At 44.3% G+C, this 144,179-nt stretch overlaps 1 long non-coding RNA gene across 3 annotated transcripts; it reads left to right on the top strand.

Moving 5' to 3' along the window:
* The first annotated feature begins 46,366 nt into the window (after positions 1-46,366).
* On the top strand, positions 46,367-120,123 carry LOC125458078 (uncharacterized). Of its 3 annotated transcripts, none has more exons than XR_007248750.2 (4): positions 46,367-46,476; positions 65,612-65,686; positions 66,827-66,939; positions 119,805-120,123. It is a non-coding gene; the product is annotated as an uncharacterized LOC125458078 (long non-coding RNA). The 3 variants fall into 3 exon arrangements; XR_009446584.1 differs by having other exon boundaries at positions 46,431-46,476; positions 65,619-65,686; XR_009446585.1 differs by lacking the exon at positions 65,612-65,686 and having other exon boundaries at positions 46,384-46,476.
* The last annotated feature ends 24,056 nt before the right edge of the window (positions 120,124-144,179 follow it).

Here is a 144,179-nt window from a genome sequence, read left to right as displayed (position 1 = left end):
CAGGACTCAGCCTGGTGAACCTTTCCTGGACTCCCTCAGTAGCAGGAATGTCCTTCCTAAGACTAGGAGACCATAACTACACACAATGTTCAAGGTGTGACTTCACCAAGGCCCTGTATAACCTCAGCAAGTCTTTCTGACTCCGCTACACAAATCCTCTCGCCATGAAGGCCAGCACGCCATTAGCTTTTCTCACTGCTTGCTGCGCCTACATGCCAATATTCAGCGACTGTTTCACTATGCCACCCAGTCTTGTTGCACCTCACCTCTTCCTAAACAGCAACCATTCAGATAATAATCTGCTTTCTTGTTTTTGCCTCTCTTCATTGCTGAAATGCTCCATTCTAGGCAATATTCTGGTGAATCTCCTCTGCACTCCTTCCAGTGCATTCACATTTTTCCTATAACACAGTGACCTGAATTGTGCACAAGAGTCTCACCAAAGCTCTGTACAGCTCCAGCATAACTGCTCTTGTAATCTGTACTGCTATGGACAAAAGGAAGTGTCCTGTATGCCTTCTTAACTCACTATTAACCTACCCTGATGCTTTCAAGGTTTTTTGGACAAATAGTCCAAGATGCCTCTGTTCCTCTGAGCTTCCTAATGTCCTATCAATCATTGAGAATAACACCACATGATGTAGCCATTCAGAGGAAATGCTCATGTTTTAAATTCACTCTTGAGTTGTGGGCATTGCTGGCTGGGCCCAGCATTTATTGCCTCTCCCGAGTTATTCTTGACACAGGGTAGGGAGCTAATGCCTTGGACTGCTGCAGTCCATGTGCTCTAGGTTGATCCACAATACTGTTAGGGAGGGAATTCTGAAGGAATTGGAACACTGAAGGAATGGCGATATATTTCCAAGTCAAGATGGTGAGCAGCTTGAAGGGAAACTCGCAGGTGGCGGGGTCTTCATATTTTTAATGCCCTTGTTCTTCTAGATATAAGTGGTCTTGGATTTGGAAGATACTGTTTAAAGATCTTTGACAAATGTACACAGTGTATCTTGTAGGTAGTACACACTGCTACCACTGAGTGTCAGAGGTGGGGGAAGTAAATACTTGTGGATGTAGAGCCAATCAAGCAGGCTGCTTTGTTGTGGATAGTGTCAAGTTTCTTGAGTGTTGTTGAAGCTGCAGCCATCCAGGGAAGTGGGGAGCATTCCATCACACTCCTGACTAGTGCCTTTTTCAATAGTGGACAGGTATTGGGGAGTCAGGAGGTGAGTTACCCACCACAGTTTTCCTAACCTCTGGTGTGCTCTTGCAGCCATAGTTTTCATTTGGCTCTTCAAACATTCAACATGATCGGGGCCGATCACTCAACTGAGTAACCTGCTCCCATTTCCTCCCTTTGAACGCATGAGCCCTCGGAACTTTGTCTGACTCCTTCTTGAAAACAAAGACAGAGAATCCCACAGGCTCACTACTCTCAGGCTGAAGATATTTCTCCTCATCTCAGGGCCAAATGGCACCGCCACCAGCCCCACCCCCCACCCACTCCAACATCTTTACACTGACTCCCAGCTCTGAACTCACTGGTTGTTGGAAACATCCTCTCTCTAGTCACCCTGTTTAGTCCTGTTAGAATTTTATTGGTTTCTATGAGATTCCCAAATCCTCCTCATTCTTTTAAACTCCAATGAATATGGTCCTAACTGATCCAATCTATCTTAAAATATCAGCCTTCCATCCCAGGAATCAGTGTGGGAAGCTTTCATTGCACTCCTTTCACAGCTAGAACATCCTTCACACAATACTCCAGGTTCGGCCTCACCAAGGCCCTGTGTGGTTCCTGGGGAAACAGGTAGGGAAGAAAGCTGTAAGCAAAAATGCTGGAGAGCACAGTGGGTCAGTCACCATCCATGAAGAGAGTTCAAGCTAACGTTTTGAGTCTAGTCGATTCTTCACCAGAGTTGCCATGGAGAGTGGAGGGGGCAGCGTTTATGTACAAATAGGGAAGGGGAGGAGGGTGAAGTGCTGGAGGAGAAAGGATGTTGATAGGAAGATTAGGTGATCAGAATGTGAGAATGGCAGGGCAATGGTGTGGCTAACTGCCAGACTGGAAAACCAGACAGCCCCACTGGGGTGGGGAAGGAGGAGAAAGGACATGTTGACCGAGAATGTAACAAACAAAGCAAAAAAAAAGGGAAGGAATGAGAGTTGGTCCACAATCTGAAGGTGTTGAACTCAAAAATAAGTCCAGGATGCTGCAAAGTACCTAGTCTGAAGGTTTATACCCTTCCCAGCTGTTATGAGATTATCATAACAACACCGTCAACTCCTCGATCTTTGTTCTCTTACTTTCTGTTCAATTGAACAAACTCCATCTCTGCTGGAGCTGAAAGTACACTTTTTTTCTTAAAATTGTCTCCCTGTGCAATTAGATCGCGCATGCTGGAAATCCTGCCAGAACACATCCCAGCTCCGAACACTTGTCACTAATTAAAATCAGTAATTATACTGCAAGAACAGGAACTATCCAGAAATAAATTATTTGCATCAGGGGTCGCAAGCTGAATTGTGGTACAGCTGATAGTTCATTTACATCAAACTTTTGTCAGAATTAACCAAACTCTGCTTTCTTCAATGTGAGACAGCAATGTTGCTGGACACAGGCTGGCAAATGACGAATTAGCCAGTGTAATGGACTCCAGCTCTTGTTCTGCAGGGACAGTAGTTTGAAAGTAGGTTCAGGCTTTGCTGTGTTGCAGTGCTCTCAGGGATCTGTCTTTCACTGCAAAAATAACATGTTTTCTCAAAGCTGCCTTCATAGCCTGAACAATTAAAGTAGTGACCCCACCAGGGAGCCTGCCAATCTCTGTTTACAAAATGAGCTTCATTTTGCATGATATGACCTGACAGAAAAGCTTACATCTGAGTGCTGTTGAGTGATGGTTCTCCAATCAACACGAAATGTGTTCTGATTTGTAAATACACTAAAGCTAACAGCAGATTCAAGATGAGTGTGAATTATTCCTGGTCAATCATTAGAACATGATAATGCGAGGAACTCGATCAGGTCCTCCAGCCTGTTCAGCTCTATGATTTGTCAAAATATCTTTCATGGGATGTGGACATCGCTGGTAGGGCCAGCATTTATCATCCCTAACTGCCCCTTGAGAAGTTGGTGGTAAGCTGCCTACTTGGGGAGGCAATGAACTTGTTGTATTACCACTGGACTGATAATCCAGAGGCCCAGGTAACGTTGTGGGGCTTGGGTTGGAACTTCACCATGTCATATGGAGGAATTTGAATTCGATGAAAAGAGTATCTGGAATTAAGGGTTGAATGATGACCATAAATCCATCATTGATTGTTGGTTGTTAAGGGAAAGACCCACCTGGTTCACTAATGTCCTTTAGGGAAGGAAGCTGCCATCCTTACCTGGTCTGGCCTCCATGTGACTCCAGACCCACAACATTGTGGTTGATTCTTGACTGCCCTCTGAGGGGTGGCAATAAATGCTGGGCTAGCCAGCAATGCCCTCATCTTGTGAATGAAATGAACTAAAATCTTTGCAGTCTGCTTGATATCAGGACAATGTAAACTGACAATTCTGTAGGGAGGGAGCTCCAGGGCTTTGAGGCAGTGGAAGGACCAGTGCTTTATTTCCAAATCAGGATGGGGTATGGCTTGGACGGGAATTTGCAGGGTGGTGTTGATTGTTCTTCAAGATGTTAAGTGCTATCAAAGGAAACTTTTAAAAACTGAAAGAACTGTGGATGCTTTAAATCAGGAACAAAAACAAGAGTCGTTGGAAAATCTCAGCAGGCCTGACAGCATCTGTGAAGAAAAAAGAAAATCAAAGTTAACGTTTTGGGTCCAGTGACCCTTCCTCAGAAGGAAATGTACTCTGACTTTTTTTTCAACAGATGCTGCCAGGCCTGCTGAGCTTTTCCAGCAACTTCTGTTTTTGCACCAAAGGAACCTGGCAGAGTTACAACATTGCTGCTACTATGTGATGGAGATACTGACTGTTGAAGGCTGATATATGGCACCAAATTAAGCAGGGCTGCTTTGTCAGCATCGTCATAGAGCATCTTGGAGAGGGTTGCTACAATATAAACTCACCTGGTGTTGTGCCAGAGATCTACACACAGTGATAAATATCACAAAATCTGATGGTTTAGTTGAGAAGACAAAGAGTGATGTGCATATGTTTCCTGTTCTCAGTCTTGTGGATAAAAGCAATGTCATCACACCATCCAAAATATTTATTACAAAGATCAAGTTTTAGCTGGAAACTGGCAACTATTCCTTACTGGTCAAGATTGGATACTACAATCGGCCGTGTGCATTCTTCAAAGCTTGAACATATGTAGGAAGCCATGATGAAACCTACAAAATGCTTCCAGCTTCCATTCAGTTCATCAATTCCATTTGCAGGATCAATATTACTGGAGTGCAAGCAGCATCAATCTACTTTCACTTTGCAAATATTCTACATTTACAGACACCGCAGCACCAACATTGCAGCATCATCGGGATAAGGGGTCACCTAATTAAGGCAGAGATAAAGGAGGATCATTTTCTCTGAGAAAATCATGAAACTTTGGGAGTCTCACCCTCAAACCATATTTGAAGAAGAGGCTTTAAAATGTTTTTAAGAGTGAGGCAGAAAGATTTTTGATAAGATAGACAGTGGAAGAAAGCAGAGGTAAAGGAGAATATGGAGTAACCAGATCAGCCCGGTTCTTGTTGAATAGTGGTAGGGTCTTGAGGGGATGAAGACTTGCTTTTGCTCCTAGCTCATAGAAAATTTGAGAAGTACCTTTCAGAAGGAACAACTAGATATGCCCCCATCATATTTGCGGACAACCTCTATCTAGATAGATCAGGGGTTCATATTGTTACAGCCTTCTACTTTACACAGCTGCTCATTTTGAAAAGGAGACCAAAAGAACAGCCAATTATTTAAATGGAGAAAAACAGCAGAAAGCTACAACGCAAAGGGACCTGGGGTGTGTACAAATTACAGGAAGCTAGCACACCGGGGCAGTAGGGAATCAGGAAGACTCAGAATATTGACCCTTAATTCAAGGGGGTTGGGGTATAAGAGAAGAGAAATCGTACTGCAACTGTACAAGGTGCTGGTGAGATCATACCTGGAATTCCGTGAACAGTTTTGGTCCCCTTATTTAGGCAAAGATTTCAATACATTAGAGGCAGTTCAGAGAAGATTCACTGTGATGACCCCTGTAATGGAGGAACAATCTTAACAGCAAAGGCTCAACAGGTTGAGAGTTTATTCACTGGAGTTTTGAAAATTAAGAGGTGACGTCATTGAAACATTTGGATTCTGAAGGACCTTGACAAGGTTAATGCTGATAGGGTGCTTCCCCTCTTGGGAAAGTCCAGGACTCTGGAGCATAGTCTCAAAATAAAGAAGCACCAATTTAAGACTAAGATGAGGAGGGATTTCTGCTGGATTAACCATGTTCCTATTTAATGGGGAGCAGGTGTGAGGGGCTGAATGGTCTACTCCTGTTCCTTTCTCTTTTGGTCTTGCACTTAATCAAAGATGATCTAGTCCTGCATTGTACGGCCCCAATCCCTTTACAGTGTCTGATACCGCTCTGTCTCTAAACATCTTCTGCCTCCAAGATTTCTCTGGAAAGTTTGGATGACTTTGACAACAGTGATAGTCTCCTGCTGACACTACTTTATAAGATGCAAAAGGTTCATCTCACACAAGGTTCATTAATGAAGTCTGCTCTTAGATTTTTCTTGATTTAACCTTACTGCCTAATTCAATAACAAATCAGAAATGAGCAAGACCATAAGGTATAAGAGCAGACTTAGGCCATTCAGCGCATTAAGTACGGTCCAGGGAATTGTCTTGTGCAACCAAAACAAACTCTTCCTGCTGTAAGCCCCTTTAAATTGTTACTATCCCAGTCTATCTTAGGACAACTAAAGTCCATCATTATAAGTATGCTTCAGTTTTTGCACCCATTTCCAACTTATTTTGTCAAATTTGTCTCTTGGGAAGGCAAATCAGGACAGGACTTATACACTTAAAACATAGTAACATGGAAAATACTTGCAAAAGTAGGCCATTCCTCCCTTCGAGCACACTCATCCATTCAGCACGATCATGGCTGAGCATGCAATTCCAGTATCCAATTCCTACCCTTTCCCCATACGCTTCGATCCATTTAGCCACAGGGCCACATCCAGTTCCCTCTTGAATATATCTAATGAACCGGCCCCAGCAACTTCCTGTTGAGAGAATTCCACAGGTTCACAATTCTGAATGAAGAATTCTTCCACATCTCAGTTCTGAATGGTTTACCCATTATTCTAAGATGGTGGCCCTTTTGTACTGGACTTCCCCAACATCAGGAAGTTTTTTTCCCCAAATCCAGCCTGTCCAGTCCCATCAGGATTTTATATGTTTCAAAGAGAACCCCCTCAATCTTCTAAATTCCAGTGAACACAGCCCAGTTGATCCAATCTTTCCTCGGATGCCAGTCCTTCAATCCTGGGAATCAGTCTGGTGAAATTTCGCTTGACTCCCTCAACAGCAAGAATGTCCTTCCTCAGACTAGAAAACCAAAATTGCACACAATACTCAAAGATAGTAGGAACTGCCATGCTGGAGTCTGAGATAACAAGGTGTGGAGCTGGAGGAGTGCAGTATACCAGGCAGCAGCAGGGAGCAGGAAAGCTGACTTTTCAGGTCGGGACCCTTCTATAGAAATGGGGGGAGGGGAAGGGGGCTCAGGAATAAATAGAGAAGGGGGCAGCAGTTATAGCAGATAGGTAGTGGTGGGGATTGATCTGTAAGGTGGGAGAGGCGTATAGGTGGGAGAGAAGACAGACAGATCAAGGAGGTGGGATGAGAGGGGGGCTAGTAGTGGGATGAGGTTGGGGGTGGGGAAGCTAGTGAAGGTGAGTGTAGGTAGGTAGGTAGGTAGTGGTGGGGATTGGTCAGTGAGGTGGGAGGAGCAGATAGGTGGGAGAAAGATCAACAAGGAGGGGTAGAGAGGGGTTTTAGTCTTGGGATGAGGTTGGGGGTGGGGGTATTTCGAAGCTCGTAAAGTTCACATTGAGACAATCGGGTTGTAGGCTGGAACATTGGGTGCTGCTCCTACAGTTTTTGTTGTGGTCCTGGAGGAGGCCCAGAATAGGCATGTCGCCCAGGGACTGGGAGGGGGAGTTGAAGTGGATTGTGACTGGGAGGTGTTGTTGTTGTTTGTTGCAAACTGAGCGTAGGTGCTCCACAAAGCAATCTCTGAGCCTCCGCTTGGTCTCCCCCATATACAGGAGGCCACATCGGGCACAGCGGATACAATGTATTACATTAGTAGATGTGCAAGTGAACATCTGTTTGATGTGGAAGGTTTTTTGGGGCCTGGGCTGGAAGTGAGGGGGGAGGTATAGGCGCAGGTGCTTGCTGGGAGTAGTGCCAGGGGTGGTGGGCCGTTGGAGCAGACAAGGGAGTCATGGAGAGAGCGCGCGCGAGAGAGAGCGGACAAGGGAGTCATGGAGAGAGAGAGCGCGCGCGAGAGAGAGAGAGGCGCGCGCGCGCGAGAGAGCGCGCGAAAATGTCTTTGGTAGTGGGGATAGATTGCATGTGGTGGAAGTGGAGGGGAATGATGCGTTGAATCCAAAGGTTACGCGATGACAAGGGAGCTCCTGTCTTTGTTTTCATCGAGGGGAGGGGGCGTGAGGGTTGAGGCATGGGAAACGCAGGAGATGCGGTCAAGAGCATTTTCGACCACTGGTGGGGGGGGGGGGGCGCGAATTGCCCCCTTGAAATATGAGGACATCTGGGATGTTTGGAGTGGAATGCCTCATGTTGGGTACAGGTGCGACAGAAGTGGAGGAATTGAGAGTAGGGGATCGTACTTTGGCAGGAAGGTGGGTGAGGGGGGGTGCAGTCGAGGTAGATGTGGGAGTTGGTGGGCTTGAAATAGATACCAGCTTTGAGGTGGTCACCAGAGTAGGAGAAAGAAAGAGAGGTCGAGGAAGGAGAGAGAGGTATCAGAGATGGTCCAGGAGAACGTAATGTTGGGCTGGAAGGTGTTAGTGAAGTGGATAAACTGTTCGAGCTCCTTGTGGGAACACGAGGCGGCGCCGATACAGTTGTCGATGTAGTGGAGGAAGTGATGGGGGATAGTGTCAGTGTACCTAGACTACACCTTCGCTCACCCACCTTCCTGCAAGAATGCGATCTCCTACTCTGAATTCCTCTGCATCCACCACATCTACTCCTGGGATGAGGTGCTCCATTCCCGAACATCTCACATGCCCTTGTATTTCAAAGACCACAATTTCCCTCCCACAGTGGTCAAAAACGCCCTTAAGCGTTTCTCAACCCCCATTCCGCAGTAAAAACAAAGACAACATTAATCCTGTCCTTACATATCACCCCATTAACCTCCAGATTCAACACTCTGTGCTATCCGACCCATTACGAAGGATATATTTCCCTCCCCACTCTTATCTCCCTTCTGTGACTCTCCGTCCCCACTAGCCCCACCACACCCGGTACATTTCCCTGCAAACACCTGTCCCTACACCTCTCCCCTCAACTCCATCCCAGGCCCCAAAAAAGCCTGCCACATCGAACAGACCTTCACTTGTACATCTAAAATGTACTTTATTGTACCCACTGCTCCCGACGTGGCCTCTTCTGCATGGGGGAGACCAAGCGGAGGCTCGGAGATTGCTTTGTAGAGCACCTACGTTCGGATTTGCGACAAACAACACCACCACCCAGTCGCAAACTGCTTCAACTCCCCCTCCCAGACCCTGGGTGACATGTCCATCCTGGGCCTCCTACAGAGTCACAATGGAAACTGTAGGAGCGGCACCTAATGTTCCAGCCTACAACCCAGTGGTCTCAATGTGGACTTTATGAGCTTCGAAATCTCCCCACCGCTGACCTCATCCCAAGACTAAACCACACCCCCCCCCCACCATCCCCACCTCGTTGATCTTTCCATCTTGTCTCCCACCTATCCACCCCTCCCACCTCACTGACCTATCCCTACCACTTTTAACCTGCCATCACCACCTCCACCTCTCTGCTTCAGAGGTCCCTTCCCCACCCCCAGCTTTGAAGGGTCCTGACCCAAAACGTTAACTTTCCAGCTCCTCTGGTGCTGCCTGACCTGTTGTGTTCCTCCAGCTCCACACTGTTTACACAACACTCAATGTGTGGCCTTGCCAAGGCACTGTATAACTGCAGCAAGGTAGCTTCACCCCGATATCCAAATCCTCTGGCTATGCAGGTCAGAGAACCATTAGCTTTCCCCACTGCCTGCTGTATCTGCATACCAACTTTCAGCGACTGTTCCACTATAACACTCAGGTCTTGTTGTACTTCACCTTTTCATAAACTGCCATCACTCAGAAAATAACCTGTCTTCCTGCTTTGACCAAATTGGATAAGCTCACATTTATCTACATTATGTTGCATTTACTAAGATTTTTCCCGCTTAGCCAATCCGTTTAAATCACCCTGTAGCCTCTTAGCATCCTTTACACAGCATACGCTGTCACCCAGCTTAATGTCATCTGCAAATTTGGAGACATTGTATTCACTTCTTTCGTCCAAATCATGAACCCGGCAGCACCCCATGCATCACTGTCTGCTACTCCGAAAAGGACCCATTTATTCCAACTTTGTGCTTCCTGTCTGCCAACCAGTTCTCTATCCATGTCAATACATTACCTCCGATACCATGATCTTTAAATTTTCCTTCCTTGTCTCTCGTGTGAAACCTTGTCGACAACCTTCGAAAGCCTGTATGCACAACATCTACAGATTCAACATTGTCTACTCTACTGATCACATCCTCAAAAAATTCCAGAAGATTTGTCAGGCATGATTTCCCTTTTGTGAATCTATGCTGATGAGGACCGATTCTGTCACCAGTCTTCAAATGCTCAGTTACTACATCTTTAATGGCAAAGTCCTGGAGATTGTTGCTGAACAAAGACATCTTGGGGTGCATGCTCAGATTCTTGAAAGCAGGATCACAGGTAGATAGAGTGGTGAAAAAGGTGTTTGGTGTGTTTGCCTTTATTGGTCAGTGCCTTCAGTATAGGAGTTGGAATGCCTTGTTGCACCTGTGCAGATATTGTCTAGGCCACTTTTGGAATACTGCATTCTGTTCTGGTCTCCCAGCTATAGGAGATGTTGCTAAATTTGAAAGGGTGCAGGGAAGATTTACAAGGATGTTGCTGTTGTTGGATGGTTTGATCTACAGGGAGAGTCTGGACAGATTGGGGCTATTTCCCCTGTAGTGTTGGAGGCTAAAGGTTGACCTTATAAGGGTTTATAAAATCACGATGGGCATGGATAGGGTGAATAGCCAATGTCTTTGTCCCAGGTCAGGAGAGTCCAGAACCAGAGGGCATAGTTTTAAGTTGAGAGGGGAAAGATATAAAAGAGACCTAATGGCTGACTTTTTCCACACAGAGGGTGGCAAATGTATGGAATGAGCTGCCAGAGGAAGTGGTGGAGGCTGGTACAATTATAACATTTAAAAAGGCACCTGGATGAGTATACGAATAGGAAGGATCATGGTAGACACAGACACGTTAGTGTCTTTTAAGATATATTTGGACAGGTACATGGATGGGCAGGGAGCAAATGGACACAGACCGTTAGAAAATAGATGACAGGTTAGACAGAGGATTTTGATCGGCACAGGCTTGGAGGGCCAAAGGGCTTGTTCCTGTGCTGTAGGTTTCTTTGTTCTTTGATCTAGATTGATATGGGCCAAATACTGGCAAATGGGACAAGATTAATTTAGGGTATCTGGTCAGGATGGACAAGCTGGACTGAGGAGCCTGTTTCTGCGCTATATATCTCTCTAACTTTACGACTCTCTTGGGAGGTGATGTCCTAGTGGTGTTATTGCTAGACAATCAACCTGAAATCCCAGTTAAAACTTTGGGACCTGTGTTCAAATCCTCCTGCAGATAGTGGAATTTGAAATGTAAATAATCCGGGATTAGCTGTCAAAAGATAACTATGAAACCATTGCCCATTGTCATGAAAAACACCATCTCATTCATTAAAGTCCTTTAGGGAAGGATCCTTGCCAGGCCTGGCCTACATGTGACTCCGTACCCACAGCAATGTGGCTTACTCTTAACTGTATCCTGGATAATCAGGGATGGGCAATGAATGCTGGTTCATTCAGTGACATCCTCATCTGGTGAATGAATAAATGTTGCCATCCAATGGACTCATGTCATGATGATTCCTTTGTTGTTTGTTTGCTTGATCCAAATTAATCTTATCCTTGATTGTTCTGAAGGGCTCTGGAATTTTCTTCCCATAAAGTGGTGGAAGCAGGTTCTTTGAATTTTTTTTAAGGCAGAGGTGGATGGATACTTGGTAATCAACCATGATTTGGTTAAATAGTGGATCAGACTTCAGGGCTGAATGGTCTAGTGTCACAGGATCATATTGCCCTTCAGCCTGTTGAGTCAGTAACACCAAAAATCTACGCTAAACCTATACTAGTCCGTTCCTGCTGTAGGCACGCCAGTCTGAATGGTTTGATGATTCAAGTGTCCATCCAAATAATTTTTTTACTCTGTTATAAGCCACTTCTCACCTCAAATACCCTCCCAGCAAGTGTATTCCAGATCCATCCTCAAATTCCCAAACATCCTGCTTTTCACCTAAAAATTATGCTCTTTGCTCTTGACCCTTTAACTAAGGGGAACAGCTGCTTTCTTCTATCTACCATGTCCATGCACCTCAATCTTATATGCCTCTATTAATTCCCCCTCCACTCCAAAGAAAACAACCTGAGCTTATCCAGCCTCTTTTCATTGCTAAAATACTCCAGCCCAGGCAACATCCTGGTGAATCTTCTCTGTACCCGCTCCAGTGCGATCACATCCTTCCTATGGTGCAGAGATCAGAACTGCACAGAGCACTCCAGCTGTGACCTGACCCAACTTCTGTACAACTCCACCCAACCGAAATTCCTTGGGATGATAATCCGTGCCATAACTATTGAAAGCAAGTACTCTGCATGCTTTGGTGATTACCTTCTTCAGCTGCATTTTACATATTCCTATGTGACACCCTCCAACTCCAACACTAAATTTGCTTCTAGTCCTCCTTTCTTCCATTGGTAGTAGGAACTGCAGATGCTGGAGAATCTGAGATGACAAGGTGTAGAGCTGGATGAACACAACAGGCCAAGTAGCATCAGAGGAGCAGGGAAACTGACTTTTCAGGCCTCTGAAACATCAGCCTTCCTTCTCCCCTGATGCTGCTTGGCCTGCTGTGTTCGTCCAGCTCTACACCTGGTTATCTCCTTTCTTCCCTTGTCCATTCTTCCCGAACACCTTGAATCCAGGACATCCCAAATCCATAGGGCTGTCTTTTTTTTTTTGAGAGGCCAATCTCCATTTTTGCCACTTTGCCATCATATTCCCAGGAAGGTATCATTACCAGTAACATGTTTCCCCTCAGCGCCTCCACAACTGTTTGTATGGTGTGACTGCAGATTGTGTAATTTGCAGTAACTGACTAATGCAACTTCAATATAACCTCCCAGCCTTAGGGTCCTGACCAGGTTGCAGTTAAACCTCAGCAAGGCTATTTTCATGAACGCTCTCCTCCAGGCGTGGCGTCATCATGATTTGGAGAGAGAATTTACTTTTGCCTCTGGTCAAAAATTACAGAATTCATAACTTCACAGCGTAGGCATCATCAAGGCCAGAGTGCAGAAGCTAAGTTAGAAGTTAAGCCATTGATTCAGTGCAATGTTTCAGAACGAGTTATTCAGGACAAATTTTAACCCAAATAAGTCGATCAATATTTGTCCTCTGTCACTATCATGAAAGAAGTGGGCAGATGGAGTTAATTCTGAAAAAGCAATGAGAGAAAATAATTGATTAAAATCTGGTATCTGGGGCTATAAGAGAATCTCTTCAGATGTGGTTCTGTGCTCAAGTTCTGCAGTTATTTGAGTTTTATAGAGAAAGAGGAATTGTTGTTACAGAGAATTGTGGATCTAATATAACTTCGAAGCAGGAGGGAATACATTTTCTAATGCTCTTTAACAATCATAAAGTCATCCTCCAGCTCTGATTTGAACCACACGAATAACAAAATTAATAACCTTGTGCAAGCCAGCATTCCCAGTAGGCTCAATTGTTTGGCTTCATTCTATGAATTAGAAATTAAGACAGCTTTCCTATTATTTCCCTCAAGTATTTTTTTTATTACAAGTGCTGTTGCATTGTGGTAAAATTACATGAAAATGAACCAATTTGCCTGACAATCTCTGTGCTTGATTATCTTTCTGTTTTTCCACCTAACACTTGACAGAAATCCTTGCCCCATTCAGCAGTGGACTGACATCCAATTTCAATTCTTGCACCATAGAGAGATTTGCAACCTTGAAAATTTCTTGGGGGAAGTTTGTTTTCGTAACAATCCAGTCCCAGTGTGAGTTTTGTTTTAATCTGTATCTGATTGTGCCCTGCTTTACAGTTCTGCATAAAACATGCAGTCTGACTGGATTCAATTAAAGTCAGCACTTTGTTTTATTTGGGAATGAGAAGGAAATCTGTGGACAGAATTATATCTCCCTTTGTTTGAAAATCAATATTCCCCCCATGTCTTAACACTTTATGGCAGCTACATGCTACCATACAAGGCTGAATTACCAATCCTGTACAACACTTTCAAATGCTTTAGTTTGACAGGAATGCCAAATATAATTGTGAACACAATGTAAAGATAAAACTTCACCCATCCTCCAATTCTTGATTTCAAGCTCTCTTCTTTCAATATAATCTCATTTTGTCCCTTGATAAAAGGGAGAGAGAAAGTTCAACAATTTCCAAAGCAACCAGTTCAGAGATAATAAAATGTGAGGCTGGATGAACACAGCAGGCCAAGCAGCATCTCAGGAGCACAAAAGCTGACGTTTCGGGCCTAGACCCTTCATCAGAGAGCATCTGATGAAGGGTCTAGGCCCGAAACGTCAGCTTTTGTGCTCCTGAGATGCTGCTTGGCCTGCTGTGTTCATCCAGCCTCACATTTTATTATCTTGGAATTCTCCAGCATCTGCAGTTCCCATTATCTCTGATACAGTTCAGAGATATATTGTGTTCAGTTCTGGTTGCCTCATTACAGCAAAGGTGTGAAAGTTTTAGGGAGGGTGAGAGGCAATTTACCAGGATGCTGCCTGGACTGGAGGGCAGATCTAATGAGGAAAGGTTGGGGAGCTAGGGCTTTTGAAATTGGAGTGAAGAGGGATGAGAGGTGACTTGATAGGAGGTGTACAAGATGATGAGACAGAGATTGAATGGATAGGCAAAGACATTTTTCCCAGGGTGGAAACGACCATTACAAGGGAGCATAATTTTAAGGTGATTCAAGGAAGGTGTAAGGGAGATGCCAGAGGTAGGTGCTGCACACAGAGAGTGGTGGGTATGTGGAATGCACTGCCAGCGGTGGTAGTGAAGTCAGATACTTTACAGGCCATTAAGCAACTCCTGGATAGGCACATGGATGATAGTAAAATGCAGGGTATTTTGATCTTAGTAAGATAATAGGTCGACACAGCATTGTGGGCTGAAGGATCTGTATTGTGCTATGTTCTGTGTTCATAGAACAGTACAGCACAGAACAGGCCCTTCAGCCCACAATGTTGTGCCGACCATTGATCCTCATGTATGCACCCTCAAATTTCTGTGACCACATGCATGTCCAGCAGTCTCTTAAATGACCCCAACGACCTTGCTTCCACAACTGCTGCTGGCAACGCATTCCATGCTCTCAACTCTGAGAAGAGCCCGTCTCTGGCATCCCCTCTATACTTTCCACCAACCAGCTTAAAACTATGACCCCTCATGCTAGCCATTTCTGCCCTGGGAAATAGTCTCTGGCTATCAACTCCATCTATGCCTCTCATTATCTTGTATACCTCAATTAGGTCCCTTCTCCTCCTCCTTTTCTCCAATGAAAGGCAACCAAGCTCAGTCAACCTCTCTTCATAAGATAAGCCCTCCAGTCCAGGCAGCATCCTGGTAAACCTCCTCTGAACCCTCTCCAAAGCATCCACAATCTTTCCTATAATACGGCGACCAGAACTGGACGCAGTATTCCAAGTGCGGTCTAACCAAAGCTTTATAGAGCTGCAACAAGATCTCACGACTCTTAAACTCAATCCCCCTGTTAATGAAAGCCAAAACACCATATGCTTTCTTAACAACCCTGTCCACTTGGGTGGCCATTTTAAGGGATTTATGTATCTGCACACCAAGATCCCTCTGCTCCTCCACACTGCCAAGAATCCTATCCTTAATCCTGTACTCAAATGATACATTGCTGGGGCAGTTGGGACTTTAACCCAGGTCTCCTGGCTCAGATGTAAGGAAACATTCACTGTACCACAAGAACCCTCAAAGAGCAATTAATAAATACTACCCAACAGCAGAAGCTATTTTCTAACCAAGTTATTCAAAGACTTACCTCTTGAGTAGGCGGGATATGAACCTACACCTCCTAGTTCAGGAGATAAAGACAATATCATCATAACAAAGTGCACTAGCTTCTCAGAATAGATACTCTCTGGTCAACCCAGTTTAGAGACCTTATCACGTACCTCTAGAGTTGGTAGGATTTGAATTTGGGCCTTCTGCCTCAGAGGCAACACAAGATTCCTCCAGGTTGGTGTTCTACCTCAAGATAACAAAGAAGAATGAATCAAGGAATTTAAGATAAAGATTATTCTCAGGTAAATACGAGGTCACTATAGGTCTATCAGATGCTGGGCTACTCTCTCAAACAGAGATAGCTGGTGTTGGTTCAACATGAGGGTGAGGCAAGGGAGAGGTTGAGGAGGAGAGTCATTCATGGTAACATCAGCCAGTGCAGGAATCAAGCCCATGCTGTTGGTGTCACTCTGTATGTGAGCCTGCCATCCAGCTAACTGATTTAGCCTGCCCCTCTCATAAAATTGACAGTGTGGAAAATGGCTATGATAATAAGACATGAGCATGATGTGACATGAGCAGTTATACATTGGACATGAAGCAAATAAAAAATGGGATAGAGATATGTGTTGCATAGACCATGAGGCATACAAGACTAAGTACCATTCCATGAGACTCCAGAAAGCGATCAGCGTTGGAACAATCAAACAAAACAGATGGTAAGAGCCAAGGAGCAGTCTCCTTGAAGAACAGGACAGAAATCCTGAGCCATTAACCTCAGAACAACTCAAAGGGTGTGACCACACACAGAGACGTGAGTGAGTGAGTGTGCAAGCGGGAGCGGAGCGGGTTCCTTCCAAGGTAACAATGTGTGGGGCTGGGTGAACACAGCAGGCCAAGCAGCATCTGAGGAGCACAAAAGCTGACGTTTTGGGGCTGGGCCCTTCATCAGAAAAGGGGAGAGAGGGGGTGTGGAAAGTGGGTTCTGAAATAGATAGGGAGAGGGGGCGCAGCAGATCAAAGATTGCTAGAAGAGAAGATAGATAGAGAGGAGACAGGCAAGTTAAAGAGGCAGGAGTGGAGCCAGTAGAGGTGAGTGTAGGTGGGAAGGTAGGGAGGGGATAAGCCAGTCCGAGGAGGACGGACAGGCCAAGGGGGTGGGATGGGGTTAATAGGTAGGAAATGGAGGTGCGGCTTGGAGGTGGGAGGAGGGGATAGGAGAGAGGAAGAACAGGTTAGGCAGGCAGGGATGAGCTGGGCTGGTTTTGGGATGCAGTGGGGGAGAAGGGGAGATTTTGAAGCTTGTGAAGTCCACATTGATACCATTGGGCTGCAGGGTTCCCAAGTCGAATATAAGTTGCTGTTCCTGCAACCTACGGGTGGCATCATTATGGTAGTGCAGGAGGCCCAGGATGGACATGTTGCCTAAGGAATGGCAGGGGGGGGGGGGGTGGGGGGTGGGTAGGAGGAGTTGAAATGGTTCGTGACTGGGAGGTGCAGTTGTTTGTTGCGAACCATGTGGAGGTATTCTGCAAAGCGGTCCCCAAGCCTCCGCTTGGTTTCCCCAATATAGAGGAAGCCACACAGGGTACAGTTGATGCAGTATACCACATTGGCAGAAGTGCAGGTGAACGTCTGCTTGATGTGGAAAGTCTTCTTGGGGCCTGGGATGGGGGTGAGAGGAGGTGTGGGGCAGGTGTAGCACTTCCTGCGGTTGCAGGGAAAAGTGTTGGGTGAGGTGGGGTTGGAGGGGAGTGCGGGGTGGACAAGGGAGTCACAGAGAGGGTGGTCCCTCTGGAAAGCAGACAAGCTTGGGGGGGGGGGGGGGGGAGGAAAAAAAGTCTTTGGTGGTGGGGTCGGATTGTAGATGGCAGAAGTGTCGGAGGATGATGCATTGGGTCTGGAGGCTGGTGGGGTAGTAGTTGAGGATGAGGGAATTCTGTTTTTGGTTATTATTGTGGGGACGGGATGTGAGGGATGAGTTGCAGGAAACGCAGGAGACATGGTCGAGGGCGTTCTCGACAACTGATGGGGTGGATGTTGCGTCCTTGAGAAACGAGGCCATCCGAGATGTATGGGAGAGGAATGCTTCATCCTGGCAGCAGATGCTGCAGAGGTGAAGGAATTGGGAATAGGGATGGCATTTTTGCAGAAAGGTGGGTGGGAGGAGGTGTATTCTAGGTAGCTCTGGGAGTCGGTGGGCTTGAAGTGGATATCGGTTTCTAGGTGGTTGCCTGAGATGGAGACAAAGGTCCAGGAAGTTAAGAGAGCTGTTAGAGATGGTCCAGGTGAACTTAAGGTTGGTGTGGAAGGTGTTGGTGAAGTGGATGAACTGTTTGAGCTCCTCTTGGGAGTATGAGGCGGCGCCAATACAGTCATCAATATAACAGAGGAAGGGGTGGGGTTTAGAACCAGTGTAGGTGCGGAAGAGGGGCTGTTCCACAGAGCCTACAAAGGCGCAGGCATAGCTTGGGCTCGTGTGGGAACCCATGACCACCCCCTTGTCTGTAGGAAGTGGGAGGAATTGAAAGAAGTTGAGGGTGAAGTTGAGTTCAGCTAGGCGGATGAGGGTGTCAGTGGAGGGGGACTGGTCGGGCCTGCGGGACATGAAGAAGTGGAGGGCCTTTAGGCCATCTGCGTGGGGAATGCAGGTATCTAGGGACTGGTAAAGAGGTGGTGTTGGGGACTGGGGAATTGAAAGTTCTGGGGGAAGGTGGAGGGAGTGGGTGGTGTCATGGACATAGAGGGGGAGTTCCTCGACCAAGGGGAAGAAAATGGAGTCGGGATAGGTGGAGATGTAGTAAAAATGTGGCATTGGGGACTGGTGGTCAGGGCTAATCTCCAAGGAGGGAGCTTACACTTTAAACATGGCCATTTCAAAGAGGAATTGTGAGAATGTTTCTCATACAAAAAAAAAAGAGGGAAATGTTAAAACCATACCTCAAAAGGCTTTGGGTCTGTGAATGGCAGTTGGCGATTTTATTACTGAAGTATATATTTATGTTGGACAATCTTGGGAGCTGAATCACACATGGGAAATGGAGGGGAGGTAGAACATCGAATTGAACAGCCAAATAGATCAGAGTGGATGAATGACCTCCCTTTGTTCAATGATTATATGAATGCCAGACCCTTCACATGTTGCCATAGGTAAAGTCAAGACATTCCCACTGTCTCATTACAATTAACTAAAGGTAACTACAAAGACATGATTGGAAGGGGCACCTGCTAATTAAGAGCCCATGGTGTTAGGGGCAAGGTACTGGCATGAATACAGAATTGGCTGACTGACGGAAGGCAGTGCATGGGGATAAAGGGGTATTTTTCAGGATGGCAGCCAGTGACCAATGGACTTCCACAGGGTGTAGTATTGGGACCACAACCAATCATGTCATACGTTAACAGGGACAAAGGAATTGAGGGCATTGTTGCTAAGTTTGCAGGTGACTGGGACAATTGCATGGTGGAAGTGGGGAGGTGGCAGAAGGAATTGGACAGGCTAGGATCATGAGCAAAAAAAGTGGCAGATAGAATATAATGTGCCAAAATGTGAGGTCATGCACTTTGGTAATAAGAATAGAGACAGATCATTTTCTGAATAGTGAAGGACTTTGGAAATGTGAAGCTCGAGAGACTTGGAAGTGAGCTCAGAGTCAGGAGCTCTTAAGGTTAACAGGCATGCTCAGGTGGCAATTGAGGAGGCAAAGGCAATGTTACTATTTATTTCAAGATGGTGAGAATACAAGAGTAGAAATGAACTGCTGAGGCTGTATAAGGCTCTGGGCAGCCTGCATTTGTAATAACGTGAGTAGTTTTGAGCCCTGTCTCTAAGGAAGGCTGTACTGACTTTGTCAGGAGTGCTTCCAGCAGAGGTTTACAAACATGGACATGGGAAGTGAAGGGCTTGTTGTATGAGGAGCAGTTAAGAATTTTGTGCCCGTACTCAAGTTTAGAGGGATGAGGGGCTGTGGAATCTGACTGAAACTTACAGAATACTGAGGGGTCTGGATACAGTGGACATGGAAAGGATGTTTTCACTAATTGGAGAGGCTTGGGCTTGAGGGTACAGCTCAGAGTGAAGGGCCAACTCCTTAAGAACTCGGAGGATGAATTTCTTCAGCCAGAGGGTGGTGAATCTGCAGAACTCATTGTCACAGAGAGCCATGGGGGCCAAGTCATTGACTGTATTTAAGACAGAGATAGATAGGTTCTTGATTAGTAAAGTGGTCATTTTTCATGCAAACATGGCGGTGGAATGGGGGTCGAGAAACATAACAGCTGTGATAGAATAGCAGAGTAGAGTCAATAGGCCAAGGAGCCTAACTCTGCTCTTATACCTTATCTCATGGCCTTAAATAGGCAACTCCTTACTCAGGTCTTATGCCCTCTGGTCCTAGACTTTCCCACAAGGGGAAACAACCTTTCTACATCCACCCTGTCAAGTATCCTAAGAATCTTGTATTTTACAAGAAGGTCATCTCTCATTGTTCCAAAATCCATGAGTTGAAGCTCAGTCTCCTCAAAAAAATCCTTCCATGCCTGGTATCAGCCAAATGAAACCTCTCCGGACTGCCTGAAGTGACAGTACATCCTTTTGTAGATTAGGGGACCAAAACTATTTGCACTATTCAGGATGAGGTCTGACTAGTGCCGTGTTTAGCTTGGCAGGACCTCCCTATATGTGTACTTCATTGCCATTGCAATGAAGGCCAATGACCCATCTATCTTCCCAGTAACTGACTCAACTTGGATGCAGGCTGTTTGTAATTCATAGCAACTGGGGGAATTAAATTCAGTGAAATAAAATCTAGGATTAAAAACATGGTATTGGTGATTATAAAAGCACTAGATTCCTGTTAAAAATCCACCTCGTTTTATTGGCTTCTAGGAATTTAATCCACCATCATTACTTGGTCTGGCCTACACGTGACTCCAGACCCACAGCAATGCAGGTGATTCTAAACATGGCTGAACAAGTCAGTCATCAGTGTAGAAGCAGGGAACTCAACATCATTTTCTCAAAGATTAAGGGATGGATATTAAAGCCACAGGTAGACAGGATAGTGAAGGCAGCATTTGGTATGCTCACCTTCATTGTTCAATGCATCGAGTATAGGAGTGGGGATGTCATGTTGCAGCTGTACAGGACATTGGTTAGGCCACTTTTAGAATATGTATTCAATTTTAGTCTCCCTGTTATAAGGACAATATTGTGAAACTTGAGAGGGTTCAGAAAATATTTACAAGGATGTTGCCATGGTTGGAGAATCTAAATAGGGAAAGGCCGACAGCAAACTAAAACTGGATTGGAGAGAGCAGGGAGGGGCTGGATCGGCTGGGGTTACTTTCCTTAGATCATCGAAGGCTGAGGGGAGTGATATTATCAAGGTTTATAAAATCATGAGGGGCATGGATATGGTGATTAGGCAAAGCCTTTTTCCCCAGGGCAAGAGTCCAAAACTAGAGGTCATTCATTTAGGGTGAGACGGAGTTAAAAGGGAACTAAGGGGCAACTTTTCCATGCAGAGGGTGATGCGTGTATGGAATGAGCTGTCAGAGGAAGTGGTCGAGGCTGGTACAATTACAACATTTAAAAGGCATCCACAAGGATGTGTGAATAGGAAGGATTTAGAGGGACATGGGTCAATTGCTGGCCAATGAGGCTAGATTAATTTAGGATACCTGGTCAATATTGTTAAGTTGGACCAATGGTTCTGTTTTCATGCTGTACCACACTATGATTCGATAACAGCTGTTACCAACAAACATCCACATTCACTAAATAGCAAAGAAGCAGAAATTGAGAAACTTTGCATGCCAAGTGGGTAGGGGCAATTGAAAAATTTAAAGAGATTGGGAAAGGGAGCAGTGATGATTGAACAATGGTCAATCACAGATACTGGAGAGACAGAGAACAATCCACAGATTATGGATTTCACTCATGACATACTACATACTTGATATAGTAAATATAAATTTTAATGGTCATGTATGTTTGCTCAGCATGTTGTAATTCTAACGATTATCAGTGCATTAATCAAATGGTTCACAGAAACTGTAATCACCTTTACTATATATAGAAATATTTATCTTTCAACCTTGCAACAATAATTGTCAACTTTTTCCACTTGAACAAAGTCCAAACAGCAATTTATAAATTAAATTCACCATTGACTTTAATTGGAAATATTTTACTAATCTCATGCTTCACTATGTGCACTTTAAATATTGATCAAGGTCACAAAGCAGAGTGACTAAACTATTCCAAATATTTATTGTCAGTAGCTTGTGGCTGCCTGAACATACTACCCTTTTTATTGGCAATTAGGTTACTCAGTCTCCAGATGAACATGTGAATGACAAAGTTGGTATTTAATTGCTCATCTCTCATTGCTGTAAGGATGTCACTTCATATCCTTAGTAGTCTGTGCTGTAAGGGAGAAGGAGATGGTGGCTCAGTGGTATTATCACTAAACTGTTAATCCACAGCAGGAACAATTTCACGGTCATCATTACACTTTTAGTTTTGAATTCCCAATTTTTAATGAATTCAAATTCCACGATCTACCAGAACAATACCTGGTTTTGTGGAATAATAAAAACAAAAAGAACTGTACATGCTCTAAAATCAGAAACAAAAACAGGTCTGGCAGCATCTGTGAAGTGCAATCAGAGCCAACATTCCTCAGGAAGGGTCACCGAACCCAGAGCATTAACTCTGATTTCAGCAGGCCTGGCAGCATCTGAAGTGCACTTTACCAGCAATAACAGTTTTTTTTCTTATTTACAGCATCCATTGAACTTTTGGTTTTTATTAATCCAAAAAAAAAACAGTTCTGGTAGATCATGGAATTTGAATTCATTAAAAATTAGGAATTCAAGTTTAAAAGTGTAATGATAACCATGAAATTGTTCTTAAGTGCCCAATAGGTTCACTGATGACATTTAGGGAAGGAAATCTGTCATTCTTACCCAGTCTGATCTACACGCAACTCCAGATCCGCAGCAATTTAGTTGACTCTCATTAATACTGATCTAGCTAGTGACATCCATATCCTCTGAAAGAATTAAAAATGTGCACTCATTCTATCAGTTTTGAAGCTATTTGATACAACTATGTGGTTTTGGAAGATCACTTCAAAGGATAGTTAAGTGTGAAGAATACTGTGGCTTTAAGAATTGTATTTTGTTCTGGTTTCTTTTAGAGAGAAAGTGGGTACAGGTGCTGAGCAGCCTCTGAGAAGACAAATGACCTAAGCAGCATTGGGGCTTGTTTTAAAGTCAGAACAATAGAAGCAGCCTGAATGGGTGTGGTCAAGCTCCCACAGATCCAGGAGTTCTTGTTCGCTTTCAGCAGTTGTTGCTGTGGTCTTAGCAGGATTGGAAAGCAATGATTTTCTCCCAGGTGCTACTCTTTCTCTTTCAGAATTGTCTTTTGATGTTCTTTCCTCATGGATTGGAGAACTACATACAAGACTGCATATAGGGGGAAAGTGATGGCCGAGTGGTATTATCGTTGGACTATTAATCCAAAGATCCAGGTAATGCTTTGAGGACACAGGTTTGAATCCCACCACCACAGATGGTGGAATTTGAATTCAATAAAATATCTGGGATTAAGAGTCTAAATATGACCATGAATCTATTGATGATTGTTGGGGGAAAAAACTCCATCTGGTTCACTAATGTCCTTTAGGGAAGGAAACTGTCATCCTTGCCTGGTCTGGCCTACATATGACTCCACATCCACAGCAATGTGGTTGACTCTGATCTGCCCTCTGGACAATTAGGGATGGGAAATAAGTACTGCCTGGTCAGTGACTCCCTCATCCGTGAATGTCTTTTTCTAAAAAAAGACAAAGACAATCTGCATTCTGAATTTGCCTTTTTGCCAAGAGTAGATGGGATGTAACTACATTGGAACAATTACTGATTGATAGATTATTTTACTATTATTCTGTTAGATTTCCAATAGAGTTATTATTCAGAGCTCCTCTTTCTTTTGTTGTGGTTTAGCCATAGTGTTTGAATAAATTGTGTTTTGCTTCATGCCGAGTAGTTTGGCAATTGAATTGAATTGACAACATTTAACAAAAAAGTTGACTGCATGATTATTTCCACCTGAAAATGATTTAAGATTATCAAACATGATCACAGTGCAAATTGTTTATGTTTTATAGAAGCAACATTTATGAACATAAAAGACTTCTTTTTCAACAAAAGGAGCGTGTGCGTATATATTGTAGTTTTTCAATTAAGAACTGGAGACACCAAAATCCTTTCCATATTCCCAATAGGAGCACTCTGACTAGAGCCAACTTAAACAGTTAACAGTTCCTGCTGTGTCCCCATGCCAACTACTGTTCAACTATTCCACAGCCTTTTCTCAGGCAGTACAAATTGTTATGGGTTTTCTTAAATCAAAAACACAAATTGCTGGAGAAGCTCAACAGGTCTAGTAGCATCTGGAGAGAGAAATTAGAGTTAGCATTTCAGATCCAGTGATCTTCCTCAGAACTGAGCTTTCCTGGCAATTTCTAAATTTGTCTGATTTACAGCATTCACTGTTCCTTTGTTTTTTTACTGTGGATCGTATAATTTTTTGTTTTGCTGTATTTCAATCGATCAATGGACGATGGAAAGTTTGATTTTTTAAAATCTCTTTTTAGCAATGATTACTTTCCAAGAAAAAAACATTTAGCTTGTGAACTCTTTGATAGGATGGAAATTGAGTCAATATTTCCCTGCCTGGAAAAAAGTCAAGTATTAGGAATCAAATATAAAATCACCACGGAAACACTCACAGGGAATTAGTTGGATAATTCTTTACCTAGCAACTAGTGAAAATATGGAGCTTGATAGTGGGAAATTTGAGACAATGCTTTTAATGTGATGTCAGGTAAATCCATGAAGGACAAAGGAATAGAAATGAATAGACTGTTACAGTATGTTACTGAGAAAAGAAGGTTAAATGAAAAAAATCACTGACATTCACTTTATAAGTAACAGGTAACAATTTATTTATTTAACCCTAACACATTAACAGAACTGCTACTAAACCAAACAATTCCCCCTTAGCTCCTAACTATTCCCTAACTGAACAAAATTCTACTAATATGCCATTCCAATAAATCCACATAACTAGACTAGTAAGAAAAAAATAAATACATCTTAGTCTTTCAAAGTCCACACAGACTGTCTTCTGGAACATTGTGCCTTCTCTAATGCCTGTCTAGAGATAGGTACCTTTCTCCAGCTGTTCAAGTCATAAAATGTCTTTTTTCCACTGATTCTAATGTCAGCAATGTTTTCTCTGAAGAGTCTTAGAAGTGCTGTGGCACTTTTTATGGATAAGATGGTGCTTGATGAGTGAGCTTGTGAATTTTGAGAGCTAGGTGTTTATTTCTCAATCTCTCGCTCTCACACTGCTTTTAAAAATCTCTCTCCTTATATACCTTGGAAGACACATCAACTTCTTTACAATAGCATTGGTCCAATGTTGTCAAAACCATCAGATTTAGATTCAAGATAACAAAGTGTGGAGCTGGATGAACACAGCAGGCCAAGCAGCATCTCAGGAGCACAAAAGCTGATGTTTCGGGCCTAGACCCTTCAGAGGAATGGCATATTAGTAGAATTTGTGTTCATCCAGCTCCACTCTGTTATCTCGGATTCTCCAGCATCTGCAGTTCCCATTACCATAATGAAAAGATGGCCTTTTCTTAGATCTAAATACCATTATTACAAGGTGCTTAGGTCAGTAATCTAAAGTTACACTCTTCATGCTAATATCACATACACATATTACATTGGACCATACTGCACCTGCAATAACATTTTTACAACCAGCAACATGAACAATGTATAAATTTAAATCCTGTAACATAAAAGACTCCAATGAAATAATGTCAGATTCTCATCCTCAAAATGTTTCCAAAAAGGGGAGAGGGTTATGATTGGTATACGCAATCATCTCCAAACCATTGTTTGTAACATTAACTCTAAAACATAAGGCCAGTACTAAAATCAATATCCGTTTTTCAATGGTGGTGTATTTTCTCTAGCAGATAGAGTTTCTTTGTAACATAACCAATGGGCCTTTCAATTCTGTCATTATTCTTCTGTATCAACAGCTCCAACCCATACATTACTGGTGTTGAAAGTGACTTTCAAGGGTTAAGAAATTTGGTTTGGCTAAAACAGGTGTGGTGGTTAACACAACTTGTAAATTCTCAGATGCCTCTTGGCATGGTTCTATCCACAGAAATTTCATGAGCTCCTTCAACAAATCCATCTGCGGTGTCATCACTCTACTCAAAGTTTGGTACAACTTGCTCCAAAAAAACACGCCTCTTTCTTCAACAATGGTCTTGGAAATTCCTCGATAGCCTTCATCTTCACATGCCTCAGGGACATCCTTTCATGTCTGGCATTGTGTCCAAAGATTGTCACTTGGCAAATTCAGTTTGTTAAATTTACTGTACTGTATGTACAAAACTGCAAGATAACTCCCACAGTCACCTAGACTACACCTCCTTCCGCCCTATATCCTGCAAAATCTCCATACCCTTTTTCCAATTCCTCCGTCTCCATTGCATCTGCTTTGATGAGGAGACATTCCTCCTGCAAATATCCCGGATACCTTTTTCCTCAAACCAATGCTCTTTTCCACCCCACCCCCGCCGTCTGTCATCCAGACAGTCGTCCACTGCCCTCCTCCATTCGCCACTCCACAACTCTTACACACTTCCCTCCTTCTAAACATAATAAACCTAGGGTCCCCCTTGTCCTCACTTCACACCCTGCCAGCCTATACATCCTACATATCAACTTCAAACAAACACTTTTAGCAACTGCAATTAGACCCTGCCATCTAGATCACCACTCCCCACCTGACTCAGCCTTCTGGAAGCACCATTCCCTTTGCCATTCCTTAATTTGCACCAAGCTCCCCACCAACCGGTCCAACCTCTCACCGGTACCTTCCCCTGTCACCATAAAAGATGACCTCCATCCAGGGCCCTAAACAGACCTTCCAGGTGAGACAGAGCTTCACCTGCATCTCCCCAAACCTAGTCTACTGCATCCAGTGCTCTTGATGAGGCCTTCTCTTTGTCAGTGAGACCAAACATAGACTAGGTGACCATTTCACTGACCTTCTTTGCCCAGCCCATAATGGCCAACCCAACCTCCCAATCATTGACCATTTCAATTGCATACCCCACTCCCGTTTCAACGGATCTGTTTTCAGCCTCCTCCAGTGTCGCAGTGACTAATGACACAAATTTGAAGAACAACACTATACTTTCCATGTGGTCACACTACAGCCCAGAGGACTCAATGCTGAGTTCTCCAATTTCAAATAACTTGCCCCACTCATTCCCGGCTCCCCTTCCAGCCCCACTTTCTCCCTTCCATTCCACATTCTGACCCTCCCTGCCATCCACCAAATGGATTCATCCGTCCCATTGATCCACCAGGTCATACCTACTACAAGTGTGGGCAAGATCGGGATTCCCGGAAGGTATGTTGCCTCCCTGGTGCCAGGGTCCGGGACGTCTCCGATCGGGTGTATAAAGTTCTGAAAGGGGAGGGTGAACAGCCAGAAATCGTGTTACATATTGGCACAAATGATATAGCCAGAAATAGGTTTGAGGATATAAAAAGTGATTTCAGGGAGTTAGGATGGAAGCTGCAGAGCAGGACGAACAGAGTAGTGTTCTCTGGTTTACTACCGGTGCCACGAGATAGCGAGGTGAGGAACAGGGAGCGGGCGCAGCTGAACACGTGGCTACGCAGCTGGTGTAGGAGGGAGGGTTTCAGATATGTTGATAATTGGGATGCCTTCTGGGGAAGGTGGGACCTGTACAAGAAGGATGGGTTGCATCTGAACTGGAAGGGGACCAATGTCCTGGGTGGAAGGTTTGCTCGAGTAGTTCGAGAGGGTTTAAACTAGTATGGCAGGGGGGTGGGAACCTGAGCTGTATACCAGAGGTGAGCGTTGATGCAGGTGAGGCAGTAGCAAGAGGTAGACCAGCTAGTGAGAAGGATTTTCCTGGGAAGGAACCAAGGGATCGGTTAAAGTGTGTTTGCTTTAATGCAAGGAGTATCAGGAATAAAAGTGATGAACTTAGAGCATGGATCAGTACCTGGTGCTATGATGTTGTGGCCATAACAGAGACATGGGTTTCTCATGGGCTGGAATGGTTGCTGGATATTCCAGGGTTTAGAACATTTAAAAAGAATAGGGAGGGGGGAAAAAGAGGAGGGGGTGTAGCACTACTAATCAGAGAGGGTATCACAGCTACAGAAGCTTCCATTGTCGAGGAAGATCTGCCTACTGAGTCAGTATGGGTGGAAATTAGGAACAGCAAGGGAGTAGTCACCTCGTTAGGGGTTTACTACAGGCCCCCCAATAGCAGCAGGGAGATTGTAGAAAGCATAGGTCGACAGATTTTGGAAAAGTGTGGACGCAGTAGGGTTGTTGTAATGGGTGACTTTAACTTTCCTAATATTGATTGGAACCTCCTTCGAGCAGAAGATTTGAATGGAGCTGTTTTTGTAAGGTGTGTTCAGGAGGGTTTCCTAACGCAGTACGTTGACAGGCCGACGAGGGGAGAGGCCATTCTAGACTTGGTGCTCGGAAACGAGCCGGGGCAGGTATCAGATCTTGTGGTGGGAGAGCATTTTGGTGATAGTGACCATAACACTCTCTCATTCTACATAGCTATGGAGAAGGAGAGGATTAGGCAGAATGGGAGGATATTTAATTGGGGAAGAGGAAACTATGATGCGATTAGACACGAGTTAGGAAGCATGGACTGGGAGCAGTTGTTCCATGGTAAGGGAACTATAGACATGTGGAGATGGTTTAAGGAACAGTTGTTGGGAGTGATGAGTAAATATGTCCCTCTGAGACAGGCAAGACGGGGTAAGATAAAGGAACCTTGGATGACGAGAGCGGTGGAGCTTCTAGTGAAAAGGAAGAAGGTAGCTTACATAAGGTGGAGGAAGCTAGGGTCAAGTTCAGCTAGAGAGGATTACATGCAGGCAAGGAAGGAGCTCAAAAATGGTCTGAGGAGAGCCAGGAGGGGGCACGAGAAAGGCTTGGCAGAAGGAATCCGGGAAAACACAAAGGCATTTTACACTTACGTGAGGAATAAGAGAATGGTCAAAGAAAGAGTAGGGCCGATCAGGGATAGCATAGGGAACTTGTGTGTGGAGCCTGAGGAGGTAGGGGAAGCCCTAAATGAGTTTTTTGCTTCTGTCTTTACGAAAGAAACGACCTGTGTAGTGAATGAAACCTTTGAAGAGCAGGTGTGCATGCTGGAATGGATAGAGATAGAGGAAGCTGATGTACTGAAAATTTTGTCAAACATTAAGATTGACAAGTCGCCAGGCCCGGATCAGATTTGTCCTCGGCTGCTTTGGGAAGCGAGAAATGCAATTGCTTCGCCACTTGCGAAGATCTTTGCATCCTCGCTCTCCACTGGAGTCGTACCTGAGGACTGGAGAGAGGCAAATGTAATTCCTCTCTTCAAGAAAGGAAATAGGGAAATCCCCGGCAATTATAGACCGGTAAGTCTCACGTCTGTCGTCTGCAAGGTGTTAGAAAGGATTCTGAGGGATAAGATTTATGACCATCTGGAAGAGCATGGCTTGATCAAATACAGTCAACACGGCTTTGTGAGGGGTAGGTCATGCCTTACAAACCTTATCGAGTTTTTTGAGGATGTGACGAGTAAGGTTGATGAGGGTCAAGCTGTGGATGTGGTGTATATGGACTTCAGTAAGGCATTTGATAAGGTTCCCCATGGAAGGCTCATTCAGAAGGTCAGGAGGAATGGGATACAGGGGAACTTAGCTGCTTGGATACAGAATTGGCTGGCCAACAGAAGACAGCGAGTGGTAGTAGAAGGAAAATATTCTGCCTGGAAGTCAGTGGTGAGTGGGGTTCCACAGGGCTCTGTCCTTGGGCCTCTACTGTTTGTAATTTTTATTAATGACTTGGACGAGGGAATTGAAGGATGGGTCAGCAAGTTTGCAGACGACACAAAGGTCGGAGGTGTCGTTGACAGTGTAGAGGGCTGTTGTAGGCTGCAGCGGGACATTGACAGGATGCAGAGATGGGCTGAGAGGTGGCAGATGGAGTTCAACCTGGATAAATGCGAGGTGATGCATTTTGGAAGGTCGAATTTGAAAGCTGAGTACAGGATTAAGGATAGGATTCTTGGCAGCGTGGAGGAACAGAGGGATCTTGGTGTGCAGATACATAGATCCCTTAAAATGGCCACCCAAGTGGACAGGGTTGTTAAGAAAGCATATGGTGTTTTGGCTTTCATTAACAGGGGGATTGAGTTTAAGAGTCGTGAGATCTTGTTGCAGCTCTATAAAACTTTGGTTAGACCGCACTTGGAATACTGCGTCCAGTTCTGGGCGCCCTATTATAGGAAAGATGTGGATGCTTTGGAGAGGGTTCAGAGGAGGTTTACCAGGATGCTGCCTGGACTGGAGGGCTTATCTTATGAAGAGAGGTTGACTGAGCTCGGTCTCTTTTCATTGGAGAAAAGGAGGAGGAGAGGGGACCTAATTGAGGTATACAAGATAATGAGAGGCATAGATAGAGTCGATAGCCAGAGACTATTTCCCAGGGCAGAAATGGCTAGCACGAGGGGTCATAGTTTTAAGCTGGTTGGTGGAAAGTATAGAGGGGATGTCAGAGGCAGGTTCTTTACGCAGAGAGTTGTGAGAACATGGAATGCGTTGCCAGCAGCAGTTGTGGAAGCAAGGTCATTGGGGTCATTTAAGAGACTGCTGGACATGCATATGGTCACAGAAATTTGAGGGTGCATCCATGAGGATCAATGGTCGGCACAACATTGTGGGCTGAAGGGCCTGTTCTGTGCTGTACTGTTCTATGTTCTATGTTCTATGTTCTAAGTGTCCACCTATCACCACTATTCCAATATACCCCTCCCTTCCCCATCTGTATTTGGAACTCGTTGTACCTCCACAGCCAGTCCCAAAGAAGGGTATTACCCAAGACATTGACTGCTCCTTTTTCCAGATGCTGCTGGCCTGTTGTGTTCTTTCAGCCTCCCGTTTGTCTGACTTAGTTAAATTTATGACCGGTTTTGCCTTTCAAAGAAATCTTCCAAATGCACCATGTGATTTTCCATCAATGACTGAAGATCACTCAGTCATCTATGCAGCTGGCACAACTGTTCATAAATATTTGAAATGGGGCTTGTGTGTTCTTCATTCCAAAGGCCATTACTGTAAATTCATTGAGCCCATCTAGGGGGGGAACAAATGCAGAAACTTCTTTCACTCTCTCTGACAAAGGCTCTTGCCAGTAACTGCAAAGTCAGTCCAACTTTGTGATGTAAGTGGTTGCCCAACTTTTTCCACACAGTCCTCCATGGAATTGGGTACAAATCTAATTTAGTTATTGTGTTGACCTTCTGGGAATCCACGCAGATTCATTGACTTTTGGGAACCGACACAGTCAGCAAACTCTACTTGCTCTGATCCAATTCTATGATGTCTTCTTGGAGCATCACTTACTTCCTTCTGAACCTGTGCTGCTTTGAGAGAATTAGTCCTATAGGGGTACTGTTTTATTGGAACAGCATTCCCTACGTCTACCTCATGTCCGATAGTATTAAGACTTCCCACTTTTCCTACATATATCCTCGTATTGCTGTAATAAACCTTTCAATTCAGTTCTCTACTCCACAGACAGATAGCTCCCTATCCTGTTCCTTTCTCTATGGACCTCTTCATTATTTAACTTATTCTGGAGGCACATCAAAATCCGAATCATCTAGGTTTTGATTCCTCACTCTGAGGGGCAATAACGAAAGTATGTATCTTTAGTTCCCTTTCCCTCAGTAAGGTTTCTGCATATTCACATGATACACCCAATAAAATAACAAAATGTGAGGCTGGATGAACACAGCAGGCCAAGCAGCATCTCAGGAGCACAAAAGCTGACATTTCGGGCCTAGACCCTTCATCAGATGAAGGGTCTAGGCCCGAAACGTCAGCCTTCGTGCTCCTGAGATGCTGCTTGGCCTGCTGTGTTCATCCAGCCTCACATTTTATTATCTTGGAATTCTCCAGCATCTGCAGTTCCCATTATCTCTCATATACCCAATAAAGTTTTTTTCCTATCTGGCATCTTTACCAGATAATTCAGCTGACTCAACTTCTTCTCAATTTGATAAGGAACGTTAAGCCTTGCTTTGCAGGGATCTCCTACCACTGGTAACAGCACCAGTACTTCATCCCCATGGGCAAATGTTCAAATTTTAGATTTCTTATCTGCTTCTTGCTTCATTAGATGCTGTGCCATCATCAGATGTCATCCAGCCAATTCACTTACTCTGTTTAATTTTTCTCTCACTTTAGATATTTAATCCAACTGTGAGATCTCTAACTTCAGGCCTATCAAAATTGTTGTTCATAAATTTTAAAGGCACTCTTACATTGTGCTTGAATATCAACTCAAATTGAATCAACTCAGTTGATTCATTTGCAGCATCTCTAATGGCAAACAATACAAATGGAATAACTTTATCCCAGTTATTTGGGTAACCCTGGCCATCAGCCCTCAGCACATTCTTTAAGGTCGGTTGCCACCTTTGCAATACTCCCTTCTGTGCAGGATAGTATGCACTTTATTTAAAGTGTGGATGCCTAAAATTGGGTGGCACAGTGGCTAGCACCACAGCATCACAGCGCCAGGGACTAGAGTTTGATTCCAGCCTCGAGCAACTGTTTGTGTGGGTTTTGCACATTCTTCCCATGTCGGTGTGGGTTTCCTCAGGGTGCTCCAGTTTCCTCCCACAGTCCAAAGATGTGCAGGCTAGGTGGATTGGTCATGCTAAATTACCCATACGGTCTGGGTGGGAAGTTCCAAACATGTGGTGTGGATTTGTTGGGCCAAAGGGCCTGTTTCCACACTGTAGGGAATCTAACTGAATATCCATGACCTCCTTAAATAGTAAAATTAGACCTTTGGTCTGACTGAATATCCCTGGTTAGACCACAACAGGTAAAGAAAGGAAACACCTCACCACAACCCTTTTTGCTTTGACATTCCATAATGGAATTGCCTCCGGAAGCCTGCAGACACATCCATTGTGCCTAGCAAATATTGGTTTCCCCTTTTGGTCTCAGAGGGGGCCTACATGTTCAATCATATCCCATGTGAAAGGTTCTTCAAATGTGGGAACTGGCATCAAATGTGCTCGTTTTATCACTGCCTGAGGCTTTCCTACCATCTGAAATGTGTGACAGGTACAGCAAAATGCAACCACATCTTTATGTAATCCAGGACATAGAAACGCTTCTGTACCTTACCCAGAGTCTTCCTCCCTCCAGATAACCTCCCGCACACAATGTGTGCGCTATCCACAATGCTTCCTGTCTGTATGCTACCGGCAACACAATCTGGTAAATTCCACCCATTTCTCCTCTGCACTAACCTGCCAAGGTCTCCAATTCCACCTTAGGATTCTATCCTCAAGGGAATAGCATTCTGGAACACATTCCAATTCCTTTACCGAATAGACTTTATCATATAAACCTTCCATTGTCTCATCCTTTTGTTGTAACGCTATTAATCTTTCAGAACCAAACACCTTTGCCTGATCCTCTCCCTGTTCAGGTTTCTCCTTTGCCATTTCACCAAACAGAGGTCTCAGCCAACTGGACCTCAACTCCTTTGTCTCTCTCTTTGGTTTTTCCTTCTTGCTGTAACTTGTAACTATGGGATCATGTCACAATACAGTCCAGAAAAATTCCAAGGCTTTTATTTTAAACTCCCAAGTTCCTTGGTTTTCCTTATCCACTACGAGAGGCATCACTCCCACCTTTAATCCTGCTAGGTTGTTCAGAAGCATAGAAGATAGGAGCAGGAGGCGGCCATTTGGTCCTTCAAGCCTGCTCTGTCATTCAGCACGATCACGGCTGATCAAGCTCAATAGCCCAATCCTGCTTTCTCCGCCTAACCTTTGACCCCACTCACCCCAAGAGCCCTCTAGTCACCTCTTGAGTATGTTCAATGTGTCGGCAAGAGCAAACTGTATTCCTGGAATAGACACTGTTTCAGTCACCTCCCATGATCACTTCCCCAGCCTTGGTTAGACTTTCCTGCTTTACCTTACACACGAGAACACTAAACCGCTCTCCATTTATTCCACAGATTACCACTCTCGGGTAACATTTCAGAAGGAGTACAAATACTTTCATCTATTACTATCAGAGACTGGTTGGCTACCGTATCTCTCAATATTTTCACTTTCTTTTTCCTTCTCCCGCTGTTCTGAGGAAACATTACACAGAGGTTTAGCCGTTTGAGATCAGGCATCATCTCACTATCTCGTCCGTGACTGGGCTGTGCACGCTCCTGCAGCTCCTCAACTTCTTTTAGAATTTCCTTCACTACCTCAATCAATCCCACAGCTTTAGCCTCTTTTACTACATCTTTTTACCAGGTACCTTTCTTAACCTACTGGCATGGGGACTCTGTGTCCTGCTCAGTTACAGTGAAAACTCCTGAGGCCTTTCACCTTCCTTTCCAGCCTCTTATGTTTCTTTTTTTAACCTGTGATAAACTGCTCCCACTATGGTCTACTCTGATTTTCAGTGAATTATCTCCCCCTTCCCCAATTTCTATCCCTCACAGAATGAAAATTGCTGCCAGAAGCTAGATTTCGAGTTATGCACTAATGCGTATTCATCCAGCATCTCTGCAACTTTTCCCGCTGTTTTAACTTCCTGTTCCTCAACATGTGTTCTTATCATTTCTGGAGTGAACTTCTAAACTCTTCTGGCAGAATAATCTCTCTCAGATCCTCATATGTCTTTTCTATCGATAATGCTCTCACCCATCTGTCAAAGTTGCTCTGTTTAATTCTTTCAAACTCAGCATAGGTCTGACCTGATCCTTCCTTATATTTCTGAACCATTGTCTATTTGCTTCTGGTACTAATTCATAAGCTCTCAAGATAACCTGTTTAACCTCTTCATAATCTCTTGACACCTCTGACAGCGCTGAAAACACTTCACTACCAACTTGAGATAATGGGAACTGCAGATGCTGGAGAATTCCAAGATAATAAAATGTGAGGCTGGATGAACACAGCAGGCCAAGCAGCATCTCAGGAGCACAAAAGCTGACGTTTCGGGCCTAGACCCTTCATCAGAGAGGGGGATGGGGAGAGGGAACTGGAATAAATAGGGAGAGAGGGGGAGGCGCACCGAAGATGGAGAGAAAAGATGATAGGTGGAGAGAGTATAGGTGAGGAGGTAGGGAGGAGATAGGTCAGTCCAGGGAAGACGGACAGGTCAAGGAGGTGGGATGAGGTTAGTAGGTAGATGGGGGTGCGGCTTGGGGTGGGAGGAAGGGATGGGTGAGAGGAAGAACCGGTTAGGGAGAGAGAGACAGGTTGGACTGGTTTTGGGATGCAGTGGGTGGGTGGGTGGGTGGGTGGGGGGGGGGGGGGGGGGGGCGGGGGGAGAGCTGGGCTGGTTGTGTGGTGCAGTGGGGGGGGGGGGGGGGGGGGGAGGGGACGAACTGGGCTGGTTTAGGGATGCAGTAGGGGAAGGGGAGATTTTGAAACTGGTGAAATCCACATTGAAACCATTAGGCTGCAGAGTTCCCAGGCGGAATATGAGTTGCTGTTCCTGCAACCTTCGGGTGGCATCATTGTGGCACTGCAGGAGGCCCATGATGGACATGTCATCTAGAGAATGGGAGGGGGAGTGGAAATGGTTTGCGACTGGGAGGTGCAGTTGTTTGTTGCGAACTGAGGCGGAGGTGTTCTGCAAAGCGGTCTCCAAGCCTCTGCTTGGTTTCCCAATGTAGAGGAAGCTGCACCGGGTACAGTGGATGCAGTATACCACATTGGCAGATGTGCAGGTGAACCTCTGCTTAATTTAATGTCATCTTGGGGCCTGGGATAGGGGTGAGGGAGGAGCTGTGGGGGCAAGTGTAGCATTTCCTGCGATTGCAGGGGAAGGTGCCGGGTGTGGTGGGGTTGGAGGGCAGTGTGGAGCGAACAAGGGAGTCACGGAGAGAGTGGTCTCTCCGGAAAGCAGACAGGGATGGGGATGGAAAAATGTCTTGGGTGGTGGGGTCGGATTGTAAATGGCGGAAGTGTCGGAGGATGATGCGTTGTATCCGGAGGTTGGTAGTGTGGTGTGTGAGAACGAGGGGGATCCTCTTTGGGCGGTTGTGGTGGGTCGGGGCGTGAGGGATGTGTTGCGGGAAATACAGGAGACGCGGTCAAGGGCGTTCTCGATCACTGTGGGGGGGGGGGGGGGGGGGGGCGGGGGGGAAGTTGCGGTCCTTGAAGAACTTGGACATCTGGGATGTGCGGGAGCGGAATGTCTTATCGTGGGAGCAGATGGGGCGGAGGCGGAGGAATTGGGAATAGGGGACGGAATTTTTGCAGGAGGGTGGGTGGGAGGAGGTGTATTCTAGATAGCTGTGGGAGTCGGTGGGCTTGAAATGGACATCAGTTACAAGCTGGTTGCCTGAGATGGAGACTGAGACTCAGTCTCCATCTCAGGCAACCAGCTTGTAACTGATGTCCATTTCAAGCCCACTGACTCCCACAGCTACCTAGAATACACCTCCTCCCACCCACCCTCCTGCAAAAATTCCGTCCCCTATTCCCAATTCCTCCGCCTCCGCCCCATCTGCTCCCACGATAAGACATTCCGCTCCCGCACATCCCAGATGTCCAAGTTCTTCAAGGACCGCAACTTCCCCCCCCCCCCCCCACAGTGATCGAGAACGCCCTTGACCGCGTCTCCTGTATTTCCCGCAACACATCCCTCACGCCCCGACCCACCACAACCGCCCAAAGAGGATCCCCTCGTTCTCACACACCACACTACCAACCTCCGGATACAACGCATCATCCTCCGACACTTCCGCCATTTACAATCCGACCCCACCACCCAAGACATTTTTCCATCCCCATCCCTGTCTGCTTTCCGGAGAGACCACTCTCTCCGTGACTCCCTTGTTCGCTCCACACTGCCCTCCAACCCCACCACACCCGGCACCTTCCCCTGCAATCGCAGGAATTGCTACACTTGCCCCCACACCTCCTCCCTCACCCCTATCCCAGGCCCCAAGATGACATTCCACATTAAGCAGAGATTCACCTGCACACCTGCCAATGTGGTATACTGCATCCACTGTACCCGGTGCGGCTTCCTCTACATTGGGGAAACCAAGCGGAGGCTTGGAGACCGCTTTGCAGAACACCTCCGCTCAGTTCGCAACAAACAACTGCACCACCCAGTCGCAAACCATTTCCACTCCCCCTCCCATTCTTTAGATGACATGTCCATCATGGGCCTCCTGCACTGCCACAATCCTGCAACCTTCGGGTGGCATCAACAGCAACTCATATTCCGCCTGGGAACCCTGCAGCCATATGGTATCAATGTGGACTTCACCAGTTTCAAAATCTCCCCTTCCCCTACTGCATCCCTAAACCAGCCCAGTTCGTCCCCTCCCCCCACTGCACCACACAACAAGCCCAGCTCTTCCCCCCCCCCCCACCCACTGCATCCCAAAACCAGTCCAACCTGTCTCTGCCTCCCTAACCAGTTCTTCCTCTCACCCATCCCTTCCTCCCACCCCAAGCCGCACCCCCAGCTACCTACTAACCTCATCCCACCTCCTTGACCTGTCCGTCTTCCCTGGACTGACCTATCCCCTCCCTACCTCCCCACCTATCTTCTTTACTCTCCATCTTCGGTCCGCCTCCCCCTCTCTCCCTATTTATTCCAGTTCCCTCTCCCCATCCCCCTCTCTGATGAAGGGTCTAGGCCCGAAACGTCAGCTTTTGTGCTCCTGAGATGCTGCTTGGCCTGCTGTGTTCATCCAGCCTCACATTTTATTATCACTACCAACTTGGCCTGAATTAACATTACTCCACAGACTCTGGCCATTTCATCTACTAGTCCACTTCTCAAAGGAAGTGAGAAAGGCTTCTACATCTTTTTCATCAAATTTTGGTAGTGTTTTGGCATATTTGTGTATATCCCTTTCAGGTCTTTGGCTACAATGGGTCTGTTCACCATCACTGACCCTATCTTCTACCTTCATTCGCACCCTTTTACATCAGCTATCCTGTTCAATTTAACAACTTCTAAAGTTCAAACTCGTTCTCTTCTCATACTTTTTTCCCCTCTTTTTCTTTTTGTTCAGTCACAACATTTTTGTTTCTTTTCCTTCTGCTTTAATCTGTAGTTCAAATTGTTCTAGTTCCCTTTCTTCCTCTTCTGCCCTGGCTCTACTTTCTCTTTCTTTACCTTCCACCTCCAATTGTCTAATTTTCAGCTTAAATTTTTCCAACTCCACTGCATTTGCCTGTTTCTCTGATATAGTTAAAAGCTTGACCAGCTCCATCATAATTTCAACTTTCCTCTTAACCCTGGTTAAACTGAAGTCTAGCCTGTTTGCTAAATCTAAAAAGTTTACCCTTCCAGTTTTTCTAAATTTTCTTGGCAAATTTGGGAAGCATCTTCAAACCCCAGAACCTCTTTAGCAAAGTTAAGAGCTATTTCCCCCACTTTAGATTTAACCAACCACAAGTAATTGAAAATAAACAGATTTTTCTCACTTACATTTTATTTAATGATCTAGGACACTAATCCCAAGTCTGTTTAAATCTATCCAAATCCGTTCAGATCCTGTACATGAACTGGCCAGATCCTGGACTTGAGCCCCCAAACTTTGAACAGTATTCTTGTAGAATTTAATCCGGGTAGGTAGGGAGAAAGGGAGGTTAAATGAAAGAAAATCCCTGGTATTCAGTTTATAAGTAACAGATAACAATATATTTAACTCTAACAGTGAATAAATTAACACAATTACTAACAAACCAAACAATTCCCCCCAACTCCAAACTGAGCAGAATTCAACTGATATGCTATTCCAATATACACAAGTCCTATTTAAAACAACACAAAAAGTTAGAAAAAAGCTGATTGTAACTTACTCTCTCAAAGACCACACAGAATGTGTCCTCCAGAATGCTCTGCCTTCTTCTTAGTGTCTCCAATCATAAATGCCTTTCTTCTGTTGACCCTGCTGTGAGGGATGTTCTCTCTATGAAGATTCTTATTTAGAAGTGCTATGGTACCTTTTATGGATAAGAGGGTGCTTCCTTAGAGAACTTAGTGATTTCTTTGAGTGCTAGGTGCTGATATCTTAGATGGCAGTTTAGTCTGACACTAATTTTCAAAAGCCCTCTCCTTATATACCTTGGATGACAATCAACTTTCTGAGCGTAGCATTGGTCCAAAGTTATGAAAACCATCAGATTTAAATTCAATTGGCTTTCAATCACTCAGTGTTTGGTTAAAATTAATTGGTTGATTCTACCTAGTGGGCAAAACATCAAAACAAGCCTCAGGTTTACAATTACACAGCCAATTGATCCATATTTCAACTTCAGAATTGGCTGTCACTATTCAGCTACATACAGACACTTCAATAGCACTTTATTTCTTTATACTCTACACAATTTCGTAATAAGTAAAATAAAGTTGAGGGGTAGGCGGAGAATGAGTAACATAAACATAGTCAGGTGGGGCTGAATGCTGTACATTTTATACAATTCCATGAACACTATCAAACTATCAGACTTAATTAGTCCAACACAGCCATTGGCCACTTCTGTCATCAAAAACAGTCAGGGATGAAAAGAGAATACCAAAGACAATGCAAGTCTGAAATACAAGCAGAAAGTACACGAGCATTCAGCAAATCTGGCAGTATCTGTGGAGAGAGAAACAAAGATGACAAGTTGACAAGGATTCTGAGAACAACCACATTTGACTGGCAATGTTAACTGTGTTTCTGCTCCACAGAGACTGCTGGACCAGTTGAGTTTCACTGGTATGTTTTGTTTCTATATCAAAAATAGATTGTTCTTCCAAAACATAAACAGTAATAGAACTGTTTCAACAATGCTTGTTGTAGACATCAGTGCATCTATAAATCTCACAAGAGAACATCTTTATTCAGCTAACAGATTCACTTCATGCAGAAAATGTGCAAATCTACCTTGTCAGTACACAATCCAAATCCATATGGAATTCAAACATTAAACTTCAGTGCTGCAGCTACGGCAATGCATCAAGCTTTATGAGTCAAATTTTATTTTCCTCATCAACTTTTACATTGTGGGCATGATATCCTTGACAGCACCTCTAAAGCCCTCTGTCAGCGGCGAAGTGCCACAGATTAGTGATAACATAAATTGGGAAAGTGTCACAGAAGGGGAACAGCCAAACTCCTCTTATCATTAAGAGTCTAGGCCTGAAACATCAGCTTTCCTGCTCCTGTGATGCTGCTTGGCCTGCTGTGTTCATCCAGCTCTACACATTGTAAAAGCAAAACCCAATTTGTTCTAACAGGAATAGGGGTTCCCCTCTAATAATTACCCCTAAAACACCCAGACAAGTTCACCTTTCCCCTCATGGTCTATTAAAAGAGTGGTTGATAGAAAGAAAATCCCTGATCTCCTCTTTGGAAGTAACAAGAAACAATTTATTTATTTAACCCACCAAAGAACAAATTCACAGAATTACGAACAAACAGGCAGTTTGGGGCAGCACAGTGGCTCAATGGTTAGCACTGCTACCTCACAGCACCAGGGACCGAGGTCCAATTCCAGCCTCGGGTGACTGTCTGTGTGGAGTTTGTACATTCTTCCTGTGTCTGCGTGGGTTTCCTTCGGGTGCTCCATTTTCCTCCGACAGTCCAAAGATGTGCAGGCTAGGTGGATTGGTCATGCTAAATTGCACATTGTGTTCAAGGATGTGTGGCAAGGTAGATTATCCATGGGAAGGTGCAGAGATAGGGTAGGGGTGTGGGTGGGATGCTCTTTGGAGAGGCGGTGTGGACGCCATGGGCTGAATGGCCTGCATCCATACTGCAGGGATTATATGATTTTCCCATGTACTACTAACAACTTCCTATCTGGTCTAAATTCTACCAGAATACTGTGCAAATAAGCACAAGTCTCACTTAATAAAACCAACAAATAAGAGGACAATAACTTAATCTCTACAACTTTGCAAAGACTGTCTTCTAGAATATTCTACCATCTCCGCCTTCTACACAAACACCTTCCTTCCACTAATTCAGGGATGTTTTTCTCTAAATTTCTTCAATGAGGACTTTGAGCTAAAATACCATGGTGCTTTTGATTAATTAGCTGGGCTTTCTCTGAGAGCTGAATGGTGCTAACACTGGCCCTTCCTAATTTTTGAAATGGTCCTGTCTTATACACCCATAATAACAGAATCAAGTTATTATAATATGATTTTGTTTTTCAGGGTGACAACACCATCAGATTTAAATTCAATTGGCTTTCTGTATCTAAGTGTTTGGTTTAAATTAATTGGCCAAATTCAAACTTGTTGTCTTGGGAAAAAAAGATGTTGCTTGGCTATTCTATACAAAATGTTTCCATTTGGGCACTCTCTGTATACCTGCATTTATAAACTTCCAAGCACAGACAAAGAACAAACTTTTAAAGGGGCCACAGTATTCTTTCCCCATGACCATTTTTACCAACAAATTTTACCAACAAATGGGGAGGCAATGCCGCATGGTAGTATTGCTGGACTGTTAATCCAGAGGCCCAGGTAATGTTCTGGAGACTGGTGTTCGAATCCCGCCAAGGCAGATGGTGGAATTTGAATGCAATAAATATCTAGAATTCACAGTCTAATGATGGACATGAATCCATTGTCAATTGGTGGGGAAAAACCCATCTGGTTCACTAATGTCCTTTCGGGAAGGAAACTGCCATCCTTACCTGGTCTGGCCAACATGTGACTCCAGATACACAACAACGATTGGTTCTATTTGCCTTCTGGACATTTAGGGATGGGCAATAAATTCTGACTTAGCCAGTGATGCCATCATCCTGTGGATGAATTAAAAAGAAAACTACTTGACTGAAATCTTTGACTGGCTTACTGACAAAGACTGTCTGCTTTCACTCATGAATAACAACAGTGGAAGGTTACTCGAAGTAATAGAGTGAGCCCTTAGCTAGACTTAATGGATCGTCAGAAGATAAAAATTGAAAGGAAATTGGATACAGGAGCTGTTCATCAAAATCAATGGCTGCATGACTCCCATGTGAACTAGTGGCAATATACCTGGACAGTTCAATTTACACTCTGCAAACATAAAATACGCATAAAAAACAAAGCCAGCAGAGACACGTTATGGATTACTGTTTGGGTCAGTGAGCATCCAGGATAGTTTGCACGCAAGAATAATTTAAGAATAAAATCGAACACTTTAAAATTGCTTACAGATACGAAATGAGATGAATTTCCTTTAAACCAACTCAACAGTTGTAAATGAATTAGAGTCAGCATTGTATGAACAGGGACTGCATCCTTTATAGAACCATATAATTCTTCAGCATGGAAGGAGGCTATTTGGCCTATTTTACCTATTGCAAGTTCTAGGTCTTATAATTTAAACTCAAATCTTGTTCATTTGAGACTATAACCAATGAGGCAATAGGAGACAGTCTGGTGAAGGAATTTAAGAAATGTTGCTTACATTTAAATGATGTGGAGGTGCCAGCATTGGACTGGGGTGGACAAGGTCAGAAATCACATGACGCCAGGTTATAGAACATAGAACATAGAACATTACAGCACAGTACAGGCCCTTCGGCCCTCAATGTTGTGCCGACCTGTCATACCAATCTCAAGCCCATCTAACCTACACTATTCCATGTACGTCCATATGCTTGTCCAATGACGACTTAAATGTACCTAAAGTTGGCGAATCCACTACCATTGCAGGCAAAGCGTTCCATTCCCTTACTACTCTCTGAGTAAAGAAACTACCTCTGACATCTGTCCTATATCTTTCACCCCTCAATTTAAAGCTGTGCCCCCTTGTGCTCGCAGTCACAATCCTAGGAAAAAGGCTCTCCCTATCCACCCTATCTAACCCTCTGATTATTTTATATGTTTCAATTAAGTCACCTCTCAACCTTCTTGTCTCGAATGAAAACAGCCTCAAGTCCCTCAGCCTTTCCTCGTAAGACCTTCTCTCCATACCAGGCAACATCCTAGTAAATCTCCTCTGCACCCTTTCCAAAGCTTCCACGTCCTTCTTATAATGCGGTGACCAGAACTGTACACAATACTCCAAGGGCGGCCGCACCAGAGTTTTGTACAGCTTCACCATAACCTCTTGGTTCCGGAACTCGATCCCTCTATTAATAAAAGCTAAAACACTGTATGCCTTCTTAACAGCCCTGTCAACCTGGGTGGCAACTTTCAAGGATCTGTGCACATGGACACCGAGATCTCTCTGCTCATCTACACTACTAAGAATCTTATTAATAGCCATGTACTTTGCCTTCCGGTTACTCCTACCAAAGTGCATCACCTCACACTTGTCCGCATTAAACTCCATTTGCCACCTCTCAGCCCAGCTCTGCAGCTTATCTATGTCTCTCTGCAACCTACAGCATCCTTCGTCACTATCCACAACTCCACTGACCTTAGCGTCGTCTGCAAATTTCCTAACTCACCCTTCTACGCCCTCATCCAGGTCATTTATAAAAATGACAAACAGCAGTGAACCCAACACCGACCCTTGCGATACACCACTAGTAACTGGTCTCCAGGATGAACATTTCCCATCAACTACCTCCCTCTGCCTTCTTTCAGCAAGCTAATCTCCGATCCAAACTGCTCTATCTCCCACAATCCCATTCCTCTGCATTTTGTACAATAGCCTATTATAGCCCAACAGCTTTATTTGAAATCACAAGCTTTTGGAGCACTGCTCCCTCATCAGGCAAAGTGACTTTGATTTTACCTGATGAAGAAGCAGTGCTCCGAAAGCTTGTGATTTCAAGTAAACTTGTTGGACTTGTTGCAAAACTTCTCACTAGGTTGTAAATGGCACTGATTACAGCAGGGCTGAAACCCCTCAGGTGTGCCATTGTTTTCTATCTCAGTTAAGGGGGCAGGTCGACACTCACTTTCTCAGTCTCCCTCAAGGACCTTTCCACTCCCAATTAGAAGTCAGGTAGCTTCAATTTTTTTTGTTTATTAATGTATGTTTCCAATCAGCCTGATCAGAGATATCATTACACACTTCAGAAGCAGGTGGGATTTGAACTGGGTCTCTCAGTCCATGGACTCTACCACTGCACCACAGGAAGACCCGCAAGTTTCTCTTCTAGGCAAAAAACATTGATTGCTATCACGTCCTACTATCTCCTGACTGTTCCATTAAGTTGTCATTTATCCATGGGTCCCTCGTCTTCATTATGCTTTGTTATTGTAACTTCGAACTTTTTAATAAGGTGGCAGGCTATTCTGAAATGTTGTTTACCTCTTTGTAAAAGAATAAAAAGGGAGGCATGTGCAATCAAGACCCAAAAATTAACATCTTTGAGCTCATGCCTTAATGTTTGCATAATTAGTGAAACGCTCATTAAACCAAATATTCACTTATCACTGGCCATTGCCTATTCCTTCAGGTCAACACTATCTAATGTCTGTTTGCTTGTTTCTGCTGTGTTTGTATATTCGGAAACCATTTATATTACTCTTTATACAATAAAGGCAAAACTAATGAGAAGACTAGAAGGTATCATATGGAAAATACCAATCTTGACAAATTGTTATACAGAACATGTTAAACTCTTAAGATTTATACAATTGTAAATTTAAACATAGTGTTACAAAGTTAACTCTAATACAAATGTTATATTTACTCAAATAAATTAAAACACAACAGTACAGAGCTTGTGGTCAAGACAACTTGGCCAGGGCAAACAAACCAGAAATATACTAGATAAAAACTAGAGAAATTCAGCGGATCTGGCAGCATCTGTGAAGAGAGAAACAGAGTTACCGTTTCAAGTCCAGTGACCCTTCTTGTTAACCAAGAAGCTAGCAGTAGTATGCAGGAAAGCAGATTCGAGGTTATAATCAGATTAACTATGTAAAATGGCAGAACATATTGGAGGGACTGAAAGACGTATGTCACAATGTGGTTTGAAAGAGTGGGCTGATATCAAGTTGTACTATCTATTAGTTGGACCCAGCATCTTTCTTTTCCTCTTCCAATCTCTTTAGCACCTTTGAATGTAGTTTTCTTTATCTTTTGACAGAGAATTGGAGAGAAAATTCTCTTCCTAAGGACATTGTGGGTCAACCTACAGTACATGGATTGCAACAGTTCAAGAAGGCAGCTCACCACCACCTTTTCAAGGGGCAACTAGGGACGGGCAATGTACACTGGCCAGCTAGTAACACCCATGCCCCATGATTGAATAAAAAAAGTGAGAGAGATGCTGATGCTGCTGGCTTAGAAACATAGAAACATAATAGATAGGAGCAGGAGGAGGCCATTCGGCCCATTGAGCCTGCCCCACCGTTCATTATGACCATGACTGATCATCCAACTCAATAGTCTAATCATGCTTTCTCCCCATAACCTTTGACTTCATTCACCCCAAATGCTATATCTCGCTGCTTCTTGACTACATTCAATGTTTTGGCATTAACTACGCCCTGTGGTATCGAACTCCACACAGGCTCACAACTCTTTAGGAGAAGAAATGTCTCCTCATCTCCATCCTAAATCATCAACCCAAATCCTCACACTGTCACCCCTAGCTCTGGACACACCCATCATTGGGAACATCTCCCTACACCTACCCTGTCTGGTCCTGTTAGAATTTTATAAGTGTCAATGTGAGCGCCGCCTCCCCGTCCCCCCGACAATTCATCTGAACTTCAGTGAAAACAACCCTAACCTAGTCAGGCTCTCCTCATACATCAGTCCCCCCAGCCCCGGCATCAGCCTGGTAAACCTCCACTGCACATCCTCTTGAGCAAGCACATCCATTCTCAGAACTTGCTTTGTTTGCAGTTTCTGTCAAAAGTTAACCTTTTGTTTTTGACTGTAGATAAAAATTAGGTAGATGCCTATCCAAATACATATAAATCCTGTCCCTCAGAATCCTAACCAACAACTTACCCATCACTAATATCATGTTCACAGGTCTATAGTTCCTTGGCTTGTCATTCCCAGTTTTCTTTCATAATGGCACCACATTAGTCACTTTCCAGTCCTCTGGCATCTGATCTCTCGTTATTGATGATACAAATATCTCAGCAAGGGGCCCAGCAACCTGTTCCTTAGCTTCCCACAAAGTTCTGGGAGAGGCCTGATTTGTGGGGATTTATCCACCCTGAAACATTTTAAAACTTCTAGCAACTCCTCTTCTTTACAAGATATTGTTATTTATTTTCCCAATATTTTTCTCTAGATTCCACATCCTTCTGCACAGTAAATACCAATGCAAAATATTCATTTAGCATCTCATCCATCTCTTGTGGTTCCACAAGGACAGCTTTGTTAATCTTTTAGAGGCAGTATGATCTCCCTAATTACTTTTTATCCCTTAATATATTTGTAGAATCTCTTTGGACTCTCCTTAACCTTATTTGTCAAAGATATTTCCCCTTTCTGCCCTCCTGATTTCCCTCTCAAGTATAATATTAATGCCTTTATACTCTCTCGGGATTTACTCGAACCCTTTTGTCTGTACCTGACATATATTGCCTTTTCTTAACCAAAACCTCAATTTCTCTGGTCATCAGCATTCGCTAAACTTTCCCTTTGTACTGCAGGAACGTACTGTCTTTAGACTCTCGTTATCTCAGTTTCAAAGGCTTCCCACTCCCCAGCTGTCCCTTTATCTGTGAATAGCCTCTCCCAGCCAATTTTTGAAAGTTATTGCTTAATACTGTTATCTCTGGTTACCATGGTGTAATGGTGAGCACGCTGGCTTCTGACCTCTGTAATCCGAGTTCAAACCTAGGTTCAAATCTTGCCTTCTTCCTGGTGAGGTGGGGGCGAGCCTTGGAAAGCATTATTCCCCTGTTGTTTTCAGATTCATCAGCGCGAGCCGGAGTGCCAATGGGAAGGTAAGGTGACTTTAGTTTCTCCCTGTATAAAAAGGTACCTTGTGCTGCAAGCGGCCCTCTTGTTTTCAGCTGCAGGTGTGTGGAGGGAACGGGAACCAGAAAGAAACAAATAAATTCGGGCATTGGCATACACAACGGGGAGTGAGGTTGTTTATAAAGAAATGTGGTCGATGGAGCGTAACTGTGGACACAGAGATGGTTAGAGGTGTGTTTACTTCAATGCTAGGATTATCAGAAATAAAGCGGATGAATTTAGAGCGTGGGCCGATGCTTGGAACTACGATGTTGTGGCCATTACAGAAATGTGGGTAACTCAGGGAGAGGAATGGTTGTTGGAAGCTCTGGGATTTAGATGCTTTAAAAGAAATGGGGAGGGTGGGAAAAGAGGCGGGGGAGTGGCATTGCTCATCAGGGCTAGCATAGAAGCTACTGAAAGGCAGTTCGAGAATGGTATGTCTGCAGAGTCAGTTTGGGTTGAGGTCCAGAACAAGAAAGGAGCAGTCACTTTGTCGGGCTTTTTTTACAGACCACCTAATAGTAGCAGAGAAGTAGAGGAGCAGATTGGGAGGCAGGTACTGGAAAGGTGCAGAAGTCACAGGGTTGTAGTCCTGGGTGACTTCAACTTCCCAAATATTGATTGGAAACATTTTAGTTATTATTGTTTAGATGGAGCGGATTTTGTCCAGTGCATTCAGTAAGAATTCCTGACATAGTACGTAGATGGACCAACATGAGGAGAGGCCACTTTGGATTTAGTGCTTGGCAATGAAACGGGCCAAGTGTTAGACCTGTTGTTAGGAGAGCATTTTGGCAATAGTGATCATAGCTTTTTTTTCACAATGGTCAAGGATAAGGATAAGTACATACAGCAGGGTAAGGTTTACAATTGGGGGAAGAGTAATTACAATTCTGCCGGGCAAGAACTGGGTAAGGTAAATTGGGGACAGATGCTGTCAGGGAAGAGCACTAATGAAATGTGGAGATTGTTTAAGGAATGCACACTGCATGTGCTCGATATGTTTGTCCCTAGCAGGCAGGGAAAATGCGGTCGAGTGAGGGAGCTTTGGTTCTCGAGAGGTCGAACAACTGGTTAAGAAGAAGAAGGAGGCTTATATAAGATTTAGGAGAAGAGGAAAGGAAAAGGCTCTAGAGGGATACAAGTTATCCAGGAAGGAGCTGAAGAAAGGGCTTAGGAGAGCTATAAGGGGGCATGAGAAAACCTTGGCAGATAGAATCAAGGAAATCTCCAAGGCTTTTTACACGTATGTGAGGAATAAGAGAATGACAAGAGAAAGGGCAGGGCTGATCAAAAATTGTAAAGGGAATTTGTGCACGGAGCCTAAAGAGATAGGAGTGGTCCTTAATGAATAATTTTCTCCAGTACTCACAATTGAGAGGGGCCTAGTTGTAGAGCAGGACTTGGTGAAACAGGCAGAAGGAGGTTGAAGTTAATAAAGAAGATGCGCTAGAAATTCTGAGGAAGTTGAAGATAGATAAGTCCCCTGGGCCTGATGGGATTTATCCAAGGGTTCTATGGGAAGCGAGGGAGGAGATCGCAGGGCCTTTGACGATGATCTTTTCATCTTCATTGTCCATAGGTATAGTGCCAGAAGATTGGAAAGAGGCAAACATCATTGCCTTGTTCAAAAAAGGAGACAGGGATAACCCTGGAAATTACAGGCCAGTGAGTCTTACATCAGTGGTGGACAAGCTATTGGAAAGGGCTCTGAGAGGTAGGATTTATGATCACTTGGAAAGGCACAGTTTGATTCATGATAGTCAGCATGGATATGTGAGGGGTAGATCATGCCTCACAAACCTCAGTGAATTCTTTGAAGAGGCGACCAAACACAGGGATGAAGGTAGAGCAGTGGATGTGGTATATATGGATTTACGTAAGGCATTTGATAAGGTTCCCCATGGTAGGCTCATGCAGAGGGTAAGGAGGCATGGGACAGGGAGAAATGTGGCAGATTGGATTCAGAACTAGCTGACCTTTAGAAAGCAAAAGATGGTAGTAGATGGAAAATATTCAGCATGGTGTTCAGTTACGAGTGGTGTACCACAAGGATCTGGTCTGCGTTCTCTTCTATTTGTCATTTTCGTCAATGATTTGGATGAAGGAGTGGAAGGGTGGATTAGCAAGTTCACAAATGATACAAAGGTGGGTCACGTTGTGGACAGTGTGGAGGGCTGCTCTAGTTTACAATGCGATATTGATAGGATGCAGAGCTTGGCTAAGAAGCAGCAGATGGAGTTTAACCCTGAAAAGTATGAGGTGATTCATTTTGGAAGGACAAACTTGAAAACAGAATACAGCATTAACAGAAAGTTTCTTGGCAGTGTGGAGGAGCAGAGGGATCTTGGGTTTCATGTTCACCATTCCCTGAATGCTGTCACCCAGGTGGATAGAGTTGTTGAGAAGGCTTATGTTAGCTTTCATGAATAGAGGGATTGAGTTCAAGAGCCATGAAGTTATACTCCAGCTATACAAAAGCCTGGTTCGGTCACATCTGGAGTATTGTGTCCAGTTCTGGTTGACTCATTACTGGAAAGATGTGTCAGTGTTAGGAAACATGCAGAGATTTACCAGGATGTTGCCTGGAATGGAGAGAATGTCTTACGAGGAAAGGTTGAGAGAACTTGGGCTTTTCTCTTTAGAACTATGAAAGATGAGAGGTGACTTGATAGAGATGTACAAAATGATCAAAGGTATAGATAGAGTGGACAGCCAGAGACTTTTTCTGAGGGTGGAGGTAGCTTTTACAATGGGGCATAGTTTTAAAGTGAAAGGAGGTAGATATTGGGGAGGCGTCAGAGGTAGGTTCTTTACTCAGAGAGTAGTAGGGGCGTGGAATGTATTGCGGGAGTGGGTAGTGGAGTTGGCCTCATTAGGGGCATTTAAGCGGCTATTGGGTAGGCATATGGATAATAGTTTCAGGTAGCGGTGGAGGTTAGACAGACCTTAGGTTTCCGATAAAACTTCGGCACAACATTGTGGGCTGAAGGGCCAGTACTGTGCTGTACTGTTCTATGTTCTTTGTTTTATGTTCTAAAATGGCTTTATTCCAATTTAGAAGGTTGAATTTTCGACCAGATATATTCTTTTCCATAACTGTTTTAAAACTAATAGAATTATGACCACTGGCCCCAAAGTGCTCCCCCACAGGGGGTCACCTTCCCTATCTTATTTCCCAACAGAATGTCAAGTTTTGCTCCTTCTCCAATAGGTACAGCCACATGCTACATAACCCTATTCTCTTCTACACACTTGACAAATTCCTCTTTATCCTAGCCCTTAATTTTCTGGCAGTCCCAGTCTATGTCTGGAAAATTAACATGCTCTCCCATTACAACCTCGTTATTCCTACAGATATCTGAAATCTCTTTACATACTTTCTTCTCAGTTTCCTGATGGTTATTGGGTGGTCTGTAATACAATCCTAAGATGATCATCCCTTTCCTATTTCTCAGTTTCATCTACGTAACTTTACTGAATGATCTCCCAGGAATAACGTACCTAAGTACCGCAGTAATGTTATCCCTAATCAAAAAGTCAATCATCTTCCACTCTCCCCCATCCTTTCTATCCTTCCTGTAGCAATTATACTCTGAAAAATTAAGCTGCCAGTCCTGCCTGTCTCTGAGCCACATTTCTGTCACAGCTTTGATATCCCAATCCCACGTTCCCAACCATGCCCTGGGTTCACCTGCCCTGCCTGATGCATTGAAATAAATGCAGGTTAATTTAGCAGTTTTATCATATTCACTATCTTGGTCTTCCCCGTCTTGGCTATTTAATTCACTGTCCTCCTCTACTGTGCCAGCTTCAGAGTTATCTTTCTAACTATACCTTTGGGTCATTATTCCCACCTCCCCCCACCCCCAAACATCCCAATACTAGTTTAAAACCTCGCAAGTAGCACTAGCAAATCCCCCCACCATGTTATTAGTCCCCTTCCAATTAAGATGAAATCCATCCTCTTAAACATGTCACTTCTACCCCAGAAGAAATGTGAATCTCTGACCTCTGCACCAGCTCCTCAGCCATGCATTCATTGGCCCTATCCTCCCATTTCTACTCTCACCAGCATGTAGCACCAGGCATAATCCAAATATTTCCACCCTCGAGAATCTACATTTCAACCTCCTGCCTAACTTCCCATATTCTCTCTGCAGAACCTCATTCCTTTCTCTTCCCATGTTGTTTGTACCAAAACGTACAACTAGTTTCCATTGGTCACACTCCCCTTTGAGAATATTCTTCACCATCTCTGAGGCATCCTTGACCTTAGCACCAGGGAGACAACACACCGTTGTGATATCTCACTGTTAGCCACAGAAACATCTGCCTGTGCTCCTGATTAGAGAGCCCCATGTCACCGTCAATCATTTTCAATCTGACATGCCCCTCATTACAGCAGAGTCAGTCACAGTACCATAAATATGGCTGTCCATAATATATTCCCCTGACTGACCATCAGCCCCGAACAATATCCAAAACAACATACTTGTTTGAGATGGATGTAGCCACAGGAGACTCCTGCACTACCTGCCTACCTCCCCTCCCCTTACTGGAGGTAACCCATCTGCCTGACTGGGTCAGAAATAATGGGAAGTGCAGAAGCTGGAGAATCCGAGATAACAAGGTGTAGAGCTGGATGGGCACAGCAGGCCGAGCAGCATCAGAGGAGCAGGAAAGCTGATGTTTCAGGCCTAGACCCTTCATCAGAAGAGGGTGTTCACCCGGCTCTACACCTTGTTATATCTGACTGTCTCTGTGGTTTTACTACCTTCCTGACATTGCGATCCATCACCCCTACTAGCTCCATGTAAATTCTTCATTGCCTCCAGCTGCCACTCCAACCAATCCATACAAACTGATAGGATTTGCAACCAAATGCATTTCCTGAAGATATAATTGTCAGTAACATGGGCAGCCTCCCTAGTCAATATCAAGTTTAAGAATTTTAGAGCCTTGATGTCCTTTGTCCACCCCAGGTCTTGTTAGGAAATTTGGTTGCTTTCAGTCCATTTTCACCTGCTCATAGTCCCTGTTATCCCCTACCTAGATTCTCTTCTTCCGTGGCTTAGTATCAGCGCTTCCTCCATCTTCATACTTTTAGTTAAAGCCTTTTTGTCTCTTTCTCTCTCTCTCTCTCTCTCTCTCTCTCTCTCTCTCTCTCTCTCTCTCCTACTCTCTCTCTAGGCTTCCCCTCCACATATTCATTCATACCTCTCCCTCTAACCCTATCATCAGTATAAATGACACATTTTATGAGCTGCTGTCAGCTCTGAAGAACAGTCACTGAATTTGAACTGACAATGCTGTGCTCTCTTCATTGATGCTGCCAGACCGGCTGAGTTTCTCCTGTAGACTGGTATCCTTTGTACTGCTCTAATCATTCACTATTTCTCCACCGCCATGACGGAACGCGTTCCATCTGCAAGATAAGCTGCAACATTACACCGAGTCTTTCAAATACACCTTTCAAAGGCTTGACCTCTACCTTATTTTCTGAATTTTCACATGAAACACCAATGCAGGGGGAAAGGAATCAGAGCCCTTTTGCCGATCAATCAGCACATCCTTCTCTCACAGTATTACTTTCCACATTGGGACAAGACAAACAGCTTTAACGAAATGTGTCTCTTATTTTCCGTAATGCTGAATCTGTCGGTGAGCCACAAAAAGGCAAAGCAGAAACAAAGGGCTTTTTTTTTAGGTCTGCAAGGAAACACATTCTTTGTGAGACTCATTTCTTTTTTGTGCATTCATTCTGTGTTTGGTGCTGCTTCTAGTAATCCAGTGATAAGTCAAATTAAAGCATTCAATTTAAAATAACCAGATACTATCCATTTGCAATGATAAATTGTGTATGCCATACTGCATGCCATTAACCAGATGCATAGTCGCACAATACTCTCATGTTGAATTGTACTCTTAAGCCAATTAGCTGAGCAGGCATCCACTACATAAGTGTCTTTCTGCTTTGCTTTCTATTTCTACAAACATATCATAAAAGGAACAACTCAAACAACGTCAATAGGCATTCAAAAATAAAATACATTATCGCCATCAATCACTCAACTATATGTAGTCAAGGCTATGTCTTGCACTTTGGGTTTTGACCCTCAATATAGGTATCCCATTGTTTAATAAAAAAAAAGGTTGCTATGAATTTTACGGATATACCTCTAATTTTTAAAATGCTAATGTCTTACTGTGACTCAAATCACAAAATAAATTTTGTTCTTGGGCCTGAATACATTGTAACCTCAGCACACAGTGAGCCACTTTGGTCATTTGCCAATTCCTTAGGAATGAGGGGAGAATTTGCAAGGTTCAGATTGAAATATATCTTCACAGGCTGGCACCCCTTCACTAATCACTCTTTATGTACAAATGCATTGCCTTTGACAACAACACTGATTTTCACAGAGCCTAACATTCAGGAGCTCCGTTTACCTTTATGTCAGCCAGGGCTCCCCGATTGGGCCAGATTCACAGCCCAGTCAGGAAACTTGTATTCTTTGAGGTCCAGCTGACTGACCTTGTTACAATCATTACACAGAGTCACAGGATAGTTACAGCATGGAAAGAGGTCATTTGGCCTATTGTACCTGGGTGCTGGCTGTCTAAAGGAGCAATGTATCCATGGCTATAACTCTAACTTCTCTGCATAGTTCACTTGTGTCATGGATAAATTCCCTGCTGAATGCCTAAATCGAACCTGCCTCCTTCACATTCACAGGCACTGCATTCCATACCCTCACCTCTTGTTTGAGAAAGTTTGTCCTCATTTCACTTTTCCATTTTTTTTGACAAACACTTCACATGTGTATGCACAAATGGGAAGTGTTTCTGCCTATTGTTAAACCAGCTCATAACATCTTATTGACGTTGTACGCAAACTTGGATAATAAAGTGTATCATTTTCGAATTGATTTATATTTCTATATTGCGTGGGTGAAGAAAAGTAGACATAGAGCCATGTTTTCTGACTTGCAGTCAAAGTGTTTTGTCAAGTGAGTTTCAAGGCACCCAGTCTGCCTCAGCTCACAGAAACTTACCTCTTGCAGCTGTCTGCCATTCACCTCATTTGTTACCCATCCACAGTCGAAACCACACTTTCTGTAGAATCACATGGCACCTGAGGGAAAATTGTAACCACTGTTGGGACCTTATGGTATTCACACCGTGAACAAAGACAGAGGAAATACAGGCGGGATTGAGTCATTCAGTCCTTGGAACATGCCGTACCGTTCAATATGATCAAGGTCAATCATACAACTTTGTGCCCACTTTCTGCCATACCCTTCAATCCCTTTAGCTCTAACTCATTCTTGCAAACACTCAATGATTTGGTATCAATTACTGTCTGTGGCAGAGAATTCCACAGGCTCACCACTCTCTGGGCGAAGACATTTTGACTATAAGTTCATAAGACACAGAAGCAGAATTAAACCATTCGGCCCACCAGGTCTGCTCTGCCATTCGATTGCAACTGATATGTTTCTAAAACCCATTCTCCTGCCTTCTCCCCATAACCCTGGATTTGCTTACCAATCAAGAACCTATATATCTCTGTCTTAAATGCACTCAAGTACTTTGTCTTCACAGCCCTCTGCAGCAATGAGTTCCACAGAGCCACCACCCTCAGGCTGAAGAAATTGCTCCTCATGACAGTTCTAAAGGATTATCCCTCCACTCTGACGCTGTGCCCTTGGGCCATAGTTTCTCCTACTAGTTGAAACAGCTCTTTCACATCTACGCTATATAGGCCTTTTTGTATTCTACAATTTTCAATCAGTTTCCCCCAGCACCCCCCCCCCCCCCCACCCCCCCACCATCCTTCTAAACTCCATCGAGTATAGACACAGAGTTCTCAACCACTCCTCATCGGACAAGCCCTTCGTCTCCAGGATCAATCTAGTAAACCTCCTCTCGGCTCCCTCCAATGCCAGCACATCCTTCCTTAGATACAGGTCCCAAAACTGTTAACTATATTCCCAATGCAGTCTGACCAAAGTCTTATACAGCCAAAACAGCACATGTCTGTTCCTGTATTCTTGCCCTCTTGAAATTGATATGAATATTGTATTTGCCTTTCCAACTGCCAACTGATCCTGCCTGCTAACCTTAATAGAATCCTAACTAGACTTCCAAGTCCCTCTGTGCTTCAGATTTCCAAAGCTTTTCCCCATGTGGAAAATAATCCCCATCTCTCGCCTTCCTACTAAAGAGCACAACACCATGCTTCTCCATATTGTATTCCATTGCCCCCTTTTTTGCCCTCTCTTTTATCTTATCTTTATTGCCTAAATTCTTCTGCAACCTCCCCACTTCCTCAAGATGACCTGGCCCTCTACCTATCTTTGTGTCATCTGTAAACTTAGCAACTAAGATGCTGCTTGGCCTGTTGTGTTCATCCAGCTCCACACTTTGTCATGTCAGATTCTCCAGCATCTGCAGTTCCCATTATCTCTGATCTCAATTTTAACCTCACTGCGAAGCCTCTTCCAGGATGCCTAACCTGAAGAAGTTACCCTCCTCCCTACGGACCAACCTCAGGGGATCTCTCTCCCACTGCAATCCATCTTCAGTCTGCCTCCCCCTCTCTCCCTATTCATTTCAGAATCCTCTCCCCATCCCCTTTTTCTGATGAAGGGTCTAGGCCTGAAACGTCAGCTTTTGAGCTCCTAAGATGTTGCTTGGCCTGCTGTGTTCATCCAGCTCCACACTTTGTTATCTCGGATTCTCCAGCACCTGCAGTTCCTATTATCTCTGATAACAATTCCCTCAGTTCCCTTGTCTAATTCATTAATCTAAAACATGAATAGTTGTGGTCCAAACAGCGATCCCTGCAGGACTCCACTCGTCACTGACTGCCATTCTGAAAAAGACCCTTTTATCTTACCCTCGGCCTTCTGTCACACAGCTGATCCTCTATTCATGTCCAAAACACCATGGGCATTGAACAGCCTCCTGTGTGGCAACTTGTCAAAGGCCTTCTGGAAGTCCAAATGGATCATGTCCAGCGGTTCTCCTTTACCTAACTTTCTCATTACCTCCTCAAAGAATTCTATCGGATTTGTTAGGCATGACCTCCCAGTGACGAAGCCATGCTAACTCAGTCCTATTTTACCATGCACTTCCAAGTACTCCGCAATCTCATCCCAAATAACAGACTCTAAAATCTTACCAAAGGCTATAGTCAAGCTAACAAGCCTATAATTTCCTATCTCTTGCCTCCCTTCCTTCTCAAACAGAGGTGTTTCATTAGCATTTCATTTCATGTGTAGGATGAACTGTCAGAGGACTGTTGTACAGTTACAAAATTTGAAAGACATTTGGTTAATTGTACATGAATAGAAAAAGTGTGGAGGGATATGTCCCAAACTCTGGTAAGTGGGACTGGTTTAGTTTGGGAGCAAGGTCAGCGTGGATGAGTTGGACCAAAGTATCTATTTCCATGCTCTATGACTCTAAACACAACACCCTCAATTCTGCATTGACAACCCCCTTTTCATTGTAGCCCCCTCATCTGCTACACCTGAAGTTTCCTGACCCTTTTAGTACTCTTTTAATTTATCGGTTTGCCTGGAAACTTTAGTAACCTCTGCTAAGCACTCTCTCCTTGCACATTTTCCTTAATTTTCTATGCAACTAAACCCATCTCCCACAACAATCTTTGAGCCATGCATTTATGACTTTAATTTTGTTGACTATGTGCCAATGTGCTTGTGGTGAGGTAGTAATTCAGAGATTATTACTTTTTTAGGTCTGCTTTTTAATTTAGCCATTATTGCTCATATTCGCTCAGCAGAACCTCTTTCCACCTATATCATTGGTATCTACATGTGTCACAACAGTTGGATCTTTCCCCTCCCTCTCCAAGTTCCTGTGCTTTCCAAATGAGATATTCAGAACCCAGGCACTGGGTAGGTATCACAGCCTTTGGGACTCTCGGTCCTGGCCAAAAGGACTGATTTCCTGATTGGAACATTCCTGATTACAACTACATTTCTCTTTTATACCCCTGTACCGTGGTGCTGTGGATAGTTTGCTCATGCTCTCTTCAGCCCCGATTCTCATCCACACTGGAGTAAGAATCTCAAGCCTGTTAGACCAGCTCAAGGGCTGAGGCTCCTGCAGCACTAATGCTAGCTGCCTTGCTCATAGACATACCCTCCTGTCCCTGGCTTAGCTGTCCCCTGCTCGACCATTCCCTCTGGTAGCTCACTCTATATATGCACCACCCTCTTGGTGAACAAGTTGTCCCTTAGGTTCCTTTTGAGTCTTAACCCTCTCACTTTAAACCTATGTCCTCTAGTTTGAACTCTTCTACCCTGGGACAAAGACCTTTGCTATTCACCTTATCTATGCACCTCATGATTTTATAATATCAAAAGATCATCCCTTGGCCTTCTGTGCTCCAGGGGATACAAAGTCCCAACTTATCCAGCCTCTCGTCATAACTCAAAACCCTCTAGTCTCAGTAACATCATTGTGAATTTTTTTTCTGCACCTTTCCAGTTTAATAACATCCTTCCCAAAGCTGGGCATCCAGAAATGTACCCAGTACTCCAAAAGTGACTTCACCAGTGTCCCGAACAGCTGTAACACCGTGTCCCAACTCCTATACTCAATGCTCTGGCCAATGAATGCAAGATCTGATCATTCCTTGCTGACCTTGTGAAGCTTACTCATTTTTGTCCTCATCTAAGTGTTAAATGTTTTACCCTGTATCCTTAAACTTTGACTGATCTGGAATCTCTGGTCTTGGGAACATCTTTCCTGCATGTAGCTTGTGTAGTCCTGTTGGAATTGTGTTGGCTTCTATGAAATCTCCCCCTCATTCTTCCACACTTCAGTGAATACAGTCCTAACTGATCTACTTGGTGTTCATACATTAGTCCTGCCATCCCAGGACCCAAGTCTGGTAAATAGTCATTGCACTCAGGTAAGGAGGCACAAACAGCATATGCTGCTGCAGGAGTGACCTTACTAATGCCTTGTATAACTGTAGCAAGCCATCCCTGCTCCTGACTGATGTAAAACTCAGCGACACATCTCTTCCAACTTTGCAAACGAGCAACTACCTCCTATGTTGTGATGCTTGACATTGAAAACTCAAGGCATAGCTCAGAACAGGCAGCTTGCCCCCTGCTTTACCCACAGGGACCAGGAGGAGCCGGTAGATTAAATGCTGCAGAGGAGGACATATCGACCACAACGAGGGGTCACACTGCCAGACTCAACTAGCCTGGATTGAATTCTGAGCCCAGCTTGATGCTGTGTTGCAGCTAAATGAAAATACACTGCAGTGTGAGAAGAATCTTAATGAAATTCTTCACTGTGCACTCTGCTATCTCACACTGAGAGGGCCACCATTCAATCCAACAGTGCCTCTACACACCATGCTATGTATTTTCATTGGTGAATTACGTCAGGACAGAGTCCCTTTAACAGTGATAATAGGAACTGCAGATGCAGGAGAATCCAAGATAATAAAATGTGAGGCTGGATGAACACAGCAGGCCAAGCAGCATCTCAGGAGCACAAAAGCTGACGTTTCGGGCCTAGACCCTTCATCAGAGAGAGGGACGGGGTGGGGGTTCTGGAATAAATAGGGAGAGAGGGGGAGGCGGACCAAAGATGGAGAGAAAAGAAGATAGGTGGGGAGGAGAGTATAGGTGGGGAGGTAGGGAGGGGATAGGTCAGTCCAGGGAAGACGGACAGGTCAAGGAGGTGGGATGAGGTTAGTAGGTAGGAAATGCAGGTGCGGCTTGGGGTGGGAGGAAGGGATGGGTGAGAGGAAGAACAGGTTAGGGAGGCAGAGACAGGTTGGACTGGTTTTGGGATGCAGTGGGGGGAGGGGAAGAGCTGGGCTGGTTGTGTGGTGCAGTGGGGGGAGGGGACGAACTGGGCTGGTTTAGGGATGCAGTGGGGGAAGGGGAGATTTTGAAACTGGTGAAGTCCACATTGATACCATTAGGCTGCAGGGTTCCCAGGCGGAATATGAGTTGCTGATCCTGCAACCTTCGGGTGGCATCATTGTGGCACTGCAGGAGGCCCATGATGGACATGTCATCTAAAGAATGGGAGGGGGAGTTGAAATGGTTTGTGACAGGGAGGTCCAGTTGTTCCTCCGCCTCCGCCGCATCTGCTCCCACGATAAGACATTCCACTCCCGCACATCCCAGATGTCCAAGTTCTTCAAGGACCGCAACGTTCCCCCCACAGTTATCGAGAACGCCCTTGACCGTGTCTCCTGTATTTCCCGCAACACATCCCTCACACCCCGTCCCCGCCACAACCGCCCCAAGAGGATCCCCCTCGTTCTCACACACCACCCCACCAACCTCCGGATACAACGCATCATCCTCCGACACTTTCGCCATTTACTATCCGACCCCACCACCCAAGACATTTTTCCATCCCCTCCCCTGTCTGCTTTCCAGAGAGACCACTCTCTCCGTGACTCCCTTGTTCACTCCACACTGCCCTCCAACCCCACCACACCCGGCACCTTCCCCTGCAACTGCAGGAAGTGCTACACTTGCCCCCAGACCTCCTCCCTCACCCCTATCCCAGGCCCCAAGATGACATTCCACATTAAGCAGAGGTTCACCTGCACATCTGCCAATGTGGTATAGTGCATCCACTGTACCCGGTGCGGCTTCCTCTACATTGGGGAAACCAAGCGGAGGCTTGGAGACCGCTTTGCAGAACACCTCCGCTCAGTTCGCAACAAACAACTGCACCTCCCAGTCGCAAACCATTTCCACTCCCCCTCCCATTCTTTAGATGACATGTCCATCATGGGCCTCCTGCAGTGCCACAATGATGCCACCCGAAGGTTGCAGGAACAGCAACTCATATTCCGCTTGGGAACCCTGCAGCCTAATGGTATCAATGTGGACTTCACCAGTTTCAAAATCTCCCCTTCCCCTACTGCATCCCTAAACCAGCCCAGTTCATCCCCTCCCCCCACTGCACCACACAACCAGCCCAGCTCTTCCCCCCCCACCCACTGCATCCCAAAACCAGTCCAACCTGTCTCTGCCTCCCTAACCTGTTCTTCCTCTCACCCATCCCTTCCTCCCACCCCAAGCCGCACCCCCATCTACCTACTAACCTCATCCCACCTCCTTGACCTGTCCGTCTTCCCTGGACTGACCTATCCCCTCCCTACCTCCCCACCTATACGCTCTCCACCTATCTTCTTTTCTCTCCATCTTCGGTGCGCCTCCCCCTCTCTCCCTATTTATTCTAGAACCCTCACCCCATCCCCCTCTCTGATGAAGGGTCTAGGCCCGAAACGTCAGCTTTTGTGCTCCTGAGGTGCTGCTTGGCCTGCTGTGTTCATCCAGCCTCACATTTTATTATCCCTTTAACAGTGATTCACTTTGGTGAACATGAGTATGTCATCAGCCAGGTCTGTGAGCTTTTTCAGACTATTCTGCTATGGGATAAAACCTCACTACTGACTTGCAGTGAACATCAAGTTTGTATATTCTTTTGTGCTGACTGTAACCTAGTAACTGTCCGTTACAGAATGAACCTGTTTTACGGTAGCTACTGGTCTACAATTCTCACAATTGTAGCCATCATATCCACTCATTGTCGCTTACTCATATCATCTTGCCAAGCTAGGGAACATTCTGACCTCTGCTATTCCTACTCACTCACTTGGGAGAACTTTCCTGGTCATACATCACCACAAACTACTCTTTCATCATACTCTGTCCCTTCTTTTGTTTCATTGAAGGAAACCTGAGCCCATCACAGGCTGGGATTGTAAAGGTTGGTGATCGAGGGAAGGACATACATCCTCTCACTTCATGTTAGGAGACAATACAGAGGCTGGCCGGGGAACAGGGTGATCGCTGGTTAGGATGTGCTCCTCAATGTACAATGCCCGTGATGCTGATTTCCCACTGCCAACAATGTCAACTGCCTTTGAACATGCACAAACATTTCTCCTTCTCAAATAACTCATTCTCTCGCTTCTGTCAGGTAGACAGCAGCGGTAACTAGTGAACCTCTGACGATAAGCCACCAGTGCTGAGACCCTTAGCTCTAGCTCTAGCTCCAGCTCTGAGGGGAAGTCACTGACATTTCACAAGTGCCCCGGCCAGGCTTTCACCTGCGCTGTCGACCAGCTCCCAGGCTTTCATCTTCAGCGGGTTGTCTATCCAGGTTAGATTCAGGGGTACACCCCAATAAGCACATCGCAGCCAGGTCCCTGTTGCAGGCCGAGGGAGGAATGGCGCTGGTCACTATCCCTCAAGGGGACTGCCAGGGATTAGGCATTTGTTCCAGCCCAGCCAGAAGATGACCCCACGTTCACTGGTTTATCAAAATACACAGTCAGAAGTAGAAACAGCAGGCACATGTGTCAGAAGCTTTCACAGAATCCCTCTGATGCAGATAGAGGCCGTTCGACCCGTCTGGTCTGTACCGGCCTTCCGAAGGGCATCCTTCCGTCACCCCATAAACCCATATTAACCATGGCTAGTTCACCTGGCCTGCACATCCCTGGATGCTATGGGGAATGGCCAATCCTGCTGACTGTGATCTGAGAACATCTGACAGTCTCCAGTGACCTCCCTGTGACCCTACGTCCAGCTCATGCAGCATCAGGAGGATGTGTGCACAGAAGTGTACTCCCTCTCTGTAGCTAGGAGGATCCTCAACATTTAGTTTATTTCACTCTAGAGTAATGAAACCAGTGATGTAACTGTGACAAGAGCTGTCAAGTGCTCACTTCTGAGAAAAGAGAAGGAACAGTCCGTACAAGAGAGAAAGGCACTTATCTTGAAATGTAACGTGTCATATTGTGTCAATAAAGGAGTGTGTCAGATCAAAGTCAGTCCGAGCCAGAGGGAAATCTGGTTCACATTAACCAGGACACAATGATCCCAACTTTATTCAAACATGGAAACTAACTGAACAACGCTAACATTTCAGAGGTAATAAGATCTGCCGATGCTAGAGCCTGAGACAGCAAGGTGTAGAGCTGGATGAATGCAGCAGGCCAGGCAGCATCAGGGAAGCAGGAAAACTGATGTTTCAGATTCGGGACCCTTCTTCAGAACCCTTTTTTCTGAAGAAGGGTCCTGACCCGAAACATCAGCTTTCCTGCTCCTCTGATGTTGCCTAGCCAACTGTGTTCCTCCAGCTCCACACTGCGCTAAAATTTCTGACACGTCTTGGTGTTGAATTTTGATTTGGACTATTCCTGCGAAAAGCTTTGGGTCATTGTACAGTTCAAGCCTCAATATAAATACAAGCCGATGTTGTTTGTGCCTTTCCTAATTCTTTCTGCATTCAATAGCTGCAATTATTTGTATCATTATCACTTCTCTGGGAATAGCTTTGGGACATTTTCCACATTCAAAGTGTTGCTGAAACATAAATTAGTGTGTTGACACGGACACTTATGCTGCAGAAATAAAAACAGTAACACTTATGATTTTATTCTTATTCATTCAGAACCCTCACTGAAAATGCCAGCAGTTATTGCCCATCCCTAGTTGCCCCTGAGACAGTGTTGGCGAGCTGCCTCGACAGCGAGAGCAGTGTGAATATAGCTGTCTCTGTTGTACAGCAGGGAAGGTCAAAGCTTAGGCGAGCAGTGATAGACAAGAACTCTACAGTCAGGGCAACAAATAGGCATTTCTGTGACAGCAAGTGAGACTCCAGGAATGTGCACTGGAGACCACAAACGCTGAAGATCACAGTGGGTCAGGCAGCATTCGTGGACAGAAGAAAGCTAACTTTTCGAGCCTAGATGACTCTTCAACAGAGTTCTGATGAAGAGTCATCTTGACTTGAGTTAGCTTGCTTTCTCTCCATGGATGCTGCCTAGCCCACTGTGATCTCCAGTGTTTGCTGATTTCAGTACACATTCCAACATCTGCAGTAATTTGCTCCTATTCCAGGATTATATGCGCTGCCTCCCTGGCGCCAGGGTCAAGGATGTTTCTGAGCAGACACAAGGCATTCTGAAAGGGGGAGGCTGAACAGCCAGAGGTCATGGTCCATATTGACATAAGCAAGAAGAGTGATGCTGTATGAGAATAAGGAATTCCGGGAGTCAGGCAGAAAGTTAATATGCAGGGCATGTAGGGTTGTAATCTCCAGATTACTATCTGTGCCACATGCTCATGAGTCCAGACATAGGAAGCTGGTACAGTTGAATACATGGTTAAGGGACTGGTTTAGGAGGGAGAGTTTCAGATATCCGGGTCATTGGGATCTTTTCCAGGGTAGGAGGGAATGGTGCAGGAAGGGTAGGTTGAATCTGAACTAGAGGGGCACCAATATCCCGGTAGGAGTTTTGCTGGTGCCATTCAGTTGAGTTTAAACTCACCTGATGGGAGTTGTGAACAGTAGATCAGCATAAGGGGAGAAGATAGAGATTAATAGGATGAATGAGCAGGGTCAGTTCAATCAATAAGGTGGGACTGTAAAAGTATATTGAGTAAGCCAAGAAGGAGAAATATACAAAAATGCTGAAGGATAGAGTGTATAGCTAAAACCAGAGTTCTTTTTTCCAAATGCACAGAGTCTGAGGAAAGGAAATTAAACGGGCTATAGACACAGACACAAGTTGGAAACAATGATACAGTAGCCATTACACAGACATGGCTGTAGAGTGGTCAGGGCTGGGAACTAAACAAATCAGGTTATAAACAACAGCGTGGAGCTGGAGAAACACAGCAGGTCAGGCAGCATCAGAGGAGCAGGAAAGCTGACCCGCTGTGTTCGTCCAGCTCCACACGTTGTTTTGATTCTGACTCCAGCATCTGTAGTTCTTGCTCTCTCCATAAATTAGGTTATAAGGTTCAAAGGAGAGATAGAGGAAAAGGCAGAGGGGTGGAGTAGCATCACTACATAGGAAAAGAATCAATTGTATGGTGAGGGAGGATGTAATGAGGTGAAAACACCTGTGGAGACCTTATGGGTGGAACTGAGGAACCAGAAAGGAGAAAAGCCACAATAGGTGTCGCATATGGACCACCTGGTAGCAATTCAGAAATGCCAAATTGTATAAAAGCTGAAATTAGGCGATGATGTAGCAAAGGCATGGTAGTATTAATGAAAGATTTTAATCTTCACATAAACTGACTGACACAGACAAACTCCTGCCGGGGGGTTATAAATTTCTCAAGTTTGTCCAGGAAAGATTCTTACGGCAATACGTCTCAAGTATGACAAGTGGCCAAGCACTATTGGATCTAGTAATGAGTATTTAACAAAGAGTGATCATGACACGATCGAGGTTCATGTAGCATCTGCAAGAGACAAGCAAAGATCAGATATGAGAATTGTGGATTTAATGGGATGAGGCAGAGACTGTGCACAGCAAAAGGGAAGCTGAACTAAAAGGGAAAACAGCTGAAGAACAGCAGAGAGTGTTCGAAGAAACATTCAGTGCCATTCGGAAAGCATTGGCATCCATAAAAAGGAAAAGCTCTACCTCACACACATACAAAAAGTCACTGACAGCAAAGGAGGTAGGGGATTATATAAAATTGAAAGAACAAGATTGTAAAAATGCAAAGAATAGAAAAAGTCCCACAGAGTGGGGACAGGCTCCAGGGGCTGAATACTCTATTCCTGTTCCAATGTTCTTGAACTATAGTTGTCTATGTGGCATGATGGTGCTTCTAATAGGCTGTTGTGGAGTCCAGAACAGGATGTTGGTTCAGAGACAGTGAAGAAAATGATGAATGCAGGGAAGCAAATATCCCACGGTTTCTTACAAAAGTACAAAAATATCCTAATAAAACTCCAGGGGTTAAATTACGAGGAGAGGTTATATGAGTTTGTTCTGTTTTCTCGACATTTTTAAGGGTTAAGGAGGTGATCTGATCAATGTCTTCAAAATATTAACAGGAAAAGACAGGGTAGATAGAGATAAACTACTTCCATTGGTTGGGAATTCCAAAACTAGGGGCATAGTGCGAGAATCAGAGCCAGACCATTCAGGAGAGATGTTAGGAAGCACTTCTATACTCAGAGGTGGGAATGTTTTGGAGCTCTCTTCCACAAATGGTAGTGGATACTGGATCAGTTGTTGCTTTTAAACCTGAGATATTTTTATTTTATTTTTTAAACAAAGGTATTAAAAGATAAGAACTAATGGCAGGTATTTTCAGTTAGGGCACAGATCAACTGTGACTTCATTGAGTGGTGGAACAGGCTGAAGGAATGGAATGAACCTACTCTTGTTCCTATGCTCCTGTAATCTGACAGCAACAAAATAAGGTTGACAATCTGAATGCCGGAAGCATACATGCATATGGAATAATAGAAGGGCATTTTACAAAACGGGGTACAAAAACAAAGCAGTTCCCCTGAACTTAGAGACTTTTAAACGAATCTTGGACTGGCACATCGAGAGTAGTAAAATATAAGCGATGCAGGGCAGTTTGATCTTAGTAGGATAATAGGTTGGCACAACATCGTGGGCCGAAGGGCCTCTACTCTGTTGTATTGTTCTACATTTTATGTTCAAAGAGCATTGAGCCCTGTGATGGGAATTCCAAAGCATTGGGTCTGCTGCTCACTTCAAATCTCATCCTGAAACATATGTCGTTGCAAATAGATGTGAGATATGAGAATTGGAAGAATACAAGCAAATATGAAAATGTGGTTGGCCCCATCAAACTACTTCTTTTCAAAGGAACATGCGTGATTTGTATTTTTATGAAATCGCTTTGTGCATTTAATCTTCACAAGGGCTCGGAATAACTGTCAGGTAGATATCCAAGCAAATGTTTCACCCTTCATCCTCCTGGATTATTGAATGGGAGCTCGAAGACATCAATCTTGAAATGCAGTCTACATCAGTCAAGCCGTTTTCGTGTTGAGTTTCACAGTAACTCAACACCATAAGATACACATCCAGCCCATTGATTCCAGCCTCCCCTGCCACTTCCATGCTCTTGGCCATTGAGACACCTTTCAGCAGTGAGTCACAGGATTGAAACACAATCTTGCCTCCAAAAATTAATATTCCACACAGCTGTAGGAACTAAGCATGGTTTCAAAATGATCTAAATAGTTTTTCTTTTAACCAAGATTTGAAAATTAAACTAATTTGCATTCTGCAAGTCCCCAGGTGAAGCAACAAGAGGACAGCAAGATATAAAGCTTCATTCGGAGCACCTCGATTTGCAGCGACATGAGGTAAAGTCCAGCTGGATGAACACAGCGGGCCAACCAACATCTTAGGAGCACAAAAGTTGATGTTTCAGACCTAGACCCTTCATCAGAAAACCACAAAAGATGATGTTTCGGGTCTTGACCCTTCATCAGATGCTGCTTGGCCTGCTGTGTTCATTCAGCTCCACACTTTGTTATCTCGGATTCTCCAGCATCTGCAGTTCCCATTATCTCTGAGCTAAAGTCCAATTGCAGAAAGCGAGATAGAGAGAGATAGGGACCGCTTTGCAGAACACCTTCAGTCCATGCTCATGACCCTGACCTTCCTGTATCTGGTCATTTTAACACACCGTCCTGCTAGCATGCCCACTTGCCTGACCTCAGCAGCGCTCCTGTGAATCACAGTGCAAACCGGAGGAAAAACATCTCATCTTCAGACAAAGCACTCTACAGCCTTTTGGATTTAATACTGAGTTCAACACACTCTCATTCATTCCCTTCCTTTTAGCTTTATTTGTTACATGCTCAGTCACCTTTCTCCCCTCTCCCAACTCCAGTGGAACTGTCTGTTCATTCCAGTCTGGGAGTTAGACATGTTATTGTTCTGTTATTCTCACTTTCAGATCACTTAATTGAGAACTATCAGCACCCTTTCTCCCCAAGCATTTTACCACCTCTTGTATAAATGCTACCCCTTCACATTTCACAAGAGCAGCTCTGATGAAGAGTCATCTAGACTTGAAACATTACCTTGCTCTCTCTCCATGGATGACACCTGACGCATTGTGATTTACAGCATTTTTTTTGTTTTCAGGGCTGCACTTTTTGTCCTTTGGATGGGAGGTGAAAGTGAAACTCTATTTGCCTATTTGGAAAGAGCACGGTATTGGGGCAGAGAGGGTTATCAGACCAGAAGCGCAGGGGCAACTTTATGCCATTCAGCCCCTTGATTCAAATCTTCCATTCATTAAGGCCATGACTGATTGAATGTGGCCAATTTGTATTATTTTGAAGGGTCTAGGCCTGAAACATCAGCTTTCCTGCTCCTAAGATGCTGCTTGGCCTGCTGTGCTCATCCAGCTCCACACCTTGTTATCTTGTATTATTGTGAGGCTATTTACCCAGCATCCCAGGCAATGTATTTTTTCCTTTATTTATGAACAGGATGAGGGTGTCACTGACCAGGCAACATTTATTGTCCGTCCCTAGTTGCCCAGATGGAAGTTATAAGCCAACCACAGTGCTGTGGGCCTGGAGTCACATGTCGGCCAGACCAGGTAAGATTGGCAGTTTCCTTCCCTGAAGGACATTAGTGAGCCAGACGGATTTTTCCTGACAATCGACAATGGTTTCATGGCCATTGTTAGATTCTTAATTCCAGATATTTTATTGAATTCAAATTCCATGGCATGGTGGGATTCGAACCTGGGTCCCCAGAACATCAGGCTAGGAAAGCTCAGCAGGTCTGGCAGCATCTGTGAAGGAGAAAACAGAGTTAATGCTTCAGGCCCAGTGACCCTTCCTCAGAACTCAGAACCCTACCCCACCACCTTGTCAGCAGCATATTCACAGGGATTAAATTCACAAGGGAAGAAGAAAACAACAATCAACGTCCATTTCTGGATGTGAAAGTTGAGCGTGGCCAATGGGAAGTTCCAAACTTTGCTATACAGAAAAGCAACCCGTACTGAATAAATCCTTAACTTCCACAGCAACCACCCCTATATCCACAAACAAAGCTATGTCAGGACACTATTTAATCAGGGGAGGGCACTGCATCATTCTGGAACTACGCAGGAAAGAGGAGGAACACCTACACAATCCTCACGATAAACAAACGCCCCTGCAACATCATCCACAGATACCTACATAACACAACAACAGGAGGGCACAGTACAACCTAACGCACTGGCCACACTGCCCTACATCAGGAACACTTCAGAACTGACAACAAGACTCCTAAGATCCATCCTCACTGTCAGTGGGTGTAGTGCCAGCAGATTGGAGGGAGGCAAATGTCATTGCCTTGTTCAAAAAAGGGAATAAGGATAATTCCAGAAATTACAGGCCAGTTAGTCTTTCTTCAGAGGTGGGCAAATTATTGGAAAGAGCTCTGAGAAATAGGATTTATGATCTCTTGGATAGGCACAGTTTGATTTGTGATAGTCAGTATGGATTTGTGAGCGGTAGACCATATCTCACAAACCTTATTGAATTCTTTGAAGAGGTGACCAAACATGTGGATGAAGGTAGAGCAGAGGATGTTGTATACATGGATTGATGTAAGGCGTTTAATACGGTTCCCCATGGTGGACTCATGCAGAAGGTAAAGAGGAATGGGACAGGGGGAAATGTGGCAGATTGTATTTAGAATTGGCTGACCCTTAGAAGACAAAAGGTGGTAGTGGACGGGCAATATCTAACATGGTACTCAGTTACGAGTGGTGTACCACATGGATCTGTTATGGGTCCCCTTCTATTTGTGGTTTTTGTAAATGATTTGGATGAAGGAGTGGAAGGGTGGATTAGTAAATTTGCAGATGATACGAAGGTGGGTCACGTTGTGGACAGTGTGGAGGGCTGTTCTTGGTTACAAAGGCACATTGATAGGATGCAGAGCTCGGCTGAGAAGTGGCGAATGGAGTTTAACCCTGAAAAGTGTGAGGTGATTCATTTTGGAAGGACAAACTTGAATGAAGAATACAGGGTTGATGAAAAATTCTTGGTAGTATGGAGGAGCAGAGGGATCTTGGGGTTCATGCCCACAGTTCCCTGAAAGCTGCCACCCTTTAAGAAAGCATATGGTGTGTAAGCTTTCATTAATAAAGGGATTGAGTTCAAGAGGCATGAAGTTATGCTCTAGCTATACAAAAGCCTGGCTTGGCCACATCTGGAGTATTGAGCCCAGTTCTGGTTGCCTCATTACAGGAAAGATGTAGAAGCGTAGGAGGAGGTTTACCAGGATGTTGCCTGGAATGGAGGGAAGATCTTATGAGGAAAGGCTGAGAGAGCTAGGGCTTTTCCTCTTTAGAATGACAAAGGATGAGAGGTGACTTGATAGAGGTGTACAAAATGATCAGAGGTATAGATAGAGTAGACAGCCAGAGAGTTTTTCCCAGGGTGGAGACAGCTATTACGATGGAACATCATTTTAAAGTGAGTGAAGGTAGATATCGGGGAGACGGCAAAGGTAAATTCTTTACTCAGAGACTGGTAGGGGCGTGGGATGCATTGCCGGAGAAGGTAGTCGGTGGGCTTGAAATGGACATCAGCTCCTCTGGGGAACTCGAACAGTTCATCCACTTCACCAACACCTTCCACCCCAACCTTCAGTTCACCTGGGCCATCTCCAGCACATCCCTCACCTTCCTGGGCCTCTCAGTCTCCATCTCAGGCAACCAGCTTGTAACTGATGTCCATTTCAAGCCCACCGACTACCACAGCTACCTAGAATACACCTCCTCCCACCCACCCTCCTGCAAAAATTCCATCCCCTATTCCCAATTCCTCCGCCTCCGCCGCATCTGCTCCCACGATAAGACATTCCACTCCCGCACATCCCAGATGTCCAAGTTCTTTAAGGACCGCAACTTTCCCCCCACAGTGATCGAGAACACCCTTGACCGCGTCTCCCGTATTCCCCGCAACACGTCCCTCACACCTCGCCCCCGCCACAACCGCCCCAAGAGGATCCCCCTCGTTCTCACACACCACCCTACCAACCTCCGGATACAACGCATTATCCTCCGACACTTCCGCCATTTACAATCCGACCCCACCACCCAAGACATTTTTCCATCCCCTCCCCTGTCTGCTTTCCGGAGAGACCACTCTCTCCGTGACTCCCTTGTTCGCTCCACACTGCCCTCCAACCCCACCACACCCGGCACCTTCCCCTGCAACCGCAGGAAATGCTACACTTGTCCCCACACCTCCTCCCTCACCCCCATCCCAGGCCCCAAGATGACATTCCACATTAAGCAGAGGTTCACCTGCACATCTGCCAATGTGGTATACTGCATCCACTGTACCCGGTGCGGCTTCCTCTACATTGGGGAAACCAAGCGGAGGCTTGGGCACCGCTTTGCAGAACACCTCCGCTCAGTTCGCAACAAACAACTGCACCTCCCAGTCGCAAACCATTTCCACTTCCCCTCCCATTCTCTAGATGACATGTCCATCATGGGCCTCCTGCACTGCCACAATGATGCCACCCGAAGGTTGCAGGAACAGCAACTCATATTCCGCCTGGGAACCCTGCAGCCTAATGGTATCAATGTGGACTTCACCAGTTTCAAAATCTCCCCTTCCCCTCCTGCATCCCTAAACCAGCCCAGTTTGTCCCCTCCCCCCACTGCACCACACAACCAGCCCAGCTCTTCCCCCCCACCCACTGCATCCCAAAACCAGTCCAACCTGCCTCTGCCTCCCTAATCGGTTCTTCCTCTCACCCATCCCTTCCTCCCACCCCAAGCCGCACCCCCAGCTACCTACTAACCTCATCCCACCTCCTTGACCTGTCCGTCTTCCCTGGACTGACCTATCCCCTCCCTACCTCCCCATCTACACTCTCTCCACCTATCTTCTTTACTCTCCATCTTCGGTCCGCCTCCCCCTCTCTCCCTATTTATTCCAGTTCCCTCTCCCCATCCCCCTCTCTGATGAAGGGTCTAGGCCCGAAACGTCAGCTTTTGTGCTCCTGAGATGCTGCTTGGCCTGCTGTGTTCATCCAGCCTCACATTTTATTGACATGCAGAATGAACTTAGTTTACAAAATACCATGCAATACTAGCATTACATCTGACAGACTAGAAGGAAAGTAGACACCAGAATACACAAACTTCAGCTCACAGCAAACTGGCATGACAAACTCTCCATAATATCCAGGTTCAGAAGAGATTTTACCAGGATGTTGCTGGGAATGGAAGATTTGAGTTAGAGGGAGAGGTTGGATAGGCTGGGATATTTCTTGGGAGCACAGGAGATTGGCCTTATAGAGGTTTATAAAATAATGAAGGGTATAGATAAGGTGAATGACAGGTGTTTTTTCACTGTTGCGGGGGATTTCATGACTGGGGGGTGTGTTTTAAAGGTAAGAAGAGAAAGGTTTTAAAACAGCATGAGGGGCAACCTTTTTACATAGAGAGTGGTTTGTGTGTGGAATGAACTTCCAGAGGAAGTGATGGATATAGGTGCAGTTACAACATTTGAAAGACATCTGGGTAAGTGCAAAGAGAAATGTTTGGAGGGGTGTGGGCCAGGGGCAGGCTGGTGGGATTAGTTCATTAGTTGGGATTATGTTTGGCGTTACTGTGCTGTGTGACTCTCTGACTCTATGGCTCTACCTGGTCCTTATCAAGTTTAGAACACTAAACTGAACAAAATGAATGCAAACTTATGCAACCTTATTACTTGCCTCTCAGCCCTTAATAATAGAACGATCAATCGGCTCTACTCTGCTGTATCCGTTCCAAGGCCAATAAAAATTTTTAATGCTTTGGAATTGATTGTGGGATAATTCCATGACATTATTCCACAGGAGATCAAAGAAATTCATACAATGCCTTGACAAATGTTTATTTCTCACCCAAAATCATTAAAGCAGCTGATCTGGTTGTTATCTCCTTGCTGGTGAGAGTGTTTGCTGTGCAGAAATCGACTGTCTGTTCCCCATTCCTTTACCGCAAAGCTTTACTCAGTGCTTTATTGGATGTTGGGTGCTTTGGGATGACAAAAAGGGTGCAAATAAATTCCTTGTCTCCATGAAACACCTAATCTCATTTCCAAATTAAAATGGGTTAAAATTTTGAGAATAAAACAGCAGCGTGGAATTTCACACAGAGTAGGTTACACTTTGTTTACAAAAGCACAGAAGGCCCAAAGTAGTTACTTTCTGTATCTCAAAAATTAATTTGTTTTCCGCAACTTATTTTCCAATGTGCAGCTGTGACACTTTATGGAGTTATTCTTTTCTGTGATTGTCAATTGGCAGGACATTAGTTTAGTTGCACGATTGCACACTCAAGAGGATTACTTTACACAAGCTGCTTTTTGTTTAATAAGTTTCATTTTAAAATTGTGGTCATAACAAGTATTGAAAACTTTAGATGGAATTTCATTCATTATTTTCCATTATTCAGGGACTGTCCTGGCAAATATTCCCAGCAATTCTCTTCTTTGTGTTGCAATTCTAGTTGCAGATGCACCCAGAGAAGATATCTTGGATAGGCAAGTCTCTGCAAAGCTAGAGGAGAGACGCTTCCATCTGTCAAACACTTAGATATTGGAGGCTGCGTGCAGTGAAGTCACATTCCTACACATGACAGCTTTATTTCCAAGTGTAGGTGCTCATGCTTCAATCAACACATCCCTCAAACTCTAACGATGCCTGGGAATTTGGCAGGAAAGCTGGGAATGCCTTATCCATGTTGGGCACCCAAAAACTGCGATCTGGCACTTGTCCATTGTTACAGATGGAGATTTGAAAAGGGCCCCTGAAGTCCCTGTTGGATATTCAGGAAACCGTGGACTAGAGAATGTTTGGGCACAAAGACGGTAGATATTGGCAGTCAACAAAATGGAGGCACAATTCCCGCACTGAGTGAGAAAAAAAATGCTCAGAAGCACCTCAGCGCTGAGCAACACTGAGTCCGACATGATCACTGCCGCTGTTACTCCCCAGATCTGCACTAGCCCATCATATTCCACACCGACCTCAAGATAAAGGAAGATGTTTATCACTTTTACAAGCTCATTGGTGCTTCTCACTCTGGGCAGGCAGCAAACCAAATGCCTTAAACTCATTGTGTAAAGCCTGAATCATCAATAGATGTCAAAAGAATCAGGCAGCATAGATGAACACCATAGATGGATTGTGTTTGTGCAGGCTCTTTGAAAGATCTATCTAATCAGTAGCTATCCTCCAATAGAAACTGGCCTGAATACGAATCAAAAAATAACCTTTGGTTTGTAAACCTGTAAACAAAACATTGTTGTAATATTCCAGCAAAGTTTTCAAAGGAAAGGACTGACTACATCAAAACCAAAACAATTTGACCTGTTGAAAGACTGGCCATTTTAACACATCTACGACTGAGAGGATAAAAGATCTGGATTGTCTCATTAATACCTTTAATGTAGTCCCTTCATCCCAAGTTGCTTCATGTAGCTGCAAACAGGAAAAAAATAATAAAACCCTGACAATAAAGGGATGTTAAGATTATGGGAGTGATCCCAGTGTCCAGCAGGTTCTTATTTCTCATTGAACAACTAAAACAGGTGACTGATTTGCTGTCTCATGGGAGCTGTGCAAAAATTAGCTGCTGTCCTCCCTGCGTTACAACAGTGACTACACTTCAAAACAGTAAACCAACAGAGCATCCAGGGGTGTGAAATATGCTAAAGGAATTCAATTTCTTGCTGATTCTCCCTGCACTTTTCAGCCCTTTTCTTTGGCTAGTTGCATGTTCTTTCAATGGTCAGCTTGGCTTCTCTGTGAATGTGTAGAATTACATTGGAATTGTGAATGGCATGGATAGGGTGGAAAGGATGGGGCTTTTTCCCAGGGTGGAGGGGTCAATTACTAGGGGACACAGGTTCAAGCTGCAAGGGGGGACATTGAAAAGAGGTGTGCAAGTCTGGTTTTTCAAACACTGGGACGTACTGCCAGAGGAGCTGGTGGAAGCAGACAAAACAGCTGCATGCAAGAAGCACTTGGACAAATACATGAAGAGGAAGGGAATAGAAGGACATGGGTCTTGTAAGTGAGGGCAGTTTTAATACGGAAGGGCACAATTTGGCAGTGCAGGCTTGGAGGCCTGAATGGCCTGTTCCTGTGCTGTATTGTTCTTCATTCTTTGCACATGAATGGGAAGGGAATAGTGGGATACAGATTCTGACAGTGAAAACAGCTTTAGTATGGAAGGCAAAATGTGTCAGCACAGGCTTGGAGGGCCAATGGACCTGCTTCTGTGTTGTATTTTCTTTGTTCTTTGAATGCAGATCATAACCATTGAAGCCTGTTGCTATTCTTTCCTGTATTAGTCAATTGGCAGATTCCTCTTTCTGTTTGACCTCATATCATCAGGCATTCTCTGAACTGAATCTATATTACTTGCCTTAACCTGTCCCTGTGACAGCAAATTTCACATTCAATCCACTCTCTCAGTAAACACACTTCTTCCAAATTTCCCTGTTTGATTTTCTTGGTGACAATCTTCTCGTGTGTCCCTGAAGTGCATATTAGGCTATGTCCTTGTCTCTTTGTTAAACACGTACGCTATGTGTTATGCTCGAAACAAGCACAGCAGTAAACTAATGAGATTTTGATCCTTATTACAGATGTCTCCGGCCACAGCTTGTTCTTGCATCGCGCAATATATTTATAAAAATGTGTTTTTGTAATAATCTCCATGTAAATTACGTCAATTGAGCCGGTTTTCAAGAGGAGAAAATGAAAAGATAGAGATGTGGTGGAAATTGTTGCTCTCATGAAAAGGCAAAGGCGTGCAAAACAGAAATTATGTTTTTGTTCCACTGTTATTTTTTAGTCTCCTCTCATTTCCTTGCAACAAATTGATTAGAAAGGAAAGAATCTCAATAGTTTTAAGGAAAGGTTTAAAAAAAATGACGACACAGTGTCAGAGAGATGTTGTGGTTTCTAAGCCAGCACCCATGCATAAGAAGTGGAAAAAATACCCAATAAATGACATGTGCCATCCAACTCCTGCTTTTATCAATTGAGGCATAGTTTATGAAAGAGGGGAGATCATGTTGGAATTGTATAGAACTTTGGTGAGATCATAGCTTGTGTACTGTGTGCAATTCTAGTCACCACTTTACAGGAAGGATTTAATTGCACCAGAAGCAGGTGCAGAACAGATTCACCAGGATGCTAGATAATGAAATGTGAGGCTGGATGAACACAGTAGGATGATCCACAGGCTGAACACCCAGTTTCACTCAGCTGTAATCCCTTCACCAGGATGCTGTCTGGAATGGAGCATTTAATTTATGAGGAAAGATTGGGTTGTTTTCATTTGAGCAGAGAAGACTGAGGGGCAATCTGTATAAGATTATCAGGAGCATGGACAAGGTGGATAAGGTCAGTCACAAGGTGACATAGGTTCAAGGTGAAGGGTAGGACAGTGAGAAGAAACTTTTTCTCACCCAGAGGTAGTGACAGACTGGAATGCGCTGCCTGGGAGGGTGGTAGACACACACCGCCTCACATTGTTTAAAAGGCACCTGGAGGGACATGGGCCAAATGCAGGCAAATGGAACTAGTGCATTTTAGGAAACCTGGTTGGCATGGATGAGTTAGGCTGATCCCACGCTGTATACCTCTATGGCCTTATGAGTACTTGGTAAGTCACACCATTCAAGGCAATGGTCCAAGTTCAGATAAATGGGATTAGGCCGAAGGCCACGTATTTGTCATGTATCAGCGCAAACTTGATGGGTTGAAGGCCTTTTTTGCACTATATGACTCTATGATTCTTTGAACTCACCATGTACACATCAAAATGGAGCTCCAGGAAATCCGATATGTTCATTTTCAAGAATGACCATGTTCTTGTCTTGGTCTTTCCCTCTAATTGGCATGCAGCCAGCATGATCCCAGTACTCACATGCATACAGCTTTCAGGGCTCACATCCATATACTTCCAAGTACTCACACACATGTAGTTCCCAGGATTCATGTACAATTCCCATAAAAGGCCACAGATATGTGACTCCCAGTACCAAAACACACAGGCATCTGGATGATATTAATGATGTTTTCAAAGTCAACTTGATATGTTACTGCCAGCCTTCCTATAGATTAGACATGCTGCAACGTCAGTTAACCAGTGTGATGACCAACATCAAAGGGAATTCCCTATTAAATCTGATAACAGTTTCTTTGTTCTTTAATGAGGGTATTGCTGGCTCAGCAGCGTTTATTGCCCATGTGTTTCTGGAGTCACATGTAGGCCAGACCAGGTAAGGATGGTAGTTTCCTTTCCTAAAGGAATGACTTTAGTGAACCAGATGGGCTTTTCCCAAGAATCAACAAAGGATTCATGGTCATCATTTGACTTTTCATTCCAGATATTTATTGAATTCAAATTGCACCATCTGCCATGGTGGGATTCAAAACCAGGTTCCTGGAATATTATCTGGGTTTCTGGATTAACAATCCAGCAATAATACCACTGGGCCATCTGTCTCTGATCAAGGAAGCAACTTATTTAATAGTCGACATTCACTTCTCAGTAGTAATCAAGTTAATTACCAAAGCACAAATAAACAATGTTTTTATCAGTGAAGGGGTTTGGTTACGATATAATGAAGTAATTTCCCATTACTGTGTTAGTTTGTATGTATAAGTATATGGATCCCAACAGATCGATTTGAGGAAGAAAGATGGTGTCTACAGAGACAAATAAGAAAGAAAGAACTTCTGTTTATTTTGTGACTTATCGTGTCCCTCAAGACATCACAAAGTGCTTCACAGACATTTAATTAATTTAAAGTACTGATGTTTTGTAGAAAATGCAGCAGGATTTTTTCACACAGCAAGGCCCCACAATCAACAATAAGATGAATGATCCACTAATCCAATTGTTTGGATGTAGGATGAATGATAAAATTAGCAAAGAATTTCGAGCTAAGCAATCATGATTATTCAGATTGTTACTCCGAGATCCAGTCCAGGATGAGTCAAAATTTCCAATTAAATATTGTAATGTTATTACATTGTAAGATGTGTTATTATATACAAACATAGAAGATAGGAGCAGGAATTGGTTATTTGATCCATTGAGTCTGCTCTACCATTGAAAATGATCATGATTTATCATCAAGTTCAATGCTTTAACCCTACCTCTTCCAACATCCCTTGATCCCTTTAGCCACAAGAACTATATCTATCTCTTTCTGGAAAACACAATATTTTAGCCTTAACCACTTTCACTGGTAGTAAATACCACAGGCTCCCCCCTTCTCTAGGTTCAACAAAACCTCCTCATCTCAGTCCTAAAAGGTGTAGCCCTTATCCTTAAACTATGGCTCTTTGTTCTGGACCCCCCACCTTTGGAAACATCCTTCCTGCAGTGAACCGATTTAGTCCTGTTAGAATTTTATCAGTTTCCACCATAACCCCACTCATTATTCTAAATTTCATTGAATATGATTCAAATTTTCTTAATGTCCCCTCATTTGTCAGTCCTGCCATTCCAGGAGTCAATGTGACTCCATTTATAGAAAGAACAGCCTTCCCCAGGCAAGAGACCAAAACTGTTCATGCAATTGCAAGTGTGGTCACACCAATGTCCTGTTAAAGCGCAACATTATCAGTTCCCAGTCTCGAGTCTGTTCCCTCACAACTTACCCTACCCCTTTCCCTGGTAACAGTTAACACTGAAGTCACCAAGCATGGTATCACACTCATTCCTGTGATGAGTATTAGATTCCATACTTGCATGGTCACAGAGGAGGCAATGGCCCCGTGCTATTATCTCTGGACTGTTAATCCAGGTTCACAGGTAATGTTCTGGGGAACCTGGGTTTGAATCCCACCCGAGCCAATGGCAAAATTTGAATTCAAGAAATACCTGGAATTAAGAGTTTAATGATGACCTTGAGTCCTGTGTTGACTGGTGGAAAAACCCATTTGGTTCACTAATATCCTTCAGGGAAGGAAGCTGCCATCCTAACCTGATCTAATCTACATGTGACTCCAGACCAACAGCAATGTGTTTGAATTGTTATGGAGCAGACTAGATCTGCTCAAAACATTTTAAGAAGGTAGCCTAGGCCCCAACTTTTTCTTATTTAAAAGGTAAATATGAAGTACCTAACTATTGGAAAACTTAACTGAGTAAAAGGTACTGTATCTATTATGCAATTAAGTTTTCTAATAGCTAAGTTATTCCAAATTCCTCTTTCTTTTGTTTGCATTTTAACTATAGTGTTTAAATAAATTGTACTCTGTTTAGTGTCGATAGATTGAGTAGTCACATCGCATCTAGAACATACACTTCACATCTACCTTTAAAAAGGAAAAGTCAGACACAGAATTTTACATGTAGTCCTCCAATCCAGGAGGAAACAGTATCAAGAGAGATTTCAGAGAAAGTAGCAGCAAGAAATCATTGACTGAATCTCCAACCTTTCTGGGGATCCAAACAACTTCTGATTGCTGCAGGTATGAGAAACTAGAAAGCCTTGTCTGTAAGAGCTCGCCAATCCCCTTCCATTGTCCAACTATTTTGAAAACCTAAAGGCCTCCTAAGTTATTTACCTAAGCTGCTGCCAGAAGCTGGTTCATAACCTCTGCCTTTACCATCTTTCTTCAAACAAAAACCCAAGACAAAATAACCTTTTTAAAGTGGCAGCATCATCACAGACTCTAAACTGCCCTCAGGGATGGGTAATAAATGCTGGCCTAGCCAGAAATACCCTCATCAAGTGAATGAATAAAGAAAAACAAAGGCTAGGGTTATGATTGGCCTTAACTATTTTTACCACCTCTACAATATCAATGACTTTGTCCTTGTTTCAGCTCATCAGCTGCTAAAACCATCATCCATAGGACATGCCCAATGCACATGTGGTTGGTTTCTAATATTGCAAACCTATGGCTATCTAAAACTCTACTGGCAGTGTCAGAAGCGCTCAGTTAGGCTTTAGCAGGGTCTGTGAGTTCAACTGTTTGGCAATGCAGAGTAATACAAACTGCATGGATTGAATTCCTGTTGCTGGTTCAGGTAAACACACAGGTCTAGCCTTCTTACCTTTGCCCCTTGCCTGATTTGTGGTAACCCTCAAATTAAACTACTGCAAGTCATCTCCTTGATCAGAGGGTGAGACAACAGTGGCTTTATTTTGAAACTGCTGCAAGTACTGTTTTCCTCTCTCCTGTCTGACCTTCATGAGAACACAGTCATGCAATGTTGAAACTGTTAAATTCCTATCCTTGTTTTCAAATCTTTCTATGCCCTTGCCCTCATTATCTCTGCATGAGTTTCCTCAGTGGCCCTAGAGAAGGCGATGGTGAGCTGCCTTTGTGAACTGTTGCAGCCTAAAGGGAAACGTACAATGCCATTAGGGAGAGAATGCCAGGATTTTGCTCCAGTGAAAGTGAAGACACGGCGATATGTTTCCAAGTCAAGATGGTGACTGGCTCAGAAGTGAACTTGCAGGTGCTGGTGTTCCTATGTATCTGCGGCCCTTGTCCTCTAGATGTGGAGAAGATTCTTAAGGACAGCGTTTATTCACATTTGGCAAAATATGGACTTATTAGCGATAGGCACTATGGCTTTGCATTGGAAAGGTCATGTCTCATAAATTTCATTGAGCTTTTTTGAGGAAGTGACAAGGATGATTGATGAGAGGCATGGATGGAATAGATAAACAGAGTCTTTCTATCAGGGTAAAAATGCAAATGAACCGTAACATTTGGAAGGTGTTGTCTCAGGAGCCTTAGTGAACTTCTGCAGTGCATCTTGTAAGTAGTACACACTGTTGTTACTGAGCACTGGTGATGGAGGGAGTGGATGTTTGTGGATGTGAACAAAGAATAAAGAACAGTACTGACAGGTACAGGACAATGATCCCTTTCAAAACTAAAAGCCTTTTGCCTCAATTTGGTCTGTATCCCTCTATTCCCTGCCTATTCATATATCTATCAAGATACCTCTTAAACGTCAATATTGTATCTGTTTACACTATTTCCTGTGGTAGCACATTCCTGGCACCTGTTTCTCACATTTCCTTTAAACTTTCCCCTTAAACCTATGTCCCTTCATAACTGCTTGCTCTATCCTGGGAAAAAGGCTCTGACAATCTCTTCCATGCCTCTCATCAATCATCTTTGTCACCTTCTCAAAAAACTCAATCAAGTTTGTGAGAACCAACCTTACCCGCACAAGGCAATGCTGCTTGTTGTGAATAAGTCTATGATTTTACAAATGTGAATAAATCCTGCCTAATAACCTTCTCCAATAATTTCCCTACCACTGACATAAGGCTCACTGGCCTATTATTTCCTGGATTATACCTGTTGCCCTTCTTAAACAAAGGCATAACATTGACTGTTCTCCAGTCATTTGGGACATCTCCTGTGACAATAAAGGATACAAAGATTTCAGACAAGACCTGACAATTTCCTCCCTCACTTCTCTCAGCATCCTGCAATAGATCTCATCAGGCTCTGAGGACTTGCCTGCCTTAATCCTTTTCAAAACATCTGAAACGTTTTCCTTTTTAGTATTGACATGCTCTGGAATATCAACATAGCCTTCCCTAGCTCACCTTCCAACACATCCTTCAACCTTGTGATTACCATGCAAAGTATTTATTAAGGACCTAAAGCACTTCCTCAGCTCTATGCATAATTTCCCTCCTTTGTCCTTGTGTGGACTTACCCTTTCCTGGGTGAGCCTCATCCTTCTTACATATGTATAAAATGCCTTTGGATTTTCCTTAATCCTAATTGCCAGATATATTTCATGGCCCCTTTTAGCCCTCCTAATTCCTTGCTTGAATTCTTTCCGATTATCTTTGTATTCTTTGAGACTGCTGCCTGGCTTCAGTTTCCTAAATCTTATGTATCCTTTCTCTTTTCGACTAAGCTCACTCTTCCTCATGTCATCCAAGGTTCCAGATTCTTGCCATCTTTATCCTCCAGTTTCAAAGGAACATTCTTGTCCTCAACTGTAATCAACTGGCCTTTAGAAGATTTACCGTCAAACAGTCACAGCCAATTTATATTCCCCAATTACTACCTAATATTCTGCTGGCTAGCTTTTCTCAAATTTCTCATTTTCATCCAAGAACTGCTGTTATTCTTATTCACAAGGGATGTAAAAGTTACACAGTTATGGTCACTGTTCCAGAAATGTTCCCCCCATTGAAACTTTGATCACCTAGCTGGGCTTATGCCCCAAATCTGGGTCTCGTATGGTCCTTCCCTAGTCAGACTATTTGCATATGGATTCAAAAAATCCTCCTGGGCACAACTAACAAATATTCCTGCCGATCCTTGCCCCTGATACTAAGCTAGTCCCAGTTAACATAGAGGATGCTAAAATCTTCCACCAGAACAACTCAGTTGTTTTTACACTTTTCCATAATCTGTCCACATCTCAGTAGCTTTATCTCCCCTTGGTTGTTGGGAGGCCAGTCGTGCAATTCCATTAAAGGGATTGTGTTCTTCCTATTTCTCATCTCTACCCATATTGCCTCATTAAGGATGAGATAGACAGATTTTCAATCAGGAAGGGAATCAAGGGTTGTAGGGAAAAGGCAGGAAGATGGTGTTGAAGGTGTTCAGATCGGCCTTGGCCCCAGTGAATGGTGGAGAAGCTCGATGGGCTGAATGGCCTACTTCTATTTTTACATCTTATGGTCTTGCTCATCAAATTCCTCAGACAGCTCCATCGTGAAGGACAAGGGCAGCAGATGCATAGGAACACCAGCCCCTGCAAGTTCCCCTCCAAACCACTCGCTGCCCTGACTTTGAAACATGTCGCCAAACCTTCACTGTTGTTGGATCAAAATCCTGGAATTCCATCGCTAATGACATTGTGGGTCAACTCACAGTGCCTGGACTGCAGCGGTTCAAGAAGGCAGCTCACCATCAGCTTCTCAAGGGCAAGTAGAGATGGGCAAGAAATGCTGGCCCAGCCAGTGATGCCCACATCCCATGAACAAATTGAAAACAGAATGGTTAGGTTTGATAGAGATAATGGGAACTGCAGATGCTGGCTCTCTGATGAAGCGTCTAGGCCCGAAACGTCAGCTTTTGTGCTCCTCCCAGGTAAACCATCATTGCAGTGTGAGCTGAGGTGTAAATTTAGGCAAAGGTATCAGTGAAAAATCCTTGACACTTCTTCGGCATAATGAGATTGGGTTCATGTGTCCTCCTGAGAAGGCCGAAGGAACAGGGTGGGTGTGAGTGTGTCAGAGTCTGTGTGAGTGTGACAGGATAACTGCAAATGTGACAGTGTGTGTGTGACAGGAATGGTGTAAGTATAACAGAGTGGGTGTGAAGGTGACAGAGCAGACACGAGGGTGATAGTATGTGTGTGAGTGTAACAGAGCAAGTATGAATGTGTCGGGGCTGGTGTGAAAGTGTCAGGATGCGTGTATGTGTGTGTGTGTGTGTGTGTGTGTGTGTGTGTGTGTGTGTGTGTGTGTGTGTTTGTGTGTGTGTGAGAGAGAGAGAGAGAGAGAGAGAGAGAGAGAGAGTCCTGGGGAAAATTGATGAACAGAGAGATCTGGGTGTTCAGGTCCATTGTTCCCTGTAGGTGGCAACATAGGCCAATAGGGTGGTCAAGAAGGCATATGGCATGCTTTCTTTCATTGGGCAGGGTATTGAGTATAAGAGTTGGCTGGTCATGTTACAGCTGTATAGGACTTTGGTTCGACCACATTTGGAATACTGCGTATAGTTCTGGTCGCCACATTACCAAAAGGATGTGGATGCTTTGGAGAGGGTGCCGAGGAGGTTCACCAGGATGTTGTCTGGTATGGAGGACGCTAGCTATGAAGAGAGGTTGAGTAGATTAGGATTATTTTCATTAGAAAGACGGATATTGAGGGGGGACCTGATTGAGGTCTACAAAATCATGAGAGGTATAGACAGGGTGGATAGCAAGAAGCTTATTCCCAGAGTGAGGGACTCAATTACTAGGGGCCATGAGTTCAAAGTGAGAGGAGGAAAGTTTAAGGGAGATATGTGTGGAAAGTTCTTTACACAGAGGGTGGTGGGTGCCTGGAATGCTTTGCCAGCGGAGGTGGTAGATGCAGACACGATACTGCCTTTTAAGATGTATCTGGACAGGTACGTGGATGGGCAGGGAGCAGAGGGATACAGACCCTTAGAAAATAGATGACAGGTTAGACAGAGGATCTTGATTGGTGCAGGCTCGGAGGGCTGAAGGGTATGTTCCTGCGCTGTAATTTTCTTTGTTCTTTGACAGAGCGAGTGCGAGTGTAACACAGAGTGTGTGAGTATGAATTGTGTGGGTGTGACGGAGTGGGTGTGAGTGTATATGACAGAGTGTGTGTGTGTGTGTGTGTGTGTGTGTGTGTGTGTGTGTGTGTGTGTGTGTGTGTGTGTGAACATCTTGTCCAGATGACAGCGCACCTCACATTGCAGCAGTCCCTCAGTACTGCAGTCAGACTGTGAGCCTGGATTTAGTGCATGAACATCAGCGGAAAGTTCCCTGTGAAAAGGATTCCAGATTAAGCCTGATATAAACACTTCTTCATTTATGTATCGGAACAGTGACTAGCTGACATGCAGCATTTTTATTTAATTTTATTACATCAGCGAGAATTCATATCATTTCTTGCTGTTGCCACTGCTGGAACATAACAAATTTATCATTAATGACAGTTTTATTCACTGGCCTTGAAATTAAAATTCCACTTTCCAACCATGACCATTTCTTACTTTTAAGCAATTAAAATATATAAGCTTACTTCACATCAGTACATCCAGGCATGTTTTGTCTCTCTCCCGTTCTCATATATACACACACATACACACCCTGTCACATTCACACCCACTTGGTTACACCCACACATACTGTTAAACTCGCACACACTGACACCTCACACCCACCCTGTCACATGCACACCCACCCTATCACACTCACATCCACCCTGTTACACTCACACCCACCCTTTCACGCTCACACACACCCTGATATATGCATGGAGCACTTCATATCCAACCCAAATGGAATCTCATTGAGCTATCCAACACTTGAATGAAAAATGATGGCAATGTTTTGCTCTTGACGTTGTGGTGCTCCTCACAAGATTCTCCCAATTTTCTCGCCATTGCCTGCGTCAATCCGTGCCTGGGAATATTCCACCCTCAGTCACACACAGGGTAGCATTTTATTGCAAAAACTCTCTTGGAACAGACATGGAGGTGGGAGATTTCAGTCATGCAGATAATCTCCCCAACACCAATTCACACACTCTCATACAGATTCAAAGTCTCACACACACACACGCACACACACACACACACACACACACACACACACACACACACACACATACAGACACACACATACAGACACCCACGCACGCACACACACACAGACACACACACACACATACAGACACCCACGCACCCACACACACACACAGACACACACACACGCGCACACACACACATACAGACACACATGCACGCACACACACTGACACAGACACACATGCACACACAGACACACGCACACACACACATGCACACGCACACACACGCACACACACAGACACACAAACACACAAACTTGCATGCACACAGAGACACACACACACACACAAACATTTCTCCCTGATACCTTTTGTGATTTGTTTGTGCAGCTATCAGACACGGCGATGTCAGGTGCACTGGAACCAAGGTGTCGATGACAAGTGAAGCTGATTGGTGTGGACTATAGACCAATTATTGATGATTTAGGTCCACTGCATGTCAATAGCCATATGACTGGTTACTGTGGGCTTGAACTGTTTGGCTTAGAATGAGACAGAGAGAAACTGGTCAGACAAAAAGAGAAGCCAGCAGGCCTGCAGCAGCAAAGAAAAACTGTCTCTCAGTTTTTTGCAGCAAGTCAATTTAAACCTGAAGAAAACCCAACTATCTTTCCTTCAGCAGCTGATGTAAGCTATCTTTGAATTTTGGTAAGGCAGAGATGTAGATGAGCCAGCCACCTTGTGCCTCTTGCAAACCACTGAGAACATCTATGAAAGGAAGGTTAAGGAGAAACCTTTCCATTAACAAGAACTAACTCAACAAATTTTGTGAACAAAGGCTGCAGAACTGTTTCTCCTGTTTTCTCTTCACACGTGTTCTTTTCACTCATTTTTGTGTCAATGTAGGTGTAAGGGGTGTTTATAAGGTGTTTAGAATTTTTAATTTGAAGAGTTTCATAATTTTTTGCTTACCACCACCTTGGCTAGTGCAACTGGGGATGGGTTATAAATACTGGCCTGGCCAATAACATTCAGGTCCACCGAGTCAATGAATAAAATCTGTCAGATAACCTAAACTGAAAATTGTACCATACATTGCAGGCCCTTGCAAAATCAACCCGTCTGCTGCAAACAACATTTTAAGTGGCGCTATTTAAATGTAAAGAGGTCAGTCGTTACACACAAACCAGTTCTCAGAATGGAGAGACAGAAGAATGTGTGAGAAATCAGGTTTTGTTCCCTGTAATTGTCATTCTGCTGCCTTTGCAAACTCAGAATAAACCGAGAAAGAAAGTTATTTTATATTCTTAATCGCTACATTTGTCAAAGAAGTAAAGCATGCCTAACCTTTCGTGTGTTAAAACCGATAGTTATTATACATGCTGATCATGTGCTTTATTATATTATTCAATTTGTGATAACCATTTGGCATCTCCATCTATTACTGTCTGCCCAGCCTTTCAAGAAAGCAATAAATGAAATCTCGGGCACATTGATATCTCTTATTTGAGAAGCCTTGCTTCATGCTTAACTAGCTCTGGGAGGTTTTGTTCTTCATTTCAAAGATAATTTCAGTTCAAACTCATTTAGATTCCAGAAGAAGAAATCTGACTTGATGCATTATACAATCTCTTCTTTGAAAGGAAAAGTTACTGTTGGATATGGCTTAATTGTAAGAACAGCTTGAATGACAATGTGTCGAATTATTCCCGAAGGAGATATCTAAGGTGACATCTAAACAGCCAGTGGTCATCTCTTTGTTGCCAGGATTCAATAGCTTTATGTATCAAATAAGGTTTACTTAAGGACCATATTCCAGTGGAGAGCACTATTTGTCAGGGAGGTTATGGTTATCATTGACCAGAAACTGAACTGGACTATCACTATAAATATAATGGCTAGAAGAGCAGGTCAGAAGTTGGGAATGCTGTCTTAAGTAATCAATTCCTACAGCCTGTCCACTATCAACATGACACTAGTAAGGAGTGAAAATACTCCCAATTTTACTGGATCGATGCAGCTCCAACAACATTCAAGAAGTGTGATCCAGTCCAGGACAAATCATGACATTTAAGTGAATGCTAATTCATCACCTCAACATTCACTCCCCCCACCACTGACACTCAGTAGCAGCAGTGTGCACCAGCTACAAGATGCAACGCAGAAACTCACCAAAGATCCTCAGGCAGCATCTTCCAAGCAAAGGACCGCTTCCACCTCGAAGGACAAGAACAGCAGATACATGAAAACACTTCCCCCTCCCTCCCCCCAAACCACCGCCTGCAAGTTCCTCTCTGAGCCACTCACCATCCTGACTTGGAAATATATTGCCATTCTTTCTCTGTCACTGGGTCAAAATCCAGGAATTCCCTCCCTAATAGCATTGTGGGTCAACATTTTGAGTCTACATCTACTGAAGAGTCAAACCAGGCTGGAAATGTAAACTTTGTTTCTCTCTCCGCAGATCCATGGTGCTACTGTCTGTGAACCAGTTCACTCATACTTTGGGAACATTAGCTTTAGAGGTATTGCTGGAGACACTCAACAGATCTGGCAGCATCTGTGGAGAGAAGGCAGGGTTAAAATTTTGAATCCAATATGACACTTCTTCAGAACTGATAGCATTGAGGAAAATATGGTATTTATGATGAAAATGGGAGGGGATAGACCCGACTCTCATCATGAAGTGGGTTGCTTTCAACACAGGAAATTCATTTTCAATTACTCATATTCTATATTCTACATTCCATCTGGACTGTTCCATATTCCATATGGACTGTCCCATATTCTATATTCCCTGCTTATTAAGGATGGGGACGTGAAGCTAGTGGTGTTTCCACAGCTGCTGCATTTGTCCTTCTCAATGAAGTAATTGTATGTTTACAAGGTGCCATTGAAGGGTCTTTGGTGAATTCTGCAGATCATCTTGGAGACAATATATACCGCTGCTACCAAGTTTCGATGGTGGATGTTTGTGCATTTGGTGCCAATCAAGCGAGCTGCTTTGTCCTGGGTTTTTGGAGCTGCACCAATCGAGGCAAGTGGAGAGTATTCCATCACACTCCTGACTTGTGCTTTTTTCAATGGTGATAAATATCACCATAATCCCACTGGAACACAGGGCTGCTCTCTTATTAAAGAGGGTTAAGTAATAATTGCTTAACCTGAGAATCACCTCACTTTGGGGAAGTCGGTGAAGGACATTCCTCCTTGGTAACCTCGGGTTGTGCACTTGAGCCCGCACTGTGGGTGTCACTCTGCGTCGTGCAACAGCCATCTTGCCAATTGAGCTAAAGAGCAGGTAGGTGCATTATTCCTAGCCATTGGCCTGCTCTTGTGAACAAGGAGTCCAACTTAATTTATCGTCAAGATGATCCCAAGGAAGCTTTGTCATCCTCTGTTTCATATTTCCAGCATCTGCAGTCTTTTACTTTCATCACATGGCCATTACCTGTCATGTTAATTTGTTAGTCTTGTTAATAAGCTGACCAGAGGAGTTCAATGGAGAGGTTAAATCTGTTCAATTTTAATAAATACAGGCAATTGTGATTAATCCAATTCCTACCTTGATGAACATATTTGTAAAGTCAATCACCTGTGGTTTGTCTCTGGATAATCATATCCATTTAGTTCACAACTTGTTTGAGGAGAACATTTAAAAATCACATTGGTTTCTTGTTATGTGCTGCGATATGAAGCTTAGTCAATTTCTTATGATTGGTTAATTTACAAAGCTGCCTTTACATTACACGAGTCTCATCCCTTAATGTGGTTAGATTTAAATTAAATGAGTTCTTGCTGCAGTATTGACTAAAGACGTACCTAATTAGTCACACAGCCAAGCTCTTCCCTCACTGCCCTCTGATATTTTCTCTTCAAGCATTTATCCAATTCTTTTTAAATAACATGATTTTATCTGCTCCACCACTTTTTTCAAAAGAGCCTCAGAAGATCAAAACAACTAACCATGCCAAAAAAAAATGATATTTATGTTATGGGGCAGACCAGACACCCTCAAAATATTTTAAGAAGATAGCCTAGAACTTAATTTTTTCTTGTTTTAAAGGCAGATGGGAAGTGGTTGTTCCAGGTGTGATGCAAGAGGTCAAACCATCTGGCTTTAGACCAAATAAAATGTATTTTAACATTACAGTTGAAACATGAACAAAAGGAAGTGGAATTTAGAGTAACTTAACCTAACTGGCCCAATACATCAATTTAATTAACTGTTTCAATGTAGTAACATCCCATAAATACATCCGTTGGCAAAATGGTAAATTCGGACACAGATTCTTCCAGGCAGGAGGTAACAACATCCAGAGAGAGTTTTCTGAGAAAATCAGAGGAATCCTTTGCTGAAGCTTGCAACACTCCTGTTACTCTAAACATCTTGTGACTGCTACAGCTAAAGAAAACTTGAAAAAAGCTGAACTGGGAGAACTGGCCACTTCCCTTCATTGTTCAACTGTTAGTCCCAAGATTCTTCGCTAACTCTGCCTTTACAATCCCTCTTCAAAAAACCCAGGATAACATAATCATTTTAAAGTGACAGCATCATCACATTCATCTCTTACAGCATCTGTAGAGGGGAGAACCAAGTTCACGTTGTGAGTCTAAAATGATTTACTTTCCATCTCTCTTCTTCAAACTGAAGTTGATATTTCTGATTCTCTTTCCGTAGATGCTGCAGTATCTCCTGTGATCTTCCAGAAATTCTTGATTTTACTTTGGATTTCCAGCAGTTGCAGTAGCCAGCCTTATTTTGTCCTTCACCCTACCTCCGGTGTGTTTTGCCAATCTCCTTTGAAATTTGGTGACCACCACAGGAAACAGTTGCTTCTTTTTTCTTGACATACAACAATTCATAATTTTGAAAATATCCATCAAATCTCCTCTCAACCTCTTTCATTTCAAGAAAAATAGTAGACTGACAATTACCATTGCTGATCCAGTGAGCTGTCAATTCCAGACATGGATGGTTTATGTTACTGTATCCTATGAGGAGAGAACTAGAACCATACAGCATAGAAACAGGTCTTCCGGTGCAACTCATATTTTTCGACCAGGTTTCCTAAACTGAACTATTCCCATTTGCATCTTTGGCCCATATCCCTCCAAACCTTTCCTATTCATGTATCTGCCCAAATTTTATTTTAAATGTTGCAATTGTACCTGCCTCTACCATTTCCACTGGCGGCCTGTCCCATGTACACAACACTGTCTATGTGAAACAATTCCCCCTCATTTTAAATCTTTCCCCTGTCATCTTAAACCTAAGCCCTCTAGTTTTGGACTCCATCACCCTTGGGAAAAGACCTTGGCTGTTCACCTTATTTATGTCCCACATGACTTTATAAACTTCGTAAGGTCTAAGAGCATGGATTTACCTTTCTTCCTTGAACAATCTTTAGTCTTCAACAAACAACGCCAGGCAGAAAGCAAATCAACTGATGCTTACAAACAAGAAACAAGATTAATGGGCAGCATGGTGGCACTGCAGTTAGCACAGTTACTTCACAACACCAGAGAGCCAGGATCAAATCCCCTCTCTGGGAACTCTCTGGGCAGAGTTTGCATATTCTTCCCCTGTCTGCACGGGTTTCCTCCAGATGGTCTGGTCCAAAGATGTGCAGGTGAGGTGGATTGGTCATGTCAAAGTACCCAGGGATGTGCAGGCTAGTTGAATTAGCTATGGGAAATGCAGAGTTACAGGGATAGGGTAGGATGTTGGATTAGTGTATGTTGTTCTTCTCAGGATTGGCTTCCACACTGTAGGAATTCTATGATAACAACAGTAGGCCACTTAACCCATTCTGCTATTCAATAAGATCATGGCTGGTGTTAAGTTAATGTCAACTCTGCATGTCATGACAGTCTTTCACCCGCTTAGTCATCAAGAGTCTAAAAATAATTCAAGGTTCTGACTCTCGTGCCTTTTGAAGGAGATTCCAAAGATTGGGGATTAAAGGGTTAAACTGTGAGACTTGGCAGCACAATCTCTGATTGTAGTTGTTTGAGTGCAGAAGACTGAGTTTCAAACTGATCAATGCCATTTAAAAAATTACAGTATTTGATAGAGTAGCTGCAGTGAAATATTTTGTTTTGTTTAAACATCGGAAAAACTGAAAATCAAAGGAAATTGTAGTTCGTCACAAAGAAAGATAACAAAAATGTGAAGTAGTCTTCAAAAACGTTGGCAGATGCTGTGTGACAATTGAAATTTTCAGAATGAAGGTTAGTAGACTTTTATTATAGCAGTCTGTCATGAAATATTGGACGCAGATGTGTAAATGGGATTGAGGTTCTGACCAGCCATGTTTTAGCTGAATGCTAGAACTAACTTGGTGGGTTGAATGATCTACTTTTGCTATTAGGATAACTGCAGTGGCTGATATCCCAATCAGATCTGATTTATGCATTTGAAAAAAAAGAGAGGGAACACTGGTTGTCTCCAAATCAGACACTATTCCGTCTTGGAATTCTGTTGGTGACCCATCCCCAGTGAGTCAAAATCCAGGGACTCCCTTCCTTCACCACTGCTCTCTCTCAGACCAAGAGGTGCTAGCTGAAATAACTCTACAGCGGCCAGGATCTCTTCACCATGTTACCCTTTATTTGCAGAAATAATGGCGAGATAACAAAGTGTGGAGCTGGATGAACACAGCAGGCCAAGCAACATCTTAGGAGCACAAAAGCTGACGTTTCGGGCCTAGACCCTTCATCAGAAGAAAAACTTTTTTTCTGATGAAGGGTCTAGGCCCAAAACGTCAGCTTTCATGCTCCTAAGATGCGCTCAGCCAGTTGTGTTCATCCAGCTCCACACTTTGTTACCCTTTATTTACATGTGGGCAGTCCTTGATAGTGATCCAGTCCCATCAGAGTCAGGTCTCAAAGTGAACAGAACCTCTGACTTTGCTATTTATATCTGTCAGCCAGGACTTCCTGATTGGGCCAGACTAAAAGACCCAATCAGGGAACTCAGAATCTGTGAGGTTCTCCTCGCTGACCTTGTTATAATCACTGAAACTCCTACATTCAAAAGTTTATTTTAATTCATCCATAGGACATGCATATCATTGGCTGGGACAACATTTAATGCCCATCCCTTAACTACCCCAAAGGCAGTTAGGAATCACATGTAGGTCAGGCAAGGGAAGGCAGCAGTTTCCTTCCCTAAAGGACACAAGCAAACCAGATATTTTGTGTTTTAGCAACAGTTAGCAGTGTTTTTATGGCCACCTACTGGCCTAGTTTCATTTTAAATTTCAAATTTCACCCATTGCCATGATGGGAGTTTAATCCATATCCCCAAAACATCAACATGTGGTTCTGAATCTCTAAACTAAACCAAAGAACTTCAGATACCGTAAATTTGAAAAAAAAAGTTGACAGTTGTTGCTGAGGACATTCAACAGTCTGGCAGCAACTGTGGAATGAATAACAAAGTTAGTGCCTCAGAACTTACTTCTGAGGAAGGGTCACTGGACCGGAAACATTAAGTCTGCTTACCGTCCACAAATGTTGCCAGTTTCTCCAACAATTTATTTTTCTCCATTATTAGCCCAGTGATATTACCACTAGGCCATCAACAGCCCTCAATTATCCAGTGCTTTCGAAAATGTAAGGGTAAATAGAGACAGGTTTGTCATAATGTTAGTGTTCTTACCTTTTGGTCAGAGACTTGTTGCTTACAAACCCAGTTGAGGACCTCAGTTCATTGTCTACGTTATTGCAAGATTGCATTTAAAGACAAATGTTTTTTTGTTCATGTTAACGTGGGCAATTAATCTTTTGAATGAGCTTCAGTACATGAAGGCTGAACATTGGGAAGCTAACCAAGGGAGCATTGCCAGGCCTCCAATCACTGAATCTGCCCGTGTCAACATTCTAGGTGATACTATTGACTAGAAACTCAGCTTGCCTTGGCAGATAAGAACAGTGGTTTCTACAAGAGCAGGTCAGAGGCTACAAATTCTGTATTGAGTAACTCATCTCCTAAATGCCTAAAATCTGCCCATTGAAAAAGTCAGGAGTGTGCCTTTTTTTTTAGAGAAGGGGTCATACATAGTCCCTAAGGCTCCTGCGTTCAAAGGGAGAACATGGGAACAGATTACTCACTTGGGTGATCAGCCATGATCATGTTGAATGTTTGAAGGGCCAAATAAGAACTGTGGCTACAACAGCATGTCAGAGGCTAGGAATACTGTGGAGAGTAACTCACTTCCTGACTCCCTAAAGCCTTTCCACCATTGAAAAAGGCACAAGTTAAGAGTGTGATGGAGTACTCCCCACTTGCCTGGATGGGTGCAGCCCCAACAATACTCAAGAAACTTGACACTGTCCAGGACAAAGCAGTCCACTTGACAGACAGCATATCAACAAACATCCACTCCGTCCTACACCAACACTCAGCAGCAGTATTGCACACCAACTACAAGATGCATTGTAAAAATTCACCAAGACTCCTTAGACAGCACCTCCCAAACACATGACCGCTTCCATCCTGAAAGATAAGAGTAGCAGACACATGGGAACAGCGCCATCTGCAAGTTCCCCTCAAAGCCACTCAGGATCCTGACTTGGAAATATAGCGCCATTTCTTCACTGGGTCCAAAATCTTGGAATACCCTCCCTAAGGGCATTGTGGGTCTACCTCTGGCATGTGGAATGCAGTGGTGCAAGGCAGCTCACCACCTCCTTCTCAAGGGCAATTACAGATGGACAATAAATGCTGGCCCAGATAGCAGTGTTCACATACTGTGAGTGAGAAAAAAAAAATCACCAACAAACACTGGCCAAAAGCAAGTCATCTGGTCCCATTGCTTCATGTGGGATGAAAATGGTTGCCATGGTTACCAATCTAACTAAGTATGCACTATCAAAGCAGTTCCTTGGGTGCTGTTTTAAGATGCAGAAATGCAAGCATGCCCTTTCAATAAAAAAAAGCACACATCCTTCTCGAGCAGGGGGTTCAGGGAATGTTTTTGATGATTTAGGACCGACATTTGGAGATGTTAGTCGGAGGTTTATGAACCTTCTGAACTCTGCATCCTTGAGAGCAAAGGAAACTTACAGTTGAGTTTATTTAAGAAAAGAATTGTTGGCTTTTGGATAATAGGAGAATCCATGGATTAGTCAGGAAGGTGAATCCAAGATAAGAGATCAGCTTTATTGATCTTGCAGGACCATTTTTTTTTATGTGTGGCATCAATATCCGAAAGCAGAATCAGTACTCAGGCCAATGTGCACAGGAGCTCAGAGGGACTTCAAGAATGTCAGCTCCACTGTTTACCCCACCTCAATTTCTTCACAGAAAATATTGCTGACATTTATATAGCATCTACAATAACTTTATAACTAATTGATTTAATAAGAGGCAGGTTTTACTTGGCCATCTCTACTTGCTCTTTGAAATGAGTGGCTGGGGGGATGTTGGGGGGGGGATATGAGTCAACCGCGTGGCCTGGGAAGGGGTTGCTTAGCAATGCAGAGTGGCCCCAACACAGCAAGCTCAATTCCTGCGCTGGCTAATGCTATCATGAAGGGATCACATTCTCAACCTCTCCCCTTGCCTGAAGCATGGTAACCCTCAGGTTAAACCATAACCAATTGTTTCTTCCTTTTCTAGTGTGAGAGCAGCCCTATGGCCTGGCAAGACAATGAGGATCAGTGAATCATAGAATCTCCACAGTGTGAAAGTAGGTCAGTTGGCCCATCAAGTCCACACTGAACCTCTGAAGACCTATCCAACCATGCCCACTCCCACGACCCTATAAAAACTGAAAGAACTGTGGGTGCTGCAAATCAGGAATAAAAGCGGACGTTTCTGGAAAAGCTCAGCAGGTCTGGCAGTATGGGTGAAGGTAAAAACAGCGTTAACAAGGAGTGAAACTGGATGAACACAGCAGGCCAAGCAGCATTACAGGAGCACAAAAGCTGACGTTTCAGGCCTAGACCCTTCATCAGAAAAGTGGGGTGGGGAGAGGGTTCTGAAATAAATAGAGAGAGAGGAGGAGACGGACCAAAGATGGATAGAGGAGAAGGTAGGTGCAGAGGAGAGTATAGGCAGGGAAGAAGAGAGGGGAAAGGTCAGTCCAGGGAGGACGGACAGGTCAAGAAGGCGGGATGAGGTTAGTAGGTGGGAAATGGAGATGCGACTTGAGGTGTGAGGAGGGAAGCCTCCCTAGCCTGTTCTTCATCTCATCTATCCCCTCCTCCCACCCCAAGCCGCACATCCATTTCCTACCTACTAACCTCATCCCACCTCCTTGACCTGTCCATCTTCCCTGGACTGACCTATCCCTTCCCCACCTCCCCACCTATACTCTCCTCTCCACCTATCTTCTTTTCTCTCCATCTTCGGTGCGCCTCCCCCTCTCTCCCTATTTATTCCAGAACCCTCACCCCATCCCCCTCTCTGATGAAGGGTCTAGGCCTGAAACATCAGCTTTTGTGCTCCTGAGATGCTGCTTGGCCTGCTGTGTTCATCCAGCTTCACACTTTGTTATCTTGGATTCTCCAGCATCTGCAGTTCCCATTATGTCTGAACAGAGTTAACCACTTCTGTTTTTACCTTCAAAGATGCTGCTAGACGTGCTGAGATTTTCCAGGAACACTGTTTTTGTTCCTACTGCCCTATAACCCTGCATTTCCCATGGCCAATCTACTCAGCCTATACTTCTTTAGACCATGGGAGGAAACCCAAACAGAAATAGGGAGAAAGTGCAAACACCATGCAGACAATTGCCTGAGGGTGAAGGTCCCTGGTGCTGTGAGACAGCTGTGTTAGCCACTGAGCCACCGTGCCATCCCAATCTTTCCTCACTAAATGGCATCAGGGAACCAGCTGGGTTTTTACAACAATTACTTTCTACTTATCATCATATATTAGAATGAATAACTGAATTCAAATTTCACCATCTATAAGCATTTGAACTAGTGTCCCCAAAGCATTAGCCTGGCTCTGTCGATTACGAACCCAGTGATAATACCAGTAAACATCACCTCCTGTAGTTCCCACAATGGAGTCCAATTGATAATGTTGAGAGCCAGCAGGTAGTTTGAAACTCTTCAATTCAAAATATTTTGGTGCAGTGAGCATTCAGAGACTTGCAAAACAATAATTAAACCTTAATACGAAAGGCAGTTTCTGAAAAGTATTATTAGGTTAATAATGAAGAAACATTTCTGTATTCTAGATTATATCTCAATAATACAGTAATTATATTTAAGCAAATGCAAATTTCAGAAGTGTGGTTTCGGTTTTGACATTAACAAATGATGAGGTCCTTCGTTGTGACAAGCAAAAGTGGTGTTGAAGGCTCCAGAAACACTGAGAAAATGCAGATATTTTACTTGACAGGGAATTGTAAAACTGACACCTTCGAAATTATTCTGTTCCCCCCAAAAAATAATCCATTCACTTCTCCAGAGATCAATTGCTGTGGGGATAGCTAGTGGCTCACTGAATATATCCAAGATTGGGTTAGACTGATTTTTAAAATTAAATAAAAACTGTGGCACAAGGGTGGGAGAATGGGGCTATCGTAGCATACAGCACAGAAATGCACCCATCATCCATGCCAACCAAGTTTCCCAAACTAAATTAATTCCACTTGCCTGTATCCCTGTAAATCTTCCGTATTCTGTCCAAATGTCTTTTAAATGTTATAACTATATCTACATCTACTGCTTAATGTGGCAGTTCACTCCACATTCTCTGCGAAAAGGGTATCCCTCAGGCCCTTTTAAATCATTTTACTCCCATCTTAAAAATATGTCCCCTGGACTTGACCTGTGCCACCCTGAAAAAAAAGACTGTTGCTCTTCATTTCTGCCCCTCATGATTTTATAAACCTCTATAAGGTCACCTCTCAACCTCCTGTTCTACTGTAAAGCAAGCACAGCCCCACCTTATTTCTCAAACCCTTCATTCCCAGCAACATCGTGGTGATCTTTTCTGGCCCCTGTCCAACTTAATAATATCCTTCCTATTGCAGGGGTCTTGTGGGGCAGTGTTAATGTCCCTACCTCTGAAGCAGGAGGCCCAGGTTGAAATCTCTTCTGCTCCAGAGATGTGTGATAGCACCTCTGAAGAGGATGTTTCAAAATATCTAGACCCATGGTTGCCAGGCTGGGATTTGTGTGTTAGTCTCGTGTAACTGTAAATAAATATACTGTTTCACTGCAACTCTATCATTCACCATCAGAATTTTTGCTTTAGAACAGATTTTTTGCATGTTAAGAGCATCACAATTATAAATGACCTCATGTATCCAGAGGTCAATTGTGGGAGACCATCTAGAAATGCATTGGAATAGCCAATATATGGGTTGTAACATGGGGTAAGCTGAGCTGGATAATCAAGGCAATGTTACAATAGTGAAAATAGGTCTCCGAGTGATGACGCTGATATGACTTTGGAATTTGAAGTCAGGTCAGTTCACAAAGTTATAAATAAATTAGTTTTAAACTCAGACTGAGTTGTTAGAGAGAAGTATGTAATCAATGCCGAAATAAAAGAGTTGAGAGTTTCCAAAACAGACTATTGTAATCTTCAGTTCAAAGATTTATCAGCCAATTAGAAACTCATTTAAGCTTTCTGATAATTGCTGATGTATTGAAAGACTCTAGCTATACCAACTGCAATGTGTAATTATATCGCACTTTCGAAGAAGCAAAATATTCCAAGGCATTTCACAGGAACATCAGTAGATTAACTCAGGGTCACATTTGCAAAGAGGAGGTGAGGAGATCTGGATTATACAACTATATCTGCTTTAAAGAAGCTTGAAGCCACAATGAAACTTGTTCCAAGGAGGAACGAACAGAATTGCAGTCAGGACTGCAGACTCTGGACACAGGCCTGAAATGGAAGTGGACACAGGGTGTTGGTGAGGCTGGATGGGATTTATCCTATGATTCTCTGGGAAGCTTGGGAGGAGATTGCAGAGCCTTTGGCTTTGATCTTTATGTTGTCATTCTCTACAGGAATAGTGCCAGAAGATTAAAGGATAGCAAATGTCCCCTTGTTCAAGAAGGGGAGTAGAGACAACTAGACTAGTTTATAGACTAAATAGGGAGAGAGGGGGAGGAGGTGGGATGAGGTTAGTAGGTAGATGGGGGTGCGGCTTGGGGTGGGAGGAAGGAATGGGTGAGAGGAAGAACAGGTTAGGGAGATTATAGACTAGTGAGCCTAACTTCGGTTGTGGGTAAAGTGTTGGAGAGGATTATAAGAGATAGGATTTATAATCATCTCGAAAGGAATAATTTGATTAGGGATAGTCAACACGGTTTTGTGAAGGGTAGGCTGTGCCTCATAAACCTTATTGAGTTCTTTGAGAAGGTGACCAAACAGGTGGATGAGCGTAAAGCGATTGATGTGGTGTATAAGGATTTTAGTAAAGCTTTTGATAAGATTCCCCATGGTAGACTATTGCAGAAAATATGGAGGCATGGGATTGAGGGTGATTTAGTGGTTTGGATCGGAAATTGGCTTGCTGTAAGAAGACAGAGAGTAGTGGTTGATGGGAAATGATCGTCCTGGAGTTCAGTTACTAGTGGTGTACCGCAAAGGTCTGTTTTGGGGCCACTGCTGTTTGTCATTTTTATAAGTGACCTGGATGAGGGTGTAGAAGGATGGGTTAGTAAATTTGCGGATGACACTAAAGTCGATGAAGCTGTGGATAGTGCTGAAGGATGTTGTAGGTTACAGAGGGACATAGATAAGCTGCAGATCTGGGCTGAGAGGTAGCAAATGGAGTTTAATGCGGAAAAGTGTGAGGTGATGCGCTTTGGTAGGAGTAACAGGGATACAGAGTACTGGGCTAATGGTAAGATTCTCAGTAGTGAGGATGAGCAGAGAGATCTCGGTGTGCATGTGCATAGATCCCTGAAAGTTGCCACCCAGGTAGATAGGGCTGTTAAGAAGGCCTATGGTGTGTTCGGTTTTTGTGGTAGAGGGATTGAGTTTCAGAGCCATGAGGTCATGTTGCAGCTGCACAAAACTCTGGTGTTGTCGCTCCACACTGCCCTCCAACCCCACCACACCCGGCACCTTCCCCTGCAACCGCAGGAAATGCTACACTTGCCCCCACACCTCCTCCCTCACCCCTATCCCAGGCCCCAAGATGACATTCCACATTAAGCAGAGGTTCACCTGCATATCTGCCAATGTGGTATACTGCATCCACTGTACCCGGTGTGGCTTCCTCTACATTGGGGAAACCAAGCGGAGGCTTGGGGACCGCTTTGCAGAACACCTACGCTCGGTTCGCAACAAACTACTGCACCTCCCAGTCACAAACCATTTCCACTCCCCCTCCCATTCTTTAGATGACATGTCCATCATGGGCCTCCTGCACTGCCACAATGATGCCACCCGAAGGTTGCAGGAACAGCAACTCATATTCCGCCTGGGAACCCTGCAGCCTAATGGTATCAATGTGGACTTCACCAGTTTCAAAATCTCCCCTTCCCCAACTGCATCCCTAAACCAGCCCAGTTCGTCCCCTCCCCCAACTGCACCACACAACCAGCCCAGCTCCTCCACTCCACCCACTGCATCCCAAAACCAGTCCAACCTGTCTCTGCCTCCCTAACCGGTTCTTCCTCTCACCCATTCCTTCCTCCCACCCCAAGCCGCACCCCCATCTACCTACTAGCCTCATCCCACCTCCTTGACCTGTCCGTCTTCCCTGGACTGACCTATCCCCTCCCTACCTCCCCACCTATACTCTCTCCACCTATCTTCTTTTCTCTCCATCTTCGGTCCGCCTCCCCCTCTCTCCCTATTTATTCCAGAACCCTCACCCCATCCCCCTCTCTGATGAAGGGTCTAGGCCCGAAACGTCAACTTTTGTGCTCCTGAGATGCTGCTTGGCCTGCTGTGTTCATCCAGCCTCAGATTTTGTTGTCCAAAACTCTGGTGTGGCCGCATTTGGAGTATTGCGTACAGTTCTGGTCACCGCATTATAGGAAGGATGTGGAAGCTTTGGAAAGGGTGCAGAGGAGATTTACCAGGATGTTGCCTGGTATGGAGAGAAGGTCTTATGAGGAAAGGCTGAGGGACTTGAACCTGTTTCTTTAGAGAGAAGAAGGTTAAGAGGTGACTTAATAGAGACATACAAGATGATAAGAGCATGAGATAGGGTGGACAGTGAGAGCCTTTTTCCTCAGATGGTGACGGCTAGCACACAGGGACATAGCTTTAAATTGGGGCATGATAGATATAGGACAGATGTCAGAGAGTAGTAAGGGCATGGAATGCCCTGCCTGTAACCCCAGTAGACTCACCAACTTTAAGGACATGTAAATGGTCATTGAGTAAACATATGGATGATAATGGAATCATGTAGGTCAGATGGGCTTCAGATTGGTTTCACAGGTCGGTGCAACATCGAGGGCCGAAGGGACTGTCCTGCGCTCTAATGTTCTATGTTCTAACTCTGACCTCCGTTGACTGGGAAGAAACATAGAAACTAGGAGCAGGAGTAGGCCATTCAGCACTTTGAACCTGGCCCACCATTCAATATGATTATGGCTCTGTTTCTCCACATGCCCATTGATCCATTTACCGTAAGAACTATATCTAACTCCTTCATGAAAACATTCAATAGTTTGGCCCCAACCACTTTCTACGGCAGAGAATTCCCCAGGTTCAACGCTCTCTGGGTCAAGAAATTTCTCGTCACTTCATCCAAAATGACACACCGCATATCCTTTTCCTTAGACTCCTGGTTCCGGACTCCCCATCATCTGCAATATCCTTCCTGAGTTTACCCTGCCTAGTCCTGTTAGAATTTTATTTGACATTTCCCAGCTTTTTTTCTAAACGTTAATGGAAGCAATAATAATTAATCCAGTCTCTCTTCATTTGTTAGTCCTGGCATCCCAGGAATTAGTCGGTACACCTTTGTTGCACTCCCTCCATAACCAAGACATCCTTTCTCAGATTAGGAACCAAAATTTCCAGCAATATTCCATATGTGGTTTCAGCAAGGCCTGTACAATTGCAGCACTAAATCTCTGCTCCTGTACTTGAACCTTCTTACTAAGAAGGTCAACATATTGTTTGCCAACTTCAGAACCTACTGTACCTTCAGCAACTGGCATGGGGGCCTTGTTGCACATCTCCCTTTCCCAGGCTATTGCTGTTCTAATAATAGCCTGTCTTTCTGTTTTTGCTGCCAAAATGGATAACTTCACATTTACCTACATTATACTGCATCCATCACGTGTTTGCTCACTCACTCAACTTGTATCAACCAAATCACACTGAAGCATAGTTGCATCATTATCATCATCTCTGAACAGCTCCGATTCCCACCCAGCTTTGCGTTGTCTGCAAATTTGAAGATATTCCATTTAGTTTCCTCATTGTAGCCATTCACATATAATGACCCACTGACCACGTGAAACCCCATGGGTCACTCTCCCACTCAGATATAGTCTCATTTATTCCTACTCTTTCAGTCTGTTGTTTATCCATCTCCACGCACTACCTCTAAATCCATGGGCTTTATTGAACATTGTTTCCTTCCTGTACACCTTCTCTGCATCTCCAGTGGGTTAGTGAATAGCTCTCCCTTGCCCCGAGTCAAAAAATGGTTGGTCCCCGTGCAATTCTATTTGTTTCCCCTGTGGGAGAGTCCAGAACCAAGGGGTATTATCTTAGAATAAGGGGCGGCACAATTAAGGCAGAGATGAGGAAGAATTTACTTCTCTCAGAGAGAAGCAAATTTGTGGCTTTTCTTCACTGTGGAAGGCTGTTGGGATCGGGACCATTAAGTACATTCATGGCTGGGAGAGACGGATTTTTCATCTGTGGGAGAATGAAGGATCATGGGGAAAGGGTGTGAAATGGAGTTGAGGATTTTCAGGTCAGTCATGATCTCATTGAATGGAGGAACATGATCGATGGGCTGAATGGCCCACTTCTGATCAACTGGACAAGAAAAGGTATTCACTTCCTTTCCCCATCCACTTTCTATACAGTGGATGCACTTTGCTGAACAGCAGAACTTGTGATGCTAAGTGATTCCAAGAACACGGATTCAATTCTGCTACCAGCTGATGATACCATGAAGGACATTACTCTCCCCTTTGCCTCAGATGTGATGACAATCAAGTTAGATCACCAGCAGTCACCTCTAATGAGATAGCAGCCCTATGGTCTGTTCAGACTATGGTGAGCTTATCTTTACTCTGTAGACTGAAATACACCCAGCCAGAGCAAAGGTCAATTAATGTCTAAACAAAGATATCCCACTCACTGTCTTGCATTCACTGCATTCTCAGAATAGTTGTGTAGCCCTGGAAAGCAAAGATTAAATTGCACATAGAAATGCTGTTTTCTGAAAAAGACAATGAATATCTAAAGAACATTGAATAGATAATCCATAGGGACTACACTAGAAAGCGCAGAGATATCTGTGTTTGTAATGGCTTATTCTCAAATTAATAAACTAACTCCCTGATAATTGCTAAAAACAACAGAAAAAGTATTTGGAGTTTATTGCAATTCACAGAGTTTCAATTCCAGGAACAATCGACCAGTTGGCTCTTTACAATACACTTCTAGAAAATGATTAAAGGAGTCATTAGGCTGACCTTGCTTTCACCAGACTGGAGAAACAGTACATTTATAATCAGAATGGTTGTGGTCTCTGTACAGAAAGAAATAGAGCTACTGGAGAAAGTGATATACAAAATCATGAGAGGCATAGGCAGGGTAGATTGTGAGAATCTTTTCCCCGTGGCAGATATGTCTGAGACCAGGGTGCACAAGTTTAAAGTGAGGAGCTATTGGTTTAGAGGAGCTCTGAGCAAAAGGTTTTTACCCAGAGGGTGGCAGAAGTACAGAATGTGCTTTTTGAGAGAGTGGTGGAGGCAGGTACTCTCACAACATTTAAGAAGCATTTGGTTGAGCACTTAAAATACCAGGACATAATACATGATGGAGCAAGTGTAGGTAAATGGGACTGGTGTAGTTCGACGTTTGTTGGTCAGTGTAAGTGTGGTGGGCCGAAGGACAGTTTCTGTACTGTATGATTCAATGACTTAATCAGATATCCTCCCAACTTCCTTCTCCTCAATGAGAACAGTCCCAGCCTCTTCAATCTATCCTCATGACTGAAATTTCTTACTCCTGAAACCATTCTTATAAATTGCTTCTCCACTCTCTCTAATGCTTTCACATGTTGCAGATAATGTAGCACCCATAACACCACATAATACATCAGCTGAGATCTAACGAGTGTCTCTTCAAGTTTAACATCAACTCCTTACTCTTACATTGTCTGCTCTATGAATAAACCCAAGAACACTGTATGCTTTATTTACTCTGTTAATCTATCCTGCAGCTTTCAATGATCCATGCAGAGGTCCTTCCGTTCTTGCAAATCCTTAACATTTTTACCCCTTATTTTATACTGTTTGCTGACGTTCTTCATATCAAAATGATTGAACAGCCTGGCATTTTTTATTTATCTCGTGCTTACCTGTAGACCTGACAGAGAACTTTTTCTGCAAATTACCTGCTCTGTGATTAAAGATGTGTAAAATCCACTATTATCATTTAATGGAATTTAGATTGTTTTCAAAATAGAGACAAATAAGAGGAAATGTAGAAGTTGAAACATGAACAAATCAGCCACGTCCTGTTCAATTCGAGAGCAGGTTTGAGGGGCTGAATGATCTAGGAACCTGCTATTTCGTACCTAAGTATGTTTATATGTAAATAATTGTGCGTTAGTGTTGTAAAGACTTTTCTAAAAGGTTCAAAAATTATTCTGGAGCAATAACCTAAAAGCATTAACCTGTTCCAAAAAGGCATAACTGTGACTAAAAGAGATTTTGGACAATTCATTTGGTATTAATGGAGAGATATTTATACTGTTGAGTTTATGATCAGTAGAGTGAATGCATTAGGGATCCTATGGTTGTATTTTCAGTTCAGTTCAGAAAATTCCAAGGTTCTAGTTGGGACAAAGCAACAATTGAGTTCAGAACTATAGTTTCTATTACCTCCTCGTTCAGTTCAGAGAAGTTTGTGCAACTTCAAATCCTGATCAGTTTGAGTGTAAAATTTTAAGTTATTAAAGGTGGAACAAATTAGACTTCAGAACAATTCTGTAGCGATTGGAACCAAGGCCAGGCCAACTATGAGATCCTTGTTGGAACTGTTAATGAGGGGATGGCCAATCAGGGAGCCTTGACTGACAGGTAAAAGCAGGAGTTTCAGAAGGTCTCCTCGTTCTGAGTACAAGCACTGAGCTGGCTAATCAGAGCCCATGAATAGTGCACATGTAAGTAAATGCTTCCTGAAGAAGGACCTAGGCCCGAAACATCAGTTTTCCTGCTCCTCTGATGCTGCTGGGCCTGCTGTGTTCATCCAGCTCTACACTTTGTTATCTCAGATTCTCCAGCATCTGCAGTTCCTACTATCTAAGTAAAGGGTGACTTGGTTATGGGATACTGGCCTCTGTGCAGTTATTTTAATTTCATAGTAATTGACTTAGAAAGAAACATTGAAATAGTCTTCACAGTCTTAGAAAAGGGCCCCGAAAACATACTACCCTCAGTGTAATAAACTTTCTTCGCACATTTTCTTTAAACATTTCCCCTTTGGCCTTAAATGCATGCCCTCTTGTATTTGACATTTCCATCTTGGGAACAAAGAGTCCAGTTTTTTACACAGTCTATGCTCCTTGTAATTTTATGTATTTCCATTAGGTCGCCCCTCAGCCTCCCAAATTCGAGTGAAAACAATCAAAGTTTATCCAATGTTTCTTTATAGCTAATATGCTCCAATTCAGGCAACATCATGGCAAGCCTCTTTTGCACGGTCTCCAAAGCCTCCACATCCTTCCTATAGTGTAGCAACTAGACCTGCACACAGCACTCCAACTGTGGCCTAACTAAAGCCTTATACAGCAACAACATGACTTGCCAACTTTTAGATTCAATTTCCTAAGCATGCTATAAGCTTTCTTTACCAGTTTATTTGCTTATATTGCTACTTTCAGGGACCTTTGGAACTGCAGCCCAAGACCTTCTGTTATGGTACTAAGGATCCTAACAGTTACTGTATACTTTCCATTTACACTTGACCTCCCAAAATGCACCACTTCACATTTGTTTTGATTACAATCCATCTGCCATTTCTCCACCTAATTTTCCAAACGATCTATATCTTGCTGTATCTTTTGACAAGACAACAAAATGTGAGGCTGAATGAACACAGCAGGCCAAGCAGCATCCCAGGAGCACAAAAGCTGACATTTAGGGTCTAGACCCTTCATCAGAGAGGGGGATGGGGAGAGGGAAGTGGAATAAATAGGGAGAGAGGGGGAGGCGGACCGAAGATGGAGACAAAAGAAGATAGGTGGAGAGAGTATAGGTGGGGAGGTAGGGAGGGGATAGGTCAGTCCAGGGAAGACGGACAGGTCAAGGAGGTGGGATGAGGTTAGTAGGTAGATGGGGGTGCGGCTTGGGGTGGGTGGAAGGGATGGGTGAGAGGAAGAACCGGTTAGGGAGGCAGAGATGGGTTGGACTGGTTTTGGGATGCAGTGGGTGGGGGGGAAGAGCTGGGCTGGTTGTGTGGTGCAGTGGGGGGAGGGGACGAACTGGGCTGGTTTAGGGATGCAGTTGGGGAAGGGGAGATTTTGAAACTGGTGAAGTCCACATTGATACCATTAGGCTGCAGGGTTCCCAGGCGGAATATGAGTTGCTGTTCCTGCAATCTTCGGGTGGCATCATTGTGGCACTGCAGGAGGCCCATGATGGACATGTCATCTAGAGAATGGGAGGGGGAGTGGAAATGGTTTGCGACTGGGAGGTGCAGTTGTTTGTTGCGAACTGAGCGGAGGTGTTCTGCAAAGCGGTCTCCAAGCCTCCGCTTGGTTTCTCCAATGTAGAGGAAGCCACACCGGGTACAGTGGATGCAGTATACCACATTGGCAGATGTGCAGGTGAACCTCTGCTTAATGTGGAATGTCATCTTGGGGCCTGGGATAGGGGTGAGGGGGGAGGTGTGGGGGCAAGTGTAGCATTTCCTGCGGTTGCAGGGGAAGGTGCTGGGTGTGGTGGGGTTGGAGGGCAGTGTGGAGCAAACAAGGGAGTCACAGTGAGAGTGGTCTCTCCGGAAAGCAGACAGGGGTGGGGATGGAAAAATGTCTTGGGTGGTGGGGTCGGATTGTAAATGGCGGAAGTGTCGGAGGATGATGCGTTGTATCCGGAGGTTGGTAGTGTGGTGTGTGAGAACGAGGGGGATCCTCTTAGGGCGGTTGTGGCGGGGGCGGGGTGTGAGGGATGTGTTGCGGGAAATACGGGAGACGCGGTCAAGGGCATTCTCGATCACTGTGGGGGGAAAGTTGCGGGAGTGGAATGTCTTATCGTGGGAGCAGATGCGGCGGAGGCGGAGGAATTGGGAATAGGGGATGGATATCTTTTGACAACTTTCTTTGCTATTCACAACTTCACTAATTTGCATTGTCTGCAAACCTACTAATCAGATTATCTAGATTTTCATCTGAATCATTCATTTATATTATGAACAACTGAACTCCCAGCACCGACCTCGCAGATCACCACTGGTCACAGACCTCCAGTCAGAAAAAATACCCTGCACGACTATTCACTGTCTCTATGGCCAAGCCAACTTTGCATCCAATTTAGCAACTGATTGTGGATCACAGGTGACTTAATCTTATTTACTTAATCCTACCTTAGGGACCTTGTAAAATGTTTTTTGTGCAGTTCACACAGACAACATCTGGTGCCCTCCTCTCGTCTATCATCTTCATCACTTCTGTAAAAAACTCAATCACATTTGTGAAACAAGACCTAACCTGCACAAAGCCATGCTGTCTGTCCGTAATATGCCCAAACGTTTCAAATGTGAATAAATCCTGTCCCTAAGTATCTTCTCCAATAATTTCCCCACCACCAATATAAGGCTCACTGGCCTATAATTTCCTAGATTATCCCGTTGCCTTTCTTTAAAAAGGAACAACATTAGCTATTCTCCAGTCTTCTGGGACCTCACTTGTGACTAAAGAGAAGACAATGACCTCTGTCAACCCACATAAGTTATCCCTTTGCCTTCCGCTGTCACTTACCCACCTTAATGTTTTTTTTTCCTAAGGCACACAACGTCTCCTCCTTATTATTGACACTCTCCTCCCTAATCATGCCATCATCCATTGGTGAACACTGATGAGAAGTACTCATTAAGGACCTCACTCACTTCCTCTTCCTCCACACGTAAATTCCCTTCTTTGCCCTTGAGTGGATCTACCCTTTCTCTAATTCCCATCTTTCTCCTCGGATTCTCCTCCATCTTACTTGTCAGGGACATTTCATGGATCTTTTTCACCCTCTTACTTTTTTGTTTTTGTTCTTTCCTGCTTCCTTTATATTCCAGAAGGAGCTGCCTGATCTCAGTTTCCTGAACTTTACATATGCCTCCTTTTTGTTTTTGACTCAGCTTTCAACATTTCTCGTCATCCAGGGCTCCTGAATCTTTCCATCCATATCTTTCATCCTTATAGCCCTAAACTTGTACTAAGTCCTAACTTGTCCTAAACTCTGATCAACTAGCCTTTCAAAGATATGTCAGAAGTGTATTTACCCTCAAACAGCTCCCCTCAGTCTAATTTCTCCCCTTCCTGCCTAATAGCATTGTAATAAATCTTCCCCCAATTTAGCACTTTCATCAGATGACCAGTCCTTTCCTTATCCATAACTATTTAAAACTTGTTGATTTACGATCACTATTCCCAAAATATGCCCTTACGGAAGCTTCAATCAACTGGCCAAGCACATTCTCCAGTACAAGGTCCATTACAACCCATTCCCTACTGGACTGTATGAAAAATGTTTAAGAAACTCTCCTAGGGATGCCCCTAACATAATCTGCCCCCTCTAAGCTCAGGGGTACAGGGGAATCACAGTGGGTGGTAGTTAAAATCACCCACTAGAATAACCCTGAAGTTTTTGCATCTTTCCATGATCAGCTTATGTATCTGTCATCTATCATCAGCTGGCTATTAGAAGGTCATTTAGGAATAAATAAATAAAATTAAACATATGATCTATCAAGACAGGTTTCATTGTGTGATCTAACTTATTTCTTTATGATCATCTGGTATCACAACAGTCCCAATAGGTTTTATGCATACATTCATAGGCAAATGTTCCATTGGTAAAAAACATTTGCTGAGGCATTGATCTTTTTAATTAGTCAAAAACTTGGGGGATGCTGTTATCAAATATCCACAATATGACATGACCAATAACAGTCAACTTGCCTTTTTTAAATTTAAACAAAGCTTTGGCTCCTTTGTATATTCTCCATGGCAATACCTCAACTTACCAATGCTCATTTGCCAATGAATCTGCGCCCTATTTGTCGTGCCATGCAAATTATTAATCACTTTGAAACTTGATATTTTTGCACATGTCCTGATGAGATGAAGTTTAAGGCTTCAACAGCTTTGTCTCTTTTTCTCAGTTTGTCTGTTGTGACTTCCAGCCCCGGTTTCCTGCAGTACGTAGAAGGTGAAAACTCAGCAAATTCTTTAAAGAAGCAGGGAGACTAAGCTCAAATATTATATATACAAATGCAGTCGTGTAAATCAGTAGCTGGTTCTGGAGATTCATAACTCACAATGAATTTACCAACAGATTTAAAACATAGAAAAGTTGAGAACTCATTACGCGAAGTTACTTTTCCAGTAGAGCTCACCTAAAAATATATTAAGTGAGGCAACCTGCAAGGAGCAGCATTTAATTTTATCAACAATTCCACAGAGCATCAGGATGAAAGTAAACCTGAAGTAACAAGTTTTTGTATCTATACAGCTTGCACACATTAGGAATGCCACCATCAATTGGGAGTATTTTCAAGTAAGAACACAGAAGCAGAAAATGAATCTGTGTGAATCTAGCATACCTTTCATCTATCTGCCCAACACCTGAGCCGTACCCCATCATTGCAACTAAATAATTGCAAACTCCTCATGTCTACTGGACCCATTGGAATTACATTAAAGTGACAAACTACAGAAAGATTACACAGACACAAATCCAGTCATTAGGACATCCTGAAGTGAGATAGGTTAAGGAAAATGTTAAATTGGCAAATGAAACAAGAAACATCAGTTGGCAAAATTTGATAAATATCATTTTGGGGAGTTGGTGGTGCATTGGCAATGTCTTTGAATCCTTTCATTCTAAATTGCCCCATAAATGGAGACATCACTTTACATTGACTTTGTCAATCCCTTTTAGCATCTTACATACCTCAGTTAGAACTCCTCCTATTTTTCTAAACTCCAGCAATTATTGGTCTGAACTGCTCAACATCTCTTCCTAAGATGAGCCTACCACCTCTGAAATTAATCCGTGGAACCTACTCTGCACTGACAGTCGAATACCGAGGCTATTATTTGGAGAAACTGAGTTCAATTCAATTCACAATGATTTTCAAATCTGAATCGAACAACACAAGATGTCTGGAATTTACACAAAAGCTATTCTAATAGGTACCATCTGAACATTGAGTTTCATGGATAATTGACAAATAAAAACAGAAATTGCTGAAGAAATTCGGCAGGTCTGGCAACCACTGTAGAGAAAAACAAAAGGTATTAATATTTCAGGTCCCGTGCCCGTTCATAGAATGCCTACAGTGTGGAAACGAGTTCTTTGGCCAAACAAGTCCAGACTGACCTCAGAGCATCTCACCTACACCCATTCCCCCAATGACCCAACTAATCTATACGTCCCTGAACACTATGGGCAATTTCACATGACCAATCCATCTAACCTACACATCTTTGGATAGTGGAAGAAAACCCACACAGATGCAGGTAGAATGTGAAAACTCCACACAGACAGACTCCTGAGGGCGGAATTGAACCCAGGTTCCTGGTGTTGTGAGGTAGTAGTGCTAACAACTGAGCCACCGTGCCACCCAGCGCATTCCATAACTGAAAGGTCTAGCAATTTCTCTTTTTGCTCTCCAGCTCTCCAGCATCTGCAGTTCTCTGTTTTATAAATTGCAAAAATCGCAACTGTCCTGCTAATGTTCTTCAGGGAAGGAAATCTGCCATCTCTGTCCAGTCTGGTCTATGTGTGATTCCAGATGCACAGCAACATGATTCACTCTTAACTGCCCTCTGAAACAGTCAATTTACCCACTCCACTCATGGGAAATTAGAGATGGGCATCAAATTCTGGTCTTGCCAGCAACACTAACATTCTGTCTAAGGATAAGGCAAAGACAAAAATAATTGAACAACCGCAAACCTTTTCTAAAAACTTCTTTTAGCTGCCATAACAGTGTTTGCACTAAGTTGAGCATTTATAATGGGAAACACGGTTAGATTATATGAAGGTTGAAAGCACACAAGAAATGATGAATTTGCTGAAATGATATTAAATTTGCTGATGTGATAACAGAGAATGAATATATTACAGAATTGAGTAGCCCATACCACGAGGTAGCACTGTTAAAGTGAATGGTGAACGACAGTATCTTATTCACCTCATCTGATGTTCCAGGAATTCCCAAAAGAAACCCAAGTCATTCCACAGGAAACTCCAGCTGACTATTTACCACCTAATAAGATAAGAACATTTCCTCTTCAGTTCCTCCGATGTGTACCTGAGGAATGGTCAAAATATAGAAACATTGAAATGCTAACAGTAGGCATTAAAAGAGACCATACACCACAGGTAATCCTAAAAAATATAGCTAAATGTCTATGGAGCTAATAGGCTCTGGAAGTATTCTCCCAAAGGCTCAAAGGTCTGGATTACAGATGTTGTTAGGCACACACTGTTTCAATGTCCGTTATCTAAGTCATACAGAACATAAGAGCTGGGAGCAGGAGTAGACCATTCAGCTCTTTGAGCCTGCTTCACCATTCAATATGATCTTGGCTGACCTCACCTCAGTCTCAACTCCATTTTCTTGCCCATTCCCCAGAATCTTTAATCCATTACTACTTAAAAATCTGTCTACTTCCTCCTTAAATTTATTCAGTATTCTAGCAACCACTGTACTCTGGCAGAGTGAATTCTACAGATTCATGACTTTTTGGGAGAAGTAATTCCTCATAATTTTTATTTTAAATCTACTTCTCCTTATCCTCAAACTATGAGCTCTCATTCTAGATTGCCTCACACTTTTTCAATTCACTTTAGTGCCTTATATGCCTCCGTTAGATTGCCTCTCATCTTTCTCGACTCAAGCAAGTATAGATCTGAACTGCCCAATCTCTCCTCATTCGCCTCTCAAATTAATCTAATGAGCCTTCTCTAATCTGTCTCCAAGGGAATTAGATCCTTGTTCAGGTGAGGGAACTAAAACTGTACAACAATATTCCAGATATGCACTTACTAATGCCTTCTGTAGTTGCACAACACTTCCTACGTATAAACTTCATTCCTTTAGCAAAAAATGTCAACGTTTCATTTCTGAAGAAGAGTCACTGGACCCAAAACTTACACTCTGCTTTCTCTTCACAGATGCGGCTGGACCTATTGAGTTCTTCCAGCAAAATTTCTGGTTTTGTTTCTAATTTCTAGCATCCACAATTCTTTGTTTTCCATTTTGTTAATGCCCAAATTCCATTTGGCTTCTTTTTTACTGCTGTATCTCTACTAAATGTAATGTATCAAGCCTGTAGTACCAACTTAAGCACCTGAGCACATGAAGGTGACATTTTGTTATCTTTAAGAAAGGGTAATCTGTTCACCGTAACGGGATTTTTCTTCATGGGACTCCAGACCCACAACAATGTGGTTGATTCTCAACTTCTCTCTGAAATCAATGGTGCTGAGATGGAGATGGATGATGGTGTCAGGTTCCTGGGAGTGACATTCACTAACAATTTGCCCTGGTCCATACATATCGAAACGGCAGTCAAAAAATACAACAACTCTACTTCAGGAAGCTAAGGAAATTCATCATGCCCGTAAATATTTACAGGTGCAATATCTAGATGCATCACAATGTGGAATAGCAACTTTTGTTTTTATTCATTCACATGATGAGGGTGTCGCAGGGGGGCAGCATTTGTTGCCCATCCCTAATTGCCCAAAGAGCAGCTCCCCAATGTAGAGGAGGTCACAACAGGTACAGCAGATACAGTATACCACATTGGCAGATGTGCAGGTGAATGGTTGTGTAGAAAAGTGCTGGGTGAGGTGGGGGCTGGAGGGCAGTGTGGAGGGGACAAGGGAGTCACGGAGAGAGTGATCTCTCCGGAAAGCAGACAGGGGTGGGGATGGAAAAATGTCTAGGGTGGTGGGGTCGGATTGTAGATGGCAGGAGTGTCGGAGGATGATGTGTTGGATCCGGAGGTTGGTGGGGTGGTACTTGAGGACGAGGGAGATTCTGTTTTGGTTGTTGTTGTGGGGTGGGGGTGTGCAGGATGAGTTGTGGGAAATGCAGGAGGCACGGTTGAGGGCGTTCTCGATGACTGAGGAGGTGGATGTTGCGGTCCTTGAAAAACGTGGACATCTGGGATGTGCGGGAGTGGACTGCCTCATCCTGGGAACAGATGCGGCGGAGGCGGAGGAATTGGGAATAGGGGATGGAATTTTTGCAGGACGGTGGGTGGGAGGAGGTGTATTCTAGGTAGCTGTGGGAGTTGGTGGGTTTGAAATGGACATCAGTTACAAGCTGGTTGCCTGAGATGAAGACAGAGAGGTCCAGGAAGGAGATAAAAAATTAGAGATGTTCCAGGTGAACTTCAGGTTGGGGAGGAAGGTGTTAGTGAAGTGGATAAACCATTCTAGCTCCTTGTGGGAGCTCGAGGTGGCACCAATACAGTCATCAATGTAACAAAGCAAGAGTTGGGGTTTAGGGCCAGTGTAAGTATGGAAGAGGGATTGTTCCATGTAACCTACAAAGAGGCAGGCATAGCTGGGGCCCGTGTGGGTACCCATGGCCACCCCCTTTTTCTGTAGGAAGTGGGAGGAATCAAAAGAGAAGTTGTTGAGGGTGAGGACGAGTTGGCTAAGTGGAGGAGGATGTCAATGGAGGGTGGCTGGTCGGGCCTGCGGGACAGGAAGAAGCGGAGGGTCTTTAGGCCATCTACATGGGGAACGCAGGTGTAGAGGGACTGGACGTCTATGGTAAAGATGAGGTGTTGGGGTCCGAGGAATTGGAAGTTCTGGAGGAGGTGGAGGGTATGGGTGGTGTCACGGATATACGTGGGGAATTCCCGCACCATGGGGGAGAAGATGGACTCCAATTAGTTGGAAATAAGTTCAGTGGGCCAGGAGCAGGCTGAGACAATGGGTTGACCAGGGCAGGCAGGTTTGTGGATTTTGGGAAGGAGATAGAAGCGGGCAATGCGGGGTTGAGGAACGATGAGGTTGGAGGCTGTGGATGGGGGGGTCACCTGAAGCGATGAGGTTGTGGATGATTTTGGAGATGATGGTTTGATTGTCGGCAGTGGGGTCATGATCAAGCGGCCTGTAGGAGGAGGTGTCGGAGAGTTGGCGTTTGGCCTCAGCGATGTAGAGATCATTCCGCCATACTACCACTGCGTCTCCCTTGTCATCGGATTTTATGGTGAGGTTGGGATTGGAGCGGAGGGGGCGGAGGGTTGCACATTCTGCGGGGATGAGGTTAGAATGGGTGAGAAGGGTGGAGAAGTTGTGGCGATCGATGTCACGACGGCAGGTGGAGATGAAGAGGTTGAAGAAGGGTAGAAGGCCTTGTGGTCGTGCCCAGGAGGAGGGGATGTGTTGGAGGTGGGAGAAGGGGTCAAAAGAGGGAGGGTTAGGCTCAATTCCTTCGCCTTTGCGGTATCTGCTCCCAGGATGAGGTACTCCACTCCCGTACATCTCAGATGTCCCCATTTATCAAGGCCACAACTTTCCACACTTAGTGGTCGAGAACACCCTCGACTGTGTCTCTCGCATTTCCTGCAACTCATCCCTCACACACCCTCCCCACAATAACAACCAAAACAGAATCCCCATCATCCTCACGTACCACCCCACCAAGGTCCGGATCCAATGCATCATCCTGCGACACTTCCACCGTCTGCAATCCGACCCCACCACCAAAGACATTTTTCCCTCCCCACCCTTATCTGCTTTTTGGAGGGACCACTCTCTCCATGACTCCCTTGTCCACTCCACACTCCCCTGCAGCCCCACTACCCCCCGGCACTTTTCCCTGCAACCGCAGGAAGTGCTACACCTGCCCCTACAACTCCCCACTTACCCCCATCCCAGGCACCAAGAGGACTTTCCAGATGAAGCAGATGTTCACCTGCACATCTGTCAATGTGGTATATTGCATCTGTCGCTCCCATTGAGGCCTTCTCTTCATCGGAGAAACCAAGCGGAGGCTTGCCTCTTTGACCTGCCCATTTCCTCTCCACCTATCTTCTCCTCCGTCCATCTTCTATCTGCCTCTCACTCTCTCCCTATTTATTTCAGAACCCTCTCCCCCTCGCTCTTTTCTGATGAAGGGACTAGGCCCGAAAGGTTAGCTTTCCTGCTCCTCTGGTGCTGCTCAGCCCATTGTGTTCATTCAGCTTCACACCTTGTTATCTCAGATTCTCCAGCCTCTGCAGTTCCTACTATCTGTGGAAGACAACACTTTTCACTTTACCTCAGTACATGTAGACAGTAATAAATGAAATCAATCAAATGGCCCAACATATCTGCAGTTTCAGAGCAATTAGAGATGGTGGGTCATAAATTCTGGTCATGCGACACGGTGCCTCAGTGGTTAGCCCTGCAGCCTCACAGCGCCAGGGACCTGGGTTCAATTCCCCCTTCAGGTGACTGTCTGTGTGGAGTTTGCACATTCTCCCTGTGTTGCGTGGGTTTCCTCTGGTTGCTCCGGTTTCCTCCCACAGCCCAAAGATGTGCAGGATAGGTGGATCGGCCATGCTAAATTGCCAGTAGTGTTTGGGTTATAGGGGGGTGGGTCTGGGTGGGATGCTCCAAGGTGCGGTGTGGGCTTGTTGGGCCGAAGGGCCTGTTTCCACACTGTAGGGAATCTAATCTAATGCCTGTTTTGCCCATATCCCATGAAATCATAAAAGGAACAAAAAATATGAACTTTACATGAAACTTCAAAAATCTCTGTTTGTGACTTTTGACCCTAATTTGTTTCATTTTCCTTTGCTGCATTGCATTATTTTCTAATTTCTCTCTTATTTTATTGGCTTTTGATTATATTTTGATCGCTTTCATTGAGTAATATAATCCCTTTAATTACTATGCCCTAACCTGCTGCAGGTGTGCCATCATTATGAATTATTTTTTCCCAGCGCCTTACTTTAATTAATGGTTGCGTTTATCCATATGTCAACTTACTCTACCCTATCAAACTTTTAAATGAAGCATCAAGCTTACAGCAGTCACTGTGGAATGCTTGCAAAAGGGGTCTCAGACTCCCTGTATAGTCACATAATTTCTAATTCTCGCAGCTTTTTAATGGTCTTGTAACTTTAGTGGACAGCCTGCATACGTGAAAAGGAATAAAAATTAGCTTTTAGAAAACACTTTTGACACTCTCAGGACTGTTCGAGTTCTGTTACATCTGGGAACAGTCTCTTGTATTGCAGCAATCTGTGCACAGCCAGATCCCACAAGCAGCACCTAAAGATGTCTACCCAGGTTCCTTGAACCTACGGTGCGTATTCTCTCTGATTGCAATGTAACTATTTCCCAACGCCCCTTGCTATCACGTCATATATTGGTGCCCACCAGCAAATGTAGGTGATGGCCTAGTGATATTATCACTAGACAATTAATCCAGAGACTCTGGTATTGTTCTGGAGACCTGGCTTGCAATCTCACCAAGACAATGGTGAAATTTGAATTCAGTAAATATCTGGAATTAAGTGCTGAATGCTGTCCATGAATTCATTGTTGATTGCTGAGAAAAACCCACCTGGTTCACTAATGTCCCTTATGGAAGAAAATCTGCCTTCTATACCTAGTCTGGCCTACACGTAACTCCAGGCCCACAGTAATGGGGTTAGTTCTTAACTTCCCTCTGATCAATTAGTAATAGGCAACCAGGTAAGATCCAATTTTTGCATTTTAAAAAAGAGAGGGGGAGCACTGGTTGTCTCCAAATCAGATCCTATTCCATCTTGGAATTCTGTTGATGACCTATCCCCAGTGAGTCAAAATCCAGGGACTCCCTTCCTTCACCACTGCTCTCTCTCAGACCAAGACGTACTAGCTGAAATAACTCCACAGAGGCCAGGATCTCTTCACCACGTTACCCTTTATTTACACATGGACAGTCCTTGATAGTGATCCAGTTCCATCAGAGCCAAGTCTCAGAGTGAACAGACCCTCTGACTCGTCTATTTATATCTATCAGCCAGGGGTCCCTGATTGGACCAGATTAACAGCACCACCATCAGGGAACTCAGAATCCATGAGATCCACTTGGCTGACTTCATTACAATTACTTCAATGTCTTTACCCTGTATGCCCTTGTTTCTCAGCTGAATGGATTAAAGATTATGGCCACATTGTGCTTTGAAACCTCCAACTATATCTAAGAGTTACACTATTTCAGGAATTGCTTAAACTAATCTGGAAGTTGGTTAATCTACATCTGGGAGTTGGTTAAGGTTGATCCATTTTGTTTGTCAGGAGCCTCAGTTCAAATGTCAATCTCTGATGGCATCTACCAGTGACTCTTCTCTGTGATGAGCCACGAGTGTCCTAATCTTTGAATGATATATTCCCACTGGGTTCTGTCTCTTGTGAATTATGAAGTTGTGTAAATGATGCAGCTAGCTGTCCCTGAACATCCTTAGTTATATACACAAGGCATCTTGCATTGACTAAGTACAAAATTGAACAATTCTCACTTCATGTTCTTTGTCATCACTCGGCAAAACTCCCCCACAACAGTCCTGCTATGACCTATTTCCTCATTCGTTGACTAAGGAGATAGGCCTTTACCTGTATAAAGTGTTTGTCTATTTATAGCAGCCATGAAGTGGTGCAGTCTGTTCATGGGTAACCTTTTTGCTTTCCTCCTAATGACTTACCCTTCGGTGTGAAAATGTGCATAATTTGTCTCATTCATTGTTGCTTAGCTACGCTCCTATTTTGCTTCAGTTGTTTGGTGAAGTACCTTCCCTAAGGCCCCTCTACTAAGCATTTTGGGAGATATGGCAAGCTTTTATTTACTTTAATTTTTAAAGTTACTCTCCTTACTTTTGTGTACTTCATCTGCAGAGTTACAATGAGAGTTATCAGGGCAGCCCGAGGGGGAGCACTGAAGAGCAGAAATATCCTCTAAATGGGTCAAACTGTACCATGAGTATCCTTTGTGGTTGGCCCTTGCCGAATGTCAGTGCTCATGGACACAGGGGGTGCATCTGGCTGGTGCCTCAAGGGATAAGCTCAGCCAAGATGTTACTGAATGATGGAGCAGGCTCAAGGAACAGGATGGCTGACTCCCATTTCTTATTCATGGCCTTGTCCTCTGAGCTCAGCAACACACTCACTCTGGGGATGCTATGGCCTAGTGGTATTATTATTGGACTATGAAATCAGAGACCCAGACAATGTTCTGGGGACCCAGGTATGAATCCCATGGTGGGAAATGGTGGAATTTCAATTCTGTAAAATATCTAGAATAAAGAACCTAATGATGACAATGAATCAATTGCCAATCATTGGAAAAACCCATCTGGTTCACTCGTGTCCTTTAGGGAAGGAAGCTGCCATCCTTATATGGTCTGCCCTGCTTGTGAGTCCAGACCCACAGCAATGTGGTTGACTCTTAACTGGGTAATTAGGGATGGGCAATAAATGCTACCTGGCCTGCAACGCCCTTATCCCCGAATGAATAAAAGAAAAAAAAAACACACTAACTCATAATAAGTTCAGAACCAAATGCAGTTCCTGGGGTTTATCACTTTTCACAGAGCCTTTACTCCCAGCTCTTTCTCCCCACAAATTACTGGTTCCCATTGGTTTCATGAGCGTTGGGTTTTCCTTTTCAGTATCTGGAACACGGCTACAATTAGCCAGCACCAGGAGTACCAGGTCCAACTGTCCTGAAATGTCCACCTCTGATCTCAGGCGCTGATGACACATGGCCAAACAAAATTTTCAATACAGCAGTAGATTTATACACTGGTGTGATTTCTTTAATACAACATGACAGCCATAAAAAAAAACACACAGACGAGTGATTTGTATGTCTGGAATTATTTATCAGTTGAATTTAATGAAATTGCTTAAATTAACCATCCGCTGAATTTCAGAATCCTCAAACATGTCTTATTTTATAGGCTCTGAAGATCTCTTTGACAGTGCACACTGTAGAGTCCCCATAAAACAAGACCTTGAAGCTATGCCACTTTGTCAATGTAATCAGTAAATCTTTGAACCGCTGGTTTGCAATGTCACAGTTAATAGTGAAGCAATGGCATGATCGCAGGTAGAGGCAGGTGTAGAACAGGATGGCTTACAGCACTGCTCCTGCCATTAACATAAATGATGCAGCACCCTCTTGGGAGCAAGCAGCGCACATTTATACAAGATGCGGATTATGCTGATCACTGCTTGATGACAAGTGCACCGGCAAATTGAAAATTTAACAGTGACACCACAAATAATGCTAGCACAACAGATTCATAAATAATTTGGAAGAGGTTTGAGAATGAAACAGGTATTTCAACAGGCTTTTTTTCCAATCAGCAGTCAGCAATTCAATCCAGGTAACATCAAATGTCACATGATCCCTTGAACGGAGGGGTTGTATTATGAGCAAAGGTTAAGCACAGTGGGACTTGGCTCACTAGAGTTTAGGAGAGTGAGAGGTAAACTCGTTGGAACATATTGGATTCTGAAAGGGCTTGATAGGGTAACTGCTGAGAGGCTGTTTCCCCTCAAGGGAGTATAAGACCAGAAGGCATAGTCTCTGAATGAACAGGCACCACTTTAAGGCTGAGTTGAGGAGGAACTTGGTCTATCAGAGGGCTGTGATTCTTTGGAATTCCTTACCACAGAGAGCAGTGGGGGCAGAGTCCTTGTGTATATTTAAGGCAGAGTCAGGTAGATTCTTGATCAGGAGAGGAGTCAAGGATTATAGGAAAAAAGCAGGAAAGGCAGGATGTGAGGAATGTCAGATCAGCCATGACCCTATTGAGTGGCAGAGCAGGCTCAAAGACAAATGGTCTACCCCTGTTCCTATTTCTAATGGATTAATGGTCTCAAGGTGTGGATCTGTTTGAGAATTTCTCACTATTATTCTCATCCTTACCTCCCTAAATTAGCAAAATTTGAAGGGCTGAATCTGGAAGGTATCTCATGGTTTCAATGCCCATGATTTAGGGAAGAGGGAGAAAAATTGATAACTATATAACTGGGCTGCTCTGTAATTGGAAGATGCAAGCAGTGAGCTCAGGATAGGACTGGGCTTGGCCTCAGAGTTTACTCATTGCTTCATTCGTGTTCGGTTGACACTTTATTTCTGTTCAAAGTTTTGACTGTGAAGTCTGTGTTTGATTTCCGTGCCCCGTGAGCCTTCAGAAGGTCATGTTGTAGCTGTACAGGATGAGGCTACTTTTGAAATACTATGTGCAATTCTAATCTCCCTGCGATAAGAAGCTTGCTCCGATACTTGGGAAGGATCAGCAAGGATTTATAAAGAGGTTGCCAGGGTTGGAGGGTTTGAACTGGTGGGAGAAGCTGAATAGGCTGGGGCTATTTAATTCCCTGGAACGTCAGAAGCTAAGGAGTGACCTTATAGGCATTTATAAAATCATGAGGGACATGGATAGGATGAATAGCCAAGGTCTTTTCCCAGAGATTGGGGTATCCAAAATTGGGAGTCATTGGTTTGAGGTGAGAGAGGAAAGATTTAAAAGGGGCCCAAGTGGCAATTTGTTCACGCAGAGGGTGGTGCGCGCCTGGAATGAACTGCCAGAGGAAGTGGTGGAGCCTGTACAATTACAACATTTAATATGCATCTGGATGGGTATATGAATAGGAAAGGTTGAAAGAGAAATGGGCCAAATGCTGGCAAATGGGACAAGATTTATGTAGGACATCTGGTTGGCATGGATGACTCGAACTGAAGGGTCTTTTTCTGTGCTGTATAGTTCTGTTAGTCTATGACTCCAAGGTGCTTGTGGGCCAGTTATTGAACCACTACAATCTGTGCTAATGAAACAATGACTCTCTTTCTCTCTGTTCACAGAGTCAGACGTCACACAACACCAGGTTACAGTCCAACAAGTTTATTTGAAATCACAAGCTTTTGAAGCACTACTCCTTCGTTGGGACTCGCTTCACCTGACAAAGAAGCAGTGTTCTGAAACCTTGTGATTTCAAATAAATTTGGACTGTAACCTGCTGTCATGTGACTTCTGACTTTTCCCACTCTAGTCTAACACCAGCACCTCCACATCATCTCTTCACAGACACTAACAAATCTGTGAATTCCTTGCACTTTCTCTTCTAATTTCAGATTCCCAGCATCTGCAGTGTCTAACTGCTCTGACATTAGTGTTGTACTTTACTGTTCGCTCTGACAAATTCAATTACACCACGCTGAACAATTCCATGTTTATAATCTGCCAGAATGAAAAGAGTTCTACAGGAGGAGTTTGCACAAGCCAGGGGAAGCGACAGGAGTTGTCAAGACATCAAACGCAGAAAACAAACAGAAATTACAGCACTTTGAGTGCAGCTGATTTGATGAAAGTGGCGGCACAACTCAAGTGCTTTGGCATATCGCTTCTGCAGACTGCAGCAGAAAATCAATAGAAAGTCAAATAATGCAATTGTTTCAGTCTCAGGGGATAGGGGTTTGTTGATGTGGTTGTGGTGGGGTCAGCATGACAATGATGGGGGAGGTAGATGTTAGGATTCGTGGCCCGATGTGATGTGACAGCTGGGTACTTAAATGTTAATTTCAAAGCATTTTTTAAAAAAAATTCATTGTCTTGATTAATTAAAAAAATGTTAAAACAGCTTGAAATGAATCTAAAGCAGACAAAGGGGACACCTTTCCCTCACGGACCACATGCTTTCAGAGTGTTTTTTTGACTCTGTGTGATTTTTTTCTTCTTAATTTGCATCTGATTTTCTGACAACTTTTGGCTTCACTTATGTATTACGACAGAGAATCTGAGCAGAATTTGAGGGGGCTCTAGTGATGACGTGGAAATATTCCCTATCCCCTGAGCCAGGAGGCTCAGCTTCAAGACCCATCTGCTCCAGAGGATGTGCCATAACCTCCCTGAACATGTTGAATGGAAAATATCATGAATCAGAGCAGGAAAGGATCATGAAGTGTGCAGCATTCTTGTGATTTCATGAGCATTAGTGTCTCAATGTCTTCATTAATAATTGTCCAATCAGGCTCACTCCTGCTGTTATGGCGGTTATAGGTTGTACCTTTTGTGCTAATATTGATACACATGAAAGTTCAGCTCATTAGAGTACTGAATTGTTATAGTATTCAGAAAAAATAAAGTGTGCTATACTTAAATGAAATTTAAAAGGATTCATTAGTTCAGCTGAGAGAATATTGGAGAGAAACATGTTCTAAAAGCCGCAGGTTCTTTTCTATAACTCACTCCTATTAACAGTGTCGATGTTAATCCAGCTCTCACAAAATCCCAGGTTTGACTCCACCAGTACAATTCCATCACTTTTCTCACAATTCCTTTTTAACTATTTGTGTATCTGAGGTGACCATGATCCAGTTCAGGATCACGGCTTATGTTTATTTTAGTCGGCTAAGTTTAAAAAAAATGCAAAATAGTGCCAGGTGTAGGACATTTGGCCCTTGCTCTGCCTCTCATATGGTCACAACTAATCATCCAATTCAGTCTTCTGTTCCTCTTTTATTCACTTGTTCGATCCCTTGAGTCCTAGGGACTGTATCCAACTCCTTCAAACAATTTATTGGTTTGAACATGCTTGTTAAATTTAGCAGTGTGGGCTTTAAGGCTATAGGCTTCTCTCTTCAGTTCCGAGGAAGGTTCCCTAGACCTCCAATGTTACCGCCGCTTTCTCCTCACAGATGCTGGCAGACCTGCTGAGCTTTTCCAGCAATTTCTGTTATTGCTTCAGATTTACAACATCCACAGTTCTTTGGATTTTTACAGGCTTCTCTCTGTAGCAGTCGTCATAACAAAATTGAATTTTATGTGCAGCTTGAATGGGTCAAGATTAATATTTTAAACTTAGAAAAAGGGCAAAATGTGAATATGAAAGCTGAGCTATCGGAAGTGAATTAGGATAGATCAGGAGAGAAGCTGTGGCAGCGTTTTAAAGGGATATTTCAGAACAATCCAAATAAGAACATTCCTACCACAAAGAAAAATTCAGAGATGGAGGACCACCATGTGTGATTAACTAAAAAGAATTGGAGAATGCACCCATCAATGCTGAGAAGGTGCAGAGAGAGACATCAACAATAACATTAAAGAGGGCTGTCAAAAGTCTGATAATAGCAGAGGAAAAAGCTGTTCTTGATGTATTCATATGTGTATACAAACTTTCATATTTTTTGCCTGGCAGAAGAGGGTGGAAGAGCATATAACGAGAGTGGGAGGGGTCTTTGATTATTTTGGCTGCTTTCTTGGTGCAGCAGGAAGTATAGATGGAGTCAACAGATAGAAGGCTTGTTTGTGTGATGGACTGGGTTGTGTTCACGGCTCTCTGTGCCTTCTTTTTCTGGGGAAGAGCAGCAACTATTAGGATGATTTGAAGGAGTAGTTTATGTTATAGATACGCTGTACCTGCATTTTTCAGATGCTATTTGACAAGGTTCTACATAAGATATTACGATTTAGGGGTCACATCCTGACATGGAGAAAAGAACAGCCAGCAAGCAGCAAACATTGAGTATGCATAAATTTGCCCTTCTCAGAGGGGCAGAATGCCACATGTTGGTCATGCAGAAGCCTGTGCTAGGCTTTCACTTCTCACAATTTATACCAATTATTTAGACGAGGTAATTGAGGTATGGTGGCTACCTCGGGCAACAAAAACTCTGTTTTCTCCTCCACAAATGCTGTGAGACCTGCCGAGCTTTTCCAGCAACTTTGTTTTTGCTTCTCGTGTCTGTGTGGGTTTCTTCTGGGTGCTCTGGTTTCCTCCCACAGTCCAAAGATGTGCGGGTTAGGTGGATTGGCCATGCTAAATTGCCTGTAGTGTTCAGGGATGTGTAGATGAGGTGGGCTACAAGGGGATGGGTCTGGATAGGATGTGTTAAGGTTCGGTGTGGACTTGTTGAGACGAAGGGCCTGTTTCCACACTGTAGGGATCCTATGACTCTATGATCCTATGACACAAAGATAAGTAGGAAAGTAAGTTGTTAAAGTGACATAATAAGTATGCAGGCGCACATAGATTTCTTAACTGAGTGGACACAAATCCAGCAGTTGGAGTATATTTTGGAAAAATGTAGAACTAATACCTGACAGTGTAGACACAGAGAGGATATTTCATCTTGTGGGTAAATCGAGAATGAAAAAGCATTGTTTAGAAAAGGAATTAAGGGCCCTCTGTTTAAAGCAGAGATTAATCTTTTTTTTCTCTCCATGGATTATGAGACTCTTAGAGACTCTTCCTGAAATGGTGGTGGGAGCAGAATCCTTGGATATTTTTAAAGACAAGGTAGATAGATTCTTGATAAGGAAGTGATGGTTGAGTGGGAGTCAGAATTTATCAGGAGTAGATGGGAATTTGGGATAATCAGATCAGCCATGATCTTAACAAATTAATTTATTAAATAGTCTAGCAGGCTTGAAGGGTTGAGTGGTCTACCACGGCATGTGCTTGTATGAAGGAGAAGTGTTCACTGATAAGCTGAATGTAGTAAGGCAGACTACTTCACATAACCACTTTACAGTTGATGCAGACTAAGTCTGCTTTGTCTACAAATGATCCCAGATCTTCATTACTCGGTAAGGTAGTCCAATCCAAGAACTGGTCCCTCTTTGAGTGAAGTGTTTCCTGATTTGGAATCTACCTCCTCTTTGTTGAATTTATTTCATAAAGTCACACATTACAGAAACAGACCCCTCGGTCCAATTGGTCCATGTCGAACATAATCCCAAATGGAACTAGCCCCACCTGCCTGCTCCTGGCCCATATCCCTCCAGACCTTTCCTATTCATGCACTAATCCCAATGTCTTTTAAATGTTGTAATTCTTCCCACATCCATCACTTCTGCAGGAAGTTCATTCCAAACGTGAACCACTTTCTAAGTAAAAACTTTGTTGCTCATGACTTTTAAAAATCTTTCTCCCCAAATAGAAAAAAATGCCTCCACATCTTGTAATTCCCCATCCTAGGGAAAAGAAACCAATCATTAACTCTATATATACCCCTCATTATGTTATAAACTTCCATACGATCACCTCTCAGCCTTCTTCCAGTGAAATAAGTCCCAGCCTATGCAACCTTTCTTTATAACTTAAACCATCCATGCCCAGAAACATCCCAGCAAAGCTCATCTAATCTTCTCAAGCTTGATAATTTTTCCCTGCAACTGGACAACCAGAGTTATATTGTAATATTTCTACATGAATTGTTACTTTTTGTCCTTATGAGAGATCGAGAGCCTCTTAAACTTTTCCTTTCCAAGGTGAATCATGTATTCACCCTAATCTTGACTGAAACTCACTCCTATTCATCGTGCTGATGTCAGTTCCACTCTCACATACTCCCAGCATAACATCAACTGTACAACCCCATCACCTTTCCCAATCACTGAAGCACAGATATACAGGAAGATGATTTTTTAAAAAAAGCAATGACTGAATGTGGACATATGTACAATCCATTGCTGATTTAAACTTCAAACTAAAAATATAAAAATGTTCACAACATTGAGTCATAGTCATACAGCACTGAAACATACCCTTCTGTTCGACTCGTCTGGCCAGATTTTCCAAACTAAACTAATATGTGGTACAGTATTTGGCCAATATCCCTCTAAACCCTTCCTAGTCATATACCCATCCAGATGCCCTTTTAATGTTGTAATCGTTCCAACCTCCACCACTTCCTCTGGCAGCTCATTCCATTTACAACTGTCCTCTGTGTGAAAAAGTTGCTGCTTAGGTCCCTTTTAAATCTTTACTTCTCATTTAAAGCCATGCCCTGTAATTTTGAACTCCTTTAAACTAGGCAAAGGGTTTTTGCTGTTCACCTTATCTATGTCCCTCATGATATTATAAACTTCTGTCAGGTCACCCCTCAACCTCCTAAGCTCCTGTGAAAGATATCCCAACCTATCCTGCCTCTCATTATAATTCAAACCCTCTAGTCCTAGAATCATCCTTATAAATTTTTTTGTATCCTTTCTTTATAATATTTTCCTGATAGCAGGGTGGCCAGAGCTGCATGCAGTACTCCAAAAGTGGCCTCACTAATATACTGTACAGCTGAAACATGACATCCCAACTTCTATACTCAATGCTTTGACCAATGAAGATAAGCATGCCAGACACTTCTTCATCATCCTGTCTACCTGCGACGACAATTTCAAACAAATATGTACCTGAACCTCTTCTCCTCTCTGTTCTATATCACTCCCCAGTGTGATAATTAACCTTAACTGTAAAAGCCCTGCCCTGATTTGTCTGAGCAAAATGCAACACGTTGCATTCTTCTAAAATAAACGTCATCTACCTTTCTTCAGCCCACTGTCTTTGTCGTTCAAGATCCCGTTGTACAGTTCGATAACTTTCTTCACTATCTGTCATACCACCAATATGGGTGTAAGCTGAAAAGTTGCTAACTATGCTTCTCATCCCAATCATCCATAGAAGGTCTCGGATGAAGGGCCTAGGTCCGAAACGTCAGCTTTTGTGCTCCTGAGATGCTGCTGGGCCTGCTGTGTTCATCCAGCCTCACATTTTATTACCTCGGATTCTCCAGCACCTGCAGTTCCCATTATCTCTGATCCATAGAAGGAAGTTGTCTGCGTTTCTTTACCTGCTGCGGAGGCTCACTTGTAAACTCTGGGCTAACTTCCCAGAGTGGTACTGATGGAGAGCAGCAATCTCACAGGAGCTGTTTACAGGATTAAATATTAACTAGAGGGCCTGATGGCCTTCTCAGGTGAATGTGAAAGATTTGATAGCGTTACACTGAAGACGTCCAGGTGCATTAGTCCATATTTATTCCTCGACCAACATTTCAAAGAATTTATCTGGCAACCATCATATGTTACTGAAATGTGAGGCTGCATGAACACAGCAGGCCCAGCATCATCTCAGGAGCTCAAAAGCTGATGTTTCGGGCCTAGATCCTTCATCAGAGAGGGGGATGGGGTGAGGGTTCTGGAATAAATAGCGAGAGAGGGGGAGGCGGACCGAAGATGGACAGAAAAGAAGATAGGTGGAGAGAGTATAGGTGGGGAGGTAGGGAGGGGATAGGTCGGTCCAGGGAAGACGGACAGGTCAAGGAGGTGGGATGAGGTTAGTAGGTAGATGGGGGTGCGGCTTGGGGTGGGAGGAAGGGATGGGTGAGAGGAAGAACAGGTTAGGGAGGCAGAGACAGGTTGGACTGGTTTTGGGATGCAGTGGGTGGAGGGGAAGAGCTGGGCTGGTTGTGTGGTGCAGTGGGGGGAGGGGACAAACTGGGCTGGTTTAGGGATGCGGTGGGGGAAGGGGAGATTTTGAAACTGGTGAAGTCCACATTGATACAATTGGGCTGCACGGTTCCCAAGCAGAATATGAGTTGCTGTTCCTGCAACCTTCGGGTGACATCATTGTGGCACTGCAGGAGGCCCATGATGGACATGTCATCTAAAGAATGGGAGGGGGAATGGAAATGGTTTGCAACTGGGAGGTGCAGTTGTTTATTGCGAACTGAGCGGAGGTGTTCTTCAAGGCGGTCCCCAAGCCTCCGCTTGGTTTCCCCAATGTAGAGGAGGCCATACCGGGTACACCGGGTACTGCTTTCCAGAGAGACCACTCTCTCCGTGACTCCCTTGTTCACTCCACACTGCCCTCCAACCCCACCACACCCGGCACCTTCCCCTGAAACCGCAGGAAATGCTACACTTGCCCCCACACCTCCTCCCTCACCCCTATCCTAGGCCCCAAGATGACTATCCACATTAAGCAGAGGTTCACCTGCACATCTGCCAATGTGGCATACTGCATCCACAGCCACATCATATGTTACTGGATAATAAAATGTGAGGCTGGATGAACACAGCAGGCCAAGCCGCATCTCAGGAGCACAAAAGCTGACGTTTCGGGCCTAGACCTTCATCAGAGAGGGGGATGGGGAGAGGGAACTGGAAGAAATAGGGAGAGAGGGGGAGGCGGACCGAAGATGGAGAGTAAAGAAGATAGGTGGAGAGAGTGTAGGTGGGGAGGTAGGGAGGGGATAGGTCAGTCCAGGGAAGACGGACAGGTCAAGGAGGTGGGATGAGGTTAGTAGGTAGCTGGGGGTGCGGCTTGGGGTGGGAGGAAGGGATGGGTGAGAGGAAGAACCGGTTAGGGAGGCAGAGACAGGTTGTACTGGTTTTGGGATGCAGTGGGTGGGGGGGAAGAGCTGGGCTGGTTGTGTGGTGCAGTGGGGGGAGGGGACGAACTGGGCTGGTTTAGGGATGCAGTAGGGGAAGGGGAGATTTTGAAACTGGTGAAGTCCACATTGATACCACATGGCTGCAGGGTTCCCAGGCGGAATATGAGTTGCTGTTCCTGCAACCTTCGGGTGGCATCATTGTGGCAGTGCAGGAGGCCCATGATGGACATGTCATCGAGAGAATGGGAGGGGGAGTGGAAATGGTTTGCGACTGGGAGGTGCAGTTGTTTGTTGCGAACTGAGCGGAGGTGTTCTGCAAAGCGGTCCCCAAGCCTCCGCCGACGGAACCCCGCCCACGGCCGACGACCTCATCGCTCCGCCCACAACCTCCACAGCCAGCAACCCCAGAGAAGACAGCCACACTGAGCCCTGCCGCATCTTCACCATCCCCCCAGACCTCCCACTGACTGAGGACGAACGGTCAGTCCTTAGCAAGGGGCTCACCTTTGTCCCCCTACAACCACACATCAACGAATACCAGTCACGGTTGGGCATAGAGCAGTTTTTCCGCCGTCCTTCGCCTCCATGCCTACTTCTTCAACCGGGAACCTAACCCTCCTTCCACTGACCCCTTCACCCGCTTCCAACACAAGTCCTCCTCCTGGACACCACCCCCAGGCCTCCTACCCTCCCTCGACCTCTTCATCTCCAACTGCCGTCGAGACATTAACCGCCTCAACCTCTCCACCCCTCTCACCCACTCCAACCTCTCCCCCGCAGAACAGGCAGCCCTCCGCTCCCTCCGCTCCAACCCCAACCTCACCATCAAACCCGCAGACAAGGGTGGCGCAGTGGTAGTATGGCGCACTGACCTCTACATCGCCGAGGCCAGGCGCCAACTCTCCGACACCACCTCCTCCCGCCTCCTCGATCATGACCTCACACCCGAGCACCAAACCATCATCTCCAACACCATTCACGACCTCATCACCTCAGGGGACCTCCCACACGCAGCCTCCAACCTCATTGATCCCCAACCCCGCACGGCCCGTTTCTATCTCCTTCCCAAAATCCACAAACCTGCCTGCCCTGGTCGACACATCGTCTCAGCCTGCTCCTGCCCCACCGAACTCATCTCCACCTATCTGGACTCCATTTTCTCCCCTTTGGTCCAGGAACTCCCCACCTACGTCCGTGACACCACCCACGCCCTCCACCTCCTCCAGGACTTCCAATTCCCTGGCCCCCAACACCTCATATTCACCATGGACGTCCAGTCCCTGCATACCTGTATTCCGCATGGAGATGGCCTCAAGGCCCTCCGCTTCTTCCTGTCCCGCAGGCCCGACCAGTCCCCCTCCACCGACACTCTCATCCGCCTAGCTGAACTCGTCCTCACCATCAACAACTTCTCTTTTGACTCCTCCCACTTCTTACAGACTAAGGGGGTGGCCATGGGCACCCGCATGGGCCCCAGCTATGCCTGCCCCTTTGTAGGTTACGTGGAACAGTCCCTCTTCCTCACCTACACAGGCCCCAAACCCCACCTCTTCCTCCGGTACATTGATGACTGTATCGGCACCGCCTCTTGCTCCCCAGAGGAACTCGAACAGTTCATCCACTTCACCAACACCTTCCACCCCAACCTTCAGTTCACCTGGGCCATCTCCAGCACATCCCTCACCTTCCTGGACCTCTCAGTCTCCATCTCAGGCAACAAGCTTGTAACTGATGTCCATTTCAAGCCCACCGACTCCCACAGCTACCTAGAATACACCTCCTCCCACCCACCCTCCTGCAAAAATTCCATCCCCTATTCCCAATTCCTCCGCCTCCGCCGCATCTGCTCCCACGATAAGACATTCCACTCCCGCACATCCCAGATGTCCAAGTTCTTTAAGGACCGCAACTTTCCCCCCACAGTGATCGAGAATGCCCTTGACCGCGTCTCTCGTATTCCCCGCAACACATCCCTCACACCTCGCCCCCGCCACAACCGCCCCAAGAGGATCCCCCTCGTTCTCACACACCACAATACCAACCTCCGGATACAACGCATCATCCTCCGACGCTTCCGCCATTTACAATCCGACCCCACCACCCAAGACATTTTTCCATCCCCTCCCCTGTCTGCTTTCCGGAGAGACCACTCTCTCCGTGACTGCCTTGTTCGCTCCAAACTGCCCTCCAACCCCACCACACCCGGCACCTACCCATGCAACCGCAGGAAAGGCTACACTTGCCCCCACACCTCCTCCCTCACCCCCATCCCAGTCCCAAGATGACATTCCACATTAAGCAGAGGTTCACCTGCACATCTGCCAATGTGGTATACTGCATCCACTGTGCCCGGTGCGGCATCCTCTACATTGGGGAAGCCAAGCGGAGGCTTGGGGACCGCTTTGCAGAACACCTCCGCTCAGTTCGCAACAGACAACTGCACCTCCCAGTCGCAAACCATTTCCACTCCCCCTCCCATTCTCTAGATGACATGTCCATCATGGGCCTCCTGCAGTGCCACAATGATGCCACCCGAAGGTTGCAGGAACAGCAACTCATATTCCGCTTGGGAACCCTGCAGCCATGTGGTATCAATGTGGACTTCACCAGTTTCAAAATATCCCCTTCCCCCACTGCATCCCGAAGCCAGCCCAGTTCGTCACCTCCCCCCACTGCACCACACAACCAGCCCAGCTCTTCCCCCCCACCCACTGCATCCCAAAACCAGTACAACCTGTCTCTGCCTCCCTAACCGGTTCTTCCTCTCACCCATCCCTTCCTCCCACCCCAAGTCGCACCCCCAGCTACCTACTAACCTCATCCCACCTCCTTGACCTGTCCGTCTTCCCGGGACTGACCTATCCCCTCCCTACCTCCCCACCTACACTCTCTCCACCGATCTTCTTTACTCTCCATCTTCGGTCCGCCTCCCCCTCTCTCCCTATTTCTTCCAGTTCCCTCTCCCCATCCCCCTCTCTGATGAAGGGTCTAGGCCCGAAAAGTCAGCTTTTGTGCTCCTGAGATGCTGCTGGGCCTGCTGTGTTCATCCAACCTCACATTTTATTATCTTGGAATTCTCCAGCATCTGCAGTTCCCATTATCTCTCATATGTTACTGTCTGGTTTTTGTTATGTGTTGGTGAGATGTGGGTGTCACGGGCTAGGCCAGCATTTATTACCCATCCCTACTTGCCCAGTGCCCGGTCAAGAGTTAATTGCATTGCTGTGGGTCTGGAGTCATGTTTAGGCCAGACAGGGTAGGGATGGCAGTCTCCTTAACTAAAGGGCATTCGTGAACCAGATGAGATTTGGCAACAATTGGCAGCAGTTACTTGGTCATGGTGTACTGAATGAACACAAAATGACAGCCCCATTTCACTTTCTAATGCAAGAGGTGTTAACAGCTGGTGGTTTGTGTTTGGGGCGGAATGTTGACACCAACTATCCTTGCAATGCTGATCTAACAGATTGCTCAGTAGTGAATCATGGAAGATGGGCCACAAGTAGTTCTCAGTTGAAGAGGTTCTTGTATTGAGTTAAATTGAATTTGGTTTATTGTCACACATACTCACGTAAGTACAGTGAAAAGTTTATAAGTCATCACTGCAGAGCCATCCAAGATACAAAAGTACCTAGGTACAGATTCTTGAGCACAGGTTTTTAAGAAATAAAACAGAAAAACAGAAAAAGCCCTTCATTACAGACCTTCAAAAGTACAAAATCACAGGAATAAGTTAGAAAAATAATGAAATATTTGTTCAGAATAACAATCCTTCCACATTTGTGTAATTTAAAAAATGAAATTAAAAATGAAAAATTAGTTCATATCATGGCTCTGGGCTCAAGGATCCAATGCTTTTCTGTCTCTATTTTTTCAGGAAAGAAAGATGAGAGGAGCAAATAACCAGAATAGGATTTGAAAAATTGAAAGGGTTGTGATGGAGAGTTGAAGTTTGGAGGTCAGTGAGATGACAAGTATGTTTTTTAAAAAAATAATGGCTTATCCAAAGCAAAAAGTCCATAAACAAATTTCTGGTAAAGATTTCCAGTAAACAAATCTTAACCAAGTTCCAATTTGCTTCAGGCTTAGACCTCAATTTTGCTTTGTAATTCAGAGTAAAGGTTTCCAAACAAAATTTGCGTTCTACTTCCAAACATGTTGGAATTTGATATTTACCTGTTTACTTGATTCCCTTCTCAAAAGCTGTCTTGTGACTGATTGGTGGGCTTCCAACTTCAAGTTCACTAAATGACAGAATTATTACAATGTGCCGACAGTGGTTCTATATATCCGGCCCTTTCCCCTTATCTCTGTGCAACATTTCTATCCTAACAATCATTCTATGCCTTCTTGAATGCTTTAATTGAACCTGCCCCAAGATATAATGTCAAATGGGCCTAGGTCAGATTGGGATGCCTGCTTCACAATGATGTGTTCGGCTGAGAGGTCTGTTTCCATGCTCTGTGACTCTATAGTCTGCTTCAATACATTTCCAGGCAATGCATTCCACGCTGTAATTACATTCTATATCAAAACATTCCCTGGGCTGTTGCCGTGGGATGGAGCAGTGTGGCTATAAGGTTGAGGATGGATAAGCTCAGGCTTTTTTGTTTAGAGCAGAGATATTTGAGGGGAGATCTAGTAGAGATGTATAAGATTATGAGGGGCATGGGCAGGATGGATAGAAAACAGCAATTCCCCTTCGGTGATGAGTCAATAGGTGAGGGGTGGGAGGTTTAGAGGAGTCCCGAGGAATTTGTTCTCACCAGAATGTGGTGGGAATCTGGAATACAAAGACAGGGAGGGTAATTGAGTCTGGAAACATCAGAACATTCAAGGCTATTAGGCAAATTCTGGAAAATGGGATTAGTGTGGAAAGAAAGCACAGGTTCAAGACCATAAGACCATAAGAAAAAGGAGTGAAAGTAAGGCCATTCGGTCCATCAAGTCCACTCCGCCATTTAAATCATGGCTGATGGGCATTTCAACTCCACTTCCCTGCAGTCTCCCCGTAGCCCTTGATTCCTTCTGAGATCAAGAATTTGTCGATCTCTGCCTTGTTGGCATCCAACGTCCCGGCCTCCACTGCACTCCGTGGCAATGAATTCCACAAGCCCACCACTCTCTGGCTGAAGAAATGTCGTCTCATTTCAGTTTTAAATTTACCCCCTCTAAATTTAAGGCTGTGCCCAAGGGTCCTAGTCTCCCCACCTAACAGAAACAACTTCCCAGCGTCTACCCCTTCTAAACCATACATTATCTCCTAAGTTTCTATTAAATCTCCTCTCAACCTTCTAAACTCTAATGAGTACAATCCCAGGATACTTAGCCCTTCATGATACGTTAAACCTATCATTCCAGGGATCATCCGTGTGAATCTCCGCTGGACATGCTCCAGGGTTAGCATGTCCTTCCTGAGGTGTGGGGCCCAATGGGCTGAAAGGCCTCTTGTCTGCAGTGTGACTATAACTCTGTGATGATGACGCATTATCCTTGTTTCATTTGCACCTCACTTTAAACCTGTGCTCAAATGCTCTTATTTCTTTTACAATCAGAAAACATTCAAACATTCCACAGAATCTGTATACATCAAACCATCTAATATTCCATTAAGACATCAAAAGTCTTACATATTCTCTTAGACCCATCTTGCATCTGCTATTTCCTATCAAAGAGCCAAAGACCCACTACCCACTATGGACGGGGCCAATGTCACCTACCAGATTCCCTGCAGAGACTGTGACAAACACTACATTGAAGAAGAAGGAAGGAAATTAACAATTAGAGTATATGAACATCAACTGGCAATAAAAAGACACGACCAATATTCACTCATCGCCATCCACATGGGTAAGGAGATCCACCAATTTGATTAGAACAACGCTAGGATCCTGGGATAGGAGAAGCAAAGACAGGTACGGGAGTTCCTAGAAGCCTGGTTCGCCATGAAGAAAGCCATCAATAAACACATTGAGCTCGACCCCACATAAACTCCATTGCAAAGGAAAACCGGAAGGGAGGTAATCCAGTTCAACAGGCACCAGAGTTTAAACAACAAGTGGGAAAACACCCCGACGCTTCATCGGAGGCTGCACTGATGATGGTACCCAGCTCGGTAACGAAACGTCTGCTGAACAACAAACCAGCTCAGCGAGTCAACCAAGATCAACACCCACAACCCGAAGCACAAACCGGCTCTAAAACTTTCGGTGGGACAAGTTTGGTTTGGGATTATGGTTGGCATGGACTGGTTGGAACAAAGGGTCTGTTTCTGTGCTGAATGGCCTTATGGCTATATAAATCGGTTGGCTGTGCTGAAACAGCCCACGTGGTGACAGGATCTGGGGTGTAGAGGTGAGTAGAGGACATGGGAAGTATTCAGGGTCTAAAATTATTGAACTCAATGGAGAGCGTTAAAGGTCATTCTGCAATTTGGCTTCTCCTCGGTCAAGATCAAGCTCATAGCTTGGCATCAAGCTACTTGATGAAAGAAAACAGGTTGCTCTGCAAGTTAAAATAAAATGGCTTTCCTCAGTCCTTACCTGGGGTGAGCCTATATGGCAACTAATCCCAAAGAGGTGAGGGTTTTTTCAGGGTGGCAGTAAAATTGATTCCTAAGCAGTGATAATGGGAACTGCAGATGCTGGAGAATCCGAGATAATAAAATGTGAGGCTGGATGAACACAGCAGGCCCAGCATCATCTCAGGAGCACAAAAGCTGACTTTTCGGGCCTAGACCCTTCATCAGAGAGGGTGATGGGGTGAGGGTTCTGGAATAAATAGGGAGAGAGGGGGAGGCGGACCGAAGATGGAGAGAAAAGAAGTTAGGTGAAGAGGAGAGTATAGGTGGGGAGGTAGGGAGGGGATAGGTCAGTCCAGGGAAGACGGACAGGTCAAGGAGGTGGGATGAGGTTAGTAGGTAGGAGATGGAGGTGCGGCTTGGGGTGGGAGGAAGGGATGGGTGAGATGAAGAACAGGTTAGGGAGGCAGAGATAGGTTGGACTGGTTTTGGGATGCAGTGGGTGGAGGGGAAGAGCTGGGCTGGTTGTGTGGTGCAGTGGGGGGAGGGGGCGAACTGGGCTGGTTTAGGGATGCGGTGGGGGAAGGGGAGATTTTGAAGCTGGTGAAGTCCACATTGATACCATTGGGCTGCAGGGTTCCCAAGCGGAATATGAGTTGCTGTTCCTGCAACCTTCGGGTGGCATCATTGTGGCACTGCAGGAGGCCCATGATGGACATGTCATCTAAAGAATGGGAGGGGGAGTGGAAATGGTTTGCGACTGGGAGGTGCAGTTGTTTATTGTGAACCGAGCGGAGGTGTTCTGCAAAGCGGTCCCCAAGCCTCCGCTTGGTTTCCCCAATGTAGAGGAAGCCACACCAGGTACACCGGGTACTGCTTTCCGGAGAGACCAATCTCTCCGTGACTCCCTTGTTCGCTCCACACTGCCCTCCAACCCCACCACACCCGGCACCTTCCCCTGCAACCGCAGGAAATGCTACACTTGCCCCCACACCTCCTCCCTCACCCCTATCCCAGGCCCCAAGATGACTTTCCACATTAAGCAGAGGTTCACCTGCACATCTGCCAATGTGGTATACTGCATCCACTGCCACATCATATGTTACTGTCTGGTTTTTGTTATGTGTTGGTGAGATGTGGGTGTCACGGGCTAGGCCAGCATTTATTGCCCATCCCTACTTGCCCAGAGCCCAGTTAAGAGTTAATTGCATTGCTGTGGGTCTGGAGTCATGTTTAGGCCAGACAGGGTAGGTATGGCAGTCTCCTTAACTAAAGGGCATTCGTGAACCAGATGAGTTTTGGCAACAATCGGCAGCAGTTACTTGGTCATGGTGTACTGAATGAACACAAAATGACAGCCCCATTTCACTTTCTAATGCAAGAGGTGTTAACAGCTGGTGGTTTGTGTTTGGGGCGGAATGTTGACACCATCTATCCTTGCAATGCTAATCTAACAGATTGCTCAGTAGTGAATCATGGAAGATGGGCCACAAGTAGTTCTCAGTTGAAGAGGTTCTTGTATTGAGTTAAATTGAATTTGGTTTATTGTCACACATACTCACGTAAGTACAGTGAAAAGTTTATAAGTCATCACTGCAGAGCCATCCAAGATACAAAAGTACCTAGGTACAGATTCTTGAGCACAGGTTTTTAAGAAATAAAACAGAAAAACAGAAAAAGCCCTTCATTACAGACCTTCAAAAGTACAAAATCACAGGAATAAGTTAGAAAAATAATGAAATATTTGTTCAGAATAACAATCCTTCCACATTTGTGTAATTTAAAAAATGAAATTAAAAATGAAAAATTAGTTCATATCATGGCTCTGGGCTCAAGGATCCAATGCTTTTCTGTCTCTATTTTTTCAGGAAAGAAAGATGAGAGGAGCAAATAACCAGAATAGGATTTGAAAAATTGAAAGGGTTGTGATGGAGAGTTGAAGTTTGGAGGTCAGTGAGATGACAAGTATGTTTTTTAAAAAAATAATGGCTTATCCAAAGCAAAAAGTCCATAAACAAATTTCTGGTAAAGATTTCCAGTAAACAAATCTTAACCAAGTTCCAATTTGCTTCAGGCTTCGACCTCAATTTTGTTTTGTAATTCAGAGTAAAGGTTTCCAAACAAAATTTGCGTTCTACTTCCAAACATGTTGGAATTTGATATTTACCTGTTTACTTGATTCCATTCTCAAAAGCTGTCTTGTGACTGATTGGTGGGCTTCCAACTTCAAGTTCACTGAATGACAGAATTATTACAATGTGCCGACACTGGTTCTATATATCCGGCCCTTTCCCCTTATCTCTGTGCAACATTTCTATCCTAACAATCATTCTATGCCTTCTTGAATGCTTTAATTGAACCTGCCCCAAGATATAATGTCAAATGGGCCTAGGTCAGATTGGGATGCCTGCTTCACAATGATGTGTTCGGCTGAGAGGTCTGTTTCCATGCTCTGTGACTCTATAGTCTGCTTCAATACATTTCCAGGCAATGCATTCCACGCTGTAATTACATTCTATATCAAAACATTCCCTGGGCTGTTGCCGTGGGATGGAGCAGTGTGGCTATAAGGTTGAGGATGGATAAGCTCAGGCTTTTTTGTTTAGAGCAGAGATATTTGAGGGGAGATCTAGTAGAGATGTATAAGATTATGAGGGGCATGGGCAGGATGGATAGAAAACAGCAATTCCCCTTCGGTGATGAGTCAATAGGTGAGGGGTGGGAGGTTTAGAGGAGTCCCGAGGAATTTGTTCTCACCAGAATGTGGTGGGAATCTGGAATACAAAGACAGGGAGGGTAATTGAGTCTGGAAACATCAGAACATTCAAGGCTATTAGGCAAATTCTGGAAAATGGGATTAGTGTGGAAAGAAAGCACAGGTTCAAGACCATAAGACCATAAGAAAAAGGAGTGAAAGTAAGGCCATTCGGTCCATCAAGTCCACTCCGCCATTTAAATCATGGCTGATGGGCATTTCAACTCCACTTCCCTGCAGTCTCCCCGTAGCCCTTGATTCCTTCTGAGATCAAGAATTTGTCGATCTCTGCCTTGTTGGCATCCAACGTCCCGGCCTCCACTGCACTCCGTGGCAATGAATTCCACAAGCCCACCACTCTCTGGCTGAAGAAATGTCGTCTCATTTCAGTTTTAAATTTACCCCCTCTAAATTTAAGGCTGTGCCCAAGGGTCCTAGTCTCCCCACCTAACAGAAACAACTTCCCAGCGTCTACCCCTTCTAAACCATACATTATCTCCTAAGTTTCTATTAAATCTCCTCTCAACCTTCTAAACTCTAATGAGTACAATCCCAGGATACTTAGCCCTTCATGATACGTTAAACCTATCATTCCAGGGATCATCCGTGTGAATCTCCGCTGGACATGCTCCAGGGTTAGCATGTCCTTCCTGAGGTGTGGGGCCCAATGGGCTGAAAGGCCTCTTGTCTGCAGTGTGACTATAACTCTGTGATGATGACGCATTATCCTTGTTTCATTTGCACCTCACTTTAAACCTGTGCTCAAATGCTCTTATTTCTTTTACAATCAGAAAACATTCAAACATTCCACAGAATCTGTATACATCAAACCATCTAATATTCCATTAAGACATCAAAAGTCTTACATATTCTCTTAGACCCATCTTGCATCTGCTATTTCCTATCAAAGAGCCAAAGACCCACTACCCACTATGGACGGGGCCAATGTCACCTACCAGATTCCCTGCAGAGACTGTGACAAACACTACATTGAAGAAGAAGGAAGGAAATTAACAATTAGAGTATATGAACATCAACTGGCAATAAAAAGACACGACCAATATTCACTCATCGCCATCCACATGGGTAAGGAGATCCACCAATTTGATTAGAACAACGCTAGGATCCTGGGATAGGAGAAGCAAAGACAGGTACGGGAGTTCCTAGAAGCCTGGTTCGCCATGAAGAAAGCCATCAATAAACACATTGAGCTCGACCCCACATAAACTCCATTGCAAAGGAAAACCGGAAGGGAGGTAATCCAGTTCAACAGGCACCAGAGTTTAAACAACAAGTGGGAAAACACCCCGACGCTTCATCGGAGGCTGCACTGATGATGGTACCCAGCTCGGTAACGAAACGTCTGCTGAACAACAAACCAGCTCAGCGAGTCAACCAAGATCAACACCCACAACCCGAAGCACAAACCGGCTCTAAAACTTTCGGTGGGACAAGTTTGGTTTGGGATTATGGTTGGCATGGACTGGTTGGAACAAAGGGTCTGTTTCTGTGCTGAATGGCCTTATGGCTATATAAATCGGTTGGCTGTGCTGAAACAGCCCACGTGGTGACAGGATCTGGGGTGTAGAGGTGAGTAGAGGACATGGGAAGTATTCAGGGTCTAAAATTATTGAACTCAATGGAGAGCGTTAAAGGTCATTCTGCAATTTGGCTTCTCCTCGGTCAAGATCAAGCTCATAGCTTGGCATCAAGCTACTTGATGAAAGAAAACAGGTTGCTCTGCAAGTTAAAATAAAATGGGTTTCCTCAGTCCTTACCTGGGGTGAGCCTATATGGCAACTAATCCCAAAGAGGTGAGGGTTTTTTCAGGGTGGCAGTAAAATTGATTCCTAAGCAGTGATAATGGGAACTGCAGATGCTGGAGAATCCGAGATAATAAAATGTGAGGCTGGATGAACACAGCAGGCCCAGCAGCATCTCAGGAGCACAAAAGCTGACTTTTCGGGCCTAGACCCTTCATCAGAGAGGGTGATGGGGTGAGGGTTCTGGAATAAATAGGGAGAGAGGGGGAGGCGGACCGAAGATGGAGAGAAAAGAAGTTAGGTGAAGAGGAGAGTATAGGTGGGGAGGTAGGGAGGGGATAGGTCAGTCCAGGGAAGACGGACAGGTCAAGGAGGTGGGATGAGGTTAGTAGGTAGGAGATGGAGGTGCGGCTTGGGGTGGGAGGAAGGGATGGGTGAGATGAAGAACAGGTTAGGGAGGCAGAGATAGGTTGGACTGGTTTTGGGATGCAGTGGGTGGAGGGGAAGAGCTGGGCTGGTTGTGTGGTGCAGTGGGGGGAGGGGGCGAACTGGGCTGGTTTAGGGATGCGGTGGGGGAAGGGGAGATTTTGAAGCTGGTGAAGTCCACATTGATACCATTGGGCTGCAGGGTTCCCAAGCGGAATATGAGTTGCTGTTCCTGCAACCTTCGGGTGGCATCATTGTGGCACTGCAGGAGGCCCATGATGGACATGTCATCTAAAGAATGGGAGGGGGAGTGGAAATGGTTTGCGACTGGGAGGTGCAGTTGTTTATTGTGAACCGAGCGGAGGTGTTCTGCAAAGCGGTCCCCAAGCCTCCGCTTGGTTTCCCCAATGTAGAGGAAGCCACACCAGGTACACCGGGTACTGCTTTCCGGAGAGACCAATCTCTCCGTGACTCCCTTGTTCGCTCCACACTGCCCTCCAACCCCACCACACCCGGCACCTTCCCCTGCAACCGCAGGAAATGCTACACTTGCCCCCACACCTCCTCCCTCACCCCTATCCCAGGCCCCAAGATGACTTTCCACATTAAGCAGAGGTTCACCTGCACATCTGCCAATGTGGTATACTGCATCCACTGCCACATCATATGTTACTGTCTGGTTTTTGTTATGTGTTGGTGAGATGTGGGTGTCACGGGCTAGGCCAGCATTTATTGCCCATCCCTACTTGCCCAGAGCCCAGTTAAGAGTTAATTGCATTGCTGTGGGTCTGGAGTCATGTTTAGGCCAGACAGGGTAGGGATGGCAGTCTCCTTAACTAAAGGGCATTCGTGAACCAGATGAGTTTTGGCAACAATCGGCAGCAGTTACTTGGTCATGGTGTACTGAATGAACACAAAATGACAGCCCCATTTCACTTTCTAATGCAAGAGGTGTTAACAGCTGGTGGTTTGTGTTTGGGGCGGAATGTTGACACCATCTATCCTTGCAATGCTAATCTAACAGATTGCTCAGTAGTGAATCATGGAAGATGGGCCACAAGTAGTTCTCAGTTGAAGAGGTTCTTGTATTGAGTTAAATTGAATTTGGTTTATTGTCACACATACTCACGTAAGTACAGTGAAAAGTTTATAAGTCATCACTGCAGAGCCATCCAAGATACAAAAGTACCTAGGTACAGATTCTTGAGCACAGGTTTTTAAGAAATAAAACAGAAAAACAGAAAAAGCCCTTCATTACAGACCTTCAAAAGTACAAAATCACAGGAATAAGTTAGAAAAATAATGAAATATTTGTTCAGAATAACAATCCTTCCACATTTGTGTAATTTAAAAAATGAAATTAAAAATGAAAAATTAGTTCATATCATGGCTCTGGGCTCAAGGATCCAATGCTTTTCTGTCTCTATTTTTTCAGGAAAGAAAGATGAGAGGAGCAAATAACCAGAATAGGATTTGAAAAATTGAAAGGGTTGTGATGGAGAGTTGAAGTTTGGAGGTCAGTGAGATGACAAGTATGTTTTTTAAAAAAATAATGGCTTATCCAAAGCAAAAAGTCCATAAACAAATTTCTGGTAAAGATTTCCAGTAAACAAATCTTAACCAAGTTCCAATTTGCTTCAGGCTTAGACCTCAATTTTGTTTTGTAATTCAGAGTAAAGGTTTCCAAACAAAATTTGCGTTCTACTTCCAAACATGTTGGAATTTGATATTTACCTGTTTACTTGATTCCATTCTCAAAAGCTGTCTTGTGACTGATTGGTGGGCTTCCAACTTCAAGTTCACTGAATGACAGAATTATTACAATGTGCCGACACTGGTTCTATATATCCGGCCCTTTCCCCTTATCTCTGTGCAACATTTCTATCCTAACAATCATTCTATGCCTTCTTGAATGCTTTAATTGAACCTGCCCCAAGATATAATGTCAAATGGGCCTAGGTCAGATTGGGATGCCTGCTTCACAATGATGTGTTCGGCTGAGAGGTCTGTTTCCATGCTCTGTGACTCTATAGTCTGCTTCAATACATTTCCAGGCAATGCATTCCACGCTGTAATTACATTCTATATCAAAACATTCCCTGGGCTGTTGCCGTGGGATGGAGCAGTGTGGCTATAAGGTTGAGGATGGATAAGCTCAGGCTTTTTTGTTTAGAGCAGAGATATTTGAGGGGAGATCTAGTAGAGATGTATAAGATTATGAGGGGCATGGGCAGGATGGATAGAAAACAGCAATTCCCCTTCGGTGATGAGTCAATAGGTGAGGGGTGGGAGGTTTAGAGGAGTCCCGAGGAATTTGTTCTCACCAGAATGTGGTGGGAATCTGGAATACAAAGACAGGGAGGGTAATTGAGTCTGGAAACATCAGAGAGGGGGATGGGGTGAGGGTTCTGGAATAAATAGCGAGAGAGGCGGAGGCGGACCAAAGATTGACAGAAAAGAAGATAGGTGGAGAGAGTATAGGTGGGGAGGTAGGGAGGGGATAGGTCAGTCCAGGAAAGACGGACAGGACAAGGAGGTGGGATGAGGTTAGTAGATAGGAGTTGGAGGTGCGGCTTGGGGTGGGAGGAAGGGATGGGTGAGCGGAAGAACAGGTTAGGGAGGCAGAGACAGGTTGGACTGGTTTTGGGAAGCAGTGGGTGGAGGGGAAGAGCTGGTCTGGTTGTGTGGTGCAGTGGGGGGAGGGGACGAACTGGGCTGGTTTTGGGATGCGGTGGGGGAAGAAATCTCCCCTTCCCCCACCGCATCCCAAAACCAGTCCAACCTCTCTCTGCCTCCCTAACCTGTTCTTCCTCTCACCCATCCCTTCCTCCCACCCCAAGCCGCACCTCCATCTCCTACCTACTAACCTCATCCCACCTCCTTGACCTGTCCATCTTCCCTGGACTGACCTATCCCCTCCCTACCTCCCCACCTATACTCTCCTCTCCACCTATCTTCTTTTCTCTCCATCTTCGGTCCTCCTCCCCCTCTCACCCTATTTATTCCAGAACCCTCACCCCATCCCCCTCTCTGATGAAGGGTCTAGGCCCGAAACGTCAGCTTTTGTGCTCCTGAGATGCTGCTGGGCCTGCTGTGTTCATCCAGCCTCACATTTTATTACCCTTGATTCCCAAGCATTCTGCCAATCTTCGATTCTCAGTATTACCATCACGCAAAATCAGCAGGCTCGGAGAAAATTTATCAAAGAGCAAAGAGGAACAAAGAACAAAACAGCACAGGAAGAGGCCTTCAAGCCTGTGCTGACACATTTTGCACTTCCATAGTGAAACTGTCTCCATTTACATGGTCGATATCCCTCTATTCCCTTCTATTTGTCCAGGTGCTTCTTGAGTGCTTCCACCACCTCCACTGGCAGTGCGTTCCAGGCTCTCCCCCATCTTTTGTGTGAAAAACCTGCCTCGTACATCTTTTCTAAATTTTCCTTCCTGCACTTTGAATCTGTGACCCCTAATAATTAACCCCTCCACCCTGGGGGAAAAAGCCTCATACTTTCCACTCTATCCATGTCATTCACAATCTTATAAACTTCAGTCAGGTCACCTCTCAGCCTTTTGTGTTCCACTGAAATCAAACCCAGACTATCCAGCCTTTCTTCACAAGCTAAAATCCTGCATACAGGCAATACCCTGGTAAAGCTTTGCTGTACCCTCACCAAAGCATTCACATCCTTCTGATAGTCTGGTGACTGATGTTTCTGCTGACTCCTGACTATGTTCCCTTTTTTGTCTGCAATATAACTCACTCCAACTTGTAAAACTGGTCACCGCTGGGAATGAAATTAAACATTTTCAAAAATTACTTCTACAGCTGCATGAGAGATTGAATGCAGCAGAGTTCTGAAAATTAGCTTCAGAAATAATTTATAAAACAAGCCTCACAACATGGCACACTTATCTCATGAAATAACTGGCAAATTACAGGGATTTTTCGATATATATCTTACATTGATATAGCACTTTGCACATCTACAGCACCTAGCAACTTACTTTAATGAAGTCGTGTTGAAGTGTGGCCACTGCTGTAACGTAGGGAAATGCAACAGCGAATTCATGCACAGCAAGATCCCAGGAGAAGTGGTTAGAGAATTGTCAAATGTTTTGTTCTTAGTTGTTTTGAGGGTCCAACAGACCCTTCAGTCCTGCTTCAATCATGCCGACCAGATATTCTAAATTAATCTAGTCCCATCTGGCAGCATTTGGCCCATATCCCTCTGAACCTTTCCTGATTTCTATTATTTTTATTCCAGTGTGTATCTTTTTTTTCTGCCTGATTTTCTTATCAATATCCTTAGTTATCCAGGGTACTCTCATTTTGGATACACCGTATTTACTTCTCAAGGGTAAGTACCTAGCTTCTAGCCTATTCATCTCTTTTTTGAAATTTTTCTAGTTTTCACTAACCATTTTATTCATCAAAATGTATTTCCAATCAACAAACCTTCTGTCTGACCTGCAGCAGGCTTTTTTCGGTGGTGAGCGGGTGACAAGGTTGGTTTTGACACCCTTCACCATCCAACAGCTCGAACCATTCAGCTCAACATGTCGGCAAGAGATCCGAAGTCTGTTGTGTGCCTGAGAAATTGCAGATTGAAACAGGATAAGGGAAACAAAGCGATTGGAATAAACATTGCTGAAATAGAAATGCAGCAGGTGGCACTATGGTGTACGTTAAAGATTCCCAAATCTCAGGTGAGTGATGTATTCATAAGCATAAAGTGAATTTTACCTAGCATGCCAGAGTACAATTTAAACAGTCTCTTTATTCAGGGTTGTGCTTGTTGAACCTTCAAAACTGTACGTTCTCCAATGCCTGATATTCTATCCTTCCTTGGATACGAGATAATACAGTATACGTGAGCTGGGCTGGATCCCACTCTCTCTCAGACTTACTTCAACATTATAGGCCTGTTCAACTTGAAGTCCCAGGGGGTAAAGCAAGGTCTGCTTCAAATAATTTACTGCAACTGGAGTGTTTTAAAGGATTCAAATTTTCTCAGTACATTGTTTACTGTATGGTACATTTGGATGTGCAGCATCTGTGAAATGAGAAGTGTTTTATCACGTAATTGTGAGTTGATGTTGCCTAATTATAGTTTTCGCTGTCAGTGGCTGTGACAGTGTATTTAGTAAGAGGGACAGATTAAAATTCATTGAATTCAGTCTTTAATGAGATCAATTACCTTTACCAATAGACCTGATATTTTCAAAAGATCACAGTCAAAAATCATTATTTCTTATGCAAGCCCAGGAATATCAACAGAATCTCATCACCCGCCGACCATCAACAGACACCAAGCCCTTCATCAAATATTCCTTCAAATAATTGCCGCAAAGCTATGTTCATTGCCTTGCTATTTTTGCACTGATGCTTCTGTCTCTGAGTTTTGGCTGTTTTTGTTTGAATTAATACAATGATGTGCTTAAAAATACTTTTGTTCTGTTCAATCAACACTAGACAGTTTGATTAAAAAAAAGTGATTAGAAAAGTGCTGAAATTAAATTTCTCACGTCTGTAACAAATGTTTTCACACTTCCATATATAACTTCCCTTATTTTACCAAAGGCAATAAAACTTTATTAAAATATTGGGCTAAAGAATTTGAAATGTGAGTCTAATGTGCAGTTTTGGGGAGTGAGGGAACCTCCCCTCTGGTGAGGAAGATGAGGAGGCAGTAGGAACACACACCTTGAGTAGGTGAACATCAGAACCAGAAGCAGGAGTGGGACATCTGCCCTCTCGAGACTGCTTTGCCATTCAATAAGCTCATGACTGATCTTTTTGTTGACTCAACTCCACTGACCCTCTCACTCACCGTAACCTTTAATTCCTTTGCTGTTCAAAAACCTATTTTTGTCTTAAAAATAATGCATGAGGGTAGCCTCAACAGCTTCACTGAGCACAGATTCCACGGGTGAAAAAGTTCCCCCTCAACTCAGTCCTAAACTGGTTCCCCTTTATTTTGGGGCTATGCCTCCTGGTTCCAGTGGAAATAAGCTGCCAGCTTTTATTTTATCGATTCCTTTCAAGATTTTATATGTTCAATAACATCTCCCCCTCCAGTCTAAATTGCAGTGAGTATGGTCCCAGTCTACTCAATGGAAGGCAAACAGGACAGACCCTCGAAGATGAGGGAGGGCCAATCACATGCACCCTGTGTGGAGATCACGCACTATCAGAGATATTCTCACACAATTATGCTTTGTATAATGGGATGTTGCTATGCTTTCAAGAGCTGAGCATTAGTTGCTTGGCTACACAAAGAGAAGGCCAAGACTAACTGGCAAAAGAACCCTGCCCTTCTCCAAAGTTGTGTGTGGGATACTTGTTATTCATTCGAAAGGAGAGATGAGGCTCTGTTCCATGCCTTATTCAAAAGGCAGATGAATAGCGCCAAAGGAACGTTTTACATTTTTTTGTAAAATGCTCTTCAACTCCCCCCGATATTAAACTAAGGCCTTACCTGCCCTCCAGTATAAGCCGACAATGCTTCAAGTACAAGATAAATCATG

The sequence above is a fragment of the Stegostoma tigrinum genome, chromosome 13 (assembly GCF_030684315.1).
Source record: "Stegostoma tigrinum isolate sSteTig4 chromosome 13, sSteTig4.hap1, whole genome shotgun sequence".
NCBI lineage: Eukaryota > Metazoa > Chordata > Chondrichthyes > Orectolobiformes > Stegostomatidae > Stegostoma > Stegostoma tigrinum.
The sequence above is the reverse complement of the archived record's forward strand: the minus strand, read 5'-3'. Positions and strand labels throughout refer to the sequence as shown.